Raw genomic sequence first — 144,179 nt, forward strand, 5'->3', positions numbered from 1 at the left:
TGCACCATAGACAGCATCTTAACATACTGCATCTCTGTGTGGTGTCTCAGTTGTACAGCAGCTGATAGGAAAGTACTTCAGTGGGTCATCTCTAGCGCACAGAAGATCATCAGGACACAGCTCCCAGCCCTGGAGGGCACCTACAGCTCTTGCTGCCTAAGGAAAGCTAGAAGCATCTGTAAGGACAATACACACCCATGCAATCATCTGTTTGAACTTCTTCCATCTGGCAGATGTTACAAGATTTTCTATGCCTGCACTTCCAGACTGAAAAATAGCTTTTTCCCCAGAGCTATAATTGCTCTGAACCAATCGATCAAGCATCATCCATAAATTTGTTATATTGCTACTTTAATACTGGTTTTGTGGCTGTCATGCATCTGAGTTGTGCTTTTGTACTGCTGGACATCGCTTGTACTGGCTGGTTACTTGATTTTATTTATTGTTTATTTATCTTATTTGTTGTTTTATAGCATTGAGTATGAGAGTTGCAAACTCATGTTCGCTGTATTGGTGCATGACAAATTGTACTATGCAATGACAATAAAGATATTTCAAATGTAAGAAGTAACCGGACAAGCACTCAAATTGCCATGGTACTGATGGCTACAGGTCAAGTGCTGGTAAATGGAAATAATATAAATGGGTAGTTGATAGCATGGACATCCTGGGCAGAAGCGCCAGTTTCTGGGCTGTATGATTCCATAATTCCATATATGGAAGCATTTCATTCTTTCTCCCTTCACTAAGTGCAAACAGTTTTGCATCCATAAGTATGTCACCTGAATGTCAAAAATCAGGAGAGTACAGCAAAAGTGAATGGTCTGCACATAATTCAATGAAAAGAGCACAAACATGGTTTAATTGGATTAAGACAATTTATTTGTCAAGATAATAATGATGCAAACATATACATGATAACTTACTAAACAAGAGTTCCATACATTCTTGATATTGGTAAATACTCTATTCAGCAATCTTAATAATCAATTTAGTAATCTGGGCTCGACTTTGGAGAATTATCAATTAAATTTTTATCCAGCGTTTCATATTGATACCAAGCGCCATCACCTCTTTCTCTCATCAGCCGGCGAACCTCAAGCTGTTTAAGCCTATAATTAAAGACAAACAAACTAGCAATTTACTGTAAACGCATTAAAGAGAGTTTCATACCACAACATTTTACAGAAAGCTGTTTTTGCTTTATCAACTATTTTTGATCCCTGGCTGCCAGAATCATAATTTAGCCAAGGAGTGATCAGCTTGTTCCAAGTCCCATAAAATCACTAAATCTTAAATCAACTGGTGCTAATATGCAAGAACAGTTCTGCAGTAACACTTCACACTTCTGAATTGTGAACTGTCATTTGTCTGGTAATATATTTATTTCTGAAATAGAAGTCCCATTCCAGAGACTGAAGTACAAAACTCTAGGCTAACACTAACACTTGAGAAGTGCTATGTCTTTGCAAGGGACAATAACTGAAGTGTCATCTACTGTTTTAGATGGGCATGGCTCTGCTTCAAAGAGGGGCAGGGGAAGTATTCCGGGTATCTTTACTAATCTGCTAAACCAGTAGCATAAAATAGTCATTATCTATCATCACATTTCAAGAATTACTTTGTTTACTGAAAAATGTTTTGGAACATTCTTACATTAGCACACATTTCAACTCTTTTAATGTGCTTGATTATAGTTTAATTACATATTTTATTAAGAGCTGCTTTGCACACAATTATTCCTCGCAAGAATTAGCAAGGAATATCCAGTTTGAGAGGTAATGCACTACACCAAGAAAATCAGCATTCGCAAAAGTAGATTTAAATAAGGTATTTTGATCAGGAGGCATTTCATGAATTGTAATTGGATTTGGTTTATTATTGTCACATGTACTGAGGGACAATGAAAAGCTTATTTTCTTTAATGTCGCAGTATATTTAATTATTTGAAGGTGGATGCCTGGCAGGTTGATATTACCACTGCAAAGATTTGAATTTGAGTACACATTTTGAAATACATATAGCCTCAAAAGTAATAAGAAAAACGCTATTATAAATTTCCTCCAACTTACCTCAGATCTGCTTTCTCTTCTTCAATTGCAATAAGGGCCATCATTTTCTCATAACTCTTCTCAGGTGGGTCATAAATATTTCTTGAAATCCACCTGGTTATGGGATGCTAAAATAAAAAAATCTGTGTGACTAGAAATGTCATTATTAAGAAATAAAGTTATAAACACTGAGAGTAAAGTTGTAATTCATTCTGCCATAGTATTGATAGGAAATTGGTTCACTAGCAGGGAAATAAAAAACAAACATAAATGTGCCCTTTTCTGGTTGATAATATGTAACAAGATGCAGGTCACTGGGATTAATCCTATGTTCTCAATTTTTACAATTTTTGTAAATATCTTGAAAGAAGGGTCCAAAGATATGGCTGCAAAGTTTGCTGAATAACATGGCTGATTTTTTTTTTGGTTTAAGACCCTGCATCAGAAATGATAAGGTGGCTGGTCTAAAGGGGAGATAATGAGGGGTGAAGGAGAAGTTGACATGTAATAGTGGGAAAATCGGGGGGGGGGGCTGAGATGGACAGATGGAGTCAGTATGGAAGGTGGAAGGATGAGGATGGTGACCATTGGATGACAGATTGAAATAGATGGGGAGAGGAAAAACAGGGGAGCAGGTAGAGCCAGGGAGAAAGAGGGTGTAGGTCCACAGACAGAAGAGGCTGCAGATGACAGAATCTATTAAAGAAGATGATAAGTGGTATCAGATAAGAGAGAGGTGAAAGGCCAGATGAGAGAGAAATAGGAGTTCCAAGTGTGCTCATCAACAATTGCAACATAATGCCTCTGCTCCTAAACTCTATATCCTGACTGAAGGCCAGCATGCTAAATGCTCTCTTCACCAACCTGTCTACTTGAGTGGTCACTTTCTCTAAACTCCACTAATGTATTCTTGGACCCCTCTGTTTCACAACACTCGTCAGTCGCCTGCCATTTACTGTATAGCTCCTATCCTGGTTTGAAAGCAAAAGTGATCACCTCACACTTATCTAAATTGAAATCCATTTACCACTCCTCAGCTTATCTCCCTAACTGATAAAGATCTCTTTATAATTCATTGTAACTTGCTTCACTGTCAACAAGATTCCTTAATTTAGTATCATCAAACTCACTAATTGTGCCATGTACATTCACATCCAAATCATTTACTTAAGTAATGAAAAACACTGACCCCAGTTGGAGGTCAGACCTTTAACCATCACCCTCTGCTTTCTGTCACTAAGTCAATCCAGTAGGTTAATTGTGTGCATAGCAGGCTGATGGAACTAGATGGTAGAGGGGAATGAAACTGGGTAAACCCACTGTGCCTTGTATCGCTTACTAGGTACAGTCTCCCAGTTCCTTCTCTAACATTTGTTGATTTCAAGTACTTTTACAATGTTCGCCACAGCAATTATCTAACTGGTCAGTCTATCAGTAATCAAGTTTTGGATATGCCCATGCCCTATTGTAACAGTGGCACTCTCACATCCAGATTAGGATTCATGCCTCATCTCAGATAGTCAATCTGAAACAATCAACATTAAGCCCAGGAAACTGAGTTTAACCTCCTGTTCAGAAGAAGCCACCTTTAACACTAAAATGTCCAATTAGGAGATCCATTCAAATCCACAATGGGATTTAGTGCAGGGCAGTCATTGAGAGATCACTCAACCAGCCCTTCCAAAATGCAGGCAGATCCTGTCTTTCAAAATTCCCTCCAGTAACTTTCCAACCACTTGATTAGTTTGGTTGAAGGAATCAGAGGGCAGTTTTTCCAGACTTGAGGTCTGCTAACATTGATGTGCCACAAGGATCGGTACTGGATCACCGATTCCTTGTCGGCTTATATTAACAATTTGGGTATGATGCCAGGTTCACCAGCCTTTAGTTCCCTGGCTTGTTCTTGCAGCCCTTCTTAAATAAAGGCACAATATTAATCATCCTCCAGTGTTCTGGTACCTCACTTCTAACTAAGGAAAATACAAAAATTCCAGCCATAGCACCTGTAACGTCTTCCCTTGATTAGTGAATTTGTCACCTGTAAGGTTACTAGTCATGCCATATACATTCTCTCCTAACCTGCTAGGACACACGTGGTCAGACCCCAGGGATTTATTCACCCTTGTGCCCCTTGAGACTGCAACCCCACTGTTCTCTTCCCTGAATTCCCTAGCTTCCATGACTTCTCCATAGCAAATACTTGTGATAAGATTTAATTAAGATCTTGCTCATCTCCTGGTGGTTCCACACATTGATCCTGAAGGTACACCATACCTTGTAGTATTCCCAGTGCTCTGGAACATAACCTTCAGGAATCTCTGCAAGCTCAGCTTCACCTGCAAAAAGCAATAAATGTAACATTCAGAATATATATTTTTAGAAAAAAATGCAATTTATGCTTTTCTTGAAACAAATAAGACTTTGCATGTTCCACATTATCATTTTGCTTGGCCACATATTTTAACTGACGGTAATTTCTGAAAAGGAGAAAGGAGGACCTAAAGTGAAAACTAATCTATTTTTGACAAACTTACTGGAGTTCTTTGAGGACATAATGAGTGCAGTGGATAGAAGGGAACAGGTGGATGTCGTATACTTGGATGTATTCTATATTCGATAAGGTGCCGCACAAGAGACTTATAAATAAGATATGGATGCATGGAGTCGGAGGCAGTATATTGGCATGGGTAGTGGATTGCTTAACCAATGGAAGGCAATGAGTCGGTATAAATGGGTGTTTCTCCAGTTGGCAGTGAGTGGGGTGCCGCAGGGGTCGGTGCTGGGCTCACAGCTGTTTACCATTTACATTGATGATTTGGAAGATGGGACTGAGTGTAGCGTAACAAAGTTTGCTGATGACACTAAACTGAGTGGAAAAGTAAATTGTACAGAGGATGTGGAGAGTCTAGAGAGGGATATAGATAGGTTAAGTGAGTGGGCCAAGATCCGGCAGATGGAATACAATGTTGGTACATGCGAGATCATCCACTTTGGAAGGAATAATAGAAGAGCAGATTATTATTTAAATGCTGAAAGATTGCAGCATGCAGTTGTACAGCGGGACTTGGAAGTGCTTGTGCATGAATCGCAAGTTGGCTTGCAGATGCAAACGGAATGTTGGCCTTCATTTCTAGAGGGATTGAATTCAAGAGCAGGGAGGTCATGCTGCAACTATACAGGGTACTGGTGAGACCGCACCTGGAGTACCATGTGCAGTTCTGGTCTCCATACTTGAGGAAGGATATACAGGTTTCCCCCGCCATCCGAAGGTAGAGCGTTCCTATGAAACGGTTCGTAAGCCAAAATGTCGAAAAGCGAAGAAGCAATTACCATTCATTTATATGGGTAAATTTTGTGAGCGTTCGCAGACCCAAAAATAACCTACCAAATCATGCCAAATAACACATAAAACCTAAAATAACAGTAACATATAGTAAAAGCAGGAATGATATGATAAATACACAGCCTATATAAAGTAGAAATACTTCTCTACAACGATTGCCTGCACAGATCTCCGTAGCGAAAATCTCGCGCAAACAATCTCGGCAGAAAATCTCATGCAAGCGCTGTTGGCATAAACGCGCTCTCCAGTAACCTTTAAACTATGAAGCTGCCAAATCTACCAAATAACACGTAAAAATACACAGCCTATATAAAGAATAATGTATGTACAGTGTAGTATCACTTACGGGAATTGGGAAGACATCGAGCACACTGATGATGGTGTGTTAGACTGCGTCGTCGCAGGCTGGGTGATGCAGTGGCCCCCACCCTCCGGGCCGCTGACTGGATACATTGCCGCAAAGCACACAGGGGTAGCCGGAAGGCACACAGCACATTGTTAAGAAAAAAGCCGAAGTAAACATGCTAATTAATTAGGCGCTGCCCGGCATGTAAATGTCAGTGCAGATCAGAAGCGATTGCATCGGCACTGATCTGGGCCGACAATTACGTACTAGGCGGCACTTAATTAATTAGCATGTTTATTTCGGCTTTTTTCTTAAAGATGTGCTGTGTGCCTCCTGGCTACCCCTGCATTCTCCACGAATCGGTACAGTATCTGTCCGGGGCCCGGCTGTTGGGGTGGTGAGACATGGGGGTGTCATCGCATCATCGATCAGGGCAGGCAGCTCATCTTCATCTATGACTGCCCGCTTCGATGTCGAAGGTCGAGGTTTGTCGTCTGCTGTGGCTGATGTGGAAGGCTTGCTTGACTGCTGAGCCTCGAGCATTTTTATATCACACAGTTCTTTGTAAGGACTCAAAACATCCTCCAAATATCCCCTAAACCTACGTACCCTTTCAAAATTAAAGTCGTACTTTATCATTGCAGCGAAAATCTCACACAGTTGCTTCACTTTCTGCATTCAGTTTCGATTGTTATCCTTTCCTCTTCCAATTGCATCAGCTCTTCACCTGTCAGTTCTTGGTCATGGGATGCCAAAACCTCTTCAACATCATCTTTGTCAGCTTCCACAAGCCAAACTCACTTTGTCCTTGCTTCATTCACCACGATTGAAAAGCTTAATTATGTCTAGTTTTACACTAAGTGTAACACCCTTACGAGCTCTTTCAGGCTTTTCCGACACCTTAGAACTCATCTTGCAAACGGCTGCTCACAGGCTCGTGCTTAAGCAATGCCGTTCCGAATCCGGGGGAGAGCGGCTGCTAGGGGTGCGCGCTGCCTTTTATCGTGCACTGTCTTTCAGTGTAACAGTGAAAACACCTTCTGAAAGTGAAAATAGGGTACTAATGTAGGTCTTTCGTAACAGTGAGGTTTCGTAAAGCGAATGTTCGAAAAGCGGGGGACACCTGTACTGGTTTTGGAGGCAGTGCAGAGGAGGTTCACTAGGCTGATTCCAGAGATGAAGAGGTTAACCTATGAGAGATTGAGTCGCCTGGGACTATACTGTCTGGAGTTCAGAAGAATGAGAGGGGATCTTATAGAAACATACAAAATGTTGAAAGGGATAGATAAGATAGAAGTAGGAAAGCTGTTTCCATTAGTAGGTGAGACTAGAGCTAGGGTACATTGCCTCAAGATTCAGGGGAGTAGATTTAGGATGGAGATGAGGAGAAACTGTTTTTCCCAGAGAGTGGTGAATCTGTGGAATTCTCTGTCCAGGGAAGCAGTTGAGGCTTCTTCACTAAATATATTTAAGATACAGTTAGACAGATTTTTACATAGTAGGGGAAATAAGAGTTATGGGGAAAAGGCAGGTAGATGGAGCTGAGTTTACGGACAGATCAGCCATGACCTTATTGAATGGCGGGGCAGGCTCGATGGGCAGGATGGCCTACTCCTGCTCCTATTTCTTATGTTCTTACACATCAATTTAATATGCTTAGTATTACTTTCAAATGTTTTGTACCATTTATGATTACCATTGTATTTCACTTACCAATAAAAATATTCACAAAGGTTATTAACGCAGCCACTGGTATTCCAGTTAATAAAATATAGAAACTCTGCAGGAAAAGAATTGATTGAAAATAAGTGCAATTTTACTCATTAATTATAAAATTTTCAAGCAATAATTTAGTCTCTAAAAGGGTAAAATAATTAACATTGGTATTATTATTAATAAGCTGGCAAATATATTTTTTTGCAGTGGAGTGCATATCCCAAAATTACACAGGCAGCATAAATCTAGCAAGACCACCTTGTCCTTAACTGAAAGCACTTAAACACAACTTACTAATTTAAACAGTGTTAAATAATGTATTTATCAGTAAAGGTACCAAGGCTTCACTACACAAAATTGGCATTATGATATAAAGGCATTATAAGACATTAATACAAGTTAAAATTAATGAAATTGAAGAACACGTAAAGCCAGAACTGGAGGAACATAGAAATCAAAGGGTTGCCCACCATATTTGTACAAGTTAGAAGGCTAACCAATAAAGCAAGACAAATGTATTTGTTATGCCAAGGAACTGAGAGAAACTGAATGAATTTAATTAATCAATCTGTACTCTGATGATGGAAATGTGGCCTTTTAAAGATGTTTCACAAGCTTTACAGCAGATACCAAAGCCATGGTAGCATAATAGTTAGCGCGATGCTATTACAGCTTGGGGGCGTCGGAGTTCGGAGTTCAATTGCAGCAAGTCTGTACATTCCTTCCTGTATGTGTGTGGGCTTCCTCCCACAGTCCAAAAATGTACCAGTTTGTAGGTTAATTGGTCATTGTAAATTGTCCTGTGATTAGGTGAGTTAAATCACTGGGCAGCACACTCGAAGGGCCAGAATCTATTTCTAAATAAATACTGTAAGTAAATAAATTATGCTCATTCTTTGGACATACAGTTGTACAGACAAGTGACAAATTAAGATTTTCTTTATTAAGTGCCAACTTGGTTGTTAACTCATGAATACATACCCAAATTGATTTTTTTTCAGTATCAGAAAGAATTTTCCTTAAATTATAGATTAGTTAAATTAGAGCTATGATTTAATACATACCAGGAGGCGCAAAAAACGACGATCATAATATTGACTGGCCTTGATGACAAACATCTGTTTCCCATGACTACCATGGCGAACTACAACTGAAACCAACACAAATACTTTACAGCAATTAAATCTCTAAAATACATCACAGAAACAAATTGTATAATGCACCTTTTAACACTGTATATGTGGATACTCAGCTGTTGAAACTCTACAATACTAAACTGAGAGTTTTGGGTATTCAGGGAATAAAAGAATGTGACAGTCAAGAGAAGAAGCAAATTTATTAGTCAGAATCTTACTGGCTGATAAAGGAGACTTACAGTACATGAATTAATATGACCCGCTGTGAAAGAAACAACCCATAACAATGATCCAACACTGAAAGAATATTAGTCCAGAAGCAAAAATTAATCCTCTCAGCTCTTTCAATGGATGCTGAGCTTGCTCAGGCCCCCCCACTCAGCACACCTGAACAACATTTGGAGATACATGAAAAATACAGACCGGAAATATAAAGAATAAAACACAAGACAAATATTGTGTCATTAATTTACACAAGTTTTGTGTGCACAATGCAAGTTACAGAAAAGATAAATACAAACAGCCAATCAGCACTAGCAGAACTACAGGTTTCCCCCACTATACCAAAGTACAGCGTTCCTATGAAACTTTTCGTAAGCCGAAATGGCGTAAAGCAAAGAAGCAATTGCCATTAATTTATATGGGAAAAATTCTTGCACGTTCCCAGACCCAAAAAAATAATCTATGAAATAACATATAAAACCTAAAATAGCACTAACATATAGTAAAAGCAGGAATGATATGATAAATACACAGCCTATATAAAGTAGAAATAATGTAAGTACAGCATAATTTCATTTACCAGAATCGGGAAGACAGTGAGCACACTGGAAGGTTCACGCACTTTTCTATCATACAGTTCTTTGGACGCACTCAAAACATCCTGCAAACCCGCCCTAAACCTACGTGCCCTTTCAAAATTAAGGTCATACTTTCCTGCAATCATTGCAGCACTGTCAATCGTAGCGAAAATCTCACACAGTTCAAAGCTATGGCAGCTTGATGCTGAGATGCCAAGCGTAGTTACCAGGGAAGAAGCTTGGCGATGCCACATTCGCTGCTTGGGGTACACGCTGCCTCTATAATGGCTCGCTGCAGAACAAATGCTGAACGCTATTTTCGCTTTTCGCCATTCCTGCTGCTTGGGGTGCACGCTGCCTCTGTAACAGCTCGATTCAAAACAAATGCTGAACGCTATTTTCGCTTTTCGCCATTCCTGCTGCTCGGGGTGCGCACTGCCTCTGTAACAGCTCGATTCAAAACAAATGCTGAACGCTATTTTTGCTTTTCGCCTTTTTTCATAAAAGCAAAAATCCTCTTCAGATTTCTTTCAGTTAGCAAAAACAGGTATTAACGTAGGTCCTTCATAAAAGCGAAATGGCATAAAGCGAACTTTCGTAAAGCGGGGGATATCTGTACTTCAAAGTAACTAACTTGTACATCAGTAGTCAATAATAAAGATGTACAGGTCAGCCTTCACTAATCCGGCACCATTGGGACCTGAGGAGTGCTGGATTGGTGAAAATGCCAAATTACAGAAGGATCACATTAAGCATAATCAGTGCCGGATTATTGAAGGAACCGGATTACAGGTAGTCGGATTAGTGAAGGTCGACCTGTACTTGAATTCCTATGGCTACTAGGCAGATTACAAGAGAACACAAGAGATTCTGCAGATGCTGGAAATCAAGCAAAACACACAAAAGAGACCCTTCTTGGAATAAATTATGGACTGTTTTCTCCTCTCCATAGATGTTACCTGAGTTGATGACTTCCTCCAGCATTGTTAAGTGTTAGGTAGTTTAAGAGAGCTTGACATGCAATCTGAAATAAAGATACTGGTGCCCAGGATTCAAATGATCAAGGGAGATGACCAGCTTTTTCTGGTCTTAATGAAGGGTCACAAAGTTGGCTACCTGTAAAACTAAGTGATAAAAGAAGTAGCCAAAGATAAAAATTACAAGTGTTTGGCCAAAATTAAATGCTGCCTCAAGGTGTCTTCCTGTAAATATGGAATGTTTCAGAAAGTCAAGCTGTTGAATGTGATTTACTTGCTTTACACAGTACTAGAATGTATTGAAAACATTCTACATTTTGCAATCAGCCAAAAATACTTGAGATTAATACAATCACTGGGCAATGCTAGAAGAGAACAATTTGTGTACCTGCAAAATTTATAATTTCTACCTACCAGCTACCAGCCTGTCCTAACCCTTCCTCTCACAGTTTTATACCAGCTATCTTCCCTAAATCCTCTCAGTCCTAATGAAGAGTACATCAAATATCCTTTTGCCTCCATGAATGTTGCTGGGTCCATTGAGTCCTTTCAGTAGTTTAATTTTGCTTTTAAACCTTCCCCACATTTTGAAGGCCGTGGAGTAAAATTAATGTTCGATCATTCTGGTGATCAGTGCAGTTCACAGGCCACTGCTTAGACTGTCTGTTAAAGATTTGTCACTGTTCGGCCTTGTCATTCACAGTAAAAAGTTAAAAACAAGACAAGATATTTGGTAAAAAACTGAAGGTGCAAGAAGTTTTAAGCTAAATAATAAGTCAATGAGCATTCATTTGATTACGAAAGGTCAATTTGTTAAGAACGTAATACATTTTCAATTTTCATTTAAGTGTAGATTTTTTCATAGATTTTGCTGGTTTTTTTGTTCTATTGTGAATGCCTGCAAAAAAAGAATCTTGGGGTAGTATATGGTGACATACAATTCAAGCACTCTAATAACAAATTTACTTTGAAATTTTAAATATTCTGTAGTAAAACTTTAGTTTTGAGCACAATAATAAAGTTACATATGCAGAATCTTCCATGTACAAGATCAGGCAGCATAATGAAATGTTTCTTTTATTTCTCCTCCAATTAAAAATCCTTTTAACCAATTTGGGGACTGATCAATAACAGCTGAAAATGTCCACAAAATGTTCCAGTGGCTGCAGAATGTACAAAATATTTAAAAGCACAATCAATATCATAAAGGAATTTAAAAAGGGTAAACAATAACTTTTTATAGTATACTTCACTTCTTGATAGCCAATATTTTGAAATTAAAAATGTGCCACCTGGTAATAACTATCAAAGGAAAATGTGCGATTTGAGGATATTCACAAAACAGCATTACAGACTGTATCTTGCAAAAGCAACCTTATTTCAGGTGTGGGGAGAGCTTGTGATTACAACCAAGCTTTTACACATGGGATCCTATTTGATATCAAAATCAGTTTTGATACAAGACTGTAAGATATAGGAGAAAATGAAGCCATTTGGCCCATTGAGTCTGCTCCATCATTTCATCATGACTGATCCAATTTTTCTCACAGCCCCAATCTTCCGCTTTCTCCCTGTATCTCTTCATGTCCTGACCAATCAAGAATCCATCAATCTCTGCCTTAAATATACATAAAGATGATATCTACAGCTGCCTGTGGCAAAGAATTCCACAGATTCACCACTCTCTGGTAAAGAAATTCCTCGACATCTCGGTTCTAAAAGGACATCTCTCTACTGAGGCTGCATTCTCAGGTCTTACACTCTCCCAAAGGACACATCCTATTCACATCCATTCTATCAAGACCCTTCACCATTCGATAGGTTTCAATGAGGTCACCACCCCTCATTATTCTGAATTCCAGTGAATACAGGTCCAGAACCATGAAAAGCTCTTCATATGACAAGCCATTCAATTCTGGAATCATGGAATCATTTTTGTGAACCCCCTTTGAACCTTCTCCAGTTTCAGCACATCCTTTTTTTGATAAGGGCCCAAAACTACTCACAATACTCCAAGTACGGCCTCACGAGTGCTTTTTTAAAGTCTCAACATTACATTCTGGCTGTTAAATTCTAGTCCACTTAAAATGAATCCTAACATCGCATTTGCCTTCCCTACCACAGACTTAACCTGCAAATGAACCTTTAGGGAACCCTGCACAAGGACTTGTTATTTCTTCAAAGAATTCCAACCGGCGAGTCAGGCAAGATTTTCCCTTGAGGAAACCAAGCTGACTACGGCCTATTTTATCATGTGCCTGCAAGTACCCAAGACCTCGTCCTTCATAATTGACTCCAACACCTTCCCAACCACTGAGGTCTAACTAACTGGCCTATAGTTTCCCTTCTTCTGCCTCTCTCCCTCCTTGAAGCGTGGAATAACATTTGCAATTTTCCAACCTTCTGGAATCTAGTGATTCTTGAAAGCTTATCACTAATGCTTCCACAATCTCTTCAGCCACCTATTTCAGAACCCTGGGGTGTACACCATCTGGTCTAGGTGACTTAACTACTTTCAGATCTTTCTCTGAAAGAAACTTCTCTCTAGTAATGGTAACTTCACACACTTCATGATCCTTCACACACTTCACACCTGAAACTTCCAACATGCTGCTCGTGTCTTTCACAGTGAAGACCCAATGCAAAATACTTATCCAGTTCTGCCTTTCCTATGATACTTCTTGCAATGGAATATACGCAGCTTGGGACACTAGTCACATCATGCTCAACCTTTTGATTCCTAACTTTGTCTGAGGTCTTACCAACATCTGCCTCCCACAACCTCTCCACTGACTATTCTGGCAGTCTGGTTCCCATTCCCCTACAAGTCTAGTTTAAACCTTACTGTACAGCATTAACAAACCTTCCCACTAGGATATTAGTTTCCCTCCAGTTCAGGTGCAAATTTCCCTCCTGTACAGGTCCCACCTTCCCTGGAAGAGAGCTCAATGATCCAAATAGATTATGCTCTCCCTCCCACACCACCAATTCCTTAGTCACGTATTAAACTATAATCTTCCTATTTCTGGCCTCACTTGCACATGTCAGGTGTACCAATCCTGAGATCACAACCATGGAGGTCCTGCCCTTTAACTTAGCACCTAACTCTCTATGCAGAACCTCGTCACTTGTCCTACCCATGTCATTGGTACCTACATGCACCACGATCTCTGGCTGTTTATCCTCCTATTTAAGAATGCTGAGGACTCCATCTGAGATGTCCCGGACCCTGACACCTGGAGGCAACATGCCACTGGGGGAATCTTGTTATCACCCACAGAACCTCCTGTCCGTTACCCTAACTAACAAATCCCCTATCACCACAGTTGACCTCTTCTCCCCACTTCACTTCTGAGTCACAGAGGCAGACTCAGTGCCAGAGACCTGACCACTGTGACTCTGTTAGGTTATCCCACACACTCCACCCCCCCCAAAATAAAATACCTGTTGTTGAGGGGGATGGCCACAGGGCTACTCTGCACTGGCTCCATAACCCCTTTCCTCTTCCTGACTGTCACCCAGTCTCCTGTGTCCTGCACTGAGGTCGTAACTACCTCTCTATATGTCCCACCTCTCACACCCTCAGCCTCCCGAATGATCCGGAGTTCATCCAGTTCCAGCTCCAACTCCTTAATGCGGATAGTTACAAGCTGCAGCTGGATGCACACCTCGCAGTTGTAGTCGTCAGGGATACTGGAGGTCTCCTCGCCTTCGCACATTCAGCTCTCTTGCTTGATGTCTCTACTGTCCAAGCTGAGCAGATATAAAGAAGGGAAGGGGGAGGGAAATAAAACTTAACCTCGAGCTTTTCTTTGCTTTCTCTGACTGAAGCCTCGAAGAGCTAAAGCCTGAAGATCACCATTCTGATTGTGTCCACTCAGACATTTCACAGGCATATGTTGTGTATATAAGTAAAACAAGAAAATTAAATTATGTAAGCAGTGTAAAAAGAGGGGAAAAATAGTGAGGTAGTGTTTATGGGTTCATTGTCCATTTAGAAATCTGATGGCAGAGGGGAAGAAGCTGTCCTGAAATATTGAGTGTGTCTTCAAGCTCCCATACCTCCTCCTTGATAGTAGCAATGAGAAGAGGGCATGTCCTGGACGATGGGGATCCTTAGTAAGGCATCACCTTTTGAAGGTGCCCTGGATGTTAGTGCCCGTGATGGAGCTGACAGTTTACAACTTCCTACATCTTTTTCTGATCCTGTGCTAGTTACATCATCTCCACATAGATGGTGATGCAACTAGTTAAAATGCTCTCCATAGTGCATCTGTTAAAATTTGAGAATGTCTTTGCTGACATACCAATTTTCTTCAAAGTAATGCAGTGTAGCTTCTGTCATGCCTTTTTTGTAACTGCATCATTATGTTGGGCCCAAGACAGATCCTCAGAAATGCTGACACCCAGGAACTTGAACCTGCTCACCCTTTTCTTCTGATGCCTTGATGAGGACTGGTGTATGCTCCCTCAAATTCCCCTTCCTGAAGTTCACAATCAGTTCCTAGGTCTTACTGATGTTGAGTGCAATGTTGTTACGTGCCAGATAAAAGCTTACAAAATGACAGATTCAACTTATTTTGGATATAACTTCCAGTTAAAATCTCTAAACCTTATGCACTAGTTTGGCTAAATCTATGCAAATTACACTGATGAAAGTGTCAGAATATGAAAATGGATTATTTATTACCACTAACATTTCATGAAATGTGTTGTTTTGCACTGAAAGTACAATGCAAGACATAAAAATTACTAATAGATAGCGGAAAAAATGAATAACAAGGACCTTTAGGAATCTGAAGGCCGAGGGGAAGAAACTATTCTTAAGATACGACTATGGACCTTCAGGCTCCTGTACCTCCTCCCCAATGGTAATTATGTGAAAAGGCATGACCTGATGGTAAGGGTGCCACCTTCTTGAGGCACTGTCCTCAACGGTGGAGAGAGCTGTTCCCATGATGGATCCCTCTGCTGTCCCGTGCATTGGGTCTCCATACCCAACTGCGATGCAACCTGTCAGAATGCTTGTCACAACATATCTGTAGAAATTTGCAAGAATCTTTGGTGACAGACCAAACCTCCTCAAACTCCAAATGAAGTAAGACTACTGATAAGCCTTCTTTGTGAATGAATCAATGTACGGAGCCTAGGAAGAATCCTTTGAGATGTTGATGCCCAGAACTTGAAACTGCTCACTCTTTCCACTGCTGATCTCTCAATGTGGATTGGTGTGTGTATCCTGACTTCTCCTTCCTGTAGTCAACAGTAAGTTTTGGCCTTGCTAATGATGACTGAAAGTTTGTTGTGATATCACTCAACCAGCTGATCCATCTCATTCCTGTACACCTCCTCGGTACCACCTCAGATTTTGCCATCAGAAAATTTATACATGCCAATTAAAATGTGCCTAGCTACGCAGTCATGAGTGTAGAGAGGGTAGTGCAGTGGGTTATCGACAGTTGCACCTTCATTGATTGTCAGCAAGGAGACGTATTTACCAATCCACACTGACTGGTCTGTGGAAGTTATGGGATTCAATTGCAGAGAGGGGGTACGGAAACCCAGGTTGAGTCACAAACTTCCCTTTGTATTTTAATTGTTATGTTTTCTTTTGTTTTAAATGCAATCCCAGATTAATTGTCTTGCTATACGAATAGAGTAACAATTTAGAAATACAACTTTTAATACAATTCCTATGCACCATACATTAGGTAATGACAGGGTCATTATTCACGCTAACAGTTTCTGTTTTCAAGGAACTTGTTGGGGCATGCTTATACAGTGGATTCCAGTTAAGTGGACCATCGGTTAATTGGGGCAGCCACTTATTTGGAACAGCTCTTAAAGAACAAAAACTAATTGAGAACATTGTCAGGATTCCCTTCATTTATTTGGGGCAATATGCTCCTTAATTGGAGCAGAAAACTGATGCCAAACAAGTGCTATATAGTGTCAGTCTCGCACACTAAATGGCCATTTTAGATGCTACACCATGCTTAATGAGAACAGTTTTTAACTAGCATCAATTGCGTACATTTGTGTTCGAAATGCAGTGATTATCATCACTGATAGTTGGTAAGAAATAGGCAGTAAGACGATTCCAAACTGCTTTTCTCATTGCAGTTTCAAACATTCAGGTTTGGAGATGCCAGAAACAGCCAGGAGTGAAAAATGAAACAATTTCACTACTTCAACAAGTCAGGCACTACGAAGAATTTGAACGTTGCATTGAAAATGAAGATTTGGAGGATGCAATCGTCGATAGCACTGTAGGAAGGCTGTCCAATATCTGCACTAGGTGTCTGCGCTGATTTTTTTCACTACGTACACTGGGTGAATTTCTCCATTGATAACTATTTGGTTACTCAATTAAACAGTAATTTGTCTTTTTCTACACTTTTTAAACTATTTTCATGAAACTACTGGGGTGGCTGCTTAATTGGGCCAAAATGCCCTGGTCCTGATATGTTGCAATTAACCAGAATCCACTATATACACACACGTCAGAACTGAAACAGTTAGTAGCATTTCCCCGTCCTTCAATATTTCTGTTGTCTAGGACTTTAGCTCTCTTTTTGTTCTCATAAACCATCAGCTTTTAAATAGATCCACAGAATAGCTTCTCGTGACTACCACCACAACAAACTTCTGTGTGTACTTGAAATCCGAACAATCCATACGATACTATTAAATATACCCATTTTGAATTACTCTCACTGCAATCTGAACATGTAATTTCCCTTTAAGCCGGGGGTTCCCATTCTGGAGGCCACAAACCCCTCAGTTAATGGTTGGAGTTCATAGCATAAAAAAAGTTGAGAACTCCTGGTCTAAGCAATGTAATTTAATGCACTTTTAAATCAATTTATGATCGACAGATTTCACAATCGTCTGAAGGACAGCGAACTAAGCAGGTATGGCACCTTTAAGGAGATGAAAGTTCATTGCCATGGCTGGCAGTGACGCGGAGGGGGAGGGGGAGAAAATCTCCAAGCCAGGATGAAACACAGAGGGGCCCCCCCACCCCCGCCACCTCATCCAGCATCATTAGCAAATGTGCATCATTGGAGAACAAAATTGAGGGCCTGAGGGCAAGATTGCTGTATCGGAGGGCAGTGAGGGATTATTGCTTTCTATGTCTGAGCGAGACATTGCTTTCTCCCAACAGTGATCAGACTGGAAGGTTGTCAGTTTACAGAATGGATTGAATTGCTGATTTGAAAAAGGCAAAGGGTGGAGGTGTGTGCTTCATGATAAAATCTCGGTGCTCTGATGTATCAGTTTTGTCGAACTCCTGTTCCTCCGACTTTATACACCAACGGTCAAATACCGCCCATTCTATTTTTACTGCGTGAGTGGGCCAGTGAAGGAGTGGAGCTTTCAGGCTTTGACTTGAGAGGCTTCGACGAGAAGAGGCGGAGGACGAGTTTGCTCGCAGTTAGTTTTTACAATGTCTCCTCAGACAGTGATGTGTCTCTCATGTGAGATGTGGCAGTCTTGTGGGAACTCCCCTCTCCCGCAGAGTCACATCTGCCAGAAGTGCATACGGCTGGGCGATCTGGAAGACCGTGTAAGGAATCTGGAGCAGCAGCTGGATGACCTTCGACTCATAAGGGAGAATGAGGCAGTCATAGATGAGAGCTACAGGGAGGTAGTCACACCTAGGCTGTCAGAAGCAGGTCGTTGGGTGACAGTCAGAGGGGGGAAGGTGAAGGTGAGCAGACAGTTAGTGCAGAGCACCCCTGTAGCCATTCCCCTGAGTAATAAGTTTACTGTCCTGGATACTGTTGGCGGGGACGACCGACCAGGTGTGAGCCATGGTGGCAGGGCCTCCGGTACTGAGTCTGACCCTGTGGTGCAGAAGGGTGGGACGGAGAAGAGGAGAGCTGTCGTCATTGGAGACTCTATAGTCAGGGGAGCAGACAGGAGATTTTGTGGACGTGAGAAGGACACCCGCATGGTTTGTTGCCTCCCGGGTGCCAGGGTCCGGGATGTCTCTGACCGGGTGCACGACATCCTGGTACGAGAGGGAAAGCAACCAGAAGTCGTGATACATGTAGGGACCGACGACATAGGCAGGAAGAGGGATGAGGTCCTGAAGTGAGAGTTTCGGGAACTAGGCAGAAGGGTGAAGAACAGGACCTCAAGGGTGGCGTTCTCAGGATTGCTGCCAGTGCCAAGTGACAGTGATGGTAAGAATTGGAGGAGATGGCAGTTCAATGCGTGGCTGAGGAGTTGGTGCAGGGAGCAGAGTTTTAGATTTTTAGATCATGGGGATCTCTTCTGGGGAAGGTGGGACCTGTACAGATTGGATGGGTTGCACGTGAACTCGAGGAGGAGCAATATCCTTGCAGTTAGGTTTGCTAGCATGGCTCGGGAGGGTTTAAACTAATTTGCGAGGGGAATGAGACCCAGAGCGATAGAGCAGTGAAAGAAGTGCATGGAGTAAAGCCAGATCTAACATACAGAGAGGCTTTGAGGAAAGAGAAGCAGAATTAACGGTGTAAAGACAGTAAGGTAGAAGGGCTGAAATGTGTGTACCTCAATGCAAGAAGCATCAGGAACAAAGGTGATGAACTGAGAGCTTGGATACATACATGGAATTATGATGTAGTGGCCATTATAGAGACTTGGCTGGCACCAGGGCAGGAATGGATTGTCAATATTCCTGGATTTCAGTGCTTTCAAAGGGATAGAGAGGGCGGAAAAAGGGGAGGAGGGGTGGCATTACTGGTCAGGGATACTATTACAGCTACAGAAAGGGTGAGACTCTTTTGAGTCAATATGGGTGGAAGTCAGGAACAGGAAGGGAGCAGTTACTCTACTGGGGGTATTCTATAGGCCCCCTGGTAGCAGCAGAGATACAGAGGAGCAGATTGAGAGGCAGATTTTGGAAAGGTGCAAAAATAGCAGGGTTGTTATCATGGGTGACTTTAACTTCCCTAATATTGATTGGCACCTGATTAGTTCCAAGGGTTTAGATGGGGCAGAGTTTGTTAAGTGTGTCCAAGACGGATTCCTGTAACAGTATGTGGACAGGCCGAGCAGGGGGAATGCCATACTAGATCTAGTACTAGGTAATGAACCAGGTCAGGTCACAGATCTCTCAGTGGGTGCGCATCTGGGGGACAGTGACCACCGCTCCCTGGCCTGCATTATAATTATAATTTCCTGCATTATCATGGAAAAGGATAGAATCAGAGAGGACAGGAAAATTTTTAATTGGGGAAAGGCAAATTATGAGGCTATAAGGCTGGAACTTGCAGGTGTGAACTGGGATGATGTTTTTGCGGGGAAATGTACTATGGACACGTGGTCGATGTTTACAGATCTCTTGCGGGATGTTAGGGATAAATTTGTCCTGGTGAGGAAGATAAAGAATGGTAGGGTGAAGGAACCATGGGTGACAAGTGAGGTGGAAGATCTAGTCAGGTGGAAGAAGGCAGCATACATGAGGTTTAGGAAGCAAGGATCAGATGGGTCTATTGAGGAATATAGGGAAGCAAGAAAGGAGCTTAAGAAGGGGCTGAGGAGAGCAAGAAGGGGGCATGAGAAGGCCTTGGCGAGTAGGGTAAAGGAAAACCCCAAGGCATTCTTCAATTATGTGAAGAAAAAAAGGATGACAGGAGTGAAGGTAGGACCGATTAGAGATAAAGGTGGGAAGATGTGCCTGGAGGCTGTCGAAGTGAGCGAGGTCCTCAATGAATACTTCTCCGGTATTCATCAGTGAGAGGGAACTTGATGATGGTGAGGACAATATGAGTGAGGTTGATGTTCTGGAGCATGTTGATATTAAGGGTGAGGAGGTGTTGGAGTTGTTAAAATACATTAGGACAGATAAGTCCCCGGGGCCTGACGGAATATTCCCCAGGTTGCTCCACAAGGCGACAGAAGAGATTGCTGAGCCTCTGGCTAGGATCTTTATGTCCTCGTTGTCCACGGGAATGGTACTGGAGGATTGGAGGGAGGCGAATGTTGTCCCCTTGACCAAAAAAGGTAGTAGGGATACTCTGGGTAATTATAGACCAGTGAGCCTTACGTCTGTGGTGGGAAAGCTGTTGGAAAAGATTCTTAGAGATAGGATCTATGGGCACTTAGAGAATCATGGTCTGATCAGGGACAGTCAGCATGGCTTTGTGAAGGGCAGATCGTGTCTAACAAGCCTGATAGAGCTCTTTGAGGAGGTGACCTGGCATATAGATGAGGTTAGTGCAGTGGATGTGATCTATATGGATTTTAGTAAGGCATTTGACAAGGTTCCACATGGTAGGTTTATTCAGAAAGTTAGAAGGCATGGGATCCAGGGAGGTTTGGCCAGGTGGATTCAGAATTGGCTTGCCTGCAGAAGGCAGAGGGTGGTGGTGGAGGGAGTACATTCAGATTGGAGGATTGTGACTAGTGGTGACCCACAAGGATCTGTTCTGGGACCTCTACTTTTCGTGATTTTTATTAACAACCTGGACGTGGGGGTAGAAGGGTGGGTTGGCAAGTTTGCCGATGACACAAAGGTTGGTGGTGTTGTTGATAGTGTAGAGGATTGTCAAAGATTGCAGAGAGACATTGATAGGATGCAGGAGTGGGCTGAGAAGTGGCAGATGGAGTTCAACCTGAAGAAGTGTGAGGTGGTACACTTTGGAAGGACAAACTCCAAGGCAGAGTACAAAGTAAATGGCAGGATACTTGGTAGTGTGGAGGAGCAGAGGGATCTCAAGGTACATGTCCACAGGTCCCTGAAAGTTGCCTCTCAGGTGGATAGGGTAGTTAAGAAAGCTTATGGGGTGTTAGCTTTCATAAGTCGAGGGATAGAGTTTAAGAATCGCGATGTAATGATGCAGCTCTATAAAACTCTGGTTAGGCCACACTTTGAGTACTGTGTCCAGTTCTGGTCACCTCACCATAGGAAGGATATGGAAGCATTGGAAAGGGTACAGAGGAGATTTACCAGGATGCTGCCTGGTTTAGAAAGTATACATTATGATCAGAGATTAAGGGAGCTAGGGCTTTACTCTTTGGAGAGAAGGAGGATGAGAGGAGACATGATAGAGGTGTACAAGATAATAAGAGGAATAGATAGAGTGGATAGCCAGCGCCTCTTCCCCAGGGCACCACTGCTCGATACAAGAGGACATGGCTTTAAGGTAAGGGGTGAGAAGTTCAAGGGGGATATTAGAGGAAGGTTTTTTACTCAGAGAGTGGTTGGTGTGTAGAATGCATTGCCTGAGTCAGTGGTGGAAGCAGATACACTAGTGAAGTTTAAGAGACTACTAGACAGGTATATGGAGGAATTTAAGGTGGGGGCTTATATGGGAGGCAGGGTTTGAGGGTCAGCACAACATTGTGGGCCGAAGGGCCTGTACTGTACTGTGCTGTACTATTCTATGTTCTATTTACCTAGGAAGTTCTCCTCTGTAATCCTGACCACAGTTAACGTAGAATTAGCGGCCGACTATAATCAAGCACTTGAGATAGTGCATGATGCCATCTCCAAACAAGAAGCAGTTCATCCTGATGCATTTCAAATCATAGTTGGGGATTGCAACCAGGCTTGTTTGAAGAAATCCTTGCCCAGTTACCATCAGCATATAACCTGTAGCACCAGAGGATCCAACACACTGGACCACCGTTATAATAAGATAGGGAATGCCTACCGTTCCATGCCCAGACCACATTTTGGGAAATCTGATCACTCGGCTCTCCTCCTTCTACCTGCATACAGGAAGAAACTAAAGAACAAAGTTCCAGAGATTAGGACAACAAAGAGGTGGTTGCGGGAAGCTCAAGACCAGCTACGAGTCAGTGGACTCGGCTATGTTCAAGGACTCATCTGTGGATCTGAATGAAAACACCATGGCTGTCACAACTTTATTAAGACAGTTGTAAGTAAGTGTGTCCACACAAAGTCAGAGTCTTCCCCAACCAGAAGCCCTGAATGAACCATGAGATCTGCAATCTGCTGAGGGCCAGATCAGAGGCATTCAAGTCTGGTGCGAAAGGAAGTTACACGAAGTCCAGGTAAGACCCCCAGAAAGCCATTTCACAGGCAAAGTGGCAACTGTGGACTAAACTTAAGTCCATGAAGGACGCTTGATAGTTGCGGCAGGGCTCGATTACTATCACCTCTTATAAAGTTAAATCAAGGAACATAGGCAACAACAGGGCTTTGTTTCCAGATGAAATCAATGCTTTCTATGCTTGTTTTGACCATCTAATAATGGAGGAACCATCACGAACTTCCTTCGATGATCCTAAGATTTCAGTCTCTGAGGCCGATCTCTGAGCCTTAAGAAGGGTGAAAACTATGCAGACCAGATGGGGTACCTGGCCAAGTATTAAAAACCTGTACCGATCAAATGACTGGAGTGTTCACTGAGATCTTTAACCTCTCACTTTAGCAGTCTGAGACACCCACCGGCCTCAAGCAGGCTTCAATCATACAAGTGCCTAAGATAAATGTGGTAACTTGCCTCAATGATGATCATCCAGTAGCACCTCCATCCACAGTGATAAGTGTTTTGAGAGGCTGGTGATGGACATATCAATTCCTGCCCAAGAAGCAACTTGGATCTGCTCCAATATGCCTACTGGAGCAACAGGTCCACAGCAGATGCCACCTCTCTGACTCTTCACTCAACCCTGGAACAGCTGGACAGCAAAGATGCAGGATGCTCTTTATCAACTACAGGCCAGCATTCAATATCATCATCCCCACAAAAATAATCAATAAGCTTCAAGACCTTGGCCTCATTACCTTCTTGTGCAATTGGATCCTTGATTTCCTCACTTGCAGACCCCAGTCAGATTGGCTTGGCAACAACACCTCCTCCACAGTCTCCATCAGCATGGGTGCACCTTAAGGCTCTACTTGCTTTACACTTATGACTATGGGGCTAAGCACAGCTCCAATGCCATATTCAATATAACTGACAACATCATTGTCATAGCTTTAATCAAAGGTGGTGACAAATCAGCACATAGGAGAGAAAGTGAAAATCTGTCTGAGTGGTGCCATAACAACAACCTCTTACACAATGTCAGCAAGACCAAGGAGCTGATTATTGATTTCAGGAGGAGGAAACCAGAGGTCCATGAACTAGTCCTCATTGAAGGATCAGAGGTGGAGAGGGTCAGCAACTTTAAATTCTTCCATGTTATTATTTTGGAGGACCTGTCCTGAACCCAGCATGTAAGTGCACTTACGAAGAAGCGTGGCAGCACCTCTACTTCCTTAGGAGCTTGTGAAGATTTGGCATGGCATCTAAAACTTCCACCAAGTTTTATAGATGTGTAGCAGAGAGTCTGTTGACCGGCTGCATCACAGCTTGGTATGGAAACACCAATGCCCTTAAACCGAAAATCCTACGAAAGTAGATGATACAGCTCCCCTCCATCACCATTGAGCACATGTCCATGGAGCGCTGTCACAGGAAAGCTGCATCCATCATCAAGGACCCCCACTACGTAGGTCACGCTTTCTTCTCACTGCTGCCATCAGGAAGGTGGTACAGGAGCTTTAGCACCCACACCACCAAGTTCAGAAATAGTCATTACCTCCCAAACATCAGGCTCTTGAACCAGAGAGGATAACTTCACTTGCCCATCATTGAACTGTTCCCACAACCTATGGACTCACTTTCAGGGACTCTTCATCTCATGTTCTCCATATTTATTGTTTATTTCTTTCTTATTATTATTTCTTTCTTTTCATATTTTGTTCTTTTGCACACTGGCGGAACTGGTCTTTCATGGTCATTATTCTACCATGGATTTATTGAGTATGCCTGCAAGGAAATGAATTGCAAGGTTGTATATGGTGACACAGATACAGTTTGATAATAAATTTACTTTGACCTTTGAACTTTAAAAATGTTCGAAACAGTTAGCAGGTCAGGCAACAACAGTGAAGAAAGAAACAAGAGCTCATGGTTAAACCGATGCATGACATTTTATCCGTGGCTCTTTAAGAAAGGTCGCACATCTGAAACGCTGGCTCTCTATAGACTTCCTATAATTATTACCCTTGACACTACTTTTGCAGACACCCAATCTACAGCAGTTCAACATTGACGGTCGATGGCCGCTCTCCTTCGGGCCTCATTCGACTCGAAATGCACCATGCAAGGTCAACCACTTCCCCAGCAAAGACACCCACAATTAACTGATGAATAATAATGTCAACCATACCGTCGGGCCTGGCTAAGGGCCGAAGCAGGGTTTTCTCGGTCACATACTTCGGTTTAATGGGAAGTCGTCGTGCCAAAAGAGCAGTCGCCGTCCGCAACACACTCAGCACGGCCATGTTTGTTATTCCCTACTGACGTTACCGGAAGTAAGAGTGAAGCTACCAATCGCCATCTTTAGTTAAGGCCATGAGTGCTGGAACTGTGCGCGACTTTGTGATGTCATTAACCGGGCAAGGTCAAATCTGGGCCGAGGAGAACGGCAAGCTACTCCATGAAAGATCCAACGCTTGTGGTAGTTTCAGATACTGTATTATATATAAAATGCATGTCAATGTGAGATCAGTTTGATACATATCTGTATTTGCGATCCTCAAAACAGACCGGGGTTAAGGTGAGCCAATCAGCGGCTGGTTGCCCGGGTAGCGGCGTCGCGGTGCTTTGTGGGATGATGCAACATGGCGGCGCGTGTGGCGAACTGGTGTAACCGGGTGGTGGGGATGGTCAGGTCGAGCTTCGGTAACCGCACGGCGGTTGTCGCCCGCTCCACACCGTGAGTAACTCGTCTCCCCGCCGCGGCAGGACTTGAGGTCAACACAAGTTCTGTTGTAGAGGAACATCTCCCAAGTCCTATAGTGAAGTAACTGGAGAGGTGTAGGCTATACACAAACTTTTCACAGGTTGACAGCGATGGCTGTTTTAGTTCGGCTGAATGAAGTAACGATTGGATATCGTAGTGCTGAACGATATTTGCTTGCATAATGGGCTGGAAAGAAGAGAATGGGAATAACATTGTTATGTTTTGGCTGGGAGATTTGACCGGTGGGATGTTGCAGGGATTAGAGCTAGATTCCAGCCACTCCGTGACGTGTATGGGGAATTAAGTGTACTTTTCAAGTTTGTCTGCTTGAAAGTTGAGTGAGTGTGTGTGTGTGTGTGAGAGAGAGAGAGAGAGAGAGACAGAAAGAAAGGGAAAAGGGTGTAGGGTATTGCTTTATTATTGTCATATGTAGCCAGATGTCGTGAGTAGCTTGTCTTGCATACTGTTCGTACAGATCAAAAACGTTACACGGTGCATTGAGGTAGAACAAGATAATACAGTAACAAATCATGTAAAATGTAACAGCTACGAGAAAATGCAGTGCAGGTAAACAATAAAGTACAAGATCATAACAAGGTAGATTGTGGGGTCATAAGTCCATCTTATGCTACAAGGGAACCATCCAATAGTTTTATTACAGCAGGGTAGAAGCTGTTCTTGAGCCTGCTGGTATATGTATTCAGGGTTTTGTAAATTCTGTCTGATGGGAGAGGGGAGAATGGGAATGTTTTTGATTATGCTGGGTGCTTTACTGAGGCAGTGTGAAGTATAGTCAGTACATAAAGGGAAGTCTAGATGTCCTTGATGTGTTGCACTGTGTCCACAACTTTGCAGTTTTTTGTGGTCACATGCAGAGCAGTTGCCGTTATGCTTCCTAAGGTGTATTGATTAAAGATTGGTAAGACTCAATGGGGTAAGCCAGATAGGTGATTTCAGAGGCTTCAGGGCATCTTGAGATTGCCTGGCATGTCTTGCAGGTTTTAAGTCAAAAATGTGAGTTGTTAGCTCTGTTTCTGTTGGAGGACATTGCCTGGCCTGCTGCTTTGTGCATTGTCTTTTTGCTTCAGATTTCCAACATCTGCAGTTTTTTTGCTTTTCAATCCCTGGACAGATATGATAGGTTGGGAGCCAGGGAGACTCTGAGGTTGATTTATTGAAGGAAAATTGGTGACAAAATGTAATGTGTTACAATTAGCAACACAAGATGTGCTAATGGAGAGGGAAAATATCACAAACTGATGATCTGCAACACAAACTACAGACAAAACAAACTGTTTGCCTCCAGATTAGGAATAAGACTAAAAGTTTAGAAAAGGATTAGAATTTAATTTAAGGCAACATGGCGACAAATTGAAAAGGCTGGTGAAGGGGTTATATTTGAATTTGTGGAGTATATGTGGTAAGGTAGATGATCTTGTTGTACAATTAGATATTGGCAGGTTTGACGTTATAGGCATTACTGAATTGAGAGAAGATCACAGCTGGGAGCTTAGCATCCAAGAATATGCATAGTATCAAGAGGACAGGCAGGTGGGCAGAGGGAGTGGAGTTGCTTTGGTAAAAAAAAATAAAATCAAATACTTAGAAGTGACATAGGATTAGCAGATGTAGATTTTTATGGATAGAATTAAGAAAATGCAAGGGTAAAAAGACTTATAAGGGAGTTATATACTGCCTCTGAACAGAAGCTAGGATGTGGGATACAAATTACAATGGGAGATAGAAAAGGCATGTAAAAAGGGTGTACGATGGTCATGGGGGGTTTCAATATACAGGTAGATTAGGAAAATCAGGTTGGTGCTGGATCCAAAGAGAAGGAATTTGCAGAATGCCTACACGAATGCTTTATATAGCAGCTTGTGGTCAAGCCCACTAGGGAAAAGGCAATTCTGCTTTTGTTGTTGTGTAATGAACTAGACTTGATTAGGGAACTCATGGTAAAAGAACCCTTAGGAGGCAGTGATCTATCATAATGTATAATTCAAGAATCATTGGACCAGATAGAAGACACTGGCTGAATGTCAGAAATGCAGGAGTGTGAGGGGGTAGAAGTGAGTGTTGTTGCTATTATTAAAGAGAAGGTGCTTGGGAAGCTAAAAAATCTGAAGGTAGATAAGTCACCTGGACCAGGTAAACTACACCCCAGGGTTCTGAAAGATGTAGCTGAAGAATTTGTGGAGGCATTAGTAATGATCTTTCAAGAAATAATACATCCTGAAATAATTTCTGGAGGACTGGAAAATTGCAAATGTCACTCCACTTTTTAAGAAGGGAAGGAGGCCAAAGAAAAGAAATTATAGGCCAGTTCGCCTGACTTCAGTGGTTGGAAAGATGTTGGAGTCTATTATTAAGGACAAGGTTTTGGGATGCTTGGAGGGACATGATAAAATAGGTCAAGTCATCATGGTTTTCTAAAAGGGAAATCTTGCCTGACAAATCTGTTAGAATTATTTGAGGAAATAACAGATAGGATAGATAAAAGCGAGTCAGTTGATGCTGTTTATCTGGATTTGACAAGATGCCACACATGAGGCTGCTAAACAAGATAAGAACCCATGATATTGCAGTAAAGGTACTGAAGTGACCAGAAAATCGGCAGAGGCAAAGATTGGGAATAAATGGGGCCTTTTCATTGCTGGTAGTGACTAGTGGTGTTCCATGGGGTCAGTGTTGGGTCTGTTACTTTGTTAATGAACCGGATGATGCAATTGATAACAAAAAACTAGCAGGTGGAATACAAAGCAGGGAATTATATGGTCAAGCACTTTGATATTAGGAATAAAGGTGTAGACTGTTTTCTAAACAGGGAATAGATTTGGGAATCCCAGTGCAGGACTCCCTAAAGGTTAACTTGCAGGTTGAGTCAGCAGTAAGGAAAGCAATTGCAATGCTAGTATTCATTTCAAGAGGACTAGAGTATAAAAGCAATGATGTAATGCTGATACTTTATAAGGAATTAGTCAGACCACATTTGGAGTATTGTGAGCAGCTCTAGGTCCCTTATTTCAGAAAGTATATGCTGACATCGGAGAGGGTCCAGAGATTTACAAGAATAATGAGTTCAGATAACTGCAATGTGCTCAGACAGGATGAGACGCTGTTCCGCAAGTTTACTTAAGGCCATGTATTAACAGGGAGGAGGCTACATGTCAGTGGGAGTAGGTTCCATGGGCTGGTTCATTTGGTATGATGTTGAAAATGCTGCAGAACATTATGTAATCATCAGCAAGCATTCTCACTTCCACCCACACAGCCTGCTGAGTTCCTCCAGCATCTTGTTTGTGCTCTAGATTCCAGCAAGTGGAAACTTTTGTCTCTATTCTGATTTCTAATCTTATAGAAGGAAGGGCATTTAAGTAACTGAAGACAATTAGACTTGGGTCTTGTGAAACACCTGCGGTCATATCCAGAGGCTGGGGTGATTGACTTCTAAACTGCTGCCTCCTGTATTTATGTATTTAACTTGTTTTGCTGTTTTGGCCCAAACTGCACCCATTTTGAAGAGCTCTTCCTTTTGCCTGTCCTTCCCTACACTCCGTGCAACCCCAAAAGTTACACAATGAGTTCATCAGACACAATCTATATTAAGCTCATGCGCTCATACAGCTTTTTCTATTGTACTTTTAATTACTTTAAAAATACTTCCTTTACATATTTAAAAGTGATGACCCGGAGTTTGATTGAAGCAAAACATAGGGATTATTAGTGATGTTCAGTCCACCACTATGTAACTATTCTAAGTAATTTTTCAAATGAATTTCAGTTAGGTACAACTATTTCCTCAGTTAACGAAAATACATAATTTATGATTTTAAAATCTGTTTTGTGACCTTGTGCCCTGAAGAACCTTTTTTTTTGTTAAAGCCTCTTAAAAACCTCAAAATAAGTGTACATAGTGGAAACTTTCACAGGAGATAAAAGTCACTGAGTGTGTGGCCAATTTTACAGGGAGATCATAAATATATCCAAGAAATTAGTGCAAAAGGTATGAACATGAGTTGTGCTGTACTTAATCTGTACTTAAAATTCATTAGCACCAATTTCAGGAGAATTGTATTGAAAAGAAATGGTTAATTGGTAATTCCAAATATTTAATACAGTGGATTCTGGTTAATTGGACCTTCAGTTATTTGGGGCAGCCGCTTATTTAGGACAACTCTTAAAGAACAAAAACTAATTGAGGAAATAACCAGCATTCCCTTCATTTATTTGGGACACTATGCTGCTTAATTCGGACAGGAGACTGTTGCCGAACAGTTTCTAATTGATATCAGTCACTTGCACTTGTGTGGACATTAAATACTACACTGTGCTTAGAGTGAACTGTTTTTAAATAGCTTCAGTTGTAGGTGTTTGTGTTCATAAAGCAGTAGTGATTTTTGTCACTGTTCATTACTGAGAAATAAGCAGTACGACAATTTAGAACTGTTTTGCTCTCTGCAATTTCAAGTGTTCAGACTTGAAAGTGCCAGAAATGGCTGGGAGTGAAAATGACACGATTTCACTACTTCAATAATGAAGAATTTTAAGAGATCGGCATTCATCTTAATGTCACCTTTGTTCCCCACCGGATACTCAGCTCTCACCTGTGGTTTCAAGTAGCTGTTTGCATGTGACAGCAGCTACACCCCGGTATGCTGCTTCAGAAGGTGGGCTAAACCCGGTGAGGGTAGCCAGCGGATCTCATACCATAGCTGGCAAGAGAGGGGCATGCATGTTTTAGCATACGAAGTCAGCTCTGGTGGAATGGACAGGTAAGGTTTACAGTTAGATCCAACAGCTAGGAAGGTAGTTCTGCCAAGCTATGTGGAAAGCGAAGTAATGAGGCACCAAAGAACTTATGGTCATCTACTGCAACTGGGGAAGAAGACCCCAGATGTAACGTTTACTCATACCACTTGACCTGGACTTCCAAAATCAAGAGAGTGGAACTTCTCCAGTGCAATGGCTTTTCCACTTTAAAAACTCCTGCTCAGGTTTCCTGTCACCTTTGGATGTGATGGAAAGCCTGCAGTGGCATTGGTAGTGTTCTAATTTGTTCTGTATTTCATTTAAATACATAATGTTACTCAGTTAAATGGTAGTTTGTTTTTTTTTTATTTCCATGAAACTTCAGCTAATTGGGCAGCCACTTAATTGTGCCAAAATGCACTGGTCGCGATGTGTCTCAATTAACCAGAATCCACTTATAATTTCTAACTGATTCTTAGTAATAATTAGCCAGTTCCTTATGGTTGGTGGATTAGCTTCATTCTATTCCAAATTGTAAGAGAATAAATTCCTTTTTGTCATAGTATATTCAGATCATCATGCATGACATGTCGTCACTGACCTAACAGATGCCACAAGGACTACAGTCGTGATTACTGGGCAAAAGAGTTGGGAAAATTCAAATACTCAGTTAGGGTTACCACTGCTGACTTGCAGAACAAAAGGGATAATGAAGATGTCATTCAAGGCATTGTTCAAATTAAAATACAGTGGATTCCAGTTAATTGGGACACATCAGGACGGGACATTTTGGCCCAATTAAGAGGCTGCCCCAATTAGCCTAACAGAGTTTCATGGAAATAGTTAAAGAGGTATGAAAAAAAGACAAACTACTGTTTAATTGAGTAATTTAAATTATGTATTTAAATGAAAGAACAAATGAGAACACTAGCAATACTACTATAGTATTCATTAAACTTTTTTTGCAAAATGTAAGTCACTTTAACTTATTTAAATGTTCTCTATTATTAAAGGTCAAACTTAACAGAGCTTCAGAAAATTGGGCTGGGTTCAGAAGATCAGACTAGGTTGACTCAACAGAGTAGAGTTTTGCATACTACTAATTCCTGTAAAGGACTAGAAGAATTCTTTGATGATCCAGGCAACTGGGGAGAACCAACTGTAAAGTCCGGTGAGTGTCTTATAAAATACTTAAGTGATGCATTTGAACACACCTGCGGAGGTGTGACGTTTAATTCAAGTGTGTAGTTTTCTTGTAAATTTTTAATTTGAAAATAACAGCACAGTGCACTTCAGAATCAGGTTTATCATCACCGGCGTGTGACGTGAAATTTGTTTGTAGAACTTCATTCCTGCTCCTCTAAGTGTGCTATGTTTAGCACCAATGTCCACTGAGTTGTACTCAAAAATATTGTGAAATTAGGAAAAAAAATGCTAGAAGTAGCACTATGCTGACAGAGCTCAAATGCAATGTCTTTTCCATGCTGATATCTTGGAAATGAGTCACTGTTTAAAGATTTTGTTTCCACGGTAGGCACTTTACAGTAGTAGAAAAAGGTGCATGGAGGTGAGGGATGCAGTGATTTCAATTTTGTTTGACCCACTCTATCCACACCTTCCCCTTCTCACTCCTTTCATATAAGGCTGAACAACTTGTGCATTGTGTCTTGGCTGAAGAGGCTAGTGATCATAATGTAAAAGAAAATGCTGTAAGATATTGAGGATGCAGTGCAGTTTACCTTTTCCTAAAGCTGTGTAATACTGCATGCTTCTAGTTATGATGATGGATTGTGGAAATTGTAGGTTTTCCTACAATCGCTGCAATTTGTCAGGAGTGAAAAACTGTCGTGTACAGTCTGATAGTATCTACTTAATTGATACGATCAATCACAGGAGTTTCAAGGTGTATTGAAAAGTTTATGGCCTACTTTTCCAATAGGCTCTAACTCATAATTCCCACACCCTGTACTGCTCGGTTTTACCTCCTCCCCAAGATCCACAAGCCTGACTGTCCCGGCAGACCCATAGTTTCTGCCTGCTCTTGTCCCACTGAACTTGTATCTGCCTACCTGGACTCCATTTTGTCACCCAGTCTCTCCCCACCTACATCCGGGATACATCCCATGCCTTCCACCTCTTCAATAACTTCCAGTTCCCCGGTCCCAACCGCTTCATTTTCACTATGGATGTCCAATCCCTATACACCTCCATTCCCCATGAAGAAGGCCTCAAAGCCCTCCGCTACTTTCTGGATAATAGACCTCACCAGTTCCCCACCACCACTACCCTCCTCCGGTTGGCGGAACTGGTTCTCACACTCAATAACTTCTCTTTTGGCTCTTCCCACTTTCTTCAGACCAAGGGTGTAGCTATGGGAACTCGCATGGGCCCTAGCTATGCCTACCTCTTCGTAGGTTATGTGGAACAGTCTGTGCTCCCCAACTTTTCCTTCGGTACATTGACGACTACATTGGTGCTGCTTCCTGCACCCATGCTGAGCTCGTCAATTTCTTCGACTTTACTTCTAACTTCCACCCAGCCCTCAAATTCACTTGGTCTATCTCGGACACTTCTCTCCCCTTTCTCGATCTCTCGGTCTCCATCTCTGGAGATAGACTGTCCACTGACATCTTCTACAAGCCCACTGACTCTCATAACTACCTCAACTATACCTCTTCCCACCCCGCCACATGCAAAAATGCCATTCCCTATTCCCAGTTCCTCCATCTCTGCCACATCTGCTCCGAGGATGAGGTTTTCCGTTCCAGGACATCTCAAATGTCCTCTTTCTTCAAAGATCCTGGTTTCCCTTCTGCTGCCATCAATGATGTCCTCACCCGCATCTCCTCCATTTCCCGCACTTCGGCTCTCACCCCATCCTCCCGCCACCACAACAGGGACAGAGTTCCCCTTGTTCTCACCTACCACCCCACTAGCCTCCGGATCCAACACATTATCCTCCGCAACTTCTGCCACCTTCAACATGACCCCACCACTAAGCACATCTTTCCCTCTCCACTCTTCTCCACCTTCTGCAGGGATCCATCCCTCCACGACTCCCTGGTCCACACGTCCCTCCCCACGGATCTCCCACCTGGCACTTATCCCTGTAAGCGCAAGTGCTACACCTGTCCCTACACCTCCTCTCTTGCCACCGTTCAGGGCCCCAAACAGCACTTCCAAGTGAGGCAACACTTCACTTGTGAGTCTGTTGGGGTCATCTATTGCATCTGGTGCTCCCGGTGCGGCCTCCTCTACATCGGTGAAACCCGACGCAGATTGGGGGACCGCTTTGTCGAGCACCTCCGCTCCGTCCGCCAAAACAGACAGGATCTCCCAGTAGCCACCCACTTCAACTCTGCTTCCCACTCCCATTCAGATATGTCCGTACATGGCCTCCTCTGCTGCCATGATAAGGCTAAACTCAGGTTGGAGGAGCAACACCTCATATACCATCTAGTAGTCTCCAGCCCCTTGGTATGAACATAGAATTCTCCAACTTCCGGTAATTCCCTCCCCCTCCCTTCCCCTATCCCTATGTTACTCTGACCCCTCCCCCAGCTGCCTACCACCTCCCTCTTGGTTCCGCCTCCTTCTACTACCCATTGTGTTTTCCCGTATTCTTTTTTCCCCTTTCCTATCACCTCCCTGCTTCCTGTCCCCCACCCTTTATCTTTCCCCTTACTGGTTTTTCACCTGGAACCAACCAGCCTTCTCCTTCCCACCCTCCCCCCACCTTCTTTATAGGGCCTCTGCCCCTTCCCCCTACAGTCCTGACGAAGGGTTCCGGCCCGAAACGTCAACCGATCCACGGATGCTGCCCGACCTGCTGAGTTCCTCCAGCCTGTTGTGAGTGTTGAACTGAATACTAGTGTGCTCTAACAGTAAACCACTGCCAACCTCATCACCCATAATAGCCAGGATTTGCAATGCAAGATAGGGAAGCTCAATTACTATTAAGTGTATTTAATTATTTTCAAAACCAATTATCTGGGCGATAGACCTGGTCTTGTTTCTAAACAGTTTTCGGAACTGTAATATTTGAATGTTTTAAAAATTGCTTTTTAGGTGCACCCTGGACAGCAAAACAGCTAAGATTAAAAAGCAATGAGGATTTACATAAGCTCTGGTACATTTTTTATGGTTATTTCTTTTTGAAAAATCTCATTCTGTAATTTTCATTATATTGTGCTGTGCTGAAATGAATAGATTTCAATTTCCTTGAATCTGAGCTTTCACTTTTTTGTAGGTCAGACTACCACCAACTAATTATATTCTTGATACAGGTATGTCCTTCTCAAAGAAAAGAACATGCTTTTGACAATAGAACAAGAAGCAAAACGACAAAGATTACAAATGCCAAGTCCAGAGCGCTTAAAAAAAGTAAGGCAAGAATTCCAATTCTTTATGTAATTTTCTTTAACGATGTGATGGAATTTACTTTAGCTCTATTTTTATTTATCATGATTTCTCAAGATGAGCTACTATTGATGTTTTAACCATAGTTTGCATTGGAGGTATTTTCTGATTTCCATGCAATATCTTTTAATATTTTAGGTAGAAAGATCTATGACTAGAATTGACACCATTGTTCACGAACGTGAAAAGGCACTGAGGTTGTTGCAGACTGGGCAACAGAGAAGCTCTCCTGGTGCTTGGAGAAAAAACATCTTTGGACAAACCTATTGGTCAGATATGTTAACAATTCTGCATTATTTGGCCCCAATTTGAATTTCACATTTTGTTTCTCTTGTCTCAATAGTCTATTACCCAAGATTAATGAAATACTGCCACAACAGGAAAATCATTAGCATTCAGTAAAAGCTAAAGTAATATTTATTTCTAAGTGCTTTACACATAAAATCTTTCAAATTCTGGTACAAGTGCATTAGTATGTAAGTATAAAAAAACATGGTATTGTAATGATTTTCCATTGCTGTAACTTTTTACTAATTTTATATTTTATTCTAGGTATAAATTTAAGGAATGGCCTATTCCTTGGTACCTAAACAAAATATACAGAAGGAAACGATTCTACACTGCAGCATATGTGGACATTTTTGTTAGGTAAATCAATTTGACTACCATTAGCTTTTCGTTGCAAAAAGTTTTTGTATTTTTGATGCAAACAACAGGAATTCTGCAGATGCTGGAAATTCAAGCAACACACATCAAAGTTGCTGGTGAACGCAGCAGGCCAGGCAGCATCTCTAGGAAGAGGTGCAGTCGACGTTTCAGGCCGAGACCCTTCGTCAGGACTAACCTTAACCTTAACTGCACCTCTTCCTAGAGATGCTGCCTGGCCTGCTGCGTTCACCAGCAACTTTGATGTGTGTTGTTTGTATTTTTGATCATTATTTTCTGTTCAGCTTTTTTAAGACTAGCATAGACACTCGGCTTTCGCATTGTAAATTTAAGAATTCTGTACACTAAATGGATGCTAATGTGTGGAAACGAGAGCAAATTTGTTTGTAGATTTTACTCCTGCTGTAGCTATAAATTGATTTTTCTCTAAACTTAGTTAGAAAATAATCCTCATAGTAAAATGAGTAAAGCTCTCAAGTGTTAGTTTTCTGCAAGTAAAATTCACCTAGTCTTCCCTGCACTTACCCTGGATTGGTAAAAATTGAACTCTTCAAAATCTTAATCCTCTCAACAGTAACTGATACTTGCTGTGATTTTTAAAACACACACACACACACACATATATATATATATATATATATATATATATATATTTGCTTGTGTAGCATCTAGTGATATTGGCAGCAAATTGCTCAAAGTCAGGAGATGATGGCCCATGCTTAAGTAATTCACTAATGTTTCTACGTGGCCAGTAACTAGTACACCATACTCCAACAAAAGAAAAACTGAGGAAAATCACAAACTAATCTTGTTTTATTTGTGCTAGGCGTCAGATTGAGAAGTACCTACGGAAAAAGAACCGTGCAAAGAAGAAACAACCAGTACTACAGGAGAAAATCTCTCAAGCTTCTGCAACATAATTAAGTTTACAATGTAAATATGAAAATAAGTGTAAGGACAGTTTATTACCTGTTCTAATATTGCATATAAATTATACATTAAAGTTTGTTCATAAAACAATTACAGATAAAGACTATGGTTAGTTCATTCCACTTCTTGCTGGTTTAGCCTGCAGGTGATAATGTAAACAGATTTGATAAAAGGCACAAGATCTAATTGGATTACAAAAATATTGAAATATTGTTATTACTTGAAGAAAGCATGATTTGTATCAAAAACAGTACTAAATTTAAAGTTTAAAATTTTGCATTTTTGTTTTGGGGACTTGGTTGACCTATTATTTCAACAGTTTAAAAAAATTCTTAAAATATACACTAATATCTAGCCACTATACAATGATCATGAAAAAAATATACAGGAGGTTCCTGAGAATCCTACTTGAGAGAACAAACAAGGCATAGGTAATTATGAACTTAACTGCTAAAAAAATATTTAAGGACACTTTCTTTCAACACATTGCTTCCCTCCTTCTTCATATTCTTGCTTAGAGATCCACATCTGCTGGAAAGTACCCTTTAAAAACAAAAATCCAAACTAAACATAAAATGAAACTAATGGATTGTAGCATCTATACACAATTATTTTGCACACTAAACTAACTAAAAAGCCTGGAGAAAAATGAAACTCTGAACTGATGGCCTTTAGTAACAGAAGATCAGTTTTATAAGCACACTATAAGATAACAGGAAGTATACACCACATTCAGAAGGAGAGGGAAGGAGAAGCAAGAGCTGTAAAATTTATAGGAACAAACATATAGTTGTAAAAGTTTGAAACCCTTTGTAATTAACTGTTTTTCTACATTAATTACTCAATGTGATTTGATCTTCATCTAAGTTGCAGTTATAGACAAACACAATCTGGTTAAACTGTAGCACACAAACAATTGTATTAATCAATACTGAGTACACCATTTAAACAATCAGTCCAGGTTCAAAAAAAAGTGAACCTCTGGGGTACTGCCTTCTCCAGAAGCTATTTGGAGTCAGGTATTCCAATCAATGAGATGAGATTGGAAGTGTGGGTTGTAAAGGTGCCCTATCTTATTAAAAATAAATACACACAAAGTCAGGTTACTGACAGAGCCTGGTCTTCTCAAGAAAGATCTGTTTATGTGCTCCATGCCTTGATCAAAACAACTTCGAGGACCTTAGAACTGTAGAGATGCATAAAGCTGTTAAAGGCTACAAAAACATTTCTAAAGACCTGAGTGTTCATCAGTCCACAGTAAGAGAAATTATCTGCAAATGGAGGAAACTCAGTACTGTTGCTACTCTCCCTAGGAGTGGGCATGCTGCACCTGCAAAGATCACATTAAGAGCACAATGTGCAATGTTGAAGGAGGTGAAAAAGAACCCAACAGCAACAGCAAAGGACCCGCCAAAATCTGTAGAGCTAGCTGAAGTCTCAGTTCATGTGTTCACTACAAGAACAATAATAATGGTGTTCATGGAAGGACACCACAGAGGAAACCACTGCTCTCCAAAATAACATTGCTGCACACCTCAAGTTGCAAAAGACCACCTGGATGTTCTACAACGCATTTGGGACAATGTTCTATGCACAGATGAGACAAAAGTTGAACTTTTTGGCAGAAATGCACACTGCTATGTTTGGAGGAAAAAGGGCACTGCACACCAACATCAAAACTTCATCCCAACTGTGAAAAATGGTGGAAGGAGCATCATGATTTTAGGCTGCTTTGCTGCCTCAGGACCTGAACAGCCTGCAATCTTTGAGGGAACAATGAATTCAAAGACATCTAAGAGGAGAATGTCAGGGTAGCAGTCCTAACCTTCAGTTTGATGATGCAACAAGACAATGGTCCAAAAACGCAAGAGTAAACCAACAAGAGAATGGTTTAAAAAGGAACATTTGTGTTTTGGAATGGCCAAGTCTGAGTCCAGACCTTAACCTAATTGAGATGCTGTGGCATGACCTGAGGAGGGCTGTTCATGCAAGGTATCCTAGAAATATTGATAAACAAACAGTTTTGTATGGAGGAATGCATTAAAATTTCTCCTTGCCTTTGTGTAAGTCTGATCAGCAGCTGTATGAAACATTTGGTGGTGGTGGTTGCTGCTAAAGGAGGTTCTACCAGTTATTAAATAGAAGGGTTCACAAACTTTTCCCAGTCTGGACTGTGAGTGATTCAGCAAAGTTCAATGAAGACATGAAAAGTACAATTGTTTGTGTGTTATTAGTTTAGACAGATTGTGTTAGTCTATTATTGTGATTTAAACGAAGATCAGACCACATTGCAAAGGATTCACAAATGTTTTCTTACAACTGTATATACAATTAAAGAAACAAGTTTAATATAATCATGTTGAAATGAACTAATCAAGACTCACCAAAGAAGCTAGAATTGAGCCACCGATCCATGAGCTAAACCTGCGTTCCACTGTGGTGTTATTGGCCATTAACTTCAATCGCATGCTCTGAAAACAACAATTAGCTTAATTTAGAGGAAGCTTAAATTATGAAAATAATAAACTGTGGTATATTTTGTAAATATTGTGGATGTAAATAGCAGAAAGTAAGAACAGGGACCAAGCCATGTTCTCTGTCCAACTTTGTAGGGTAATGGTATTGTCCAAGGCTTAATAAGATTTAAGTTATTGGCATAAACTTTGCTGTTTTTTCCCTTCATGCACAGCACATATAAAAAGTATTCACTGCCCTTGGAAGGTTTCATGTTTTATTGTTTTGCAACATTTAATCAGAGTGGATTTAATTTGGCTTTTTTTGACAATCATCAATAGAAAAAGACTTGTGTCAAAGTGAAAATAGATCTCTACAAAGTGATCTAAATTAATTACAAATATTAAAAAAATTGATCACACAAGTATTCACCCCCTCTGTTATAACACACCAAATCATCACTGTTGCAGCCAATTGGTTTTAGAAGTCACATAATTAGTTAAATGGAGATCACCTGTGTGCCATCAAGGTGTTTCAATTGATTGTAGTAAAAACACACCTGTATCTGGAAAGTCCAACTACTGATGAAGCAGTATCCTGACAAAAACTACACTAGGAAGACACAAAAGCACTCAAAGCAACTCCCCTAAAACGTTATTGAAAAGCACAAGTCAGGAGATGGACATAAGGACATTTCCAAGTCACTGAATATTCCTTGGACAACAGGTGAGTCAATCATCAAGAAATGGAAAGAATATGGCACAGCTGTAAATCTGGTAGCGCAGGCCATCCTCAAAAACTGAGTGACCGTACAAGAAAGGGACTAGCGAGGGAGGCTACCGAGAGATGTATGACAACACTGGAGGAATTACAAGCTTCAGTGGCTGAGATGGGAGAGACTGTATACAACAGTTGGCCCAAGTGCTTCACCAGTCACAGCTTTATGGGAGAATGGCAAAGAGAAAGCTACTGTTGAAAAAAAAACACGCATATTAAATCTTGGCTAGAGTTTGCCAGAAGGCATATGGGAGACTCTGAAGTCAGCCGGACAAAGGTTTATGGTCTGATGAAACCAAAATGGAGCTTTTTGGCCATCACACCAAATGCTATGTTTGGCATAAGCCAAACACCACACATCATCAAAAACATACCATCCCTACTGTGAAGCATGGTGATGCATCATGCTGTGGGGGTGCTTCACTGTAGCAGGCCCTGGAAGACTTGTGAAGGTAAAGAGTAAAATGAATGCAGCAAAATACAAGGAAATCCTGATGCAGTCTGCAAGAGAACTGCAACTTGGGAGAAGATTTGTTTTGCAGCAAGATAATGACCCCAAGCATAAATCCAAAGCTACACAGGGGTGGCTTAAAAATGACAAAGTTAATGTCCTGGAATGGCCAGGTCAGAGTCTGGACCTCAAAAATCCAATTGAGAATTTGTGGCTGGACTTGAAAAAAGCTGTTCACTCAAATCCCATGCAATCTGACAGAACTTGAGCAGTTTTGTAAAGAAAAATGGGGGTGGGGGGGGGGGGGGAATATCAGTGTCCAGATGTTCAAAGCTGGTCGAAACCTATCCACACAGATTCAGGGCTGGAATTACTACCAAAGGTGCATCTACTAAATGATGACTTGAATGGGTGAGTAATTATGCAATCAAATATTTTGTTTAATGACTGTAATAAATTTAGACCAATTTGTACAAATTTGTTTTCACTGTCACAAGAGTCATTGCTGTTGATCAGAAAAACCAAATTAAATCCACTATGATTCCATGTTGTAAAACAATAAAACATTAAAACTTAAAAGGTGGGTGAAAACTTTTTATAGGCACTGTAAATAGTTCCATTCCATCTGCAAGAAGGTGGCTGTCCTTCCCAATTACACCAATCTCTCCACATAAGCTTCAACATATAATTGATTGCATTTTTAGTCAATTTGTATTTAAATTATCTGCATTTTTATTTGTAAATTTAAATCAACCTGCAGAAACATCACAAATAATCAAATTGTAAATAATAATTTTCCAACTTTATCTTATTGTTTGTAAATAGTGTTGTACATAAAATTTTTAAACCATTATTAGAGTACCTAATGCTTCCTTAAAAAAAAATCACTATTTTGAAGTGAGTCTTTCTGCAATGTTTAACGTAACAAGTTTATGATTGTACCTAAAATAAAGCAAAATAATTGATTCCCTGACTACAGAGTCAGGATCAGTAGGGATGTGCCCAAACTTGATGTGGTGATAATTTGCAATTGAAGTTTTTAAACAACCTTTGATACAAACCAGGAAGGATTCTTTGATTAGTTGTGGAAACTCTGGTTCCAGCGATCTTTCAGAGGGTGCTGTACTGAAATATCTTTCTAATCACAGTAAATTCTAGTATGAAGACCAAAGCAAGTCCATGAGCTGTCACATTAGTCTTCGCTGATCCAAAATCCAGGCCATTTTCTACAAATTGAAATAATGCCAAACATGCAACATAAAAAAGGGAAAATGTACAGAAAATGTATGCAACTGATACTCACAGGTGGAGTTTTCTGGGAAAGCTCTCTATTCAACCGGTCAGTAAAACTTTGTATCAATGTATTTCCACCTGCTGCAATCACACTCCCATACAATCCCTTTAAAACAAAATGCCCAAAACAGCAGTTAGACATTAAGATATTTATTGCAGTCATTTTCCACAATATGATCAATACAGGTTCCTCATTGTATATAAACAGGCTAAAATCCAAATATACTGTAAATGTAATGGTTATCCTTCATAAGCCTCAGTTTTTGACTGGAAATCCACACAACTCTTCGTATACACTGCTTTGAAAGATTATTAAATCACAACTACCTTCACATTTTACGGTCATTTTCTAAATTTAAAAATCTATTAAAGTAAGATTTTCTGAGCAAGTCTACAAAACATTGTGTTTCACATCAAATCAAAAGAAAAATTACAAATCCTGTCAATAATTTACTGAACATTAAAAACCAACATTGAGGATGAAAAAGTTTTCATCCTCTCTAACTACTATGACTATTTTCCTCAGGTGTAATGTACAGTATTACATTACTAAGACAGCCAATTTGTTGATGTAGAAAATTGGAGGATCACATGATTTTAATGAATTCATAACAATAAATACCACCCCACCTTTAAGTTCCAGTGGTATGGTAAATTTCAATAGACCAAACCAAAATGAAGACAGAAGACTATAGAAGACAAGTTAGGGAAATTATAATAGAGAAGCAGAAATCTACAGAAAGGTACAAGACCATCACTTCGGTGCTCAGTACAGTTCATTGTGAAACCACAGCCACACTTCAGGCCTGCCCCTCTAAACTTAGTCACAGGAGAAGAAAGGCACTTGTAAGAGAAGCTACTGTGACACCAACAGTCATTCTGGGTCAGCTGCAGAAGTCAGTGGCTGCAATTGGACATGAAGTTCATGGCTCCATAATCTCTATGGCCTTGCACAAAAAGGGCATTTATGGCAGTAGTAGGAAAGAAGCACTGGCTAAAGAAAAAGCATATCCTTGTCTGTAAAAACTTAAAGCATCACTTACAAGATACTGTAAACATGTGGAAGTTGGTCTTGTGGTTGGATGAGATTAAAGTGAAACTTTTTGGCCTCAACACCAAGCGGTTTGTGGGGCATAAATCTAATACAGTGGATCAGCTAGATAACACCATCCCTACTGTAAAGTACGGTGGAGAGGTCATGCTATACATAAAATTGAATTGAATTTTGAATTGAATTGAATGATCTTTATTGTCATTATACATAGGTACAATGAAACTCTGTTTGGCTTCCTCTCAGGCAATTAAATAAAATGGTAGATAAAAACAAGACAGTATTAAATAGATAAGTAGCAGAAAATAAGTAGCAGCAGCACCAGAATATCACAGTAATGCACAAAGTGCCGTTAGTGCAAGTAGTAGAGTCCTTGTGTGGGCATATACGTGCTCACAGTTTCAGTCATTGTTCTGTGGGAGTGGTGTGATGGGGGCCACAGCTCTGGGATAGAAGCTGTTCCTCAGTCTATTTGTTCTGGCTTTTAGTGTCCTGAACCTTTTGCTGGACGGCAGTGGGTCAAACAGGGAGTGGCCGGGGTGTGTGGTTTCTCTGGTTATGCTGATTACTTTCCTCCTGAGTCTGCTGGAATAGATGGTGTCCAGTCCTGGGAGCCCCATCCTGACAATTCGCTGGGCCGCCTTCACCACGCGATGCAGGTCTTGTCGCTCAGCGGCTGTGCAGCTGGCATACCACACTGTGGCGTTGTTGGTCAGGATGGTTTCAACTGTGCTTCTGTAGAAGTTAAGCAACAGCTTTTGTGGGAGTTTGGCCTGTTTCAGCTTTCTGAGGAAGAAGAATCTTTGTTGTGCATTTAAAAACGCGAACACGAGGAATTCTGCAGATGCTGGAAATTCAAGCAACACACATCAAAGTTGCTGGTGAACGCAGCAGGCCAGGCAGCATCTCTAGGAAGAGGTACAGTCAACGTCAGGCCACACTTAGATCCCCTCCAGTTTGCCTACCAGCCCCGACTAGGAGTTGAGGATGCCATCGCCTACCTGCTGAACCATGTCTACACCCACCTGGACAAGCCAGCGAGCACTGTGAGGGTCATGTTTTTGACTTCTCCAGTGCGTTCAACACCATCCACCCTGCTCTGCTGGGGGAGAAGCTAACAGCGATACAGGTGGATGCTTCCCAGTATCATGGATTCTTGATTACCTGACTGGCAGACCACAGTACGTGTGCTTGCAACACTGTGTGTCCGACAGAGTGATCAGCAGCACTGGGGCTCCACAGGGGACTGTCTTGTCTCCCTTTCTCTTCACCATTTACACCTCGAACTTCAACTACTGCACAGAGTCTTGTCATCTTCAGAAGTTTTCAGATGACTCTGCCATAGTTGGATGCATCAACAAGGGAGATGAGGTTGAGTACAGGGCTACTGTAGGAAACTTTGTCCCATGGTGTGAGCAGAATTATCTGCAGCTTAATGTGGAAAAGACTAAGGAGCTGGTGGTAGACCTGAGGAGAGCTAAGGTACCAGTGACGCCTGTTTCCATCCAGGGGGTCAGTGTGGACATGGTGGAGGATTACAAATACCTGGGGATACAAATTGCCAATAAACTGGACTGGTCTAAGAACACTGAGGCTGTCTACAAGAAGGGTCAGAGCCATCTCTACTTCCTGAGGAGACTGAGGTCCTTTAACATCAGCCAGACTATGCTGAGGATGTTCTACGAGTCTGTGGTGGCCAGCGCTATCATGTTTGCTGTTGTGTGCTGGGGCAGCAGGCTGAGGGTAGCAGACACCAACAGAATCAACAAACTCATTCGTAAGGCCAGGGATGTTGTGGGGATGGAACTGGACTCTTTCACGGTGGTGTCTGAAAAGAGGATGCTGTCGAAGTTGCATGCCATCTTGGTCAATGTCTCCCATCCACTACATAGTGTACTGGGTGGGCACAGGAGTACATTCAGCCAGAGACTCATTCCTCCGAGAAGCAGCACAGAGCGTCATAGGAAGTCATTCCTGCTTGTGGCCATCAAACTTTACAACTCCTCCCTTTGAGGGTCAGACACCCTGAGCCGATAGGCTGGTCCTGGACTTATTTCATAATTTACTGGCATAATTTACATATTACTATTTCACTATTTATGGTTCTATTACTATTTATTTATGGTGCAACTGTAACGAAAACCAATTTCCCCCGGGATCAATGAAATATGACTATGTTTCAGGCTGGGACCCTTCGTCAGGACTAACCGAAGGAAGAGCTAGTAAGAGATTTGAAAGTGGGAGGAGGAGGGGGAGGGGGAGATCCAAAATGATAGGAGAAGACAGGAGGGGGAGGGATGGAGTCAAGAGCTGGACAGTTGATTGGCAAAAGGGATATGAGAGGATCATGGGACAGGAGGCCCAGGGAGAAGGAAAAGGGGGTGGGGGAGAAAAAACCCAGAGGATGGGCAAGTGGTATAGTGAGAGGGACAGAGGGAGAAAAAGGAGAGAGAGAAAAAGAATGTTTGTATATAAATAAATAATGGATGGGGTACGAGGGGGAAGTGGGGCATTAGCAGAAGTTAGAGAAGTCGATGTTCATGCCTTCAGGTTGGAGGCTACCCAGACGGAATATAAGGTGTTGTTCCTCCAACCTGAGTGTGGTTTCGTCTTTACAGTAGAGGAGGCCATGGATAGACATATCAGAATGGGAATGGGATGTGGAAGTTAAAACGTGTGGCCACTGGGAGAACCTGCTTTCTCTGGCGGACAGAGCATAGGTGTACAGCAAAACGATCTCCCAGTCTGCGTCGGGTCTCGCCAATAATGCCCCACTTCCCCCTCGTATCCCATCCGTTATTTATATACACACATTCTTTCTCTCACTCTCCTTTTTCTCCCTCTGTCCCTCTGACCGTACCCCTTGCCCATCCTCTGGGATTTTCCCCCCCTTCCCCTTTTTCCTTCTCCCTGGGCCTCCTGTCCCATGATCCTCTCATATCCCTTTTGCCAATCAACTGTCCAGCTCTTGACTCCATCCCTCCCCCTCCTGTCTTCTCCTATCATTTTGGATTTCCCCCTCCCCCTCCTCCTCCCACTTTCAAATCTCTTACTAGCTCTTCCTTCGGTTAGTCCTGACGAAGGGTCCCAGCCTGAAACATAGTCATATTTCATTGATCCCGGGGGAAATTGGTTTTCGTTACAGTTGCACCATAAATAAATAGTAATAGAACGATAAATAGTGAAATAGTAATATGTAAATTATGCCAGTAAATTATGAAATAAGTCCAGGACCAGCCTATCGGCTCAGGGTGTCTGACCCTCAAAGGGAGGAGTTGTAAAGTTTGATGGCCACAAGCAGGAATGACTTCCTATGACGCTCTGTGCTGCTTCTCGGAGGAATGAGTCTCTGGCTGAATGTACTCCTGTGCCCACCCAGTACACTATGTAGTGGATGGGAGACATTGACCAAGAAACGTCGACTGTACCTCTTCCTAGAGATGCTGCCTGGCCTGCTGCGTTCACCAGCAACTTTGATGTGTGTTGCTAGAATCTTTGTTGTGCCTTTTTTACAAGCAGCGAGGTGTTGGTGGTCCATGTCAGCTGTTTTGACAACATAAGCAGTGCAAAAAACGTAATCAGGGAGTGTTCATGGGTTGAATGTCCATTTAGATCGTTTTCTCTGTCAAAGTCAGAGGACAGATTCAGAGGTTTATAAAAATATTGAGAAGCAAAGGTAGGGTACATAGTAGAAATGCCATTTTCTGTAAGACAAATCTATAAAGTGAGATGGGGGAAGTTTAAAGATGATATGTTGGTGGTATATCAAAGTGTACTTGAATTGATCCACAATAGTTTAATAATTAGCATCAATGTCAAGCATACCAAAAACACAAATGTTTCATCAACAAACTGTGTAAATACTTGTATTTTCACTTTTCTGTTTTGAGAGGACCTTGTTCCCAGAATCTTGTTATTTTCAGATTTCCGGCATTCAAATATTTAACATATTAAATTAAACTTGATTGCTTTCTCTGGAGTGTTAAAGTCAAAGGGGAGATCCAGAAGTTTATAAAATTATAGAAACGGTACATAATAGTAATGTCATATACTAGAAAACAAATCTGTAAAGGGGAAAGTTTAAAGATGTTGTGCTGGAAATATCAAAGTGTACTTGAATTGATCCACAAGTTATAATATTTTAATGACAGCATTGTGTCAAAGACAAAGGAGAGATCTAGAAGTTTGTAAAATTATGGAGATGCATAGATAGAGTAGATAATGACACCCAGCATTATGTTTCCAGATGAACCCCGAAATTTCAGAAATAATCCTCAGTGACGAAATGCAGCAGAACAGCATATTGTAATATTTTTGTTACAGTGGGTAAAGTACTTACTGGTCTAATATCAATGTCACACATTCCCACACTTGTTGTCACCACATGGCTGACACCCAGCATTGTGTTTCCAGATAAACCCTGAAAGTACAGAAATAATTCTGGGTGTTAAAAAGCAGAAAATAACAAGTCATTATACAATATCATTTAAAAATATTGCTGCTTTTAACATAATACAAAAATCTTTTAAGCAATGCTAAATAATTAGGTGTTAGGGAAAGTAAAGTGCTTATTGGTTGCCCCTAGTGAGGGAACTGCTGAATATTGAGAGTCTAAACATGAAATAAAGCCAAATGATTGTGTACAATAAACTGACATATATAACCAGAAGATGACATTTACCTAACCTCTTCATGATATTAAGGAGCAGGGTGCAAAACTAATGACTAGCCACTGGAATATTTAAATAAAAGCAAATCCAAGTAATGTACTACTCATCTATGTAAAATACTAAACACAAGAGGTCCTGTAGATACTGAAAATCCAGAGCAACACATACAAACAGCTGGAGGAACTCAGCGGGTCAGGGAACATCTACGGAAATGATGAAACAGTCGATGTTTTGGACCGAGACTCTTCATCAGGACTGGAAAGAAAGAGGGAAGATGTCAGAGTAAAAAGGTGGAGGAGGGTAACAAGCTATAAGGTAAAGCCAAGTGGGTGGGGGAAGGGGATGAAGTAAGAAGTTGGAAAATGCAAAGCGCTGGAGAAAAAGGAGTCTAATAGGAGAGGAGACTGGATCATAAGAGAAAGGGAAGGAGATAGGCAGATGAAGAAAACAGGTAAGAGGCCAGACTGGAGAAATAAAGAGGGGAGGAGGAGGTAAAGAAAATATGGGAAGTTGGAGAAATTGATGTTCACGCCATCAGGTTGGAGGGCTACCTAGACAAAATACTGTATGCAGTGTTGTTTCTCCTGAGAGTTGCCTCATTGTGACAGAAGAGGCCATGGACCAACATGTTGGAATCGGATAGGAATTGAAATGATTGGCCACCAGGAAATTCCACTCTCTAAGGATGGAGCTAAGGTGCTCGACAAGATGGTCCCTCACTCTACATCAGGTCTCACCAGGAGCACCAGATACAGTAAATAAATGACCCCAACAGATTTGCATACGAAGTGTTCACATCTGTTGCTGTTGTCTACTTGGAAGGACTGTTAGAGGCCCTGAATAGAAGTGAAGAACAAGGTGAGTGGGCAGGTGTAGCACGTCTACCACTTACAGGGATAAGTGCCAATAGGAAGATTAGTGGGGAGGGATAAAAGGAACAGGGAGCAATCCCTACACAAGGTGGATGGGGAGATAAAGGTGTGTTTGGTGGTAGGATCCCTTTGGAGAAGGTGGAAGTTGTGCAGAATAATGTATTGGATGCGCAGGCTCATGGAGTGGTAGGCTGAGGACAAGAGGAACTTGATCCCTGTTAAGGCAGCGGGAAGATGGGGCAAGTGCAGATGTCGGGGAAATGGAAAGCCTCATCCTGGGAACAGATGTGGTGCAGACAAAGGAACTGACAAAAAGGAATGGCATTATCACAGGAGACAGGACGGGAAGAGGTATAGTCACGATAGCCACTGGAATCAATGGATTTATAAAAGATAAAGTTTGTCTCCAGGATGGAGAAAGAAAGATCAAGAAAGAGAAGTGTCAGAAATGGATGAAGTGAATCTAAGGGCAAGGTGGAAGCTGTAGGCAAAACTAGTGAGATTGACAAGCTCAGCATGGGTGCATAAAACTGCACCAATGCAGTCATCAGTGTAGCACAAAAAGAGTTGGGCAGCATTACCACATTGCCAATGAAAGTGCAGGCATTGCTGGGGCCTATGTGAGTGCCCATTGCTACAACCTTGAGCTTGCAGAAAATGAAAGAAGTTGGAAGAGAAATTGCTGAGGGCGAGTACTCAACAATTCCACCAGGAGGAGGAGGGTGGTGGTGGTGGAAGGAAACTGATCGGACCTGTTATCAAAAAAGAAGCGGAGAGCTTTAAGGTCTTCTTGAAAGTGTTTATGGACTGGACATCCATGGTCAAAATGAAGTGATCAGGGCCATGGAATTGAAAGTTGTTGAAGAGATCAAAAAGATGTGAAGTGTCACATAAGTAGGTGGGAAGGAATTGAATCAAAGGGGATAAAACAGCGTCAAGGTATGCAGACAGAGCTCAGTGGGACAAGAGCAGGCAGAAACAATGGGCCTACCCAGTTAGGTTTGTGGATCCTGGGTAGAAGGTGCGTAGGACAGTGCATAGTAAGGAGTCTGTGGCTGGTGGCTGTGGATAGGAGATCTCCAGAGTTGATGAGATTAATGAGGTTGGTGGTGCTGGAGACAATTTTCTGATGGTTCTGAGTGGGGTCCTTTTTCAAGGGGTAAGTAAGAAGAGGTGTCTGAGAGTTGCCTCCTAGCCTCAGCAGGTTAGAGGTCAGTTTGCCAATCACCTCCCTGCTGTCTCTCCTTCTTCCCTTCCTCCATGATCCACTCTATTCCCTTTTCAGATTTATTCTTCTCCGGCCCTTTGGAGAAGCAGCGTGGTGGTAGAGGGTAACTGGTCGGGACTGTTGTTGAGAAAGAACCAGAGAGCTTCAAGGCCTTCTACAAAGGGAAACAGAACATCCCAGCTTCTTACTTCATCCCTCCCTCCCTCACCAACCTGGCTTCACCCATCACCTTCTAGCCGGTCCTCCTCACCCTCTCCCACCTTCTTATTCTGGTTTCTTCCCTCTTCCATTCCAGGGTCTTGGCCTGAAACACTGACCATTTCACTATATTCATTTCCATAGATGTTGACTGACCTGCTGAGTTTCTCCAGCATTATATGTGTTTTGCTATGTTAAATACTACTTGGTCTCTTCAGGTATTAGTAAATGAGCTGTGTGTATACACATCTGTTACAGTGACCCCATGCTGAAAAAAGTAATGGAAATTCACCGGTACATGTATTTTCCTAAGCATCACCTACAAGGTTATAAGCAAGTCACATGGTAACCTTCACAGTTTTTTTTGTTCTGTTGGTTCAAAATATTAAATTTACTTCGACTGGAACATCTGGACAGCAAAGGTGCATACATCAGGATGATCTTTATCGACTGCAGCTCAGCATTCAATACCATCATCCCCTCAAAACTAATCAATAAGCTCCTAAACCTTGGCCCTCAATACCTCCTTGTGCAATTGGATCCTTGATTTCCTCACTTGCAGACCCCAGTTCAGATTGGTAACAACATCTCTTCCATGATCTCCATCAGCACAGGTGCAACAAAAGGATGTGTCCATAGCCCCCTACACTACTTGCTTTACACTTATGATTGTGTGGCTAAGCACAGCTCCAATGCCATTTTCAAGTTTGCTGATGACACCACCGTCATTGGTCAATTCAAACATAATGAATCAGCATATAGGAGGGAGATCTTACTCAATGTCAGCAAGACCAAGGAGCTAATTATTGACTTCCGGAGAAGGAAACCAGAGGTCCATGAGCCAGTCCTCATCAGAAGATCAGAGGTGGAGAGGGTCAGCAACTTTAAATTTTTCGCTGTTATTATTTTGGAGGGCCTGTCCTGGGTCCAGCACGCAAGTGCAATTACGACGAAAGCACAGCAGTACCTCTGTTTCCTTAGGAGTTTACGGATATTTGGCATGACATCTAAAACTTTGACAAGCTTCTACAGATGTGTTGTGAAGAGTATACTGACGGGCTGCATCACTGCCTGGTATGGAAACACCAATGCTCTTGGATGGAAAATCATACAAAAAGTAGTGATACAGCCTAGTCGATCACAGGTAAAGCCCTCCCAGCACTGACCACATCTACATGAAACACTGTCGCAGGAAAGCAGCATCCATCATCAAGGACCCCACCACCTCTCCTCACGCGGTTGCCATGATGGTGGTGGTTCAGGAGCCTCAGGACACACACCACTAGGTTCAGGGACAGTTACTACCCCTCAGCCATCAGGCACTGAAACAAAATGAGATAACTTCACTAAACTTCATTTGCCCCATCACTGAAATGTTCCCACAACCAAAAGACTCACTTTCAAGGACTCTTCATTTCATGTTCTCGATATTTATTACTTATTATTTCTTTCTTTTTGTATTTGCAGTTTGTTGTCTTCTGCACATTGATTGAATGTTTAATATGGTGCAGTCTTTTCATTGATTCTGTTACGGTTATTTTTCTATAGGTTGCTAATAGATCTCAAGAGAGTGAGTTTGATGAATGCCTGAGAGATGGCTGTTTACAGCATTTTGCCTTTGAGCCTACTAGGGGATCAGCTATACTGAATTGGGTGTATGTAATACACTGGAGGCGATTATGGAGCTTAAGGTAAAGGAACCCTTAGGAACCAGTGATTATAATATGACTGAGTTCAACTTGAAATTTGATAGGAAGAAAGTAAAGTCTGACGTAGCAGTATTTCAGTGGAGTAAGGGAAATTACAGTGGTTTGAGAGAGGAGTTGGCCAAAGTAAATTGGAAGAAGCTGCTGGAAGGGATGTCAGCAGAGCAGCAATGGTGTGCATTTCTGGGAAAAATGAGGAAGGTGCAGGACATGTGTATTCCAAAAATGAAGAAATACTCAAATGGCTGACAAGAGAAGTCAAAGCTAACGTAAAAACAAAAGAGAGGGCATACAAAAAAGCAAAAATTAGTGGGAAGATGGAGGACTGGGAAATTTTTAAATGAAATATGAAAGCAAGCTAGCAAATAATATCAAAGTGGATAGTAAAAGCTTTTTCAAGTATGTAAAAAAAAAAATAGAAGCGATGTGAGTGGATATAGGACCGCTAGAAAATGAGGCAGGAGAAATAATAACAGGGAACAAGGAGATTTCTGATGAACTACATGAGTATTTTGGATCAATCTTCACTGTGGAAGACACTAGCAGTGTTCCAGATGTTATGTGTGAAGGAAGAGAGGTGGCTGCAGTTACCATTACAAGGGAGAAGGTGCTCAAAAAGTCACCCAGACCAGATGAACTGCACCCTAGGGTTCTGAAAGAGGTAGCATTAGAGATTGTGGCGGCATTAGAAATGACCTTTCAAAAATCATTGGACTCTTGCATGGTGCCAGAGGACTGGAAAATTGCAAATGTCACTCCGCTCTTTCAGAAAGGAGGACAACAGCAGAAAGGAAATTATAGACCAGCTAACCTGACCTCCATGGTTGGAAAGATGTTAAGAGTCAAGATAGGATAAAGTCAGCATGGTTTCCTCAAGAGAAAATCCTGCCTGAAGAACCTTTTGGAGTTCTTTGAGGAGATTACAAGTAGGATAGATAAAGGGGATGCAGTGGATTTTGTATATTTGGACTTTCAGAAGGCCTTTGACAAGGTGCCACACTTGAGACTCCTTATCAAGTTAAGAGCCTGTGGTATTACAAGGATCCTTGTCTGGTTGGCTGCCAGTGACTAGTGGTGCTCCACAGGGGTCTGTTTTGGGACCACTTCTTTTTGTGCTGTATATAAATGATTTGGATGATGAAATAGAAGGCTTTGTTGCCAAGTTTGCAGATGATATGAAGATTCGAGGGGCAGGTAGTGTTGAGGAAATGGGTAGGATGCACAAGGACTTAGACAGATTAGGAGAATGGGCAAGAAAGTGGCAAATGAAATATAGTGTTGGAAAATGCACAGTCATGCACTTTGGTAGTAAAAATAAATGTACAGACCATTTTCTGAACAGGGAGAAAATCCAAAAATCTGAGATGCAAAGGGACTTGGGAGTCCTTGTACAGAACACCTTAAAGGTTAACTGGCAGGTTTAGTTGGTGGTGAGGAAGGCAAATGCAATGTTAGCATTCATTTCAAGAGGTCTAGAATACAAGAGCAGGATAAAGGCACTGGTGAGGCCTCACCTTGATATTGTGTAGTTTTGGAAGAATTGTGCTGGCATTGGAGAGGGTCCAGAGGAGCTTCACAAGGCTGATTCCAGGAATGAAAAGGTTATCATATAGGAACGTTTAATGACGCTGGGTATGTACTTGCTGGAATTTAGGATGGTGGGGGGAGGATCTCACTGAAACCTTTCGAATATTGAAAGGCCTAGACAGAGTAGATGTGGAAAGGATGTTTCCCATGGTGGTAGAGTCTAGGACAAGAGGGCACAGCCTCAGGATAGAGGGGCACCCTTTCAAAACAGAGATGTGGAGAAATTTCTCTAACCAGAGGGTGGTGAATTTGTTGCCAAGTGTAGCTGTGGAGGCCAGGTCGCTGGGTGTATTTAAGGCAGAGATTGATCGGTTCTTGATTGGAGATGGCATCAATGACTACGGGGAGAAGGCTGGGAACTGGGGTTGAGGAGAAAAAGAAGAAGAAAAAGAAAAAGAAAAAAGGATCAGCCATGATTGAATGGCAGAGCAGACTCAATGGGCTGAGTGGCCTAATTTTGCTCCTGTGTCCTGTGGTCTTATAGATTTATTGAGTATGCCCACAAGAAAATGAATCTCAGGGTTGTATATGGTGACGTGCATGTACTTTGATAATAAATTTGCTTTGAACTTCACTTATCAATTTAATACCTTGACATTGGAAGGATCAAACAAGCCTTCTGGAATTCTCAGTCTCTCAGCTCCAAAATCACAGTTATAACCATTTGGAAATTCATAATGAACACTGGGCATTTGTGCAGCCACTCTGTGGAGAAAAAAGGGAAAAGTTCAATTTTTAAAATCTAAGGAATAACAATGATGCCAGTCAAAAATTAACATGAATATCTGCTACTTACTGTTCATCGTACGATGAATCAGACACCTGTAGCACCGAAGCTTGGAAATCCTGAATCACTTCCTGAAAATTTATATTATCAGTAATGCGCTAACAACTTCATAAAAACCCCTATCATCCATTACCAGCATCATGAAATTTACAATTAACTTATTTCTACATAACTTAGTTTCAAAAGTAGATAAATACAATTGCTTTACTAATCTCTCTGAATTGAGTAATCTATGATGTAAATCCTTTGTAATTCATAGTACCAGCAGCTAAAATTGAGATAATAGCCTGATTTGGACAACTCCCTCTTTCACACCTGCCATTCATCATGGATATATTTGTCCTTTCAATTTATTTCCCCAGCTGGAAAACCAAAGCTATCCTGACTTAATTCTCAAAATCAATAATCTTAGACATTAATATCAGCTTGGAAGTATTTATCCATTAATATTGCAGTAAGAACTTAGCAGACATTGGAAGTCAGACTTTTAAGTGGGGGCGCTCAAAGCAATGGGCAAAAAACATCAAACTGTAAATGCTGGTAATTAAATCCTGTAAATAATCAGCAGAATAGACTTGATGAATATTTTCTGTTTCTGCTTAGAACATTTACTCAAATGACCCACCATATCAAACCCAAGAACAGAGTGAAGATGGATACAAATTTACAATAAATTACTGCAAAAAGAAAACATTTGAGATACCAACCTCCTCCCTAGAGACCAGGCTTTCTAACAAATGGGAAGTGCTTATACAACAAGCACATTTTTAATTGTTCTTAAGGCCAGAGCTATATTTAACTCTCAAATCCACACAAAAACTAAGCTACAGATTCAGTTTTCACACCGACCTGTACACTTGAAATTGATAGAAATTTTGAAATAACAATAAACTAATATTGCAAAGTCAATATAAATTTATGCAACTTACAGTACTTTTAAATACTGCTCCAATAGCTCCAAAATCTTTGAGCCTTTGTGCTCCCTCTGCAAGTGGATCCTTGACTTCCTCATTGGGAGACCACAGTCTGTGCATGTCAGAATAAATATCTCCTCGATGGCAATCCACAAAAGCACACCTCAAGATTGTGTGCTTAACCCACTGCCCTACTCTCTCTACACCCAGGATTCTGTGGCTAGGCGCAGCTCAAACACCATCTATAAATTTGCCAACAACACAACTGTCGCTGGCAGAATCTCAGATGGTGATGAGAAGGCGGACAGGAATGCGATCAGTCTGCTGGTTGAGTGGTGTCACAACAACAACCTTGCACTCCACGGCTGTAAGACCAAGGAATTGAGAGTGGACTACAAGAAGGGGAAGTTAAGAGAACACACACCAGTCCTCATTGAGGGATCAGCAGTGGAAAGAGTGAGCAGTTTCAAGTTCCTGGATGTCAATATCTCTGAAGATCTGTCTTGGGCCCAACATATTGATTAAATTACAAAGAAGGCACAGCAGCAGCTATATTTTATTAGGAGTTTCAGGAGATTTGATATGTCACCAAAGACATTTGTAAATTTCTATAGATGCGGAGAGTATCCTAACTGATTGTATCACTACCTGGTTTGGAGGTGCTATCATCAAGGAGGTACAAGAGCCTGAAGACACAAACTCAATGTTTCAGGAAGAGCTTCTTCTGCTCTGCCAGATTTGTGTACGGACAATGAATCCATGAACACTACCTCATTTTCTTTTTTCCATTCTCAGTTTGAACCACCTAATGCAATTTTTTTATCTGTACTTATTGTAATTTAGTTTTTTTATGTATTGCAATGTACCGCTGCCATAAAACAACAAATTTCACATATGTTCCAGTGATATTCAACCTGGTTCTAAATACCATATAGTCTAAAATCAGTGGTCGCCAACCACTGGGCCGCAAAGTATGTGCTACCAGGCCACGAGGAAACGATATGAGTCAGCTGCACCTTTCCTCATTCCCTGTCACACACTGTTGAACTTCAATGCCCCCACCCCACCCCTGTCAGCTGGTCCGCAAGAATATTGTCAATATTAAACCGGTCCGCGGTGCAAAAAAGGTCGGGGACCCCTGGCAAATCACTATGACTAGAAATGTAATTTCTGAACTCAGATTTCAGAAATTGTTTACTTCCCCTAAATATACATAAACTAGTAAACTTGTTGTTAGTTTCATATAACTCATTGAGCTGGGTTAACATTTCTTACATTACACATGTAGTTGTGCCATGACCGTGTAACCTGAGGTAACTTCTCTTTCTTCTTCCAATTAGGAGGAGCTCCTTCACGCACTGACTCCTATGAGAACAGCAATGGGAGTAAATTGTTACACATTTTTGCTTTTCAGCTCTACTTTAACTCTAGAAGTAGCATATAAAGAAAATCTTAGAAGTTATTACAACACCTCTGTATCCATTGCACCAATAATAATGCATCAGATTTTGCTGAACTAGATATGCAGAATAGCGCTTCAGAAGGTTTGACAGGATCTGTGCATAACTGGAAAATTAACCAGGACAGCAGCACATAGTTTGCTATTGTAAACAGTTAAAAAATTTCACTTGAGAGAACAATTTAATACCTGTAGTTGACTTATTTAACTTAGACATGAATTGAGACAATCAGCCAGGATTCTCAATAATTAGTGATTGTTATGGTGTTACTCACTGGAACACACATTCAAGACCAGGAGCTGCTTTACTTATACAGTTACAGTGTCCAGCTTGAATATTTATTTAAAAGCACAAGATTTTCAGAAATACCACCAAAGGGTAGACCATATATCCACAAAGTATTTATTTGTTACTTACTTATATCTTAGACTGAGTTTACAAACATTTATGTTCCAACGTCAAGCTATAATATTAACAATGTGGAGGACTGTTTTTACAAACACATGTACATATACTTTAGCTTTCACCTCACCTTTGAAGCAATCATATATGGTGGGATTATTTCCACATTCAGTTCCTGAAACAGTTCTCTGCACTGCATGGAAATGAAGTCTCCTGCGAGTGGTGACTTAACAATGCCTAAAATTATTGAAGGACAAAAAAAAGTTTCCAGCATTCACATGGAAGTCAGCATTGTTTCAATGACATTTAAAGTTTGCCATTTAAAGTCATACACAGAGATTTGAGAAAAAAAAAATCCTAATACTTCAGGTTTTTTTTTTTAAAAAGCCAAAATGAGGTAGATAGAGACAGACAGGAACAAGGAGGTCAGGTAACATCAAGATAGGGAGCACTGAATGGTGTTGTTAAAGAGTGGGTGGGGTCAGAAGCAAGCATTCACGGGATCTAATTTTTTTTTACATTAACATCTGTATCCCTTGAAAGATTTCTTAAAAAGAATTAACAATGTTTATATTACATACTTCAGCATCAAAATTTTCCTCGATACTTACTTTGCTGCAGAACATATCCATCGTGTACAGGAATAGCTGTGGTATGTGTGGCTCCACTGTCTAAAACTAAACCAGTAGAACGGCCATTTGCAAATCTAATTCAGTGAGTAAAGGAAAATAAAGACAAACATGAAACTAAATTGTGAAGTGAAGCCACTGAAATTTTAAAACAGCATTTTCATTCATAATCTGTCATATTTCTGAAGAGTACTAATTGTGCGTTCTGATGCTGCTTAGCAACATTATCCTACGGCATGACTATGACACTCATACTTAAAATTCTACATGGTCGATATGGGTCTATTTATTTTAAATTTGCATATCTATTCTGAAACTGGTGCGCTCTACAGATTGTGTTTCAGAGATATTTAATGCTTAAACTGCTTCACAATTTTTGATGCAAAGACAGTTGATGAATCAGAGGAAATACAGTATAAAACTGAGCCTGTGGCCTTTAAGTTAATTAACTTTTATGTTTAGTTATTGAAAAGCTACTAAACATATCTATATAATGGTAATTAACTTCCTGTTTATGTCCCAACATGTTTTCCTTCCAAGTGGGAATGTGCAACTGATTTTTAAAACTGCCAGTTTCATTCATAATTGAAAAAAAATAGTTCAGTGAAGGATACGCTGTGAGCACTGCTGTTTTACACAAGAAAAATGCTGGGATATTATAATGTTCAAACATCAGCTCAGTAAGTCGTTCCCTCTTTGCCCGTGTATTCCACTATATTAAAAAAAAACAGAAAAATATAAACAATTCATTAAGACACAACAATCACATAACTGAAGAATTAAAGCAATTTTACAAAATGATTATTTTGTTCCCAAATTATATTGTTTATAGATTTCCATAATGAAAATAATGTGCATCATCAACACAGAACCCAGTGTACAAGCTTAATATGTGAAATTGAGTTATCACACCTATTAAGTAAATTAATTAAGTTAGACAGGGGGAAATTAGTGACATGATAAAGCTTTAAGTGTCTTCCCTCACTGGCCTCTCAATCCACAAAAGATCTTTTATATATAAACTAAACAGTTTACCTCATGCAAGCATTTTGCTTAACTGTAATATCTAATATTTCCACCTGCCTGGACGGTACTTTTTCCTGATTCATTCATGAGGTCTCCCTTCACAACACGGCATGCACAAAAAACAGGTGTTCAACCTTAGTCAAAGCTGCATAAGCTAAATGTCAAGATGTGCTTAAGGCCAAGGGACAAGTAACACATCAATATTATACATATCTTTTCGAATCCCCAAATGTAGATACTGTCTTACTTTTCTATGGTAACATAGCGGACTCTGGAAATGTTCCATGAACAAATGAACTGCCACCCCACCACTCCACTTTGAAAGCAATGGGATATGTTGAGATGGTAATATGCTATTTTTATCTAGTGCTTTTTATATTCTGTTCAACTGTTTGTTATACTTGGATACAAAACATAGAAATCCAATATTACTTACTGGTGCCTCAGACATCAAAACAGGATGGAGACCAGCTTCAGATTTTATATGATTCTTATATGTGTGGTCCAGAATCGCCTGAAAACTATCCCAGTCTTCAACTACAAGTACAAGATTTAAAGCCTTTACATCAGATCAATTTCAATTGAAATACTTTAACAATTTATCTTAACTCAATCTTGGTTATAGATGCAACTAAGTTAAACTATTATTTAGAAATAAACATATAGCATGACAATCCATTTCAGGCATTTGATTATCATGGGTTGTTACATTTACAATGCCACACAACCACAAAAAGATCATGATTTGAAGCTGGTCAAGTCCAATACCATGAAATCTCGTGTGTACCACAATTTCACTGATTATGTACCCAGCAATAACATTTCTATAAAGTAGCATTCCTAATAAACAAGGCTGATCAACCCACTCCTCCACAACCCCAATACTTTATCATTTCCTGTCAGGCGCCTTATGTACAGACACTCCTGTGCCTAGCATCACCTTATGGCCATACATTCAATGTACAAGCTATCTTATATATTTATATTTATTGTGCTTTTTTATTATTGTGTTCTTTATCTTATTGTGTTTTTGAGGGTCAAGAAGGGTCAGAGCCGTCTCTATTTTCTGAGGAGACTGAGGTCCTTTAACATCTGCCGGACAATGCTGAGCATGTTCTACGAGTCTGTGGTGGCCAGTGTGATCATGTTTGCTGTTGTGTGCTGGGGCAGCAGGCTGAGGGTAGCAGACACCAACAGAATCAACAAACTCACTCATAAGGCCAGTGATGTTGACAATCTTGGACAATGTCTCCCATCCACTACATAATGTACTGGTTGGGCACAGGAGTACATTCAGCCAGAGACTCATTCCACCGAGATGCAACACAGAGCGTCATAGGAAGTCATTCCTGCCTGTGGCCATCAAACTTTACAACTCCTCCCTCCCTTGGAGGGTCAGACACCCTGAGCCAATAGGCTGGTCCTGGACTTATTTCCTGGCATAATTTACATATTACTATTTAACTATTTATGGTTTTATTACTATTTAATTATTTATGGTGCAACTGTAACGAAAACCAATTTCCCCCGGGATCAATAAAGTATGACTATGACCATGTAGTGCTTTTCATTTTGTAATTAGGAGGACAAGGATTTTAATGTAGATGTCAGGTAAAGAAAAATTAACTTGCAAGTGTACATTTGGAAAACAAACATCAGCTCCTGTGAAATATAAATATAGCAACAGTTTGTTTTAATGGATAGAGAATGAACAGAAGATCCTAAACACAATGCCTAGGTGGGTGGTGGAGGCAGAAGTATCCTGGTGAGCATAATATAACGTAGTGGACCAAGTGCTCAAAAGGGCCTGTTTCAATTTATGAATCTCTATGAAAATGACAACTGAAGGGAAAAAGCAGTGGACAAAGAAAGAAAGGAACAAAAAGATCCGGACAAGGAAGTTAATGAGTGATGCAGGGAGAGGTAGGTCTTGGAGGATCTGTCCTGAGCCCAATACATTGATGCAATTATGAAGGTGGCACACCAGCGACTCTACTTCATTAGGAGTTTGAGGAGATTTGGTATGTCACCAAAGACTCCTACAGGTGTGCAGTGGAGAGCATTCTAACTGGCTGCATCACAGTCTGATATGGAGGTTCCAATGGAAAAACATCACAAGAGCCTTAGAGAGGATTGTAAACCCAGCCAGATCCATCATGGGCACAATTCTCCCCACAACTGAGGACAACTTCAGATGTGGTGTCTCAAGAAGGCTGCATCCATCATTAAGGACCCTCACCATGTGGAATATACCCTCTTCTTGTTACGATCATGAAGGAGTTATAGGAACCTGAAGACAGACTATACAATTGAAGAACAGCTCTTTCCCCCTCCATCAGATTTTTGGTTGATCCATAACCAAAGAACACCACCTCATTATTTCACTTATTTTTTCATTTGCTCGTACAGTAATTTAGATTTTCATCTTTACAAAGTACTGCTGCCTCGAAACAACAAATTTTACATCATATGCTAGTGAAAATAAATCCGATTTTGAAAGGTCAGCCAACCTAGATCTACCTTTTAAATAATCTAGAACAAAATGAGAATTTTATTTTTAGAATTGTTAGATTTGTGACGATGAAATGCACAATTTGAAAAATTAATTAAGCAATATTTTCAAATCCCCATCCTGAGAACGTGTCATTAACCTAGTAGTTGTAAATACCAGCATAATGAGGATGATACAACCAACATATATCAATCATACTAAATTTATCCTTGAGGAAAGGATAAATATATTACGAGGGAATAAAATGCCCTTTTGATATCCTTATAAAAGTAATGACGAAATATTTCAAGTTTAGGCTATGTTGAGTTAGATGAACTTCACTACAATGGTGATAAGGTTTTCATAATTGGGTCATGAGAACTTGTGTTACAAATGAGGAAAAAGAGGCACTTAAGCTGATCTGATGCGAAGAGAATAGGGCTTTGGTACAAATCCAGTCTCTCCCAAACCTGGTCCACATAAGATCAACACTCACCAAAACCTGCATGAATAATGTAATGGAAAGTGTTCAAGAGAAAACAGAATAAGAAAAAGTAATTTTCAAAAGAGACCTTTGCGATAGAAGATAAATTATCTATTTAAGTTGTTGACTTACTCATTCCATTTTTCAAAGGAGAGATAACTTCCATATTTTGTCTGGGAACTCGCAGAGAGTTTGTGTCAATAAAATAAGTTGTGCCACTTGGCTTTCCTTTGTCTCCTTCGATTTCCATTGGAGTGCTCCCATCATCTCTCTCCAACAGCATCCCAATAGCTGTTGGAAAGTCTGCCTTTAAAAGAAAAGTTAGCTCACAATACATTTCCAAGATAAAATACACATTGGCTAATTCCCTCTTCCCTTATTGTTTACTCTGTGGAATCGCAAATGTTTGTGTGGATTTGATCAAAGATAGTAACAACTTACCTTTGGACAATCTTCACCAGCATAGCCTGCTCTAACAGTGTATGATCCAATGTCAAACACAAGGGCACCAACCTCATCTGCGAAACAAAATTAAATAACATTACAGAGATAACTAATAATGCATAAAGATGTACTATGAAGATGCATAGTAATGAAGCAAAATTCTATTATTACAGTATTCAAATTCTATAGAAATCAGGTGGCTTCACCTACATACACTAAATAGCTTTTATTCCTCAGTCTAAGTAACGAAAAAGGTGCAATTTTATTAAATTTATATAAACAGTTGCTGTAACATGCTAAATACCAAAGCTCAGTGTTTAGCATGATGCCCAATGCTACAAAAAAAATGGAACTCCACCTCTGAAGCTGGTTAGTTCTTCACCTGAATAACAGATGTGGGGTTAGGATGGGGAGGTGGAAGTTCGGGGCTTGTGATTAGACATGGTCAGAAAGAGCAAATCCATGGATGCTTTAATGGTTTATGGAGTTAGAAGTGAAATTGGGCACATCTGAATATGTCCAATTCTGTGCTTACGATGAGCAGTCATTGATGAATCAGCTAAAGATGAATGGGTCAAGAAAACACTAAAAAATTATTCCTGTGATGTCTTGGAGCTGCAGTGAGGGACCCCCAATAACCAACCCAACCATAATTGAGCCAAGTACAATTCTAACCATTGGATGTCTTCCCCTGGATGCCAGTTTTATTGAAGTTCCTTTATGCCAGTTAATACTTGCTTTCATGTCAAAGGCAGTCACTCTCACCTTATGAAGTGAGCTCTTCGATTCATACTTGGACAAGTCTGTGAAGAGATCTATTGCAGTGATCCAACCAGAAAGCTAATACCAGGAAGTATGGCTTGCCTTACGAGGAAAGATCAGACAGGTGGAACTTGCATCCTCTCAAATTTAGAAAAATAAGGAGAGGGTATTTGTTTAGTAAATGCTGGACCCCCACTAACCATCACATGGTGTGGAGAGAATGCTTCTGGTAACAGAATCTAAAACTATAGGCCAATGCTTTAGAGCATTGGATTTTCATTTAAGGCAGATGAGGTGAACATTTTTCTCTTATAGGATTGTAAATCTTAAGTACTCTCTTCCTCAACAGCATCTATGAATATTTTTAAGTAGTGGAAGGTAGATACTTGAAAAGCAAAGCACCAAACTTTACCAAAGGTTGGACAGAGGTAGGGTTGATAGCATCATTATAGTCTGAACAACCATGATTTTAAATGGCAGTGCAGACTTGAGAATTTGATTGGTCTATTCCTCCTCTGAACAAATAAGCTTGTATAGCATGCAAGGCCACTTGACAGTACCATCAACAAAATCTGCAGTCACAAGCATAATATGCTGGCAACATTTTAAAAATATTTTGCTTCTATCTGCAAGCAATCTTCATTATTCTGCATTTTGTAGTATCCTTTATACTGTCTTAAAGGACATGGATAAGCTTTTCCAATTCTCCAGCTTCCAAAGGATTGCCAGACAATAATAATCAGAATCAGATTAGTATCACTGGCATATGTTGTGAGATCTGTTGTCTTACCATGGCACGACAGTGCAATACATAAAAACTAAGTTACAATAAGAAATATATATAAAAAATAAATTAGTGCAAAAAGAGCATAATAGTGAGGTAACATTCATGGTCTAAGTACATTCATTATCAAAGAATGTATAAATTATACAACCTGGAGATTTACTTGCTCACAGGTAGTCACAAAGCAAGAGACCTGAAAGAACCCAATTTAAAGAAAAAAAAAATAAAAGACCAGTAAGAGAAAGTAAAATTACAAAAAAAACCCACAAATCATGCAAACAATTGAAGCAAACAATAGCATCCCAAACTAAAAATGAGTCCTCAGCTCTGAACCCTGGAGCAGCCCAGAGTAGGCGCAAAGCTTCGCTTATCAGTTCATCGTATTAGCGAGCATGGAGCACAGCAGTCTTCATAGCCTCAGTGCAATGCAGGTTATCATCTCAGAGAAGCAGTTCCTAAAAGACTGAGTGTGTCTCTACAGGCTCCGGTGCCTTTTCCCTGATAGTAGCAATGAGAAGAGGACATGACCAGGGTGATGTGGTCTTTAATGATGGATACCGCCTTTTTGAAATTATTGAAGATGTTGTCATTGCTGGGGAGACTAGTGCCCTTAATGGAGCTGGCTGAGTTTACAACCCTCTGCAGCTTTTTCTGATACTGCACAGAGGCCCCTCTTTACCAGACTATGATGCAACCAATTAGATTGCTCTCCATGGTACATCTGTAGAAATTTGCTAGTCTTTGGTCACATACCAAAACTGTTCAAACTCCAAATGAAATATAGCTGCTGACATGCCTTCTTTGTAACTGCATCAACGTTGGGCCCAGGATAGATCTTCAGAGAAGATGACACCCAGGAACTTGAAGCTGCTCAACCTTTCCACTGCTGATCCCTCAATGAGGACTGATGTGTGTTCCCTTTTCTCATTTCCCTTCCTGAAGTCCATAACCAATTCCTCAGTCGTACTAATGCTAAGTGCAAGGTTGCTGTTGCAACATTACTCAACCAGCTGATCTCTTTCACTCCAGTACACCTTCTTGTCACCATTTGAGATTTTGCCAACAGTTATATCATTAGCAAGTTTATAGATGGCGTTGGATCTGTGTCTAGACACACAGTCATGGGTGCAGAGAAAGCATAACAGAGTGGGCTAAGCATGCATCCTTGAGGATGTTGATTGTCAGCGAGATGTTATTTCCGACCCACACTGAATGTGGTCTGTTGATGATGAAATCAATGATCCAACTGCAAAGAGAGGTACAGAAGCACAGGTTTTGAAACTTGATGATTAGTACTGAGCAGCCAGATGTAGGTATTGCTGCTGTCCAGGTGGTCATAAGCATGTGGAGAACCAGTGAGATTGCAGCTGCTATAGACCTATTGCGACATTAGGCAAATTGCAGTGGGTCCAGATCCTTGCTTAAGCAGCAGTTGATTATGGCCATGACCAACCTCTCAAAGCTCTCCGCCACAGGAGGTGTGTGCAATTGAACAGTAGTCATTAAGGCAACTCACCCTGCTCTTCTTGGGCACCCTTTGTAGTGGGTGGGAACCTCTGGCTGCAGCAGTGAGAAATTGAAGATATCCTTGAACACTCCTGCCAGTTGGTTGGTACATGCTTTCAGTGTACAGGTACCAGGTGCACCATCGGGGCCTGATACCTTGCGGGGGTTCACCCTCTTGAAGGATATTCTAACTGTGGCCTTTGAGAGAGAGATCACAGGGATTCGCGCAGGAGTAGTTTATTCTCCCTTTCAAATCATGCATAAAATGCATTGAGCTCATCTGAGAGTGAAGCATCACACTATTATGATGTTCAGTTTCACCTTGTAGGAAGTAATGGCCTGCACATCCCACCAGAGCTGATGTGCATCCAATTCCGTCTCTAAATTCAGTAAGAATTGTTTGTTCACTCTTAAAATAGCTATCTGAAGGTCATACTTGGACTTCTTGAACAGTTCTGAATCACTGGCTTTGAATGCCACAAATCTAGACCTCAGCAGACTGTGTAAGTCTCCTTGGCTTTTGGTTTGGTATATCCAGTATATTCTCTATGGCACACACTTATCCACATTGGTCTTGAAGTCAGTGATAATTGTGGCATATTCATTTAGATTTGAAGACGAATCCTTGAATATTGTCCAATCCACCTAATCAAAACAGTCCTGTAGATGCTCCTGTCTCCCTTGATCACACCTTTGTGGTCCTCACCAGTGGTGCTGCGGCTCTCAATCTCTGCCCGTGCGGCAGGAGAAGTACTACAACAATCTCAATATCCTACAAGTTAAAGAACTGAAATAGTAGCAGTCCACAACTCTCCCTGCCATTGAGGCACCTCAAGAAGGTAGCCTTCATCACTAAAGACCCTTCCAATCAGGGACATTACCACCACAGAAGCGCACACTCAAGTGTTTTAAGAACAGCTTCTTCCCTTCCGCCGTAAGATTCTGAACGGTGCAAGAAAACTACCTCGTGGTTTGTCTTTTGTACTATTTATTTTGTAACTTACAGCATTTGTCTTGTACTGTATTACTGCCGCAAAACAACAAACCACAACAAGTCAGTGAGAATAAATCCTGATTCTGACTCCAGTTGGATAGACGTACAACGTATCCCAGTGTAAACAGCCTGCTGCGATTACTTGGATATTCAGAATCACAAGGGCTCCAGCTGAATTTTTCAAATTCAATGCAATTAATTTACTCTTAGTTTTAAATTATGGCTAAATAATTTAAGTGTAAACTTTGCTCACGTGAAAAGACCCCAGCCCTCAGAAGCTTTGAGTTGGCTTCCTGTACTACAGTTCAACACATCGGTTCCTTTCTTTCACCAAGGCGGATGGGCAAATCAAGTGGCTTCAAAGGAGCCGGTTCCAGGGGAGAGCGAGATTAATTCGGCCCTTGAATCGATCCCGCTACAACCTGTTGCCGAGATGTGCGCCCACATATATCGCCGGGCTATGCCGCGCCAAGCCTGTAATCTCCCATTCTGCCAGCCGGCAAGGGTGGGTTGAGCTGAGCCGGGTCAGGCCTACACCCGTCAGGCTTCCTCCAAGCACAGGGCAAACCACGCAAAGTTGGGCCGGGCCTACACCCATGTACACATCCCAAGTCGACTGGTGCAATAACTGCCGCTCCTCACCTCCGCCATACACGCCGCCACTCATCACTGCTGCTCCCGCAGAAACGCTGATTCCAGAAAATGCCGCGGACACTGATCACACACCGGGGAGCAGAGAGCCAAAGCCGAACACACACTAAAAAACCGCTGCTGCCAACGAAGATCAGTGAATGGTCAGCCAGAACCAATCCGAAGCGATGAGAGGGAAGCCTAACGTGTGACTGACGTGACTAAAACCCAATAGCATTAGAGATCGTAATGACGACCCGCCTATTACTAGCGTCGCTCAAACTTTACCAGCCAATAACGTGGACGCCGTTGTAGGTGGTGGGTGGAAAGTATACTCAGTACGCGAAGATGAGTAGTTTTCAGTGTGCCGTGGAAACGTGAAAAAATTTTAAAAACCTTAAAAGTTAAAAGGAAGTTTAAAAAGTTAAACAAGAGCTGAGCATGAATAGAGACAATGACAATGGAGAAGAGGAAATAAGGAATTTGTTTCTTCTGGAGTGTCAGAGTCTGAAGGTCCAGCTGATAGAATTGTGTAAAATAATAAAAGGAAATCGTGAGGAAATTAAGTGAGGAGTGGGCATGTCAAGCACTAGAGGGCATAGCTTTAAGATGAGAGAGGGAAAGTTTAAAGAGATGCGTAAGTTTTTTTTATACAGCATGCAGTAAGTGTCTGGAATGCCCTGTGAGGTAGGCGAAAGGAGTGAGAGGTGGTGGAGGGTGGAAGTGGAAGTTAATACAATAGTGGCATCTAGACAGACCATGAACATTCAGGGAGATGGAGGGATTTGGGTTATGTGCGGCTAGATAGCGTTCATTTAGCGCTGGGTTGGCACTGACATTCTGGGCCAGTGTCTGTTCTTGAGCTGTTATGTCAAAGGGAAGGAAATAAGATTACAAAAGGAGTAATGCAGTTATGATAAAAGGACAAACAGTTGATCTGAAGGAAGTTTAAGTGGAATAACTAGAATTTGTACGACCATTATTTGTCTAATAAGATAGAGGCATTTGTGAGAATCTAAAATATTGCTGCTAGAATTTATAAAATGCATAATAGAAAAGTAAAATACTGCCTTTAGTTTAGAAGCCATGTAAAAGGAGGTCTGAATGGGCTATGGTTGAAAATTTAAGTAACAATCAGGTTTATTATCATAGGCACATGTTGTGGAACTTGTTTTGTGGCAGCAGTACAGTGCAAAACATAAAAAACTAGGTTGCAATAAGAAATATATATGTACATTATATATATAAATTTCTAAACATGTGCAGTGAAGAGTAATTATACAAATATATAATAAATGAATGGTGTAAAAAGAGAGCAAACTAGTGTGATACTGTTTACGGGTTCATGGACTCTGACTGATGGTGACGGGGAAGAAGTGGTTTCTAAAGTGCTGAGTGTGTGCCATCAGGCTTCTGTAGCTCCTCCCTGAAGGCAGTAATGAGAACTGGGCATGTCCTGGGTAGTGGGGGGGGGGGGTCTTTAATGATGGATGGCGCCTTTTTGAGGCATCAGCTTTTGCAGATAACAACAGGAATTCTGCAGATGCTGGAAATTCAAGCAACACACATCAAAGTTGCTGGTGAACGCAACAGGCCAGGCAGCATCTCTAGGAAGAGGTGCAGTCAACGTTTCAGGCCGAGACCCTTCGTCAGGACTAACTGAAGGAAGAGTGAGTAAGGGATTTGAAAGTTGGAGGGGGAAGGGGAGGGGGAGATCCAAAATGATAGGAGAAGACAGGAGGGGGAGGGATGGAGCCAAGAGCTGGACAGGTGATTGGCAAAAGGGATACGAGAGGATCACGGGACAGGAGGTCCGGGAAGAAAGAAAGACGGGGGGGACCCAGAGGATGGGCAAGGGATATATGCAGAGGGACAGAGGGAGAAAAAGGAGAGTGAGAGAAAGAATGTGTGTAGAAAAATAAGTAACAGATGGGGTACGAGGGGGAGGTGGGGCATTAGCGGAAGTTAGAGAAGTCGATGTTCATGCCATCAGGTTGGAGGCTACCCAGACGGAATATAAGGTGTTGTTCCTCCAACCTGAGTGTGGCTTCATCTTTACAGTAGAGGAGGCCGTGGATAGACATGTCAGAATGGGAATGGGATGTGGAATCAGCTTTTGCAGATGTTGTCAACAGTGAGGATTCTAGTGACCTTGAGGAAGTCCAGCTCATAGGTGTTGACTGAACGAATATATTCCACAAAGTGTTTGCTTAAGTTGTGTGTGGTCTCCCTACCATGGACAAAAATTCCTTCTCCATGAGCAGAGAATAGCATATACTAAAGCGAAATAACTACAAGTTGAACATGATTTTGTACAGGAGAAGTGTTGGGTAGCAGATGGTTAGAAGGAAGAAAATAAACGTGTTGGAATTCTATGACCCACACATGCAGATTAAGGTACTATAAGAAGGGAAGAAAATATTAGAGGAGATTGAGGAGGCAGAGAAGTCAAGGAAGGAATCAATATTGAAAGCAGAAGTTCTGAAATTTTCCATTTTGCAGTGAATCAACATCAATACATTCATTAACTTATTTGAAATTTGAGTAAGGCTGAAACAAAGAATATCTGAATAACTACAAGAAATTATTAAAGTCAAAGGAGAAATACAGGCATAGGTTCAGCCGACCAGGGAAGGCTGGTAAGGAAAGGACATAGTTAGACTTCAATTTAAGGAATATTTGGAGAGCCTGCTGTTCTAGTGGGTGCTGTTAATGATTTGAATGTTCATTTTCTAAATGCAGCAAATCTAGTACTTTTTAGATATTGCATTTTAAAGCTGGCCTATTGGAGGACAGTTCTTACAGGCCATGAAAGCACTGCAGGTATTGTTTCCAAAACTGTGCCTTCAAGGACATTGAGTGGCTTTGGGATTGCTGCAAGTCAGTGGACTAGGTTGTGTTCAAGGACTCATTAGAGGACCTGAATAAATATGCCGCAGTTGTCATGGACTTTATAAAGACTCTCTTGGATGAGTATATCCCCACAAAATCATTCAGAGTCTCCCACAAGCAGAATCCTGGGATGAACCAAGAGATTTGCAATCTGATGAGGGCAAGATTACTGACGTTCAAGAGTGGCGACCCAAGAGAGTACAAGAGGTCGAGCTAAGATCTCCGGAAAGCTATCTCATATGTGAAGTGGAAATTCCAGACCAAATTTGAATCATTGATGAATGTTCGATAAATTGAATGCTATCACTTCTTGCAAAGCAAACCAAGCAACATAAATAATAACAAGATTTTCCTCCCAGATAAGCTCAATGCCTTTTATGCTCACTTTGGCTGCTAGAATATGGAGGCATCCTCACAAACTCCCACAGCCTCTGACCACCTGTGATTTCAGTCTCTGAGACCAACATGAGATCATCCTTTGGAAGGATGAACCCACAGAAAGCATCTGGCCCAGGTGGGGTACCCGGACAACTGCTGATGACCTAGCTAGAATATTTACTGATATCTTCGACCTCTCACTTTGGCAGTCTGAGGTACCCAGCTGCTGCAAGCAGGCTCCGGTCATACCGGTGCCCAAGAAGAACATGGTAACCTGCCTCAATGACTACCATCCGGTAGCAATTACATCCACTGTGATGAAGTGCTTTGAAAGTTTGTCATGTAGCATATCATCTCCTTTCTGAGGGATGGCTTCCTGTAGATTCGCTCCGATTTGCCTACCATCGCAATAGGTCAACAGCAGATGCCAGTTTAATGGCTCTTCACTCAGCTCTAGAACATCTTGACAATGACATTTCTTACATCAGGATGCTCTTTATTGAGCACAGCTCAGTATAAGCTCCAAGACCTAGGCCTCGATACCTCCCTGTGCAACTGAATCCTCGACTTCCTCACTTACAGACCCCAGTGAGTTTGGATTGGCAACAGCATTTCCTCCACAAAACCATCAGCACAGGTGAACCACAAGGTTGTGTGCTTCGCTTTATACCTATCACTATATGGCTAAATATTTAAGTTGCTGACAACACCACTCTTATTGGTCGAATGGTGATGTTGAATTGACATATAGGAAGGAGACTGAAAATCTGATGAATAGTGCCATGACGACAACCTCTCACTCAATGTCAGCAAAACCAAAGAGCTGATTATTGATCACAGGAGGAGGCGACCAGATGTGCATGACTTAGTCCCCATTAGGGGATCAGAGTGGAGAGGGTCAACTTTAAATTCCTTGGCGTTATATCAGAGGATGTGTCCTGCAACCAGCACATAACAGCCATCACAAAGAAGGCCATGAGAGCAGCCCTGCTTTCTTAGAAGTTTGCAAGAGTGTTACTGACTGGTTACATCACAGCCTGGTGTGGAGACACCAATGCCCTTGAATGGAAAAGCCTACAAAAGGTGGTGGTTACGGCCCGGTCCATCACAGGTGAAGCCCTCCCCACCAATGAGCACATTTATAAAGAGAGCTGCCACGAGAAAGCACCATCTATCAGCAAGGACTCCCTCCATCCAGGCATGCTGTCTTCTCATTGCTGTTATTGAGAAGGAGTTACAGCAGCCCTAGGTCCCACACCATTAGGTTCAGGAACACTTATTACCCCTCAATCATCAGGCTCCTGAACCAGCGTGAATAACTTCATTCATCTCAAATCTGAACTGGTTCCAGAAGTTATAGACTAACTTTCAAGGACTCTACAACTCAAGTTGTCTATTATTTATACATTTTTTAATTTGGACAGTTTGCTACTTTTACACATTGCTTGTTTCTTAGTCTTCCTTTGTGTGGGGACTTTAAATGATTCGCTTGTATTCTTTTGTTCTTTTGTGAATGCCTGCAAGAAAATGCACCTGAAGGTCATATATGGTGATGTACGTGTACTTTGAAAATAAATTTACTTTGAACTCTGAATCTAATCAGTTTAAATTGCTTTGACAATGTGAGAAGAATAGGCAATTACATCCTTCCATCATTTGAATCACAGCAAACCTGCCCGTAATTCCACCTGCCTTATAACTCCATATCCACATGTATTTAAAGCTGAAGGTGGTATTCCAGATAGTCTGATCAAGGCTCTATAAAACTGAAGAATTGCTTCCTGCTCTAGCTCTGTCAGCTTACCAGAGCAAAAGTCATTCATTTAACTTCTTAGACATCATTTGTGCCTGTTTAGCAGCTTTACACGATCTTCTCTATGTACACCAAACTCTATGAACGTAACTGGTATACGGTATAGTACCTAATTCTTCATTAGCTGCCAAAGGACAGCTTTAATGGAGTTTCCAAACTTTAAACCAAGTTTGAACTACAGTACATTTCAGCACAGATATGATGAGAAATTGAGATCACAGGGGACCAACAGTTTTCTTCTAATGAACTGAATGATTAGCTTTGGCAGAACCATTTTGCAATGACCACGAATCTTTAAACTCCAGATGAAGGGACCTCAAGTGTTCAGTTCTCCCAAATGCTCTTTCTCCAGTTTGAAGTCAAGGGCAAGAGATTTTCATGAGTCAGTGAGGATGCTGATCATGTCTGCCTGATTATTTCTTGCATGGAACAGTTTAGAATAGAAAAGGTGTCGGTCATGTGAATGGCATGGCCTGTCCATCAGAGATGAATGGGTTTAAAAGAGGATGCATATTTCACCTTGCTTATCCTGTCAGTGGCTTTATAGGTTTTCACGGAGGTTGCATTGGGAGGACCTCTGAGTTGCTTGACGGGTGTAGTCTATGTCCCAGAATCTGATAGGAGGACTGGAATCACTGCTGCCCAACATATGGGGGTTGTGATGTATTCTCAAATATGCTTCTTCTATAGCTGGGCTAAGGCTTTATTGGTGTTCTGAAGGAGATGAGGAATTTCAACACTGACGTTTGCTTTCATTCAGACCTGTCCACTGTGATATGAAGAGCAGCTCATATTTTCCAGCATCTCAGTGTGAACTTCTATTACAGCCATCACAAAATAATCTGCAGATGCTGGGGTCAAAGCAACACTCACAACACGCTGGAGGAACTCAGCAGGTCCGGCAGCATCCGTGGAAAAGATCGGTCGACGTTTCAGGCTGGAACCCTTCGTCAGGACTGTGGGGGAAGGGGCAGAGGCCCTATAAAGAAGGTGGGAGTTGGGTGGGAAGAAGGCTGGTAGGTTCCAGGTGAAAAACCAGTAAGGGGAATGATAATGATGCCCTCACCCGCAACTCCTCCATTTCCCGCACTTCGGCTCTCACCCCATCCTCCTGCCACCACAACAGGGACAGAGTTCCCCTTGTTCTCACCTACCACTCCACTAGCCCCCGGATCCAACACATTATCCTCCGCAACTTCCGCCACCTTCAACAGGACCCCACCACTAAGCACATCTTTTCATCTCCACCCCTCTCTGCCTTCCACAGGGATCGGTCCATCCGCGACTCCCTGGTCCACATGTCCCTCCCCACGGATCTCCCACCTGGCACTTAACCCTGTACGCGCAAGTGCTACACCTGTCCCTACACCTCCTCTCTTGCCACCATTCAGGGCCCTAAACAGTACTTCCAGGTGAGGCAACACTTCACTTGTGAGTCTGTTGGGGTCACCTATTGCATCCGGTGCTCCCGATGCGGCCTCATCTACATCGGTGAAACCCGACGCAGATTGGAGGACCGCTTCGTCGAGCACCTCCGCTCCGTCCGCCAAAACAGACAGGATCTCGCAGTAGCCACCCACTTCAACTCTGCTTCCCAATCCCATTCAGATATGTCCGTACATGGCCTCCTCTGCTGCCATGATGAGGCTAAACTCAGGTTGGAGGAGCAACACCTCATATACCGTCTAGGTAGTCTCCAGCCCCTTGGTATGAATATAGAATTCTCCAACTTCCGGTAATTCCCTCCCCCTCCCTTCCCCTATCCCTATGTCACTCTGCCCCCTCCCCTAGCTGCCTATCACTTCCCTCATGGTTCCACCTCCTTCTACTACCCATTGTGTTTTCCCCTATTCTTTTTTCCCCTTTCCTGCCCATCCCCTCCCTGCTTCCTCTCCCCCACCACTTTATCTTTCCCCTTACTGGTTTTTCACCTGGAACCTACCAACCTTCTCCTTCCCACCCTCCCCTAACCTTCTTTATAGGGCCTCTGCCCCTTCCCCCCACAATCCTGACGAAGGGTTCCGGCCCGAAATGTCGACCGATCTTTTCCATGGATGCTGCCCGACCTGCTGAGTTCCTCCAGCGTGTTGTGAGTGTTTCTATTACAGGCAGTCAACTGGTAGAATACCTTTGCTTCATGCATGTTGAGAAGAAAGCACATTCTCAGTAAACAAATTTCTGTGGAGTTTAAAAGTGTAGAATGTGTCTTCACATGTTGAAGTTCATCACCATAGCATTATGTTTCTGGAGAGGCTAATCATCCAGCTTATTAAAAGAAAACGTGCCAACGCTGACTACAGGTTGGCTTCTGAATTCAAGCGTGGGTAAGACTAAGCAGAGGAAGTTGCTGTGCCAACCCCTGGTTAAACCATATCCAGAGAACTATGAGGAGGTCTGAGCCCTAAACCTGAGGAAGGGCCTTTCATCCTTCTAGGGAGTACAGCAAAGATTTACCAGAAGTGTAAAATTATGAACGCCAGCATTAATGATCAGGGCCATTCTTTGCAGATATGATTTTCACTTTGCTTAGAATCCATTTTGCACATACTTTTTATTCATCTAGTAGACTCAAAGTATTGAGTGCAGGAGCATGGAATGTTATGTTGCAGTATAAGACCATAAGACATAGGAGCAGATTTAGGCCATCTGGCCCATCGAGTCTGCTCCGCCATTCAATCATGACTGATCCTTTTTTTCCTACTCCTCAACCCCAGTTCCCGGCCTTCTCCCTGTAACCAATCAAGTACCCATCAATCTCTGCCTTAAATACACCCAACGACCTGGCCTCCACAGCTGCATGTGGCAACAAATTCCACAAATTCACCACCCTTTGGCTAAAGAAATTTCTCCGCATATCTGTTTTGAAAGGGTGCTCCTCTATCCTGAGGCTGTGCCCTCTTGTCCTAAACCCTCCAACCATGGAAAACATCCTTTCCACATCTACTCTGTCTAGGGCTTTCAACATTCAAAAGGTTTCAATGAGATCCTCCCTCATCCTTCTGAATTCCAGTGAGTACAAACACAGAGCCATCAAACGTTCCTCGTATGATAACCCTTTCATTCTTGGAATCATCCTTATGATCCTCCTCTGGATCCTGTCCAATGCCAGCACATCTTCTCTAAGATGAGGGGCCCAAAATTGTTCTCAATACTCAAGGTGAGATCTCACCAGTGTCTTATAAAGCCTCAGCATCACATCCTTGCTCTTGTATTCTAGACCTCTTGAAATGAATGCTAACATTGCATTTGCCTTCCTCACCACCAACTCAGCCTGCAAGTTATCCTTTAGGGTGTTCTGCCCAAGAACTCCCAAGTCCCTTTGCATCTCAGATTTTTGGATTTTCTCCCCATTCAGAAAATAGTCCGCACATTTATTTCTACTACCAAAGTGCATGACCATGCATTTTCCAACATTGTATTTCATTTGCCACTTTCTTGCCCATTCTCTTAATCTGTCTAAGTCCTTCTGCATCCTACCTGTTTCCTCAACATTACCTGCCTTTCAACCAATCTTCATATCATCTGCAAATACGGCCACAAAGCCATCCATTCCATCATCTGCAGAGCACCACTAGTCACTGGCAGCCAACCAGTAAAGGATCCCTTTATTCCCACTCGCTGCCTACTACCAATCAGCCAATGCTCTAACCATGTAATACCATGGGCTCTTAACTTGGTAAGCAGCCTCATGTGTGGCACCTTGTCAAAGGCCTTCTGAAAGTCCAAATATACCACATCCACTGCATCCCCTTTACCTATCCTACTTGTAATCTCCTCAAACAATTCCAACAGGTTTGTCAGGCAAGATTTTCCCTCAAGGAAACTATGCTGACTTTGTACTATCTTGTCCTGTGTCACTAAGTACTCCATCACCTCATCCTTATAAGACATTGGTGAGGCCTAATTTGGAGTATTGTGTACAGTTCTGGTCACTTACAGTTGAAGTCAGAAGTTTACATACACCTTAGCCAAATACATTTAAACTCAGTTTTTCACAATTCCTAGAAAACATTCCCTGTCTTAGGTCAGTTAGGATCACTAATTTATTTTAATAATGTGAAATGTCAGAACAATAGTAGAGAGAATGATTTATTTCAGCTTTTATTTCTTTCATCACTTTCCCAGTGGGTCAGAAGTTTACATACACTTTGTTAGTATTTGGTAGCATTGCCTTTAAATTGTTTAACTTGGGTCAAACGTTTTGGGTAGCCTTCCACAAGCTCACAGTAAGTTTCTGGAATTTTGTTCCATTCCTCCAGACAGAGCTGGTGTGACTGAGTCAGGTTTGTAAGCCTCCTTGCTCGCACACATTTTGTCAGTTTTGCCCACAAATTTTCTATTGGATTGAGATCAGAAAGTGATGTCAAGTCCGGTTCATCCTTGGGAGCAATTTCCAAACACCTGAAGGTACCACGTTCATCTGTACAAACAATAGTACGCAAGTATAAACACCATGGGACTACGCAGTCGTCATACTGCTCAGAAAGGAGACACATTCTGTCTCCTAGAGATGAACGTACTTTGGTGCGAAAAGTGCAAATCAATCCCAGAACAACAGCAAAGGACCTTGTGAAGATGCTGGAGGAAACAGGTAGACAAGTATCTATATCCACAGTAAAATGAGTCCTATAACGACAAAACCTGAAAGGCTGCTCAGCAAGGAAGAAGCCACTGCTCCAAAACCACCATAAAAAAGCCGGACTACAGTTTGCAAGTGCACATGGGGACAATGACTTTACTTTTTGGAGAAATGTCCTCTGGTCTGATGAAACAAAAATTGAACTGTTTGGCCATAATGACCATCGTTATGTTTGGAGGGGAAAGGGTGAGGCTTGCAAGCCGAAGAACACCATCCCAACCGTGAAGCATGGGGGTGGCAGCATCATGTTGTGGGGGTGCTTTGCTGCAGGAGGGACTGGTGCACTTCACAAAATAGATGGCATCATGAGGAAGGAAAATTCTGTGGATATATTGAAGCAACATCTCAAGACATCAGCCAGGAAGTTAAAGCTCGGTCGCAAATGGGTCTTCCAAATGGACAATGACCCCAAGCGTACCTCCAAGGTTGTGGCAAAATTGCTAAAGGGCAACAATGTCAATGTATTGGAGTGGCCATCACAAAGCCCTGACCTCAATCCGATGGAAAATTTGTGGGCAGGACTGACAAAGCGTGTGCGAGCAAGGAAGCCTACAAACCTGACTCAGTTACACCAGTTCTGTCTGGAGGAATGGAACAAAATTCCAGAAATTTACTGTGAGCTTGTGGAAGGCTACCCAAAACGTTTGACCCAAGTTAAACAATTTAAAGGCAATGCTGCCAAATACTAACAAAGTGTATGTAAACTTCTGACCTACTGGGAAAGTGATGAAAGAAGTAAAAGCTGAAATAAATCATTCTCTCTACTATTATTCTGACATTTCACATTATTAAAATAAAGTAGTGATCCTAACTGACCTAAGACAGGGAATGTTTTCTAGGATTAAATGTCGGGAATTGTGGAAAAACTGAGTTTAAATGTATTTGGCTAAGGTGTATGTAAACGTCTGACTTCAACTGTACCTACAGGAAAGATGTAAATAAGGTTGAAAGAATACAGAGAGAATTTACAAGGATGTTGCAGGTGTGGAGGATCTGAGTTGTAAGGAAAGTTTAAATAGGTTAGGACTATTCGTTGGAATGTAGAAAATTGAGAAGAAATTTGATAGAGGTGTACAAAATTATGAGGAGTATAGATAAGCTTTTTCTGCTAATGTTGGGTGGGACTACAACTAGAGGTCATGGGTCAAGGATGAAGGTGAAAAGTTTAAGTGGAATATGAGGGGAAATTTCTTCACTCAGAGCAATGAGAGTGTGGATTGAGTTGCTAGTGCTAGTGCAAGTGGTATATGCAAGCTCACTTTCAATGTTAAAGAGAAGTTTGGATAGGTACATGGATGGTAGGGGTATGAACGACTATGTCAGGTCGATGGGAGTAGGCAGTTTAAATGACTTAGCATAAACTAGTTGGGCTGAAGGGCCTGTTTCTGTGCTGTAATTTGCTAGGACTCTCTGACTCTAGTTGAAATAGTGAAGTTGTGAATTGCCGTGCAGTATTTCAGAAAAATCGTTTAACTTTTACCAGCAGGGGGCATGTCTGTAATAGGGCAGAACATTAAAATAGACTGTTCTTTTGAATTCTTATCCAATGACAAAAGATTTTTATGACAGTGCACTGACTTCATACAATGTTTCTTCTCTGCTGGAGAAACATTTGTTATTCAATACTTTGTCTTCCTGTCGTGTAGGGCTTCTGTTGCTTGGGATGTAAATTGTATGTTAATCCAGCTGCTACTCTGAATAAATTTCAAAACTATCATTGTTTGCTCTGCAAAGACAAGGATATAAGAGGAAATGTGATTGAAAAAGACAAAGAGTTGTATTTATATGGCTCCTTTCACCACCTCGGGTCATTACAATCAATGAAGTAATTTTGAAATGACTGTAATCTGTAGCATCACAAATGACAAGAACTCATGAAGTTTCCTCTGTATTCATATGGGTGCCACCATCAACTAGTTTAAATGTAACTACAGGGTGGAAACAGAGAGGCGAGTCCACCATTTTTATTTTAAATCCTATTTTGAAATGCTTCCTTTCTTGTTAATGCAGTTGCACAGCTTTGCCACTGAAATAACAGATTGAACACTTTCAATAATTGAATTCTTACCTGTGTCCCAGCAATTAATGTTTTCAGGAATATTCTCCAGTTCATACTTTCGCAAAGGTAAGTCAGCTTAAAGAGTAGTTCTTCCAGTGGAAACAGAAATCTCTGGACATTGATTTCTGACTAACGTTGTTCCTTATTACTTGGTCAATTTCATATTTCTGTTCATGGAATGCAAGGAAAGAAGCTATAACATCTCCTATATTACAAAACAGCCAATGTTAGATGTAAAACACTTTAGAACCGCCTGATTCTGTGATAGTTGATAATAGAAATCTTTGCTCTTTACTGAGAAGAAATCTTGCTTAGAATATTTATTGGGGTAGCAATTCTGATAAAACAATGAATTGATATTTATCCAAATATTCCACCTTTCTGTTCAGTTGCAGGTTGCGGTTTTAAAAAAAGACGTGAACAGCTTGAGACAATGGTGGGTATAGCATCCAGACCAGCTCTGGATATATACGTCAGTTCACAAATGGTGAAAGTCTTGACAAATAAATATAGGCGTGCAGTATGTTTCATTTTGTCATTAATTATGGGTTTGTAAATATATGAGGGAAATAAGTCATAGTATGTACATTTCCTTAAAACTGTTATAATAAATCTAGCATATTGGAAATCCTACATCGCATTATGTTCGAAATACATTGAAAAATATTAAATCCAGTAAATTTGACATATGTCAGTCAAATAATGATGGTGGGCTAAGAAACTGCATTCCTTTTATTTTTTTCCAATGTATTGCAGAAAGCAAAAAGGTAAAAATTGACAGGTACAAATGGTAACAGGACAATCTTTCTAAAAGTCTTCATCATAAAATGAAGGCATCTGAATTTATTTTAGACACTGATCATAATTTTTGAGAAACATCCATTATGTATTTTGCATTTTAACAGGCACAGTGTTCCATGCTCTCAGTGGTATTTTTCTTACCTTCTTGACGTCATTGTGCTTTGCAGAAGTTACCATGGAAATGACCAATCACCCCAGAGAAATGCCTAGTCGAAAGGATAGCACAGATTTTTGCCTTATTTGGTTTAATGTCTTTAAAATTCATTATATTTTAATGGGATTATTACTCTGCTGAGAACAAGTTGTCTTGTTCATATTTTAAAACGTATCTTCAAACTTGCAGGTTGGCATAGAATGCCATAAAGAAAATTAGAGTAGAATAATGTAGAATATAGTCAAAAACCCAACCATTGTCAACTTTTTAAAAATACAGTACAATTATTTAAACACTACATCATTCTTATCTAGCTACACTTTTAAAATCCATTTTAGTTTTCTCTTGGTTTTGTTCCATCTGGCTTTGTACCATTTTTCAGTAAATAACTAGTTGTTCAGCTCTCCCAGCACCCCTTCTGAAGCCACTCTGTATCTGACTGATAGATGAGATGTGGTCCAAGATGACCAGCACACAGACTCCACCAACCCCCCACCCCCTTCATATAGCAGGATGCTGGATCCTATTTGGCATTATTCCTATGGCACAATTGAGGTCAGAAACCTACTTCGAAGAGTAAATGTGCACAAATTAGTACCTTATCTCATGACAAAGAATTGTCTTTTTACCAATTATAGCACAACACTAAGCTTCCATGAAGAGAGCATTAAAGAGAATGCAGTCTAAGTTCTCATCTCTTTTATGCAAGCCCTGTGAATAATGACTCCTGTGGTGGAAAATGTGTTGCTGTGAACTCACAGTACGTTTATCAGAAATGAACAAAGGTTATCCAGTAAAAATGCAGACAGTTTGAAAGCAGGCAGGGTACCTGTTCAAACCTCTGAAGCTATTTATAGAAACAGCTGCTGCTTTATCTGGAATCAAAAGCTATTGTGTTCTATTTTTTGAACAGAGCAAGCTGCTTAAAGGGAAAATAATTTTTAAAAATGGATCGAAAAATTCACAGTGAATGTTATGTTAGAAAATATGAGATTTATGTGTCCAAAATTAAATAATAGAAAATTATTTCAAGTTAAAAAATACTTATATTTATTTTGGTGCATTCTCAACAAATAATTTGATTTCTAATGTAGGATTAATTGTAATTTATGATATGAAAGTTTCTTATTATAATGCCTTTAATCCCATTAAAATTATTTTAAACTATATAATATGTTATTTAATTTTAAAATGAGGATTATTTTGCAATTGGCAATTTAGTTTATACCTTGGTTTTACTTATGACAAATTAATAACCATCACATTTCAATACAGCTGAAAAGGTTGTGAAATATGCATTAAAGTATTAGTTCAGCATTCTGCAGTTTTTTAAAAAATTGAGTACCACATATTGCATATGGTGAAGATCGTTTTTACTTTGCTATTAAACTATATCATTCATACAAGCAGTACTAATCTACAAATATGCACAAAGCAAAGTGGAAGTTTAGTCACTGACAGGTTTGTTTTCACTAATGGGCGAACTGAAAATTGTTCATCCTATGTCACCTCCACGCCAGGACCAAGATCAGCTGAACCTCGGTAGGTAAACTGTATTACCTAGTGGGGTGGTGGGAGGATGGGGTGAGAGCAGATGTGTGTGAAATGGGAGAAATGCCACCCCACTAGGAATAGGGTTCCCCTTGTCCTCACCTACCACCCCACCAGCCTCCAGGTCCGACATATAATTCGCCATAACTTCCGCCGCCTCCAACGGGATCCCACCACCAAGCACATCTTTCCCTCCCTCCATCCCTTCTGCTTTCCACAGGGATTGCTCCCTATGTGACTCCCTTGTCCATTCGTCCCCCTATCCCTTCCCACCGATCTCCCTCCTGGAACTTATCCTTGTAAACAGAACAAGTGCTACGCATGCCCTTACACTTCCTCCCTCACCACCATTCAGGAGCCAGACAGTCCTTCCAGGTGAGGCGACACTTCACCTGTGAGTCGGCTGGGGTGATATACTGCACTCGGTGCTCCCGATGTGGCCTTCTATATATTGGTGAGACCTGACGCAGACTGGGAGGCCGTTTCGCTGAACACCTAAACTCTGTCCGCCAGAGAGAGCAGGATCTCCCAGTGGCCACACATTTTAATCCCACATCCCATTCCCATTCTGATATGTCTATCCACGGCCTCCTCTACTGTCAAGATGAAGCCACACTCAGGCTGGAGGAACAACACCTTATATTTCGTCTGGGTAGCCTCCAACCTGATGGCATGAACATTGACTTCTCTAACTTCCATTCATGCCCCTCTTCCTGTTCTTACGCCATCAGTTATTTATTTATTTACTCCCCCCACCCCTTTTTTCTCTCTCTTTTCTCTCCCCCTGTCCCTCTCACTATAACTCCTTGCCTGATCTCCACCCTCTGGGGTTCCCTCCCCCTTTCTTTCTCCCTAGGCCTCCCGTCCCATGATCCTCTCCCTTCTCCAGCCTTGTATCCTTTTTGCCAATCAACTTTCCAGCTCTTAGCTCCATCCCTCCGCCTCTTGTCTTCTATCATTTCAGATCTCCCCCTCCCCCTCCCACTTTCAAATCTCTTACTATTTCTTCTTTCAGTTAGTCCTGACGAAGGGTCTCGGCCCGAAATGTCGACTGTACTTCTTCCTATAGATGCTGCCTGGCCTGTTCCGTTCACCAGCATTTTGTGTGTGTTGCTTGGATTTCCAACATCTGCAGATTTCCTCGTGTTTCGATGGATATGAGATTTCATCACCGCCTTTAGTCAAGGTGTTTGAAGATCAAGAATTCATGGTACAAAGCAAATGGTATATCAGACAGCAATGATTCTTGCTCCCATAAATTCTTCTGAGACTTAGACTGTCTATTGTAAGCACTAGACAATGGAGAGATACTCCCAAAGCTATTTCTACTAAAGGCTCAAAATCCACTGGCAAAATAAGCCAATTAACATCAAAAACAGGAGAAAATCTACAGATGCTGGAAAACCCCAGCAACACACACAAAATGCTGGAGGAACTCAGCAGGACAGCCAAAGGGTTTCGGCCCAAAACGTCAACTGTACTTTATTCCATAGATGCTACCTGGACTACTGAGTTCCTCCAGCATTTTGTGTGTGCTGCACACATCAGCCTCTTCTCCCAGGCAAACAGCTTTAACCTTTCCATCAACGAGAAGCTCACATCAGAATCGTGCCGAGCCACACTTTATTTTCAGCTTGGCTATGAGAAGTGATTTCAAAACTCACTGAGAAAATGATTCAAGGATGTCCTCAAACCTTCTTGAAAAAACGTGTGTGTCCAACAATTCTTGGAAAGAGCATTCAGATTGGCATTAAAAGCTTCAGGCTAAAATGTCAGGAGTAAACTAAAGTTCACGCCAAATGATGGAAAGAGTGAACTACCTCACAAAATACTTGCCCACCCATCCTGTGAATAAGCTCACTGTCAGTTGTGTAGTTTATGACTGCCACACTTGGCTTATTTAGCCACTACAGATTCTATAGAACTGGAAGGAAAAGAAGTCAATTTTCGTTCCAAAGAGTTTCGAAGCACTTTAGCCCTAAACAATATGTTTTTTTTATACTGGTTTGCCTTTATTTTATTTAGATTTAAACTAAATTTAATTTCATTCTTTTTTTTGAGGGACAATATGTGTTCAACATGGTTGTTGTAGAGTTTCAGCTAAAGGGACCTGTCACATATCTGGTAGCTCAAATATGAGGCATTAAGCAGAAGATTAGGAGCTTTATGATTCCATTATTCCATTGCATACTTCTGAATATTCCTTGTAGTAGAAATATTTAATCAGTCCCCATCAGTGATAAACATCAACAGGAAAAATGGAAACAAGACATTTAAATAATATATATTTTTTGCCTGAAACGCACACATCAATGCCTCTTACTTCTAATGCAACAAACTGAACTGTATCTAGTAGTTATGCTTTTTCTTAATAAAGACAAACTTAGCATGGGTTTAATACTAGTACATTTTATTTACCGAATGCTGTTCAATGCTGAACATGTGTGAACAGCTCACCAACGTCACTTCTGGGGTCTGGGGTGAATTACCCACATTGCCCACTGGGAGTTGAAGTTCCTTATTATAAACATACATAATAACACATCTTTCTTTAAAGAAAAACAAGCAATATTATGTCCCCATAAACCTGCAAAGATGTGTATTTTAACTTAAATTGTAATGAGCAAGTATAGTCTCATATTCATTCATCAATTTTCAATCAGTCTCTGAGGTGGACTGATGATCATGTTTGTTCTGCTATTTGTTTCTACAGGTGTATTGCTCTCATTTGTTGCATTAGTGTTAGTGTCTTTCTGAGAATGTTCATTTTTTACATCTGCTGGCCCCTTTGTGTACTGACAGGGGATGTGTCACAACTATGGGTTGGAGCTTGTGGTCATAAGTCCTTCTCAGAGGTGACTGTTAGCTCATCTAGACCCGGTAAGAATGTGGAGCTCATTCTTCTTACACATACCCTTGCATGGACCATGTGCCAGAATTGTGATCTCAGATTTGCATTTGATCTCCAAGCTTCAGGGCTGTTAAGCTTTTGCAGTCTTGTCGTGATACTGTTTCTGTATTTCTCTCCCTTTCCCTTCAGCCAATTTGACCTTGTGTGCTCCTTGAGGTGTCAACAGGTTTTTGTGCACTGGAAGGTTAGTGTGTATGTGTTGACCCTTCAGCATTTGGGCTGGTGAAAGGCCAATGTGCAGTGGCACCCTTCTGTAAATCACTGGAATTTTGTGGAAATCCTCTTGTCCATCTTGTTCTTACTTCATGAAGCCCTTCACTACCTTGACCAAACTATCCGGTAGGCCATGAGATTTTGCGTGATGTGGGCTTGAAATTATATGTTGTAAACCCTCAATCATTGACAAAGGACTCAGCTTAAAAATTGTGGACCATTGCCTAGCATTACTTTACATGGAATTCCATGCCTCACAAACACAGTCTTCAGGCAGGTGATGACTGCTTTGCTGGATGTTGATTGTGGCGTTGCAACCTGTGGGTAATTGGAAAAGTAGTCTGTTACAACAATACGACTCTTTCCATTCCAATCAGACAGATCCACTCCAATTTTGAAGTACAGCCTGTCTGGTACAGGATGTGGTGTAAGCGGTTCTGCCTGCTGATTTGGTCTATAGGTAAGGCATATTCCACATGAAGCTGAGGTCTTGGTTCATTCTTGGTCAGTACATCACATCCTGAGCCCTATGTTCACATTTTTCCTCACCAAGGTGCCCTTTGTGTATCTTCTGGAGCATTTCCTTGAATCTAGAATCACAAACCTGTTCCTTTTGAAGACCATATCTTTCACTACTGACAGTTTAGCTCTGCATGCCCAGTAATACCGAATGCACATTGGACACTCATTCTTAGTTGCTGGCCATCCTTTCTGTAATGTCTCTTTGAGTACTTTCATTGCTTCATCTGTCCCTGCTGCTGTCCTAATCTTCCCTGTTCTATCGGGAGATAGTGGAATGGAGGTGACAATCATGTCAACATAGCCCTGTATATCAGCATTAATCTCTTGTTGACTGCTCAAGACAGTGCACCAGCAGCAAACATATATTTTCCCGATGTTTCAATCATCTTCATGTCATATTTCTGCAGCCTTATCAACATGCGCTGTATCCTCATGGGATAGTCATTCAGTGGTTTGGACAGAATAGAGACCAATGGTTTATGATCTGTCTCCACTTCAAAAGCTTGTCCATAGATGTACTGATAGAATCTTTGGCGAGAAGCTCTGCTGTGTGTGTGGTTAGCTTCCTTACTTGTTACGGCTCTTCATGCACAGGCCACAGGTTGTTATGTGTCATCATGCTGCTGCAGTAGTACTGCTCCAAGGCTTTGCCGGGACACATGAGCTGAGATCCCAGTACACACCTCTGGATCATAAAACTTAAGCATGGGCTCTTCAGTTAGGATTCTTTTCAGCCTCTGGAAACACTTTGCTCATGAGACCAAATCCACGCATTTCACTGCTCAAGGAGTAACCTCAGTGGTGCTGGCACATTAGACAGCTGAGGGATGAACTTAGCCAGGTAAAGCACTATCCCCAGGAAATGTCTCACCTCCTCTTTGGTTTGGCGCCCACCATGTTTGCAATGGCTGACGTCTCTCTTGGGTCAGGCTTCACTCCCTCATCTGATATGACATCTCCCATGAAAGCCAGTGTCTTAACACCAAACTCACATTTCTCTTTATTTAATTTCAAATTGACATTCTGTGTCACGTCAAGCACCTGTCTCAGTTGTGCATTTAGTTTATCCTTGAGGCATCTCAGGTGATGATGTCATCTATCATAGTCTCAACACCAGGTATGCCCTCAAAGATCACGTGGATGTTGTTATGGTAGATGTCTGGTGTGGACAGGATCCCATACAGTAACTGATAAAAGTGTTATCTTCTCTGTTGTGTGTTAAAAGTGCACAGTCTTGAAATTGTCTCATTAAGCTTCATCTGCCAAAACCCAGATGACATGTCGAGTTTGCTAAACTACTTGGCCCCTGCAAACCAGGACATGATCTCCTCCTGTGTTGGCAATTTAAAGTGATCTCTCTTGATGGCTTTACTGAGATATCTTGCGTCTAGACATACCCGCAATGCTCCTGTTTTCTTTTGCGCAATGACCAGTAGGATCACTTAATCTGTTGATTCTTCAATACTCTGTAAGATATTTATCTGTTCCATGCGTGCTAGTTCTTGTTTGAGTTGGTCTCTTAGTGGAAATGAAACTTTCTTGTATGCATGAACAATAAGAGTTACTGTCTCATTTACATGAAACTTGTGTACACCAGATAAGCATCCGAGACTCTCAAAGACGTCTGTGTACTCTTCCATGAGAGTTGTATGGTCATCTTTGGTCTATGAAGCCACTACGTAAAATCGTTTTAACAGGTTCAGCTTTTCCCATGCACTCAGACCTAATACTGGTTGTACTTTCTTATCTACAATCAGTAGCTGTGCCTTTAGGTGCCGCTACATTTGCTGTTTGCTTCTGCTCATGTGGTTTCTACTGTCCTACATATATTCACAGCCCTTTCCTGTGTCAAATCTTTTCATAGGGCAATCTTTGTTTGAGCCCATATCTGGGACTCCACAAACTTTTTTGCCTCTAACTAGTGAGTCTCATGAACCTCCAAATTCACAGGACTTACTCAGTGTGTGAATCCAGACATCCCAACCTGCAAAAACTCATTTCAGGGAGATAGCACCATCAATTTGCGGGAGACTTCCGGGAGAGGTGGGATGTCTGCAATAGAGTAGCTCCTTAGCAGCTGGCCAGCTAGTTTAAATAATGTTAGCTATGCTAATGACGTAATGACACCTGTTAAACTCAACTCAACATGTCTTTTACAGTCTTAACCCACCATGGGCAATAGAAAAGTCACTGTTGTAAACAGTGCAGCGAGCAACACTGTCATTATTTTTGACCCCTATTAGGCAGGGGTACACTCTAGTGTAGTCTGGGGTGAAGTGCCTTTTATATTTTCTTTTTTTGGAACACTCTGCCATGGCGTGTTCTCATTCTCGCTCTCTCTTGCTTTCTCTTTCTCGCTCGCTCTCAAAAAAATCGATTTCTGTGACATGGTATATAACTTGTGGGCATCAGGGAGCCACTATTAATATGCGGGAGACTCCCAGAACTTCCGGGAGAGGTGGGATGTCTGGTGAACCTCAGCTAGATATTGGTCAAAGCTAACAGCTTGTTTCCAGTTACAGGGGACAAAAAGTCTCTCAAAAATGATGATTTTACTTATCAGAGTAGCCAATGTTGTGTCTGCCCTGTGCAGCCCTGTGTGTATGGTTTCTACTGCCCTACATATACTCAGCCTTTTCAGTGACAAATCATTTTCAGGGAGTTTCCCGTGATCAGTGTATCCAATGTAAAGGGTGTCTCATCAATTTGAAAGCTGTTACAGATGTCCAAAGCATTTTTGCCAATTACATGTAGAAAAAGAGATGCTATAAATTTTTCATCAGCACCTCCCACTCTGCTAGCCACTAAGTATATATTGAATTGTTGTTTGAATTATTTCCGGTTATCCATTAAATTGCCAGTAAGTCGGGAGGACTTTGTTTTTCCATGACGGGAACTCTCTGTCTCTCCCTTGAACTTCTCAAGGTGAATTCAGGAACAACGTGGTCTCTCACCTTGCTGGCCAACTTTTCTGTCACTTGTGTCTCATTCTTAGCCTCTCATTGTGCTCCGTGTTCAGACCTCACGCTAACTTCTGACACCATGTTATGTTTGTTCTTAATAAAAGCATGGGTTTAACACTAGAACATTTTATTTACAAAATGCTGTTCAACACTGAGCACAAGCTCACCAATGTCACTTCTGGTCCGGGGTGAACCGCTTGCATTGCCCACTGGGAACTAACATTATTATGTACACACATAATAACACACTAATGTCCTTTCATTTGTGAGAACAGAAGTATCAATTGTCCCTGGTTGGACAGCTGTGACTATCAGCAGCCAAGTGGTTTTTATGTTGGCAAACATTTTATTGTAAGGAGTTAGCTCTCCAAATTACTTGTGTTTTGGTTTGCATATGGAGTCAAAAATAAATGGTAATAAAATTTAATTATTTCAACAAATATAAAGTTATGTAAATACCCTAGCTTGCTATGAAGGATATACAGTGGATTCTGGTTAATTAGGATACATTGCGATCAGTACATTTTGGCCCAATTAAGCACTTGCTCCAATTAGCCATAGTTTCATGGAAATAGTTAAAGAGGTATAAAAAGAAAATCTACTGTTTAACTGTAACAAATTATGTATTTAAATGAAAATTAGAACAAATTTGAACACTACCAAAACTACTGCAGTACCATAAAACTGTGTATTAGTTCCTAATAATTATCATCAGAGGATTTAATTCAAATAATTCCAATCCGGTCAAGATGGCACCAGTGAACAACAATTCCTTGGACAATATCTTCCACATAGCCAATCTTTTCAATTATTTCAATTTCTTTACCTCTTCTGCTTGTTCTTTTTGGCTTGATTGTGCTTCGGAAACTGCTGGAGCCTACGGAGTGCAGTTTGGAATTTGATTGAATGATCCACCATCCCGGGAGAGGACCGAGAGCATGAGCATGAGCTTCCTCGTGGAGAAGACCCGAGATGGGGTGCAGAATCCTGAACGACTCAATTTCAAGGCATCGAGGAAGAATGAACCATTGAAGCAAATGCAGAGGAGGTCAGTGGTTGCTCCCCGCAGAGGCCATGGGGCTGACAGCGGTCGGTAGCTGGGTCAGAGGCATTCAGACCCAGTGTGATGGTCCCTCTTCACAGAAGGACTGAGCATGTGCAGCCACTCTCCTCAATGCTGACGGGGTGTTTTCAAAATTCTGATATTTATGTGATTATTGGATTGTAGGTTATCATGGTCTCTTTCAATCTTTGTGTGTTTTCATTCTTTTTGCTGATTGGTGGGTGGGAGATATGTTACTTTTTGTGCGGGGAAGGTGTTGGAGACTTAGGGTCTGGTGTTCTTGTTGGTGTTTTTCTTTCTGGGTGATCTGTTAGGCTTTTGGTGTGAGAGAGATGTTGGGGGTTTGATGCTATTGTCACTGTTCTTTTCTGCGAGGGAATTGATCTGTCGGTTTTTTTCTGCGAGGGAGGGGGAGGAGGCTTGGGGTTTGCCAGTTTAGTTCCTTGTTCTTTTTCTTTTTTGTGTGGGAGAGAGATTCATGTCTTTGCTTTCAACAACTCCCATGATTTTTCTGTGGGAAAGGTTTGTTAATGCGGCATGGTCAGGTTTAAAATAGAGTTGCGGGGGATGGGAACCGGAGTGCCTGAACATCTCATGAAGAGGTTGTGGACACAGATGTTGGAAAGACCTCAGACAAAGTCAGGAATCAAAAGGTTGAGCATGGTGTGACTAGTGTCGTTTTGCATCTATTTCAATGCAAGAAGTTTCATAGGAAAGGCGAATGAGCTCGGCATGGATCAACACATGGAATTACGATACTGTAGCTATTAGTGAGACTTGGTTGCAGGAGGGGTAGGATTGGCAGCTCAATAATCTGGGGTTCTATTGTTTTAGATGTTGCAGAGCGGGAGGGATTAAAGGAGGAGGGGTGCAGGACAGACTGGAGAACTCGATTAGTGAGGCATTATGGGTGTAACTGAGCAATAAAAATTACCCACATTAATGGGGTTATATTACAGACTACCCAACAATCCTAGGGATTTAGAGGAACAAATTTGTAAAGAGATTGCAGACTGTTGTAAGGAACGTAAGGTTGTTATAGTCGGTGATTTTAACTTTCCACATATTGACTGGGAATCCCAGCTATAAAAGGACTAGATGGGATAGAGTTTGTCAAAGGTATTCAGCGAAACTTCCTTCATCAGTGCGTAGAAGTCCCAAAGAGACTTCAGTGTGATACTGGATCTGCTAATAGGGAATGAGGCAAGGCAGGTGACTTAGGTTGTGTAGGGGAACACTTTGCATCCAGTGTCCACAATGCCATTAGTTTCAAAGTAAATATGTGCAAAGATAGGTCTGGTCTGTGGGATGAAATTGTAAATTGGAGAAAGGCCGATTATGATGGTATTAGAAATGATCTGGCAAGTGTGGATTGGGACAGGCTATTTACTGGCAAAAGTGTACTTGATAAGTGGGAGGCCTTCAAAAGTGAAATTTTTAGAGTATGTACCTGTATGTGCTTGTATGTGCCTGTCAGAATAAAAGTTAAAGATAATAAGTGTAGGGAACCTTGGTTTTTAAGCGATATTGAGATCCTAGTTAAAAGAAAAAAGGAGGTGCAGAGAAGGTATAGGCAAGCAGGAACAAATGAGGTGCTTCTAGAATATAACAAATACAAGAGAACACTTAAGAAAGAAATCAGAAGGGCTAAAAGAAGGCATTAGTTTGCACTAGCAGGCAAGGCAAAGGGGAATCCTAAGGGATTCTACAAATATGTTAAGAGGAAAAGGTTTGTAAGGGACAAAATTTGTCCTCTGGAAGACCAGATTGTTAATGCATGTGTGGACCAAAAACAGAAGGGTATGATCTTAAATGAATTCTTTCCATCTATATTTACTCAGGAGATGGCCACAGTGTCTACAGAAGTGAGGCAAAGTTGCATCAACTTCATGGACCCTGTACAGGTTACAGAGCAGGAGGTGTTTGCTATCCTGAGGCAAATTGGGGTGGATAAATCCCCCGGGCCTGACAAGGTGTTCCCTTGCACCCTACAGGATGCAAGTGCAGAAATTGCTGGGCTCCTAGCAGAGATATTTAAATCATCCTTAGCAACAGAGGATTGGAGGATAGCCAATGTTTTTGCTGCTGTTTAAAAATGGGTCTAAACATAAATCAGGAAATTATAGGCCAGTGAGTCTGACATCAGTTGTGGGAATGTTATTGGAAGTTTAAGGGACTGGATATATATAAGTATTTGGATAGACATGGATTGATTAAGGATAGTCAGTATGGCTTCGTGCATGGTAGGTCATGTCTAACCAATCTTATAAAGTTTGTCAAGGAAAGTGGATAAAGGCAAGGCAGTGGATGTTGTCCACAATGACTTTAGTAAGGCATTTGACAAGGTCCCGTGTGGGAGCCTGGTCAAGTAGGTTCAGTCGCTTGGCATTCAGGATGAGGTAGTAATTTGGATTAGACATTAGCTTTGTGGGAGAAGACAGAAAGTGCTAGTAGAGGGTTGCCTCTCTGATTGGAAGCCTGTGACTAGAGGTGTGCCACAGGGATCGGTGCTGGGTCCTTTGTTGTTTGTCATCTATATTAATGATCTGGATGATAATGTGGTTAACTGGATCTGCAAATTTGTGAGTGACACCAAGATTGGGAGTGTAGTGGAAAGTGAGGAAGGCTATCATGGCTTGCAGAGGGATCTGCATCAGTTGACGAATGGGCTGAAAAATGACAGCTGGAATTTAATGCAGACAAGTGCGAGGTTTTGCACTTCGGTAGGATCTTACACAGTGAACAGCAGCGCACTGAGGAATGTGGTAGAACAAAGGGAACTGGGAATACAGGTCCATAATTCATTGAAAGTGGCATGACTGGAAGATAGGGTCGTAAAGAAAGCTCTTGGCACATTGACCTTCGTAAATCAATGTATTGAGTACAGGAGATGAGATGTTATGTTGAAGTTGTATGAGACATTGGTGAGGCCTAATTTGGAGTACTGTGTGCAGTTTTGGTCACCTATCTACAGGAAAAATGTAAACAAGATTGGAAGAATGCAGAGAAAATTTGCAAGGATGTTGCTGGATCTCGAGGTCCTGAGTTGTAAGGAAAGATTGAATAGTTTAGGACGGTATTTTTTTAGAACTTAGAAGACGGAGGAATTTGATAGAGGTATACAAAATTATACCACTGATGTTGGGTGGGACTATAACCAGAGGTCATGGGTTAAGGGTGAAAGACTTGAAGTTTAAGGGGAACATGAGAGGAAAATTCACTCAGGGGTCATGAGAGTGTGGAATGAGCTGCCTGCACAAGTAGTTCATGTGAGCTCGATTTCAATGTTTAAGAGAAGTTTACATAGATACATGGAGAGTAGGGATATGAAGGGCTCTGCTCCTGGTGCAGGTCAATAGGAGTAGGCAGTTTAAATGGTTTTGGCATGCATCCGATGAACTGAAGGCCCTGTTTCTGTGCTGTACTTCTCTATGACTGTATTTCATGGCTATCTGGAGAAGATAAATAACAGAGTTGTATTGTACATGCATACTTTGACAATAAAATGAACCTTTGAAACTTTGATTAATCCAATGTACGCTGCCGTGTTTTTCGATTGTATGTAAATGAACAATATCAGCGCAGACACCTAATGCAGATGATGGACTGCCTTCAAACAATGCTTTTGACAATTGCTTCCTCCAAATCTTCATTTTCATTGTAACATTCAAGATGATTGTCGATACCTTCAAATACTTCATAATTCGTAACTTGTGAAGTAGTGAAATCATTTCATTTTCACTCCTGGCTGTTTCTGGCATCTCCAAGCCTGAATGTTTGAAACAGCAGTGGACAAAATAGTTCTGAATTTTCTTACTGTTTATTTCTCGCGGACTATCAGTAACAAAATTCACTGATTTTTGAACACAAACACAGGCAAGGGATGCTGTTTGAAACCTGTTCACTCTAAACACAGTGTAGTGTCTAACAGCCCACGATGTGCATGCGGCTGATGCTGGATGGAAACTGTTTGGTGACAGCCTCCTGTCTCAATTAAGCAGCAAAGTGTCCCAAATAAACAGAGGGTATCATGGATGTTTTCTCAATTAGCTTTTGTTCTTTAACAATTGTCTCAAATAAATGGCTGCCTCAATTAACCGACTACCCAATTAACTAGAATCCACTGTATGGATTAAAGATAAAGAAATTTGTTGTACTGTTGACTCCAAAATTACAGCCATTCACTGTACAGAAATTCATCCTTACAGAAAAATCATAACTCACAATCCAAACATTTGAGTTAAGGAACCAAAACAGAATGAGAAACATCATATTAAGACAAATTATAAAGTTTAAAGTAAATTTTATTATCAAACTACATATAGGTCACCAATACAACCCTGAAATTCATTTTCTTGTGGGCATACTCAGCAAATCTATAGAATAGTAACTACAACAGGATCAATGAAAGATCAACCGGAGTGCAGAAGACAACAAACTGTGCAAATGCAAATATAAGTAAAGAACACTAAATAAAGAGAACACAAGATAATGAGATAAAGAGTCCTTAAAGTGAGATAACTGGTTATGGGAACCTTTCAAAGATGGTGTTGAGGTGGCCCGGAACCATTGACGGTAGGTCTCTGAAGAGATGTCAAATTTGGCCAACAGCGCCTCCCTCAGGTCCGTATAACAGTTGGACATCTTCATCCACGGCCGTATAGGCCTCCAGGGCCTTCCCAGTCAGCAGGGGAATTAATTGACAGGGCCACTGGCATGTTTCTGCCATGCGCTCAAAACGTAGAAGGTAATTTTCAATGTCCTCACCTTGTTGATACGCTGGTATCTTGGGTTCCTTACACTGGACTGCTGGGGATGGCTGTAGGACAGGCTTTCGGGATGCCTCCAGTGAGATCCGCAGGCCCCGGAGCTCTTCTTGGAGAATATCATCTCTCTTCTGCTGGGCGGCTAAAAGGTCCCTGAAGAGATTTACCCCCTCTAGGGTTGAGGGAACCCCTTCCGGCAATGGCCCAGGCTGTAGCTGCCGGGTTTTGGATTTTGCCCCTTGTACCTCTTCCTCTGATGTCGCCTCTGTCTCCCACTTATCCTCATTCTTCATCTGAAGTTGCTGGTTTTGAGACCATAGTTCATTTTTTAAAAGCACACTTAGTGAGAGTGAGAGTGAGAGAGTGTGTGTGTGTGTGTGTGTGTGTGTATGTATATATGTATGTATGTATGTATGTATAGCGCCACCCTCAGACTAAACACCAAAGAAAACTAACCCCAAAGCCTTGGTAACCTGAGGTTTATAACTGCTAAGCCGCTCCCCCTAGACCAACCAAAAGCTAATTAATTCAATTATCCAATTAAAGATGGTATCCTCCACCATCAGCACAGCTGTGCAGGTGGCTGCTGCCTCTATACGAGACAGCTCTATGCAGCAGCTCTGTTTCAGACCCAGTGATTATTACAGCTGGGGATGAGTGTTTTACCGAGTGTGCCATGTGCTGTCCATAGTTTGTGACGGGCCTTCGTCACAGTAATTTATGCTAAAAAAATAAAAAAATATATTTTTTCTCAACTCACAATTCTTTACTACGTGCAGATGATATACTTTGTCACTATCGCAATAAGGACCATTTTCTTGGAACAAACCCCCCCCCCCCCAATTGCCTCATATTTTGGAATAAATCTGCTACTATATGTAAATACCCCTGTATACTTCCCATTTTGTTAAATGGGGTAAGTGCGGGAGTGGGAAACTTTCAACATTTCCTTATTGTGTGCAAAAGATCAACATAGTCAAAGGTATGCATATTTTGTTAAGCAGAATTAACACTCACACTTCTCTCAGAGCAGGGGTCTGCTCAGCTAATGGTTGATGAAGGCTTATTAAAGTCCATATACATGGAGAATACTGGAAACCAGATTTCAGACAGATTTCAAAAATATGCAGAGCATTCTCACACCAAGAGTGTCAGGAGATATGCATAGTTTAAAGTTACGCCATCTATTTCTAATGATTAGTGCTAAAATACTACTAACTTTAAAAATACTGCAAATGTTATTAATTGCTGTCAGAATGAATAAACTATGCAGATCTCCCGACTCTCTGATTTGCAAAGATACACATACAAATCAAAATCTCTTTGAAAATGTTGAGGGAACAATTATCACAGATTGACCATAATTCATGCTGCTTTTACTAGAAGTATGAATTATGATAAAGCCACATTATTATATCAATTATGGCAGGAAAAAAGAAATGCTGGTATATTTCAACTGACTGCAATAATAGTAAATAGCCATAATCGTACCATCAACTGAGGAAGCTGCTGAAAACATTTTCATAATAAGCTTAACGTGTGGAAAATGAGTTCCTTTCTTGTCCCTTCAAAGAGGATTTTGATATTTTGTGGGAAGATAGCTTTATCCTTAGAAATGTGATCGTAGACAAAGCTTATACACAAATGGAAGCTATTTGACCCATCAAACCTGTACTAGCTTTTTGTTGGAGTGCTCATTATAATCTAATCCCTTGTTCATTCACCACAGCCCTGTGATTTTTAACCTTTTATGAATATTATTATTAAATCTGCTTCATTGTTCTTTCAGGATGTGCATTCCAGATCATAGCAAATTCAAAGACTGTTTTCTTCAATCACCTCTGGGTTTTTTTTTGCCAAATACAGTACATGAAATCAGTATGCTCTGGTGACTTACTGCTTCGACACTGGAAACAGTTCCGTATTTTATCAAATCTGCTCATTATTGCAAAATTCATCAGAAAATCTCATTTTAATCTCATCTGCTCAGAGAACAATCCCAGCTCTTCGAGATAACCTTATCTCAGTAACATTACCCTAAATCTCTTCTGCTCGCTCGATATGCTTCCTATGCTTCCAGCAGGCACAGGAAGAGCTTCTTTCCTGAGGCTGTGACCCTGCTGAACCTCACATCACAGCGCTAAGCTGTATTGCATCCATATTGTACTGTCTCAGTACTTTTATATTTGTGTGCTGTAGCACTTACTTTTTATTTGCAGTTATTTTGTAAATAACACTATTCTTTGCATTTCTGGTTAGATGCTAACTGCATTTTATTGGCTTTGTATCTATACTCGGCACAATGACAATAAAGTTGAATCTAATCTAATCTAATGTGTCGTTCACTGAAATAAACATGGTACTGAAACTGAGATCTACAACAGTATAGTTAACTTTGCTTTTTATACCATGGTCGAGAAATTGATCTGTTCAATTCATATTGCACTTAAACTGATTTTAAGTGTTAAAGGATCATCATCTTGGTGCAAGTTTATTTATTTTCCATGGGGTGCCATAGTAGCGTAGCGGTTAGTGCGACGCTATTACAGCTCGGGGCATCAAAGTTCAGGGTTCAATCCTGGGGTCCCCTGTAGGTAGTTTGTACATCATCACCGTGGAACGTAAGGGTTTTCTCGGACTGCTCCGGTTTCTTCCTGCAGTCCAGAGACGTATCAATTAGTATGTTAATTATTCATTGCAAATTATCCCATGATTAGGCTAGGGCTACACTGGGGGATGCTGGGAGTGAGGCTCAAAGGCGTTTTCTGCACTGTATCTCTAAATTAAAAAAATAAAAACCAAATACAGTACTTCCTTTACGATAAGTGGCATGGCCCTGTAAAAAAGCAACAATAGGGTTTTGTTTCACTATTGGCACTTAGCCACTGAGCTGTAACATTGACCTTCCATTTCTCAGGGGATTCTGCAGAACTCACACACACAATTGTGGCAAGTGATATTAGTGACAAAATGTCAGAGAGGACTCAGGAGAGGATGGAAATGACTGTTTTTCACTGACAGAGGCCTCTGGGAAAGTAGAAGAATCGGGTTGATAGGGATAATAAATCAGCCATTCTGAGTGTGTTTGTGTAAATGGTGTGGCTGTCGTTATTGTGGGACAGAAATGTACAGGAGAGAGAAGAAAGAGAGGAGAGCCATTATCCACCAATATTCATACATTGATGAAGAGAAGCCCTAGAAGTTGTTAGGCAGCTGTAAGCTCAGGATGAAGAGCTATGTACAAGCAGGCTCTCAGCAGGAGAAGGCTCCTCCCATGCTCAGCTGCAACCCGAGGAGTGATTCATTAAGAGCTTACCGTTCTAAAAGGGAGCCTGCAGAATTACACGAGTGCAGTCATGGGATGAAGCCTGAGAAAGCTCTCGGTTCTATAAATCCACTCTTTACTAGTTAAAAGCAAACAAGGTCATTTCCACAGCAGTGAATAGTAAACCGCAAGATGTGACATAAATCAATCAGAACTGCCTGGATGACCCTGAGGCCAGGAAGTTGGGAGTGACAATGACATTGATCTCTCTGGACTTAATTGTCCTGACATGAGTACAAGCTGAGAATTCAGGCCACAGATGGTTGCAGATCTCAATGACACCAGTGTTGGTAAGCTTAAGTCTCTGGAGACATTGCTACCTGAAGTGATGGAGACAGTTGCATGGATACCTGTAGATCCTGGCAAATAGGGTCCAAGTGCTTTCTCAATAGTTCTTCAGCACTGGTCTTGACTTCAGTGTGAACTAAAGGAGAGAGGCCAAGCCTCCCACATGTGCTATTGTTATACCCCTGAGGTGCTTAAAATCAATCACCAGTGCCGATGCACAGAAGGCAACCAATGGGAAAGAGCTACTGATGGGACAATCGACAACTGGCTCAATGTGTTACCAGGTTCAGATATGGCCCAAGCGCAGAGTGAGAGACACTGAAGCAGGTCGATAGTTCACAGACTTTAATATGAACAGAGTTAGAGGGTAAATTAAACAATAAACACTGGGCCAGACAGGGCCATTAACCAAAACTCTCAAAAGGAAAATGAAGCCTACACTGTGGCTGAAAAGAACATCTAAAAATTAAACGAATACTGCTAGTCTTCAGAGTCAGTTGACTTGAATGTCCAATATCTCAGGGAAGGCTGAATGCAAAACAGCATGAGGCGTTGCTATGCTCTGTCCAAGTCTAGACAAGCACTACAACAAGTATGGAGTTAAATACTATCACGATTAAATAATACAGGTTTCCCCCACCATCCGAAGATAGAGCGTTCCTATGAAACGGTTCGTAAGCCGAAATGTCGTAAAGCGAAGAAGCAATTACCATTTATTTATATGGGAAAATTTTGTGAGCGTTCGCAGACCCAAAAATAACCTACCAAATCATGCCAAATAACACATAAAACCTAAAATAACAGGAACATATAGTAAAAGCAGGAATGATATGATAAATACACAGCCTATATAAAGTAGAAACACTTTTCCACAATCATTACTGAACTGTTCTCCATAGCGAAAATCTCACACAAGCGCCGTCGGCAGAAAATCTCACGCAAGCGCTGTTGGCAGAAAACCTCACGCAAGCGCCGTCGGCAAGAACACTCTCCCCAGTAACCTTTAAGCTATGAAGCTGCCAAATCATACCAAATAACACATAAAAATACACAGCCAATATAAAGTAGAAATAATGTATGTACAGTGTAGTATCACTTACCAGACGGAATTGGTTCAGCGCCGAGCACACTGATGAAGGTGTGTTAGACTGAGTCGTCGCAGGTTGGCTGGTGCATTGGCCCCCACCCTCCAGGCCGCCGAGCGATACATTGCCGCGAAGCATGCAGGAATGCAGTGGTAGCCGGGAGGCACACAGCACATCTTTAAGAAAAAAGCCGAAATAAACATGCTAATTAATTAGGTGCCGCCTGGCACGTAATTGTCGGTCCAGATCAGTGCTGATTTCCAATTACGTCGTCTCTGATCTGGGCCGAAAATTACGTGTCAGCGGCACCTAATTAATTAGCATGTTTATTTCAGCTTTTTTCTTAAAGATGTGCTGTGTGCCTCCTGGCTACCGCTGCATTCTCCGCGAATCGGTATCTGTCTGTGGCCTGCGGGTTGGGGTGGTGGGACACTGGGGTGTCATGTCGTCGTTTGTTTCCATTAGAGCAGGCAGCTCATTTTCTATCTCTGCCTGCCTCGATGTCGAAGGTCGAGGTTCGTCGTCTGCTGTGGCTGATGTGGAAGGCTTGCTTGACTGCTGAGCCTCATGCATTTTTCTATCACACAGTTCTTTGTAAGCACTCAAACCATCCTGCAAATATCCCCTAAACCAACGTACCCTTTCAAAATTAAAGTCGTACTTTATCATTACTCATTTAGTTTCGATTGTTATCCTTTTTTCTTCCAATTGCATCAGCTCTTCATCTATCAGTTCTTGGTGATGGGATGCCAAAACCTCTTCAACATCATGTTCGTCAGCTTCCACAAGCCAAACTCACATTGTCCTTACTTCGTTCACCACGATCAAAACGCTTAATTATGTCTAGTTTTATGCTAAGTGTAACACCCTTACGAGCTCTTCCAGGCTTTTCCGATACCTTAGAACTCATCTTGCAAATGGCTGCTCACAGGCTCGTGTTTAAACAATGCCATTCCAAATCCAGGGAGAACGGCTGCTCGGGGCGTGCGCTGATTTTTATCGCGCACCTTCTGAAAGCGAAAACAGGGTACTAATGTAGGTCTTTCGTAACAGTGAGGTTTCGTAAAGCGAACGTTCGAAAAGCGGGAGACACCTGTAACTGGCTGACACGTGCAAATTCACAAGCGCAATTGCTGTATCTACTGTACTGCCGAATCCGTGGTTGTGACACGATGGAAGTGGCTTTTGATCAAGAAGTAAATTAACTCCCACATAACAAGTAGTCAGCTCTTTTGCGCCTTTTTCCTCAGGATCTCTATCCATGCCTGATGCCTGCCTGGCACTTTGGTCTAGTTATGGGTCTCCCAGCAAAGCACCCTACAGCAGTTTCCATACTCTGAAATCACAGTGTGGAGCTCAATAAAAGTTTCAGTGGTGTTCATGGGTGAACTTCAGAACAAGCAGGCAAAATCAGAATCACATTTATTAACACCGTCTTATGCAAAATGAAATTTATTGTTTTGCAACAGCAGTACAGGGCAGAGCATAAAATTACTATAAATTATGAAAAAAATAAATGGTGCAAATAATAAACGAATAATGAGGTTGTGCTCATGGATTATTCAGAAATCGGATAGCAGAGAGGAAAAGCTGTGCCTGAATCACTGATTATGCGTCTTCATGCTCCTATACTTCTTTCCTGGTAGTAGTAATGAGAAGAAGGCATATGCCAGATTGTGGGGTCCTTAATGCTGGATGCCGCCTTCTTGCTGAACTGGCTCTGGAAGATGTTCGCAGTTGTAGGAAGGGTTATGCCTGTGATAAAACTTTCTGAATCTTCAAACCTCTTCTTCAGCCTCTTGTGTGATCCTGCATACTGGAACCTTCATACCAGGATGTGATGCAACCAGCTAGAATGCTTTCACGGTGCATCTGTAGACATTTGCTAGAATTTTTGGTGACATCCCAAAACTCCTCAAACTTCTAATGAAGTGGTACCGTTGGCATTCCTTCTTCGTGAATGCATCACTGTGATGGGCCCAGAATAGACTCTCTGAGATGTTGATGCCTTCAATGAGGAGTGGTGTACGTTCTCCTGACTCCCGTTCCTGAAGTCGACAACCCATTGCTTCTTCTTGCTGATGTTGAGTGCGAGGTTGTTGTTGCAACACCACTCAACCAGCTGATCTATCACCTTTCATCTTAACCCATGACCTTTAGGCCTAGTCATAGAACATTGATGAAATGGATTTGATTAGAGAACTTAAGGCAAAGGAACCCTTAGGACGCAGTGATCATAATATGATAGACTTCACGCAACAATTTGAGAAGGAGCACATAAAGTCAGATGTATCAGTAAAGGGAATTATAGAGACATGAGAGAGGAGCTGTCCAAAGTTGATTGGAGGGGGACACGAGCAAGGCTGATGGCAGAAGAGCAATGGCTGGAGTTTCTGAGAGAAATTTGGAAGGCTGAGGATATATACACCTGAAAGAAGAAGTATTCTGAAGGCAGGGTGACACAACTGTGGCTGGGAAGTCAGACAACATAAAAGCAAAAGAGAGGACATACAACAGAGCAAAAATTAGTGGGAAGGTAGAAGATTGGGAAGCTTGATAAAAAAACAACAGAAGGCAACGAGAAAAGCCGGAAGGAAGGAAAAGCTACCCAACAATATCAAAGAGGATGCAAAAAGTTTTTTTTCCCAGATATATGAAGAGAAAAAGAGAGGTGAGAATAGATTTTGGACCACTGGAAAATGATACTGGAGGAATAGTAATGTGGGACAAGGAAATGGTGGATGAACTAAGTAAGTATTTTGCATGCATATTCACAGTGGAAGACACTAGTAGTATGCTGGAAGTTCGGGAGTATCAGAGAGCAGAAGAGAGCGCAATTGCTATTACTATGGAGAAGATGCTTGGGAAGCTGAAAGGTCTGAAGGTCGGTAGGTCACCTAGACTAGTTGGACTACACCCCAGGGTCCTAAAAAAGGTGGCTGGGAAGATTGCGGAGGCATTGGTAATGATCTTTCAAGAATCTCTAGATTCTGGCATGGTTCTGGAGGACTGGAAAATTGCAAATGTCACTCCACTCTTCAAGAAGGGTGGGAGGCAGAAGAAAGGAAATTATATGCCAGTTATCCTGACCTCAGTGGTTGGGAAGATGTTGGAGACGATTGAAGATGATTTCTCAGGATACTTGGAGGCATGTGATAAAATAAGCCGAAGTCAGCCTGGTTTTCTAAATGGGAAATCTTGCCTGACAAATCTGTTGGAATTCTTTGGGGAAATAATAAGCAGGATAGGCATCAGTGGATGTTGTATACTTGAATTTTCAGAAGGCCTTTGACAAAGTGCCCCACATGAAGCTACTTACTAAGGTAAGAGCCCATGGTATTACAGGATAGATACTTGCATGGATAGAGAAATGGCTGTTTGGCAGGAGGCAAAGAGTGGGGATAATGGGTTGGCTGCCAGTGACTCGTGGTGTTCTACAGAGGTTAGTGTTGGAACCACTGCTTTTCATGTTATATGTCAATGATTTGGGAAAAAAAATGATGACTTTCTGGACAAGTTTGCAGATGATAGGAAGATAGGTGGAGATAGATAGTGTTGAGGAAGCAGGGACGCTACAGAAGGATTTAGACAGATTAGAAGAAGTAGCAAAGAAGTGGCAGGTGGAATATACTGTCAGTAATTATATGGTCATGTACTTTGATTGAAGGAACAAAAGTGTAGACTATTTTCTAAATGGGGAGAAAATTCAAAAATCTGATGTGCAAAGGGACTTGGGAGTCCTCATGTGAAGGTTAACTTACAGGTTGAGTCACTGATGAGGAAGGCAAATGGAATGTTAGCATTCATTTCAAGCGAACAAAAATATATAAGCAAGGATGTAATGCTGAAGCTTTATGAAGATTTGTGAGCATTTTTGGCATTTTTATCTAAGAAAGGATGTGCATACGTTGGAAAGGGTTCAGAAGACATTCATGGGAATGATTCTGGGAATGAAAGGGTCGTCATATGAGGAACGTTTGATGGCTCTGGGCCTGTACTTGCTGGAATTTAGGGAGATGAATGAAGGGAGATCTCATTGAAATCTATCAAATGTTGAAAGGCCTAGATAAAGTGGATGTGGAGAGGATGTTTCCTATTGTTGAGGAATCTAGAACCAAAGGGCACAGCCTCAGAATAGAGGGCCAGCCATTTAGAATGGAGAATGAAGAGGAATTTCTTTAGCTAGAGGGTGGTGAATCTGTGGAATTCATTGCCATAGGTTGCTGTGAAGGCCAGGTCATTGGGTATATTTAAGGTGGAGGTTGATAAGTTCTTGGTTAGTCAGGATGTGAACGGTTACAGGGAGATGTTATAGTTGAGAGGTAAATGGATCAGCTGTGATGAAATGGTGAAGCAGACATATTGGGCTGAATGGCCTGATTCTACTCCAATCTCTTACAGTCTTAGTTTCACCCAACCTCAGTGGAAAATGCCTGCTTTCACTTATCTTATCTACATGCCTCATAATTTACATCTACCATTCTTCTACTCTCCAACCCATTCAACCTTTCCCTATAAATCAGGTCTTAAAGTCCTGCAACATCATTTTAAATTTTCTCTGCACTCTTTCAATCTCATTGACAAATTTACTGTAGGTAGGTGACCAAAACTGCACAAGATACTCCAAATTGGCTCAACAAGCTTCGGCGAGAACAAGCATGAGCTCTACTAGTAGGTTTCTTAATATCTAAAACTAGTAAGTTTTTAAATTTATCTTTCTTTGTTTATTAGTACAAGTGTGGTGCAAATGGGTCCAGGGTTCATGGTATGTTCTTTGTGTGAGATGTAGAAACCCTGGGAGACCAATGCACAAAGTGCATCGAGCTGCAGCTCTTTAGAGATCATGTTAAGGAACCAGAGCTACCTTTGGCTTCTGCAGGCAAATCAGGAGGTGATAGAGAGGACCCACCTCCCCTAAGCTGCAGAAAGCAGGTAGCAGGTGATGGTCAGGAGAGGGAAAATGAATAGACAGCAGCACAGAGTACACCTATGACCATTCCCCTTAATAGTAGGATTAATGCTTTGGATGCTGTGGTGGAGAATGACCTGCTGGGGAAAACCACAGTGAGAGGGTCTCTGGCACTGTATGTGGTTCTGTGGCTCAGAGGGATGAAGGAGAAGAGGAGTGCAATGGTGATAGGGGATTCCATAGATGGAGGAGCAGACTGGAGATTCTGCAGGCAGGAAAGGTTCACCCGGATGGAATTTTGCCTCCCAGGTGCCAAGGTCAGGGCTATCTCAGGTTGGATCCACAGCATTCTAAGTGGGGATGGTGAGCAGCCAGAAATTGTGGTACTTACCAGTGCAAATGACGTAGTTGAGGAAAGTGAGGAGATCCTGAATAGAGAATACTTGGAGTTAGGTAAAAAGCTGAAAAGCAGGACCTCCGTGGTAATAATTTCTATATTGCTGCCTGGAAGGACGATTTAGCAGATGAATGTGTGGCTCAGAAGTTGGTGCGGGGGGTAGGGTTTCAGATGTCTGTTTTTATTGGGATCTTTTCTGTGGAAAGTATAACCTGCATAAAAAGTATGCATTATACCTGAACCCGAGGGCACCAATATCATTGTGGGCAGGTTTGCTAGGGCTGTTGGGGAGGGTTTAAACTCATTTGGCAGGGAGATAGGAACCTGAGTGATAGGGCTGAGAGTGGGGCAGTTTGTATACAAGTCGATGCAATGTGTAGTGAGGCTGCGAGGAAAGACAGGCAGATGATAGGGCAAAATTACAGTCAGTGAGATGAGTTGAAGTGGAACATGGGGGCAAAATCAAAAATGGTGATGATACAGAACTGAAGGTGTGATATTTGAATGCACACAGCATACAGAATAAGGTAGAAGATTTTGTAGCACAGTTAGAGATTGGCAGATATAATGTGGGTATCACTGAATTATGGCTGAAAGAAAATCATAGGTGGGGGCTCAATATCCTAGAATGCACGTTGTATTGAAAGGACAGGAAGGAAGGCAGAGAGGGTGCGTGGCTCTGTTGGCAAAAAATGGTGACATCGGTATAGAAGATGCAGAATCCTTGTGGGTAGAGTTAAGAAATGCAAGGGTAAGAAGCAATATTCCCTCTAACTTTTAGTAGTCAGTGTGCGCAAAAATCTTATGTTGTGCAAATTTTTTTCCTGTGACAAAAGTATGTGCGCAGTGAATGCACATATGGCACAGTTTGTGTAGGTTTACAAAATATTTGACATAAAACTGCACAGAATAACAACAAAATAACATACATATTTAAGTCACACACACAAAAAATGCTGGTGAACACAGCAGGCCAGGCAGCATCTATAGGAAGAGGTACAGTTGACGTTTCGGGCCGAGACCTTTCGTCAGGACTAACTGAAAGAACAGATAGTAAGAGATTTGAAAGTGATAGGAGAAGATAGGAGGGGGAGGGATGGAGCCAAGAGCTGGACAGGTGATTGGCAAAGGGGATATGAGGCTGGAGAAGGGAGAGGATCATGGGACGGGAGGCCTAGGGAGATAGAAAGGAGGGCGGGGGGAAGCCCAGAGGATGGGCAAGGAGTTATAGTGAGAGAGACAGAGGGAGAAAAAAGAGAGAAAAAAAGGGGAAAGAAAAAAATCATAATAAATAAATAAATACATACATACATACATAAAGGATGGTGTATGAAGGGGAGGAGGGGCATTAACGGAAGTTAGGGAAGTCAATGTTCATGCCATCAGGTTGGAGATATTTAATTTTTATCATATTTAAGTCACTCAGTTATTTTTTCTCTCTCCTGTCTTTGGCATTTACCCATTCTTTGTAAACTCTATCTCGACTAATAGAACTTCCATCCCATTGATAGCTTTTGGTTCTCACTAACATATCCAAATGACATTCACCTAAACGGTTTCTCAGCTTGTTTTTGAGTTGATTGATTAGGCTAAAACCTTGTTCACAGTCTGCACTAGACGCAAGAAAGGTTCTCCCAATGTCCGTCAACTGTGCAAGGTCGCAAAACTGTTCATTTTGAAGTACAAATGCCACCATTTGAGCAAAGTTTGAATTCAGTTTGGATTTAATCTTTTCTTGCACGGAAAATTTGAAATCATTAAATTGTCTAACTATTACAATATTTTCAGCGAGAAAATCATGATATTTTAGGCATAAGGCATAAACTTGTTCATCGCCAGATGTGAAGTCACAATCTGCAATTGTGGAGAAATCAAAAGCTGACCATTCTTGTACCTCAACTTTGGTCTCCTCTGGGTTTGATCGTTTTCGCTCTCGCTCATCTGCACTCAACCGTAACATGCGTAGCACTCCTGTAATGGGTAATGACAGGTTCTGTTGCCTGAGCTTTTGTACACCGTCCAAATGTGACTTACTTGCCAAATGATGCTTCAAAAAGTCAAGTTTGCAAATATCATCCCACTTCTTTCCACTAGCAAATTCTCCAGCAACTTCCGCATCACGACAATACAAACAGATAACTCCAGTTTCCGAATCATACATAAATATTTCTCGTAGCTGAACGTTCATGACCTCATGAGCTTTCGGTGTAGCAGTTTCTACTATTTTGTTAGCCATTCAACTTTAAACAAATTTGCAGTTCTTTTGCGCTTCATGCCCTTCACTTCTTTTGAATTCGACATTGTGAATCAATATTTTTTCCAATAAAAACTTAGTAAGCCATCTACAGGATTTGAAACAGATCTTTGTAAACTTTACGATATGAACACTGTCCGCCAAACATGGCTGCCGCCGTGATGCAGCTGTACAAACCGGAACAGGATAGGTGAGGTGACGTAAATTAGTGACGTGCATTGAGGTATTTGAAAAACCGACTAACTAGTTAACAGAACCAGTTAGCTAAAAGATTATTTTCGATAAGTATAATTATTAACTACTACATTATTTTAGGTAACTAACCTTTTGTGCGCACATTAATTTCCTTTGTGCGCTGGTTGAAAAACGTGTGTGTGCACGCGCACTCGCACACAGCTGAGAGGGAACTATGATAAGAAGACCCTGATGCCTTCGAACAGCAGCCAGGCATACAAACCACAATGGAAGATGAAAAGGAATGTAAGAAGGGCAATGTTACAATAGTTATGGGGGATTTCAATATGCAGGTAGACTAGGAAAATGAGGTTGATGCTGGATCCCAAGAGAGGGGATTTGTAGAATGTCTGTGGTATCGCTTTTTAGAGCAGTTTGTGGATCAGCCCACTAGGGGAAAGGCAGTTCTGAGTTTGGTGTTGTGTAATGAACCATATTTGATTGGGGAGCTGAAGGTAAAGGAACTCTTAGGATCCAGTGATCATAATATGACAGAATTCACCCTGCAATTTGAGAGGGAGAAGATAAAGTCAGCTGTATTGGTATTACAGCAAAGTAAAGGGAATTATTGAGCCCTGAGAGAGAAGGTGGCCAAAGATGAATGGAAGGATCCTAGCAAGGATGATGGCGGAAGAGCAATGGCTGGAGTTTCTGGGAGCAATTTTGAAGCTGCAGGATAGATACATCCCAAAGATGAAGAAGTATTCTAAATGGAGGATGAGGCAACCATGGCTGACAAAGCAAGTCAAAGACAGCATAAAAACAAAAGAGAGGGCATATAATTCAGCAAAAATTAGTTGGAAGGTATAGGATTGGGAAGCTATTAAAAATCAACAGACGGCAACAAAAATACAGAAAAGATGAAATATGAAGGTATGTTAGCCAAAAACAGGATGCCAAAAATTTTTCAGATATAGAAAGAGTAGAAGAGAGATGAGAATAGATCATTGGAAAATGATGCTGGAGAGGAAGTAATAAGGGACAAAAAATGTTGTATGAACTTAATAAGTATTTTATCTGTAGAAGACAATAGCAGTATGCTCGAATTTCAAGGATGTTGGGGGCAGAAATGAGTGTAGTTGCTTGGGAAGCTGAAACGTCTGAAGGTAGATACATCACCTGGACCAGATGGACTGCACCCCAAGATTCTGAAAGAGTTAGTTGAGGAGACTGTGGAGGCATTATTAATAATCTTTCACGAATCAATGGATTCTGGCATGGTTCCAGAGGACCGGAAAACTGCAACTATCACTCCTCTCTTTAAGTAGGGAGAGAGGCAGAAGAAAGGAAATTATAAGCTAGTTAGTCTAACTTCAGTGCTTGGCAAGATGTTAGAGTCCATTATTAAGTGTAAGGTTTCAGTGTACTTTGAGGCATATGAGGCACACAGGGCAAAGTCAGCGTGATATCCTTAAGGGAAAATCTTGCCTAACAAATTTGTTGGAATTCTTTGAGGAAATAACAGACAGGGTAGACAAAGGAGAGTCAGTGCATGTTGTTTACTTGGATTTTCAGAGAGCCTTTGACAAGGTGCCACACATGAGACTGCTTAACAAGATAAGAGCATATGGTGCTACCGGAAAGATATTAGCATGGATAGAAGATTGGCTGATTGGCAGGAGGCAAAGAGTGGAAGTAAAGCAGGCTTTTCCTGGTTGGCTGCCAGTGACTAGTAGTGTTCCACAGTGGTCAGTGTTGGAAGTGCTTCTTTTCACGTTACATGTCAATGATTGGGACAACAGAATTGATGGTTTTATGGCCATGCTTGTGGATGATATGAAGATAGGTGGAAGGGCAGGTAGTATTTAAGAAGCAGGGAGTCTGCAGAAGGGTTCAGACAGATTAAGAGAATGGGCAAAGAATTAGCGGGTGGAATATAGTGTAGGGAAGTGTATGTTGCTGCACTTTATTAGAAGGAACAAAAGTGTAGACTATTTTCTAAATGGGGAGGAAATATAAAAATCGGAGGTGTAAAGGGACTTGGGTAACCTCGTTCAGAATTCCCTAAAGGTTAACTTGTAGGTTGAGTTATTTTGAGAGGACTAGAATATAGAAGCAAGGATGTAATGCTGAGGATTTGTAAGGTATTGGTCAGACCATACTTGGAGTATTGTGTGCAGTTTTCTGCCCCTTATCTAAGGAAAGGTATGCTGGCATTGGAGATGGTCTAGAAGAGGTTCACGAGAATGATTCCAGGAATGAAAGGTTTAACGTATGAGCAATGCTTGATAGCTCTGGGCCTGTACTCGCTAGAGTTTAGAAGAATAGGGGGAATCTCATTACAACCTATCAGATATTGAAAGGCCTAGATAGAGGGAATGAGGAGAGGATGTGTCCAATAGTGGGGCAGTCTAGGAACAGAGGGCAAAGCCTCAGTCCCAGAACATAGGGATGCTCATTTAGAACAGAGATGAGGAACAGGGATTAGAAACTTCACCTGGTCAGTGATGTGCTCACCAGTAGTATGGAAGGAAGGAAGCTTTGTCGTTTGACCTCTCCCCTGTTTCATACTTTCAGGATTCGCCCTGTCCAGAATGCAGTGACACGCTCACAGCAAATTCTGCCAATCCTCCACACAGGCTAGCCATCTGCTCTTTCTTGCCTACTCATGTTATTTTACAAATGGTACAAGAAGTAGGCTGTGCATGGAAGGAATTTATTTATACAGTATTAACACATGATTTTAGAGACTGTGCAAAGAAGAAAAAATGAAGCTCTCACTGTTTTTTAAACAAATTACCAGAACAGTTGGAAACAGATTGTTTTTTTCCCCTAAGAGAACTTCAAGTACATATCAACTAAATCAAACATCATACAGAGACAAGTAACCCAGATAGATTGGGAGAGGGATTTCATTTATTTGAGACTGTGTTGGGGCATTGTTCAAAGTGATTCCCACTTTTCAGACAGCACGTTTAAAGCTGCAGTGTGTGGGTCTTGATAGTCTGTCTGGGTGCTCAGGTAATTAAATTAGTTTGTGATAAAGCTCATGTCCACTGAATTGTTTACTTTGTATACAGCATGCTGAACCTTTCCTTTCACTGCTTAAGCATTGTCTCCTCAATGATGATTCAAAATCCAAGGTCTATTAATGTCTGCAGCTTCTGATATAAGCAGTTTACAGCTCTGTATATGACATTCAGGGCTCCAGGCACACACTTCCATGACTTGCAATGCTTGAGTATAACGGTTGTACATTTGTTGAAAAGCCCTGAAAATTATTTCCTATCAAATTGAATGAGACCAACTCCATTCCTTAATTTATGGAATTTTTAAAATTTTAGTAACTCTCACGGTCCTATATATTGATGATAGATCAAAATTGCTCAATCTTTTCTATTTTTCATTCAATTGTTGATGTTCAACACAATCATACCTTCTGCTGTAATCAACAACCTGGGCCTCTTTACCTCCCTCTACAAACTGGATCGTTTTCTTGCTCACCGGGAGACCACAGTCTGTGCGGATCAGAAATAACATCTCCTCCTCGCTGACAATCAACACTGGCACACCTTAAAGATACGTGCTTAGCCTACTGCTCTAGTCTCTCTTCATGCACAATTGCGTGGATGTGTACAGCTCCAAAGCCATCTGTAAATCTGCCGATGACACGACTGTTGGTGGCAGAATTTCAGATGGTGACAAGGAAGCATACAGGAGTAAGGTAGATCAGCTGGTTAAGTGGTGATGCAGCAACAGCCTTGCACTCGACATCAGGAAGACCTAGGAAGGGATTGTGGACTTCGGAAAGCAGAAAGTCGACAGAATAAACACCAGTCCTCATTGAGGGATCAGAAGTGGAAAGGGTAAGCAGTTTCAGGTTTTTGGGTGTCATCATCCCTGAAGATCTTAGGCCCAAAACATTGATTCAATTACAAAGAAGGCCTGTCTTTCATGTGGAAGAACCCCTGTATTTCATTAGGAGTTTGAGGACAATTGGTATGCCACCCAAGACACTCACAAATTTCTATGGATGTACCATGGAGAGCACTCTAACTGGTTGCATCACCATCTGGCATGGAGGGGCCACCGGACTGGATTGGAAAAGGCTGCAGAAAATTGGAAATTCAGCCATCTTAATCATGGGCACTAGCCTCCACAGCATCCAAGACACTTTCAAAAAGCAATGCCTGAAAAAGGCAGCATCCATCATTAGGGACATTGCTACCATAAAGGAGGAGGTACAGGAGCCTGAAAACACACACTCAGTGTTCCAGGAACAGCTTCTTCCCTCCACCATCAGATTGTAAATGGACAAGGAGCCCATGAACACTACCTCACCATTTTTTGCTTTCTTTTTGCACTACTTATTTAATTTAACTTTCTGTTTTATACTGCACATACTTTGTTTTTTAATTTATAGTTTTATTATTATGCATTGCAATGTGCTGCTGTCGCAAAACAACAAATTTCATAACGTATGCCAGTGACATCAAACCTGATTCTGATGTTAACAGTGCAGTGAAACTCAGTTGACACCCTGAATGTAAAATGGTAGCAAAAACTGAAAAGCTGAAAACCCTCAAATGGCCAGCAGTATCCACAGAGGGAGAAGCACATTTAACCCTTCAGACCAATGGACTTTTGTCAGAAGTCCCTCCAAGTTAACTAAAATATATTAGACTATTTTAAGACAATAGATGGAATAAATATTGATGAAGACTCAAAACTCAAATAATTCCCATGATAATTGGCCACCTTGAATTCTACAACAGTCTGCAATGTGGTAAGAGAGATACTGTATGTTAGCACAAGCAAAAGGAGAAAAATATGGTGGAGGGAATGCCGAGAAGGAGGAGAAGCTGAAAATACATGGTGCTCAGAATACAGCACAAGATGCTCAATGCCCTATAGTTAAGTTCCACCAGCATGTCCAATTAGTCATTTTGAGCTGTTCCTTACCATTATCCATTTTTTTCATTTACATAAAATAGTTCTGATGGTGTGCTTCCTCAGGAAATAAGTGAGAAATGGAGGGACATTTCATCAAATTCCTTTCAACTGACCTAGGCATACATCCTTGCTGGAATACATTTTGTTTCAGTTTATATTTTTGGATAATGATTTACATAGGCCTGAAAAACACTCATTCCATTTGTTGTTGTTCGTCCATTGTTGATGTTGAAGAGGACCTCGACACCATAATGATTTAATCATTTTAAGCAGTGATAAACAACAGTGTGCAACTTATTGGTGAAGGCATGTCTGCAATTGCGACTTTTGATGTTTCATGCAGGTGACCACACTTTCCATGGACCGATAGGCCACCATAAAAGCTAATGTTGGCACATCACTCCTGCATGAGTCAGCATAATATTAAAAATGTAGACCCCTCAGAGAATGACTCAGCTGTGATGTGTTATAATCATTACACACATGGAACACTTCCTGCACAATGTGTGAAGGTCATGTGATTGAAAATAGCAAAAAATGGATCTCATTAATAAAAAAAATTGTTTTTAATTAAATAAAAGAAGAAAATGCTGAAAATAATAGTAGGTCAAGCAGCATCTGTGAAAAGAGAAAATGAGTTAATACTTCAGATAAAAGACTCATCATGACCGGGAAAGAGAGAAAACAAGTTAGTTCTACTTTGTAGAGTGGATAAGGGGTTGGCGATGGGTCAGAAGGAAGTCTCTCTCACAGGCTGAAGCCAGGATGTGGAGCAGATAAGCTCTTGATAAAGTCATCTGGTTGATAGATGAATGAGGGAGAACACAAAGAAAACGGCACACTCGTGCTGTAGGAAATACCAAACAAGGCTGACTCTGAAAGTGGAGGGAAGGAAAACTGAGTCAACATTAGAAATGGGTGACCTTCATTAAAACTGTCAGTTTTGATATAAATCGAGAAAGGAAATTATCGAAATTGTTGAATTTGATCTTCAGCCTGGAAGCCTGCAAATGATAAGACCTGCCTGTGGCAACCAAACAGGATCTACGTTTTCTATATCAAAAAAAATTGCTTTGACCTATCCATCCTTCCCGAACATCCTGGTACAAGAGGGAAAGCAACCAGAAGTCGTGATACATGTTGGGACCAACGACATAGGCAGGAAGAGGGATGAGGTCCTGAAGTGTGAGTTTCGGGAATTAGGCAGAAGGCTGAAGAACAGGACCTCAAGGGTGGCGTTCTCAGGATTGCTGCCAGTGCTACATGACAGTGATGGTAAGAATTGGAGGAGATGGCAGTTGAATGCGTGGCTGAGGAGTTGGTGCAGGGAGCAGGGTTTTAGATTTTTAGATCATGGGGATCTCTTCTGGGGAAGGTGGGACCTGTACGGATTGGATGGGTTGCACCTGAACTCGAGGGGGAGCAATATCCTTGCAGGTAGGTTTGCTAGCATGGTTCGGGAGGGTTTAAACTAATTTGCGAGGGGGATGGGACCCAGAGTGATAGAGCAGTGAAAGAAGTGCATGGAGTAAAGCCAGATCTAACATACAGAGAGGCTTTGAGGAAAGAGAAGCAGAATTAACGGTGTAAAGACAGTAAGGTAGAAGGGCTGAAATGTGTGTACCTCAATGCAAGAAGCATCAGGAATAAAGGTGATGAGCTGAGAGCTTGGATACATACATGGAATTATGATGTAGTGGCCATTACAGAGACTTGGCTGGCACCAGGGCAGGAATGGATTCTCAATATTCCTGGATTTCAGTGCTTTAAAAGGGATAGAGAGGGAGGAAAAAGGGGAGGAGGGGTGGCATTACTGGTCAGGGATACTATTACAGCTACAGAAAGGGTGGGTAATGTAGCAGGATCTTCTTTTGAGTCAATATGGGTGGAAGTCAGGAACAGGAAGGGAGAAGTTACTCTACTGGGGGTATTCTATAGGCCCCCTGGTAGCAGCAGAGATACAGAGGAGCAGATTGGGAGGCAGATTTTGGAAAGGTGCAAAAATAACAGGATTGTTATCATGGGTGACTTTAACTTCTCTAATATTGATTGACACCTGATTAGTTCCAAGGGTTTAGATGGGGCAGAATTTGTTAAGTGTGTCCAGGATGGATTCCTGTCACAGTATGTGGACAGGCCAAGCAGGGGGAATGCCATACTAGATCTAGTACTAGGTAAGGAACTGGGTCAGGTCACAGATCTCTCAGTGGGTGAGCATCTGGCGGACAGTGACCACTGCTCCCTGGCCTTCATAATTATCATGGAAAAGGATAGAATCAAAGATGACAGGAAAATTTTTAATTGGGGAAAGGCAAATTATGAGGCTAAAAGGCTGGAACTTGCGGGTGTGAACTGGGATGATGTTTTTGCAGGGAAATGTACTATGAACATGTGGTCGATGTTTAGAGATCTCTTGCGGGATGTAAGGGATAAATTTGTCCTGGTGAGGAAGATAAAGAATGGTAGGGTGAAGGAACCATGGGTGACAAGTGAGGTGGAAAATCTAGTCAGGTGGAAGAAGGCAGCACACATGAGGTTTAGGAAGCAAGGATCAGATGGGTCTATTGAGGAATATAGGGAAGCAAGAAAGGAGCTTAAGAAGGGGCTGAGAAGAGCAAGAAGGGGGCATGAGAAGGCCTTGGCGAGTAGGGTAAAGGAAAACCCCAAGGCATTCTTCAATTATGTGAAGAAAAAAAGGATGACAGGAGTGAAGGTAGGACCGATCAGAGATAAAGGTGGGAAGATGTGCCTGGAGGCTGTGGAACTGAGCGAGGTCCTCAATGAATACTTCTCTTCGGTATTCACCAATGAGAGGGAACTTGATGATGGTGAGGACAATATGAGTGAGGTTGATGTTCTGCAGCGTGTTGATATTAAGGGAGAGGAGGTGTTGGAGTTGTTAAAATACATTAGGACAGATAAGTCCCCGGGGCCTGACGGAATATTCCCCAGGCTGCTCAATGAGGTGAGAGAAGAGATTGCTGAGCCTCTGGCTAGGATCTTTATGTCCTCGTTGTCCAAGGGAGGATTGGAGGGAGGCGAATGATGTTCCCTTGTTCAAAAAAGGTAATAGGGATAGTCCTGGTAATTATAGACCAGTGAGCCTTACGTCTGTGGTGGGAAAGCTGTTGGAAAAGATTCTTAGAGATAGGATATATAGGCATTTAGAGAATCATGGTCTGATCAGGGACAATCAGCATGGCTTTGTGAAGGGCAGATCGTGTCTAACAAGCCTGATAGAGTTCTTTGAGGAGGTGACCAGGCATATAGATGAGGGTAGTGCAGTGGATGTGATCTATATGGATTTTAGTAAGGTATTTGACAAGGTTCCACACGGTAGGCTTATTCAGAAAGTTAGAAGGCATGGGATCCAGGGAAGTTTGGCCAGGTGGATTCAGAATTGGCTTGCCTGCAGAAGGCAGAGGGTAGTCGTGGAGAGAGTACATTCAGATTGGAGGATTGTGACTAGTGGTGTCCCACAAGGATCTGTTCTGGGACCTCTACTTTTCGTGATTTTTATTAACGATCTGGATGTGGGGGTACAAAGGTGGGTTGGCAAGTTTGCAGACGACACAAAGGTTGGTGGTGTTGTAGATAGGGTAGAGGATTGTCAAAGATTGCAGAGAGACATTGATAGGATGCAGAAGTGGGCTGAGAAGTAGCAGATGGAGTTCAACCCAGAGAAGTGTGAGGTGGTACACTTTGGAAGGTCAAACTCCAAGGCAGAGTACAAAGTAAATGGCAGGATACTTGGTAGTGTGGAGGAGCAGAGGGATCTGGGGGTACATGTCCACAGATCCCTGAAAGTTGCCTCACAGGTAGATAGGGTAGTTAAGAAAGCTTATGGGGTGTTAGCTTTCATAAGTCGAGGGATAGAGTTTAAGAGTCACGATGTAATGATGCGGCTCTATAAAACTCTGGTTAGGCCACACTTTGAGTACTGTGTCCAGTTCTGGTCACCTCACTATAGGAAGGATGTGGAAGCATTGGAAAGGGTACAGAGGAGATTTACCAGGATGCTGCCTGGTTTAGAAAGTATGCATTATGATCAGAGATTAAGGGAGCTAGGGCTTTACTCTTTGGAGAGAAGGAGGATGAGAGGAGACATGATAGAGGTGTACCAGATAATAAGAGGAATAGATAGAGAGGATAGCCAGTGCCTCTTCCCCAGGGCACCACTGCTCAATACAAGAGGACATGGCTTTAAGGTAAGGGGTGGGAAGTTCAAGGGGGATATTAGAGGAAGGTTTTTTACTCAGAGAGTGGTTGGTGCGTGGAATGCACTGCCTGAGTCAGTGGTGGAGGCAGATACACTAGTGAAGTTTAAGAAACTACTAGACAGGTATATGGAGGAATTTAAGGTGGAGGCTTATATGGGAGGGATCAAAATATTCCCTGAGTTCTTGTTGACCTCAGCATCACATCGGAGGAAGTATCCCTGAACTTTTGACCATATATTTTTCACTTCCCAATTCTAAACTCTATCAGGTTGTGAGCTTTGAATATCCTCTTAAATTCGGTGGTTGAAATAGATTGATACTTTATTGATCGCAAAGGAAATTACAGGTCTCACAGTAGCATCACAAGTGCACAGGTATACAAATGTTAGAAGAGAGATAAGAAAGAATAAAAAATAAGTTACCTCAAACAGTCTATCAGGAGGGTGTCATCATGTCACCGGCTACAGATTGACTTATTATAAAGCCTAGTGGCCGAGGGTAAGAATGACCTCGTATAGCGCTCTTTGGAGCAGTGTAGTTGTCTTAATCTATTACTAAAAATGCTCCTCTGTTCTGCCAAGGTGGCATGCAGAGGGTGAGAAACATTGTCCAGAAATGGCAGGATTTTCTATAGGGTCCCTTTGTTTAACCACAGGCTCCAGAGTGTTCAATTTGACTCCTATAGCAGAGCCAGCCTTTCTAATCAATTTGTTGAGCCTATTGGCATCATCTGTATTGATGCCACTGCCCCAGCACTCCACCACATAAAAGATTGTACTGACGACAACAGACTGGTAAAACGGTTGAAGGAGTGGCTGCATACACCAAGGGACCTTAATCTCCTCAGGAAGTAGAGGTGATTCTAGCCCTTCTTGTACACAGCCTCTGTGTTGGTGCTCCACTCAAGTCTGTCATCCAGGTGCATCCCCAGGTACCTGTAGGTCCTCACCAGATCCATGTCCTCACCATCAATAGTAAAAGGGAGCAATGCAGGCTTAGTCTTTCTAAAGTCCATCACTGACTCCTTTGTCCTACCGATGTTGAGCTGCAGATGATTCAGTTTGCACCATTTGACAAATGACGCTATTGCAATGCTGAAGCTAACTGATTGGTGATGTCTGTCCAGGTTAAAAGGCACAGAGAAAAATGATGCATGGATGTCCAGGTGTTTGCAAACTATTTGACCTTTAATTCTAAAGTAAATGGGGAAAGTGGAAAAAACAATAACACATTGGCCACACTATATTTAGAAAAAACAGGCTTGATTTGATGTTGAAATCTCACTTTGAATCACTGCAAACCATGGCAGAAACTTCAAAGTTTTGCTGTTAATACTGTAACTCCATTAATACAAACTGAATCTAAATTATTATTCACATAATGATCATAAATAAATGAAACAGCTACTTGGAATATATGATCTGAGAAGTCAGGAGGCAACATTATATTTGTATATAAAACTCATTTACAGCATTTCCTTTTTAATGTACACTGGAGTGCAGCTGACCAGCTCTCACTTACAAAGCACAGAAGTGAAGTGTTTTATTCATTAAGATGCTCCTTTGATTCTGAAAATATATTTTGTAATTCATCTTTTCATAAAATGATACCTCAATTAAAGCAGCTTGGGATTAAGTATTTCCTCTGTGCCTTTGGTCTTTGTGTTAGGAGTAAACCATTAACTTGAAATTTTCTGTCAAATTTTTAATTATAGTAACAGTATCAATGCTGTTTTAATTAATATGTGGTTTGTTACCTTGGCTGTAAATGAACATTCATAAACCGCAATAAGATAGATAAAACAAGAAAATAACACAATGAAATGTAAATTATGATTATTTGAAAATTCTCATTGTCTGATGTGCAGTTTCATAAAAACAGATTCTCATTGTCTTTGTCCTTGTAAGACAGCCCTGACTTAATTTCAGAAATATTGCTAGGATTTCTTCTAATCTTGAATACAGAAATATTGATTGACGTCACAGAGTTGCTTTTGGGAAGTGCACCGGATCATCATTCTTTTCCTGACTGGTTACAAGAAGCTTTCTAAAAATAGCAACAAGGAGCAAAAGGGGAATGAACAGACAAGGATGTGTGAATCCTGAAGGATTTTCTAGCCTGGCATTAAAGATGAGTGTTTTATGTGAAAACTGGGTAGGAACAAAGCACTCAGGCAATGTATAAATGATAAAGTCATGTCTACATCTTAGAAACAAATTAAATATATTATCTGAATATCTGCGACATAGATATATAAAGTCAATTAATTTGTGCTTAGCTTTAATTTGCCTTTTCAGCAAACTGGTTGAATTTTTGCATTAACAAAATACAAGGCTGAGTCAGCAGACATTAATTAAACTATTTCCCGAGTGGTCATTTTTAGTGGCGTTGTGTAAATTAACTTTCATCTCATTTCTTTAGATCTTGCTACACTTCTACTCTATTAATATCTGAAGTACATGAGGAAAGTGTGACAGCAGATTACAGTGAATGGCTCTCTAATTTCTGTTTCCTTTCTATGTGAAGTACTTACCTCAAGAAGTCATGGCTAAGTCATACGCGATAAACACTCAATATTATCCATTTTGTACAACAGCAAATACAGCAGGCTATGCATTGACAGCTGTAAGATGACAGATGCCAAATTACTCAGTTAACTCATTGCAGCAAACTTGGTGACCAGAAACCTGAACAAGACAGATTCACAGCATGCTTTAGCGCTGATGATGATGCACTGATAGAGCGAACAGGGTCATGTGTATCATTTCGCAACTGTGATGACTTTCACTATATTAGTAATTCTCTAAATTATTAATTCATTTTATTAATAATGTTAAAGAATGCAATAATAGCCCGACTCCCAAGTGAACAATTTTCTAAGTTCCAATTCTGTTTACGTTCCAGCACTGTTTGCAAAATAGGACTTCAAAGAGAGTTCTTTGAAAATCAGATGGCTCCAGTCTCTTGAAATGCAATATCTAACAAGATGGAGGCAAAATGTTGTTGACAACTAAGATAAGTTGCAGACCTGGATTCCATTGGCAGCTATCATATTCACTTTGAGGTTGTGGAGAGCTCAGCCCAGCAGTTTAGGCTAACAGTTTTTTTCACGGATTTAGGTTATCCGTGTAATTCATAGGTAAGCATATCGGAGGTCTACTGTCAGAAAGATCAAGTCACAACTTTAGTAACTCTTACATATTTCTAGTTGTTCTGATGCTCTCATTGTTGCCTCAAACCTAACACACAGTGTCAATGTTGTTCACAAAAATCACAGTTGTGTACTCTATGAAACATTTTCTTTCCTATATTTAACTAGTAATTCATTATTGACTCCTGCAGTAGTCCATCTTAACTATGAATAAATAATAGGATTATTCTAACCTCTTTCAATCTGATAAAAGATTTATATCTTTTGGGAAAAAGTTTTCTACATCAGCGGCATAACGTGCTGTCACACATCATGATCAAACATCACTAATAAAAGATACAGTTCAAAAATAGAACAAAATGCTCAGAAGCATATTAATCATGTATTATATTCTTGAAGCAGGACACCAGCTGGTGGGTTCATTGCACTCGAAGGATTATTAGAAGCTGCTCAAGGATTCCTCTTACAACTAAAACATCATTGAAATTTCTCACTATCTGGTACCTCCTATTTTTCTTTTAGCAATTTATACATGTCTAAGTACATGGTACTTAAGTATAGTAATTAAATAGTTTTACATGGAAGAAATTTGAAAAGATATGCAAAGTGATGTCACATATTTAAATTATTTTAGATCTATCTTATTTTATACAATGTAATTTTATTTTGGCTGTATAACAATCAGAATCAGGTTTAATATCACTGGCATACGTCGTGAAATTTGTTGTTTTGCGGCAGCAGTACATTGCAAATAAGACAGAATAATTTAACAAAAGCTGATATATAAGGTCAAAGCTTTTATTAAAGACGTTTATTGTATAAGGCATTTTTATCCATCCACATGGGGTGAATTCTTCACATAAAGCTACATAAAGACTCCATGTTGTGATGTTACACTCCCTTGGTGTTAATTAATGGCTAAAAATAGAATGAGATGTGAAAGGAATACAAGAAAATGTATTGTAGGAGACATTTTATATATTCAGGATTAAACGATGCAGTTTCATTTTTGTTTCACATTTAAATATTGACAAAATCTTTCAACAAAGAAAATGGTGTTATTATATATTATCTGTACTTAGATTTTATCATTTTCTAACAACTACCTTACGTAGCATCAAACGGAACTAAATACTTCATTTGCATTGCACAATTGGTGATTTGCCCAGCAAATAAACCAACTTGTTTTCCCTCCAATGACCTCATTAAAAAAAACTTAATGAATATTGAAAGCTAAATGTATTTAATTTTCTTAATAGTGTCTTAAAGAATAACAACACAAATAAAGTAAGAGTAGACAGATACCTGAGTAATTCATATGTATTAAAATATACAAAAATTGTGCAATTAATTAAATATTTAACTATGAATTCTGGACGTTTAAAATTTGCCTCTGTTTTCCCTTATATTGAATCTTCATAAGTAATTCTCTTGAGAGTAATGGCAAAGACAAGAATTATTTAAATTTTTTTTAAAAATGCCTTAAATGTTCACTAAATATATTTTATAGGACAAAGAACACAATCAGATCCCTCTTCCTTCACAATCATTTTTTGAAGTATAAAATTTTTAAAGCAGAAAATTTGTCCAGAAACTATCACTCCCTGCTGAAGATTATCTTAGGGAGAAGGCAGGTGAATGGGGCTGGAAGGGATAATAAATCAGCCATGATGGAATGACAGAGACTTGATGGGCTGAATAGCCTAATGCTACTTCTACAGTCTTACAGTCTTACAAGATGTTATTTCTGAACTATCTTCTATAACTCAGGGCAAATTGTTTAATTGGGTTAGTCTTTACTTGGGGCGAACTATAGCTATGACCAATATACAAGACTGCAATATACGAAGTGCATTTTAATTTCAGATTATTCAACACAGATGAAATCAGTCTGAAAGTTCAAAAAATATAAAATAATATAATTAACACCATTATAACACTTGACCATATCTTACATAATGACCATCTGGATCAGGGTTCCTAACCTGGTGTCCACAGACCCTTTGGTTCATGGTATTTGTCCACGGCATTAAAAAGGTTGAGAACCCTTGATCTAGACAATGAATGGCAAAATTTTCACAGGGTTTTCTCTCAGCAGGAAGCAATCATTATTATATTTACGCTTATTACAAGATTTTCTCTGAAATTTTGCACAGAATGCAGATTATGTGTGAACATTGCACACATTTCCTTAACCAGAATTGTAAATTAATCTGGATTAGGAAGCTTCAGTTAACGTATGCAATTTAATGTCAAGTTAGAAAATAAAGCAAAATAAATTGCAGTAAATAAATACACAAAATACTGAACAAACTCAGCAAGCCAGGCAGCATCTATGGAAAAAAAAGTACAGTTGACATTTCGGGCCGAAACCCTTCAGTAGGACTGCAGAAAAGAAGCCAAGGAGTAGATTTTTTCCTCCAGTCCTGCTGAAGGGTTTCAGCCCGAAGCGTCGAGTGTACTTTTTTCCATAGCTGCTGCCTGGCCTGCTGAGATCCTCCAGCATTTTGTGCGCGTCGCTTGCATTTCCAGCATCTGCAGGTTTTCTCTTGTTTGAAGTACATAAAGATGGGATTGAGAGAGACATAAATAAAGCAGACAAAAAACATTAAGTTTATTTGCTATATAATTTTCTCAAAAGTAATCAACAGTAATGAAAAATAGAAGTTAATTTTCAGTGACAGAGAGATTGTTCACTTGCAATTAAAATTAATCAGGTCCTCAATTCTCTGACCTTTCAAAACATATCAATTGGCTCTTTATATACCCCCAGTGGTCTGGGCTCCACATCCATTCAGAGTAGAGAATTTCATCAATCCATCACTGTCTGCAAGAACTCCCTACTCACTTCAGTTCTAAATAATTGCCCCCAAACTCATAATTATTTCTACTCATTGGAGATTCTCCCATTGGTGAAAACATCTGAAGATTTCAACATTACTCTCTTGGCCCCCTCCCACCCCCCAAGATCTTATATGTTTTAGTAAGTTGGCTCCTCATTCATTTAAACCCTTAAAAATAGGTTTAATTTATTTAGCTGTTCATGACAGGACAACATGTATTCTAAATATTAACCTAATGAATTTGTTTTGCACAGCCTCCAAAGCCATATCTTTTGTATATACTTAAGGGGATAAAAGACTGTGCACAACACTCTGAGCGTGACCTCACTGGGTTTTTTAGTTGAACTCTTCCCTCAACTAATCTCCAATCTTCTTGCAATAAAGACTAAAAGATGGAGTTCCTAGGCGTAAATATCAATAACAATTGATTCTGGTCCAGCCACGCGGATACTACATTCAAAAACCACATCTGCACCCCCACTTCTTCAGAAGGCAAAACAAATTTGGCATTTTCCTGCTGATTCTTACCAATATTTATAGATGTTCCATGAAAGTGTCACAGCTTGGATTGGCAACGGCTGTGACCAGGACCATAAGAAATCATAAAGAGTTGTGGGTCAGCCCGGTCAATGACTGTGTCTATACGTTCTTCTGCCTCAGGAAAGCAAGGATCCCTTTCTCCCTAGTCATTCTTTCTTCTCCCCTCTCCCATTTTTCCCAAAAGGTGAACTCTTATCTCCCGATCTAACTCATCATTAACTTTGTTTGTCTATGCGCACAGTAGTTTCTATGTAATTGCAACACTATACTCTGCATTCTATTTTTTCATTAACTCAGTGTCATTATGAATGGCATGACTTGTCTTGCAGCTTTTCACTGTGTCTTGGTACATGATACAACAATAAACCAATATTCATATTCACAATATTTGCCATCCTAACCACTTGTTATACCTGTGATTTGTGTATAAGAACACTTGGATCTTTTTGTTCTTTGTTCATCTACAATCCTCCATTTATTTAACAGACTGTGTTTGGCTTTCTCTTCCCAAAGTGCATGACCTCACAGTTACCCATGTTGAACTTCATTTGCCAAGTTTTCGTTATCACTTAGCCTATCCATAACCCATTGCAGGGTCCAAATACCCTTATTGCAACATGCCCTCTGACCTGTTTTCAGTTCATCAGCAAACTTTAATATATTCACTCTGCCTCGTCCTCCAGGTCGTTGATAAAAATTGTAACTAAACAAAGGCCAAGAGCTGGTCCTCAGGGCACTCCACTATTTACACCTATCCAACCTGAGAAAGAAACATTCTCTGCTATTCTGCCTTCTATATGATAACCAATGTTCAATCAATGTTAACAAACTTACCACAACACCCCAAGGCTTTTGTGTAGCATCTTTTCCAGTGTCTTCTGAAAATCTGAAGGCATTTCAGTTACAGGTTCTGCTTCTTACATCCTCAAAGGACACCAGCAATTTTTCAAATATAATTGACCTTTCACAAAAATACGTTGACTTAGTTTGATTAAATTGATCGTTTCTGAACTATTATAGACCCCACTATGTGACCAACATTATTTATTAAGCTTTTATGCCTATAGTTACCCACTTCTTGTCCTTCTTCTCTGAGGTTTTCCAGTCTGCTGGTACCTTCCCAGAACTGGGTGCATTTTAAAATACTTCAACTAAAGACTCCATTTTCTCCACAGGCAATTCCCTTAAATTCCTTGCGTCAGATCCATTGACTTGTCAGCCTTTAATAGTCTATTTTTTTTCCTCATAGCCTGTTCTTTGTCATAGTAAATGTTATAGGATTTTGCATGCTGTTTGAATTAGCCTAACAGTATCTTTGGAATGTCTGTAGTGTTCTTTGCCATGGGGAGTGATCAGATCAAAGTATTGCTTTAACACAACTGCCATTTCCTTGCTTCCTGTTATTAAACTCCCAGCCTCGGAATCAGAATCAGGTTTAATATCAACAGCATATGTTGTGAAATTTGTGGTCTTTGCATCAGTAGTATAATGCAATATATAATTAAAGAAAAAAATGTGAATTACAGTACTGTTCATGGGTTCAATGTCCATTCAGAAATCAGATGGCAGAGGGGAAGAGGCTGTTCCTGAATCGCTGAGTGTGTGCCTTCAGGCTTCTGTACCTTCCTGACAGTAGCAATGAGAACAAGGCATGTCCTGGGTAATGGCGATCCTTAACAATGGATGCTATGTTTTTGAGGCATCACTCCTTGAAAATGTCCTGGATACGACGCAGGCTAGTGCCCATGATGGAGCGGACTAAGTTCACAATGCTCTACGGCTTATTTTGATTCTGTGCAGTGCCCCCACTCATACTCACACTTATCCTATCTATCATTTCTGTTTTTATGTACCCATGCAAATCAAAATTCTGTCTTTAGATATTACTTACCAGTTTTCTCTCATAATCAATTTCCTCACTCCTTATTTACTTCTCTCATTGCTGATTATTGTGAATCCTTCTGTCCTTACTACCACTTTGTCTTGCCAGTTTACATGTCCTGGTCTTTGATCTAATGCTTTCTTTGACCACTTTTGTTAGCAATGAATGTTCTTTATTTTTGAGAGCCCTGTTTCCTATAGTTATAAATTTCTACTGAGGTTAATAACCAGCTTTTTAAATATCTGTCATTGCTCATCCATTGACATTCCCCTTAGCTCATTCCCAGTCTATTTCAGACAACGCTGCTTTCATATCATTGTAATTGCTCTTACTTAAATTGAAGGCATTGCTTATGGACTCCCCAGTGTTCACCCTCAAACTACATCCAGAATTCTATTGTATTGCATTCACAGACAATTCTAATACAATGTTTACGTAGGATGCTTGCAATTATTGCCCGAGTTTTTGTTTTGACGCTTTGGGCTGCTGACTAATCTTTTGAGAAAGAGCCACACTTTTTGGATAAGATCTCACACAGAGCAAGCGAATGTAGTGGATTATCCTTCCTATAGGGCATCAGTGATCAGAGCTTTCCTTAATTTATTTTAAAGTCAAGATTTTTGCAGCTTATTAATGCTACACTGAAGAGCTTCCAGATGTTTTTGTTGTATTAAGTAAGCTATACAAATATTACATGTTTTTGTGGCAATTATTCAGAATATCACAAACAAAATTCTAGCATTTGGCTGTTCACCTATAATATAAAATGAAATATACAGTTGCATGCTATTATTTGTCCAATTTCTGTGGCATCAAATTGCTCTACATTATTATGAAATATTTAATTTTACCCTAAAGAAAACAAAATCAAGCAAATCAGCTCCTCTGATTTCTTTTTCTTTCTTTGGTCATATTCTTTATCCGTCTTAACAACTTAGTGTATATACCCCATGGATTACGCTTGGTTGTTTTATTTTCTGAGGTATAAAATATAAGCTATTAATTGACAAATTTTATCACAATTCAAGTATTTTCTTTATTTAAATACCTACAGCTCTTTAACTATTTATTCTTAATAGTTGTGATATCAAAAGGGGTTCACTGGGATTTCATGAATTCTTTAACCTCCTCAGGCAGACTTTTACCTATTGCAGATTAATTTCTAAAAAGGAAGTTCTATAATCTGACAGAAAATTTAGTTAAAAAGACTATCTGTGATATAATCCTGTGGAAGATATCTTTCAACTGGAAAAACTAGTATATGAAGCAACAGCTGAGAGTTATCAATTAATGCAGAAAAAAATATTATCCCAGCCATGTTCACTTGTTTCTACTTTACCTGGTTTCAAGTCGTATTAGAACTCAAGATCTTTAAAAAGATTTCAGCAGCAGATACGTGAAGAGGCAAGGGCAAAATGGGATGATATATCAAAGATGGAATAAGTATTTTAATGACAGTCTTGAATACAAAATCCAAAACTCAACTTAATGCTAAGTGTGGACAGCAAGATTGCAAAGAGTTTGGTTCAGCCTCAGATAGTGGTTAGGGAGAAGCACAGCTAGAACGCAGCATTCATCGTAGTTTTAACTGATGTTGATGTATTCCAAATGTGTCTGACACTGAAATAGATTAAAATAATTATCTTGGAATTACTTTGCTTCTCCCTTCCCTCTTCTAGCACAGGCTGGGAATCCTCAATGAGAATAATTGAATTTCCTATCTGAATTGATCTATTCCAATTTTTTTAAGGAGTCCTCCAAAGAAGTCTCTGCTACTGGATTCCACGTGGAATCAAATGAGGGAACAGAGTAACTTCCACTTTTAGTAAGATACAATACGTGTGAATTTCTAAGACTTGAAGTTTCGTGGCTGAAAATAGATTGCTGTCATCAAAACTGTTGACTACAAACCACAAATTTTGCTCCATTGCATTTTGAGCCTTGTTAAAAGAACCATGAGGTAGAAGATTCTTGAAAATTAACAGAAGTCAGTTTCCTATGAAAGGTTATCAACCTGTAACTCATCATATTTTGGTCTGTGATAAAGACTGCTGCTTGTGCTCAACAGATTGACTGCTCAGAACTCAATCAAATCATTAGTTACTCTATACCTCTTAACAAGTGTTGATAAAGCTCATATTCCCCTCACCAAAACCTCTGAAAAATTGTCACACTCCCTTTATAATACATTTTTCAGTTAAGCAAGACCCCTCAGGATTGACTAAGTAATAGATTGGAATCCAGTACCAGGATTATCTGTCAACAGTCATTTCTCATAATCACTTTCCACTCAGAAGCAAAACAAATATGGAGTGTTGATCTTGTTGACTGTCTGCACTCTCAAGTCATGGAGTAAGGTCCTAGTATATATCAAATTAGGGATTGTTAGACATTTGAACAGGTTTTATTTTGAACGCTGCTTCTCATTTATATTAATGCATGCTATCCACATAATTAATGATGGATGTACAAAGTCTGTTTGTTGAAAGGTACAAAATATGCTTGTGTTTCTGAGTGGTCTGTTGGGGCCAAGCAGTTAGCTTTATCTCAAACCAAAACATGACAGTAGTTGTGCAAATTAACTGACAACTGTTAGATGGCATTGGAATTTATGAATAGAATATACCTTCTAAAAACACATTGTTGTTCCTGTTAATTAATGTCTCATGACTCATTTCCATAATCACTATGTGCCTAGTTCACTCCTGAACGAGAAAAAAAATAAACTCATCTCATCTGCCATTTATAACCATCCAGCATCATCTGATCCATGGTTCACCATTAGAGTTACTAACAATGGCCCTATCCCTTCTCCAACTATTTCTGGTTTAAGTCATAAATTATGATGCATATGCTCTGTGAGTTTCTAGTCTTTAGTGAAATAATAGAGTACAGGAAACACAAAAATCTTAATTAACTGGCTTTTGAATTCTCTTTGACCTTGGCAACTGTACTAATATACTACTCTAGGGACCGAGTGGATTTGTCAGTGCAGATACCAACTGATGACCCTCTTCAGTCATGTTCTGTGCCAACCCATTTTTCACAATGATACAACTCTTTTCACAATGATACAACTCACTTCAGGAGTATATTCAAACTCTCAGTCATTTTCAATGTTACCTGGATATTTAGCATAAAGATCTACACAAACTTCTCTGAATCTCTTGACAAACCTTAGGAAACAATTCTTGACAATTTTTTCTTTGTTTCAACTTCCACCTTCCCATTCAGCTTTGGCTGAACCACACACAGACATTTCCTGAGCCTTTTGTTTATCAGCATTTCTCTAGGAATGTATTCTGTTATGCAATTCTCCTGTGAGGTCATTCTGCAGCTCAGTAGATAATCTGTCAGTCATTACTTCATTGTAAAGCCTTGCATGACCCGTTTCTTTAGTTTTCTTTCACTATACGTGACAGAGCAGACTCGATGGGCCTAATTGCCTAAACCTGCTCCTATGTAATATTGTCTATGTATTGACCTACCAGTTTCTGCATTTTAGTCTGGGTCATAAGAAGCTATATGAAGCTATGCCAAACTGTTTAAATTGAAATTCTAGAAGATTATGTAATATGATTTCCTGGAAAGACATTGTTGAGTTAATGGATGGCACATGACAATGCATTCTTTACCTCAATTCACATTGGATGGCTCTCCACTAATATTAGGACATTGCCCATTGGCCTTTCGCAGTCTTCTATGTGGAATTAGAAAAGCTTCTTGGGCTATTTCCACATTAGTAATGTACTCATGGTGGCTGCAATTTGTATCTTGACCGATTCTACATTTGCTTTCAGATCCTTGACAAAGCCTCTAGTTACTTCTTTCCTGTTAACAATGCCCCAAAGGCTAATTGGTGAATAAGTTGCCTTGTTAGTGTTGTTAGGTAATGTTGACTTTTTGTTATCTGCTTTTTATTGTACCTATGGAAGATTCAACTGCTAATACCTTTGCTTTGTTAATTCAACATGGAATGCAACTTGAGTAAAGACTATTTTTCATTGCCTGTAGCTCAACTCAGGACACTTTGTAGTCCACCCAATAATCAGACAGAACAATGATGACACAAACTCTGTATAGTTTCAAACATATGCGATTATTTAATTCATCTCCTTTACTATTACAAGTCTTTAGCACACATGGATCAGTATAGAATTCCAATAAATTTAAAGGCTAGCTTTATTTGTCACAATAATTGAAACAGAGTAAAATGCATCAAACCAAATCAGCAAGGACTGTGCTGGACAGTCCGTAAATATGCCATGCTTCCAGCACCTACAGAGCATGCTCATAAATACGAGAAAATCTGCAAATGCTGAAAATCCAAGCAATACACACAAAATGCTGGAGGAACTCAGCAGGCCTGGCAGCATCTATGAAAGAGCGTGAACAGTCAACGTTTCAAGCCGAGACCCTTCTTCAGAGTCCTGTATGCTGATAGCTCACTAACCCTAATTGTATATCTTTGGAATGTGGGAAGAAGCTGGAACAAGCAAAGGAAACGCATGTGTCACCGGGAGAACGTGCGAACTCCTTCCAAGCAGCAGTGGGAGTTGAACCCCAATCTTGCAGGTGGCATTGTAATAGTGTTACACTAACTGCTATGCAATTGTGCTGCCTCCAAAATATGCAACTGCATTGTCCAAGAATCATACCTGGGCCTCTTGCTTGACAGGTAAGCATCCTCACACTGAACTACCAATGCAGGTGACATTAGTGAAATTGATTTGGCATTTGGTTAAATGTGTCTCTACGTTTTGTTCCAATAATGCAGCCATATGAATCTTTAAATGGATCTGTATATTAAGTACTAGAACTTAATTAGATGTGATTGGGAATCTCTCATACTAAGTACTTTTTTCAAATCCACCCTTAGTTCTTTGAGACAATCTTTCTCTTGTAGAGTTAGTCTGTGTACTTACTGTAGCTACTCTGATTGCATAGTGAGCTACAGTCAGTGGTAGTATCACTTAATAAATATTAACAACCACATTACACTCTTTGAGCCATTCATCAACTTCAATATTGTACAAGTCTCTCCTTCACAACTTTCTGTGATCTGTTTCTGCTTACACTGAGAACCTACTTAATTGACATTATTCAGGATTGGCATCCCGGATCTAGCCTGACACATTGATGCAGTATGACCTTTGTTTTTGCAGCCAACTGGCATTTCTATTGTGTCACTATAGCTTTACCTGCTAGACTTGCCTTTTGCAATGAATTCACATGCATCACTTGGAATTAGTATTGAAACTCCCACTTTTGCTGCTCACTTCCTAAACACACATTGCACAGATGTTATGTATTAGCTAAAATGCTTTAGAAGCTATCTCCATCACATTCATGCTAAAACATTAAATTTTAGGTCTTTAATAATTTAGATTGAGTTTACTTATCCATTAACCACACTCTGATTCCACTTGCTTGATTTAATGTCAAGACAGATTTTTCCAAAACCACAATGTAAATATTAATGGTCTAGACCAATCTTTTGTTTCTGATCCTGAATTTTAACTATTTGTGATTCATAAAGGTGCTGGGTTAAAGTGTTTTTATAACATTCTTCTTGTGTCATGTGGGAAGTCATGGACACTCCCAGTGTCTTAGGCATCCATTGTCCAGGAACCATCTCTAACTGCAGCAATTTTAAGATCCTAAAGTGGCAGCTGGAGTTACTGTGATACATCCATGAGGCAGAAACCTTTGTGGACAGCACTGTTGGAGAGGTACTGCCTCCATACTTAGGAGTTTGCAGGCACAGAAGGACTGAATGGTTGGAAGGTGCAGGAATCCTCTTAATCCATCTTCCCCCTGTCTACATTTTCCCTTTTGGAACCAGTGAGAAGGATGGATCCTCAGGAGAGAGCAGCCAGATGAGGAGTGTGGCACAGTGTATGACGTGGAGGATAGGATGAAATATGAGAAGGATGGGGAATTCAATAGCAAGGGGGAAAACTGCTGTAAATCTATTTCCAGGATGGTATGTTGTCTCCCCCATGTCAGAGTCAAGGATGTAATTGAATATCTTTGGGGAAAGAGTGACCAACCAGAGATCATGGTCCATATCCATGACATGGGTAAAGAAGGATGAGGACCTCCAAAGAGAATGTAGGAAGCTAGGAAAACACTTAAAAAGCAGATAGTACTCATGGTAATCTCTTGATTACTAGCAGTGTCATGTGTTGGTGATAGTAAGTATAGGAAAGTAAAGGAGAAGAATTTATGGCTCAAGAGGTGGAATAGGATGAAAGTCTTTACGCCCCTCCAATGAGTCTGAATAGTCTTTGGGGAGGTGAGACCTCTGTAAGCCTGATAGTGATCCCTTCTTGTTGAGATATAACCTATCTTTGTGTTTACTTAGCCAAGGTTTTAACTTGTTTGGATAGGGTGGGTACATGAAGGTAGGATCAGAAGGGAGAAAGCTAAATTGGAAGTAAAAGATAGAGGCTAATTTGAGGAGCATTTAGAAAAACAAAGAAAAAAAAGCAAGATGATACAGCAGGACAATGCCAGGGGTAATGGTAACTGGAACCTATTGGGAAAGAACAGAAAGTACAAATAGAAGTGTGGCATCAGCAGATCAAAGTTCAAAATTCAAAGTAAATTTATTATCAAAGTACAGATTATGTCACCATATACACCCTGAGATTCATATCCTTGGGGCATACTGAACACATCTATAGAATAGTTGCAAAACCACTCAAATCTCAATCAGAGTGCAGAAGACAACAAACTGTGCAAATGCAAATACAGTGGCAAGCAAGAGTTTGGGCACCCCGGTCAAAATTTCAGTTACTCTGAATAGCTAAGTGAGTAAAAGAAGACCTGATTTCCAAAAGGCATAAAGTTAAAGATGACACATTTCTTTAATATTTTAAGATTACTTGTTTATTTCCATCTTTTACAGTTTCAAAATAACAAAAAAGAAAAAGGGCCTGAAGCAAAAGTTTGGGCACTCTGCATGGTCAGTACTTAGTAACACCCCTTTTTGCAAGTATCACAGCTTGTAAACGCTTTCTATAGCCAGCTAAGAGTCTTTTGATTCTTGTTTGGGGGTTTTTCACCCATTCTTCCTTGCAAAAGGCTTCTAGTTCTGTGTGATTCTTGGGTCGTTTTGCATGTTCTGCTCTTTTGAGGTCTATCCACAGATTTTTGATGATGTTTAGATCGGGGGACTGTGAGGACCATGACAAAACCTTCAGTTTGCGCCTCTTGAGGAAGTCCATTGTGGATTTTGAGGTGTGTTTAGGATCATCATCCTGTTGTAGAAGCCATCCTCTTTTCAACTTCAGCTTTTTGTTTTTGTTGGTTAGTTTGCTGCTGTTGTTTTTGTTTGTTTGTTTGTTTTTCCACAGACGGTGTGATGTTTGCTTCCAGAATTTCTTGGTATTTAATTGAATTCATTCTTCCCTCTACCAGTAAATGTTCCCCGTGCCACTGGCTGCAACACAAGCCCAAAGCATGATCGATCCACCCCCGTGCTCAACAGTTGGAGAGGTGTTCTTTTCATGAAATCCTGCAGCCTTTTTTCTCCAAACATACCTTTGCTCATTGCGGCCAAAAAGTTCTATTTTAACTTCATCAGCCCACAGGACTTGTTTCCAAAGTGCATCAGGCTTGTTTAGATGTTCCTTTGCAAACTTCTGATGCCTAATTTTGTGGTGAGGACACAGGAAAGGTTTTCTTCTAATGAGTCTTCCATGAAGGTCATATTTGTGCGGGTGTCACTGCACAGTAGAACAGTGCACCACCACTCCAGAGTCTGCTAAATCTTCCTGAAGGTCTTTTGCAGTCAAATGGGGGTTTTGATTTGCCTCTCTAGCAATCCTACGAGCAGTTCTCTCGGAAAGTTTTCTTGGTCTTCCAGACCTCAACTTGACCTCCACCATTCTTGTTAACTGCCATTTCCTAAGTACATTATGAACTGAGGAAACGGCTACCTGAAAATGCTTTGCTCTCTTCTTATAGCCTTCTCCTGCTTTGGGGCATCATTTATTTTAATTTTCAGAGTGCTGGGCAGCTGCTTAGAGGAGCCCATGGCTGCTGACTGTTGGGACAAGGTATCTTCCTCTTCTATTTCCGGCTGTTTAGACGCATCTAGGCGTATTATAGCCCTCCGCAGGATGTATAATTAATTATAGAACATCAAGGAACTCAAATTCTCGAATATAACCTTGTCTCACGTATAAACTAAATTATAAACTCTTCAATCAAATGTTGATTCTCTTGATGGCCAAACAAAGATTTAATAGAAAACCAAAATAAATTTAAGCCAGATAGCCTCTTGAACATCATGCTTCTTTCAATTTTGTATTGATTACAGCTCAGCAAAACATGCTGGACTGTCTCTGGACTACTACAGTCACATAATCCAGTCGGATGTTTTCCTTTTATCTTTAAATTATAGTTTAACCCACAATGCCCCAACCTAAGTCTTGCTAATTTCACCAGATCTCTACGAAAGGGTAACAGTCTGAGACCTTTTTAACTAGTTGGTGACTAGAAAAATAATGCCTGCCCCTTAATTCATTTTTCCAATCCTCCTGCCACTTCTTTCTCTGTTTGCATTCTTCTCTATACCTTTTTTAATCCTGCTTCTCAATTCTGCTCTGCCTAGGGGAACTCTAATTTCTACTTACCTGCTCTGTAAGGAAGACTTTGCAATGCCATCCACAATTTCATTTCCCTCCACCCCAGCATGCCCAGGTATCCATGAAAATCTAACTGCACAACCCATCTTCCCTACTCTAAACAACACTAAGAGAATCTCAATAGCTATGTCAGGACGAGCTTTTGATTTATTCCCTTTTATAGGCTCTAAAGCAGCAGCAGAATCCAAACAGATGATAACCCTATGTGGTTGAGAGTCTTCTATCCACCACAAGGCCCAGAGGATTGCTAATAATTCTGTTGCAAAGACAGAAACACCATCTGAAACCCGGTAACCAATCTTAACTCCAAGTTGAGACACATACATCCCAAATCCTGCCCTACTGCCCTCTGGGTCCACTGAGCCATCAGTAAAAATCTTCAGATAAGATCCCCATTTATTATTTAAATATTAATTCGTGATCAACACTGATGAAATTGCACTGCTTCCTTGAAGCTGAAAAAGGAGGAATAGGTCTACTTCTGGTTCTGGAAAGAGCCAAAAAGGGACAGGTGGCAAGCAAAATTGGTCAACTATGTCTTCCTCAGTCAGCTTCAGTTTCACAGCCCAGTTATTAACCAAATCTAAAAATGGGTATCTTTTAATTTTACTTTGGCGCTCCGCCTTCCCCTGCAAAAGACACTTTGGCGGACAGCTGTGATTGAATCCATTTAGTTTTGCCCAATACTGCAGGCCCAACTGAATTCATCTTAAGTGTAGGGGCACTTCTCCCATCTCCACACATAATGCCGGGACTGATGTTGTTCTAAAAGCTCCACAACAGAGTCTAGGTGCTTTGAACTGCACAGCGTCTAATTTTCCAAGCACTGCCATAGCAGCAGAACCATAAGCAATACAACCATAATCCATCTGATCTAATCATAGCTAGATATATTAAGTACATAGTTTCCCATCCTGCCCCCAGTCGCCAGCGATACTTCTCATAACATTTAAAACTTCCTCACACTTTCCAATTGTTTTATCTATATGAACCCTCCAAGTAAGTCTTTCATCAAACCAGACACCTAAAAACCTGAATACCTTGACTTTTTCTTGTAGAGAATCATATAGACACAATTCACAATCAGGAATCTTTCTTCTAAAGCCAAAAATCATATATTTGGACTTAGAAGCAGAAATCCTGAAACCCCATTTATTAACCCAGTTTTCAACTGATCTTAAAGCCTTTTGTACCTGCCTTAATATATACCTGATGTTTCTTCTTCTTTTCCAGATTGCACCATCATCTGCAAACAATGATTTGCCAAATCCTGTCCCTACCTGATCAAAGATATCGTTTATCATGACATTAAAAAGGATTGGACTAATGACACTTCCTTGAGGGGTACCATTACCTATTTTAACTGACTTGGAGCTTGTTCCACCTATTCTTATTTGAATTGCCCTTTCCTTAAGGAAATCTTTGATCCAATTAAACATTCTACCTCTAATTCCCGCGTCATAGAGTTTAATTAATAAGCCATCCTTCCATATTGAGTCATATGCTCTTTCAATATCTAGAAATACACTTACCATTATTTCTCTATTTTGAAACGCTTTCGTAATGTCATGATCTAAAAGGGCAACATATTCCATTGTTGATCTTCCAGTTCTAAAACCATTTTGACAGGCAGCAAAATGACCCTTATTTTCCAAAAAAATAAACAAGTCTGTTGGTGACCATTCATTCCATAATTTTACAAAGCCCTGATGTTAAAGCTATAGACCGATACGAACTAGGACCAGACGCGTCCTTACCTAACTTTAAAACTGGAACGACCACCGCATGCTTCCATTCTACTGGTAATTTTCCTTCTTTCCACACTGAAATAAACAATGCTAGAATTTCTATTAATACAGAGTCATCTAAATGCTTAAGCAATACATAACACAGTCCACCCCTACCAGAAGTATTTGAACCTGATTGGACAGCTTCCTGCAATTCCTGAAGGGAGAAAAACAAATTTATGGAGCTATTATCATCAAAACTCCTGTCCAATTTCCAACTTTCCTTTAACATAATTTCCTTTCTCAAATCACCTAACTCTCCAGAACTGTGTAATGCTTGGAACACCTCAACAAACATATCAGCCTTTTCCTTGTTGGTTACAGCTTCAGTATCTCCTTCCAGCAAAGCTGGGATAGATGGTTTCCTATATATCCCTGACATTTTGTGAATGATCGTCCATAGCTGCTTTATAGGTGTCTCAGGGCTCAGTGTTCCACAAAGTCCTCTCCAACTATCCCTCTTTGCATTTTTAATTACTCTCCTTGCTACCGCTCTTTCCTTTTTATACTCCATAACATTATCTAACACTGGGTACTTTCTTAATTTCCTGTGAGCTCTATTTCTGTTTCCTACTGCTATATCACAATTTTTATTCCACCACGGAACTAGTGCTCGAGCCTTAGGAACATTCTGTAGCGGATTAGTCAATCGAGCAACTTTATGAATTATAGAACAGAGGGATTAATTCCAATTGTCTATGGAGCCCTCGCTTTTAATCTCTTCTATTATATCCACAGCTTTCTCCTGGTACTCACCCCAATGGGCCAAAGAAAAATTATACCTAGCAGACCTCTCCTCAACTTCTACTATGAAATTGCTACCAAATCTACATAATATAGGATAGTGATCACTTCCTAGTGTGCATCTGTCCATAACATCCCACTCCCCACCCCTAGCTAAATTTGAGGAAGTGATAGACAAGTCTAAGTGACTACAAGTATTCTTTACAATATTAAATCTTGTAGGCCTTCCGTCATTTAGCAGTACTATGTTGTATTTATCTAGAAACTCCTCTACTACCGCTCCATTACTATCTTTATTTTCACTACCCCATATTGGATTATGGGCATTGAAATCTCCAACCCAGATTACTGGAGATTTTACCTTATTCATAATTTCATCCAAATCTGATATCATATTACCTGGATTATAAAAGTTAATCAAGGTTATTTGACCACGAGAGCTCCAAACCTCCACAGCCACAATTTCAAGGTTAGGTTTAAAATCAAGTCTTCTAAACTGGAGTCCTGTTTTTATGAAAGTTGCACACCCTCCACCAGATTTACCTGTTCTGTCAGCTCTCAAACTATCATATCTAGGGATCACAAAATCTAAGTGAGGCTTTAACCATGTCTCCTGTATACAGATCAAATTAGGCTTGTCTTTAAAAGTTCCAACAAATCTTTTTAATTCTTGACCATTTGCAGATAAACTTCTTGCATTCCATTGTAATGTTAAAAACATCCAAATACCAATTATTGGCCTCTCCATCCACATAAGGCTCCTCTGTACTCTCTGATCCCGACAACTGGGAAGTATTCAGAGATTGTTTGTCTGTCATATACTTATGTAATTTTTCCGATGAAATTTGTTTTATATCAAGGAATCTCACTGCAGCTCCAACAACTACTTTTATCATATCCGACCTCTTGACTGTAGTTTTAGCCCCGACCAGTACATCAACAACAAACACCAAAAAAGACTCTTTAGTCATCAACAACATGCCTGAAGGAACCATAGTTGGAGAACTCAGAATGAACTGACTCCCCATCATTCCAATCTTTTCTTTACTTATCCTTTGCTCTCTATCAACTTTCTTTACTGCTTCAGCATATGATACTTTTTGTTGGATACTAACATCCTGAATCTCCTTTGCCTTACTAAAATACTCACATCCTCTGAACGCTGCTATGTGGTCCCCTTCACAGTTACTGCATTTAGGCACCGCTGCCTGACATGCTTTAATATCATGATCCTCTCCACATTTCATACATCTTTTATCTTGACATGAACCAACAACATGTCCAAATCTCTGGCAATTATAACAGCATAAAGGAGGTCTAATGTATTCTCTACCTTGATAAGACATGCACCCAGTATAGACTCTAGTTGGAAGAACATTACCTGCAAAAACCAGAAGAACAGGAGAATCTAAATTACCACCTTCTCTTGATTTTAATCATTTGGCTTCAATCACTCAACCACCTTTAATATTGTCCAAAATTTCCTTTTCAGTTATGCCAGACCAAATACCATACACTACACCCTTAACTCCCCTCCTTTCTTTCAGAGTAATACACTTCACTTTCACAACCAATTTTCCCACCATTTTAGCACTGTTACATTGGTCAATATCTTGGCAACAAATTTTGGCCTGGAATCCTTTACCTACTTGGTTCTCTAATGCTGCTGCCACTTTTAAAGGATTAAGGGCTCTAAATCCTCCTTCCCCTTCCTTCTGACCTTTAATTTTATACAGAACTATAAATTCCTCCAATTCATCCATTTTCCTCAATTTATCATCCCCCATTACTTCAGGTCTTTCACTTGATGCACCCCTTTTTTGGCTACCCTTACTTCTAGAGTGTTCCACAGTCTTCCACCCTCCTCCTTCAATCTCAACTACCCCCCCCCCTTCCTTTTGCAGCCATAGGCTACAAACTAACCCTTTGCAAACTACTAGGCTCCTCCATGCCAAAATCCTCAATCAATCAATCAATCAATCAATCAATCACCCCAACTGCCAGTGAGAATCTCCCACCAGCCACCCACATCCAGCCTTGCTGGTCTGGGACAAGCTTTGAGGAGTCAGGGTATTTATAAAGCTTTGAAATTTGCATCACCTGGCCTTTCCTAACGATGACTGTGAACAAGACATAGACCTAACAAGCTAATTAAGGTCTGAGATCTTGGTAAAAGTTAACTGAGAGCTCAAATCTCTTGGGGTGCCCAAACTTTTGCATGGTGCTCCTTTCCTTTTTTTCACTGTAAAATTGTACAAAACAAAAATAATACACTAATCTTGCTTAAAATGTTGAAAAGAATGTTTCATCTTTAACTTTATGACTTTTGGAGATCAGTTCATCTTCTACTCACTTAACTATTCACAGTAACAGAAATTTTGACCAGGGTGCCCAAACTTTTGCATGCCACTGTATCAATAAATGACAATAAATAAAGAGAATATGAAATGAAGAGTCCTTGAAAGTGAGTCTATTGGTTGTGGAAATGGAACAGTTCAGTGATGGGCCAAGTGAAGTTATCCCCTTTGTTTCAAGATCCTGATGGTTGAGGGGTAGTATTTGTTCTTGAACCTGGTGGTGTAAGTCCTGAGGCTCTTGTCTGAGCAAGGAAAAATGAGATTAAATCTCAAGGCAAAAGCATCAAAAAGAAACAAGGAAGACAAATCAAACTAAATTAGGTCAGCACCAGGGTTTTAATAGGATCAGTGTAAATGGAATTAAAATAACAAGTATATTTGGTTTACATTGCATACATGTCAATGTGCTGAATATAGTAAAGAATGTGGTGAACTACAGTCGCAGAAAAATGAAGTATTGGCAATGGCTCAAAACGAGGCAGGACTGGGTATTAAATATTCCTGGAATTAAACTGTATGAGAGATAGGGAAGCGGGGAAAAAGAGTTGGGCAATAAAAGTCTGAAGGGAAATTAGAAGGAAAAACAGAAAATGCAGAAGGTTCAGGACAGAGTGGAGAGGATGTTCCCTGAGATGTTGAATTGGGGACTAGAGGTCACAGGTATAAAATAAAGGAGATGGAATAACGTATCAGAGCAAGGATGTAATGCTGAAGCTTTATAAGGCATTGGTCAGACTGCATTTTAGAGTGTTGTCAGCAGTTTGGGGCCCCTTATCTGAGAAAGCATGTTCTGGCATTGAAGAGGATCCAGGGAGGTTTACAAGAATTATCCCAGGAACAAAAGGGTTAATTTATGAGGCACGTTTGATGACTCTGGGCCTCTGCTTACTGGAGTTTAGAAGAATGAGGGAAGTTCTCATTGAAACCTGTCAAACACTGAAAGGCCTAGGTAGAGTGGATATGGAGAGGGTGTAGTGGGTGAGCCCAGGACCAGAGTGGACAGCCTCAGAATACAATCAGAATCAGAATCAATGAAGTCTGTCAACTTAGCAGCAGCAGTTCAATGTAATACATAATATAGAAGAAAAATATAATAATAAATAAATCAATTACAGTATACATTTATTGAATAAATTAAAAATCATGCAAAAAACAGAAATAATATATATTAAGAAAGTGAGGTGTTGTCCAAGGGTTCAATGTCCATTTAGGAATCGGATGGCAGAGGGGAAGAAGCTGTTCCTGAATCGCTGAGTGTGTGCCTTCAGGTTTCTATACCTCCCACCTGATGTTAACAATGAGAAAAGGGCATGGCCTGGGTGCTGGAGGTCTTTAATAATGGACGCTGCCTTTCTGAGACACCGCTCCCTGAAGATGTCCTGGGTACTTCGTAGGCTAGTACTCAAGATGGAGCCGACTAAATTTACAACCCCCTGTAGTTTCTTCAGGTCCTGTGCAGTAGATCACCCTAACCAGACAGTGATGCAGCCTGTCAGAATGCTCTCCACAGTACATCTATAGAAGTTTTTGAGTTTACTTGTTGACATAACAATTCTCTTAAAACTCCTAATGAGGTATAGCCGCTGTATTGCCTTCTTTGTAACTGCATCGATATGTTGGGACCAGATTAGATCCTCAGAGATGTTGACACCCAGGAACTTGAAACTGCTCACTCTCTCCACTTCTGATCCCTCTGTGATTGGTATATGTTCCTTCGTCTTACCCTTCCTGAAGTCCACAATCAGCCCTTTCATCTTACTGATGTTGAGTGCCAGGTTGTTGCTGCAGCACCATTCCACTACTTGGCATAGCTCACTCCTATATGCCTGCTTGTCTCCATCTGAGATTCTATCAACAATGGTTGTATCATCAGCAAATTTAAAGGAGGTATTTAAGTTAGGCCTAATCACATAGTCAAGGGTATTGACAGAGTAGAGCAGTGGGCCACGCACACACCCCCGAGGTGCACCAGTGTTGATCGTCAACGAGGAGGAGATGTTATCACCAATCCACACAAATTGTGTTCTTCTGGTTAGGAAGTCGAGGATCCAGTTGCAGAGGGAGGTACAGAGGCCCAGGTTCTGTAACTTCTCAATGAGGATTGTGTTAATGATGGTATTAAATGCTGAGCTATAGTCAATGAACAGCATCCTGACATAGGCGTTTGTGTTGTCCAGGTGGTCTGAAGCTGTGTGGAGAGCCATTGAGATTGCATCTGCTGTTGACCTACTGTGGCGATCGGCAAATTGCAATGGGTCCAGGTCCTTGCTGAGACAGGAGTTCAGTCTAGTCATGACCAACCTCTCAAAGCTTTTCATCACTGTAGATGTGAGTGCTACCGGGTGATAATCATTAAGGCAATTCAGATCATTCTTCTTAGGCACTAATATAATTGTTGCCTTTTTGAAACAAGTGGGAAATTCTGCCAAGGATGCCTCTTTAGAACAGAGATGAGGAGGAATTTCTTGAGCTAGAGAACGGTGAATCTGTGGAATTCATTGCCACGGATGGCTATGGAGGCAAAATCATTGGGTATATTTAAAGTGGAGATTGATAGGTTCTTGTTTAGTAAGGACGACAAAGGTTACGGGGAGAAGACAGGAGAATGGAGTTGAGGGGTATAATAAAACTGCCATGGTTGAATGGAAGAGCAGATTCAATGGGCTGAATGTCCTAATTCTGCTCCTATGTCTTAATATCTTATGGAAATAATAGTGATATAAAGTAGAAATCAGAAATGCATTGTCTTCTGAAGGGAATTGTATAAATATATAACGGGGAAATAAATTGCATCAGTACAGAGAAAGGACTATCCTGTGGAACTAGGTTGTGCTGGTAGAGAACCAATGTGAACGTTAAAGGGTCGGATCCCCTTTTTCTCTACTGTAACCATTTTGTGATTCTATGACACGTCATCACATCAAATGAAACATGTTTTGCCTTGCCTAGTAACCAAAGGTATTAAAATGTGTTTATTTCTATCAATAAGATTGCTTTCCTACGTTCTAAATAGCTTTGTTTTGAACAAATACACTTTTGCCATAGTCCTCACTTTTGATATTATTGCTGACACAGAAGAACATTGTCATCCATTCTACTGAAGAAATGTGGAGTTCTCCTACCTTTCCCTGTGTGGCTAGATTGGGTTGAGTTGCCGTCTTACGTAATTTTTATCTTCTTGTAGAATTTTCCTACTCTACTTTTATTTCTCCCACACTTGAGTCTGAGCTTGAATCCTGTTGCATCACAGTAATGTCACAATAAATCCTGTTGCAACACAACAGTTCCCAGGGAAACTGCATCACACATTGTTCGGCCATGTGCAGATTGTATTAAAATCTAACTCTAACGTAAATACCATAAAACATAGGAGAACAATTAGGCCACTCGGCCCATCGAGTCTGCTCCGCCATTCCATCACAGCTGATTTATTATCCCTCTCAACCCCATTCTCCTGCCATCTCCCTGTAACCTTTGACACCCCGACTAATCAAGAACCTATCAATCTTCACTTTAAATATACCCAGTGACTTGGCCTGCACAGTGATCTGTGGCAATGAATTCCACAGATTCACCACCCTCTGGCTAAAGAAATTTCTCCTCATGTCTGTTCTAAATGGACATTCCTGTGTACTGATGCTGTACCCTCTTGTCTTTAAGGGAACATCTTGCCTGACTATAGGTAATATCGCTCCACGTGCACTCTATCTAAGCCTTTCAAGTATTTGATAGGTTTCAATGAGAACTCTCTCCAGCGAATACAGGCCCAGAGCCATCGAATGCTTCTCAGACATTCTTTCACTCATAGAATCATTCTTGTGGACTTCCTCTGGACCCTCTGTAATGGTAGCACATCCATGTTTTGATATGGAGCCCAAAACTCCTGACAATAATTCAAATGGGGTCTGACCAATGCCTTATAAACCCTCAACATTACATCCTTGCTCTATATTCCAGACCTCTCAAAATGAATGCTAACATTGCATTTGCCTTTCTTACCATCCACTCAACCTGCAGGTTAACCTTCAGGGAATCCTGCACAAAGACTCCCAAGTTGCTTTGCACCTTTGATTTTTGAATTTTTTCCTCATTTACAAAATAATTCATACCTTTATTTCTTCTGCCAAAGTGCATGACCATACACTTCCCTAGACTATATTCCATCTGCTGTTTCTTTGCCCATTCTCCTAAATCCCTTCTCCAGACTCCTTGCTTCCTCAACATTACTTTCCCTTCCTCCTGTCTTTGTATCACCCACAAACTTGGCACAAAGCTACCAATTCACCATACGGTTCATTAAGATATAACATGAAACCTGTGGAACACCACTAGTCGCCAGCAGCAGGCTCCTTTATTCCCACTCTTTGCCTCCTGCAGATCAGCCTGACAACATTCACTGACTCTCTTTTGGCTACACTGCCTGGTATTTCCTCAAAGAATTCCAACAGATTTGTCAGGCAAGATTTTCCCCAAAGGAAACCATGTTGACTTCAGACTATCTTATCATGTGCCTCCAAGTACCTTGAAACTTCATCCTTAATAATGGACACAACATCTTACCAACCACTGAGGTCAGGCTAACTGGCATAATATAATTTGCTGAATTTTGCCTCCCTTCCTTCTCAAAGAGTGGAGTGGCATTTGCAATTTTCACGACCTCTGGAACCATTCCAAAATCTAGTGATTCTTGAAAGATCACTACTAGTGCCTCTACAATCTCTTCACTACCTTTTTTTTTGAATTAGAGAATAGATAAAATTAGAGCAAAGTTTCAAATTAGAGAAAAACTATTTAGGCATTGCTTTTTGTAACTTATTGAAAAAATGTATAGTCTTAATTGAAATCTTTTTAATTACCATTGACATTAATTAAGGTTCCTTGTTTCTTTCTCCGGTACTGTGAAAAAAATCACTAATTAGAACATAAAGAATCTGTAATTTATCTTTTATTGTTTATTGAGATTACAGAGTGGTGTAGGCCCCTCTAACCCCTCAAGCCACTCACCGAGCAATTTCCCAATTTAATCCCAGCCCAATCATGGGACAATTTACAATGACCAATTAACCTACCAACCGATATGTCTTTGGACTGTGGAAGGAAACTGGAACATCCGGAGGAAACCCACACTGTCACAAGGAGAACATACAAACTTCCTACAAGCAGTGGCGGGAATTGAACCTGCACTGTAAAGCATTGTGCTAACCACTGTGTTACCGTGCCACTATATAACGCAATGTATCAAAGCCTATAAAGGTGATTGTAAGAAAATATGGTAGAATTTGCAATTGTAATGATGGCAAAACTGTCAGTATTCAACATAGTTCCTCAATAAAACTGGCGCCAACTTTGTCATTTGCATTTGCAGAAAAGCAAAGTTATTGTCAGATATTCCCCATTTTCCACAGCCTTTAACTTTTTGCAGTATACAGTCAGCACAGTTTTTTGTCATGAACATCAGGATTATGTGCACTACTTTTGATGTAAGATCCATTCAAAGTGTTAAACCTTGCTGATCAAGGTGTTGCTCAGTTTTATCATTTACTAAGTAACAATTAGTGCAATCATGAGTCAAATATGATGTTCTCCTAAGGGGTAATAATAACAAGTAATATTACGCTCTCTGGCCATAAACAAACATTCTACATTTGTGTATTACGACTACTTAAGAATGATACCAAAATATTTTGTAATTATTAAAATGATGAAAATATATTCTACTTTTTAAGTTTATTTATAAAATTTCAGCCTCTATCTTGATCCCATGTACTTTCAGTAAAATGTTTAAAATGTTATTCGAAAATGAATTGTTCTTATTGACTGGTTTGCTGCCTGCAAGAATTCAATATTTAGATTGGCTTCCAGCCTGCTAGACTACAATTCACAGTGGAACAGGAGAACCTGATCCTCAGAGCCAGTGGCAATTGTGAAGGTCAGGAGCAGTGGCCGCACCTTATCATTAACTGTAAGGTATATAGTTTTCCTATATTTACTGTGGCAACCTTCAGTACTTGAACACTTCTCTGCCTTCTGTTCCCGGCAGAACTTTAGTTCTGCCTATCTTCTTGATTCAGCCTACTCTGAAAGTACTGTTAACTGCAGGATAGTTCTTACATCTTGAAGTAAAAGTACCAAAATACAATTTCAGAAATATGATTTGCCGCTGGCATTTTAGAAGCATCTTCAGCCAAGTTGTTGACTTCAAATTACCTGGGTGACCCCTGTCTTTTTCCATTTGCAGGCAAAGCGAGTTCCAGAATTATAATTAGATAGGCTGACATACACAGAATTGTCCAGTCCACTTTTGTGATTGGCATTAGATCATCAGGAAATAATTGTTAGATGGATTGTTTCAGCCTCTAGAGCAGCAACTTGTTTTGTATGAACATCACTTCCTTTTTGTAAACTTTTCTTTAATATAATTTCCTGTGCAGATAATTTAGATTTCACAAGTAACATCTCATTAAAAGCCCTGAAGAAAACTTCCATCCTGGCTGATTTTTGAGAAGATGTTTAACTCACTGCACAGTTTTGTACACACATACCGTGAGGGCAGTAGAGTGAAAAGATAACTCTTCCATCAAAGGCATTGCCTGCGGACTGGGGACGCATCAATCTCGCTGAACAAATTCCTCCTCATCTCTGTTCTAAATGGAAGTTACTCTATCCTGAGGCTGTGCCCTCTGGTCCTAGACTCAGCCACCATAGGAAACATCCTGTCCACACCCACTCTCTCTAGGCCTTTTAATATTTGATAGGTTTCAATGAGCTCCCCCTTCATTCTTCTAAACTTCAGCAGGTACAGGCCAAGAGCCATTAAATGTTCTTCATATGCTAACCCCTTCCATTCCTGGAATAATTATCATGAACCTCCTTTGGACCAACTCTTCTTGGATAATGGGTACAAAATTGCTCATAACAGTCCAAGTGCAGTCTAACCATTGCCTTAAAAAGCCCCAGCATTACATTCTTGTTTTTACATTCTAGTTCTCTTGAAATGGATACTAACTTCTCATTTGCCTTCCTCACCACTGATTCAAGCTGCAAATTAACCTTTAGGGAATCTTGCACAAGGACTTCCAATTCCCTTTGCACCTCAGATTTTTGAATGTTCACCCCATCGACTCTTAGTTGACTCATGACCTTCAATCGCACACTGAGAAGAAAACCAGAAACGTGCAGCATTCATGGAGAGACTCTTCAGGAACAATCATGCTGAGTTCACCGGATCCCAACAAAGAAAACTGGTATTTGTGGAACTCCAGCATTTACCACCTACAGAAATCTGAACAAATATGAAATGTCTTTGATTCAAGTGCACATTATGAAGGCGTATCACTCAACAAGGTGCTCTTGTGGGGTCTAGACCTCAATAACTGTCTGCTCAGGGTACTCAGGCAGTTCAGAACTGAGAGTGTTGCAATGATGGTAGACATCCAAAAAAATGTTCCACTGCTTCCTTGTGAGAGAGGATCATTGAGAATACCTCAGATTTTTGTGGTTTCATGACCACCAACTTGACAATGTGATTCTAGAGTATCGCATGAGAGTTCATATATTTGGTAACTTCCTCTTACCAGCTGTAGCAATCTATGGTCTTAAGAGGACAGCTATCGAGAGGGTGAAAGGATTCAGGAATGAAGCACAGAGGTACATAGAGAGGCATTTCTATGTTGATGGTGGTCTTAAATCATTTTCTAGTGCAGAAGAAGCAGTCAACGTGTTGAAAGCAGCACAAGACATGTTGGCACAGTTTAATCTCAGACTGCATAAAATCACATCCAACAAATGCAATGTTTTCCATCTGAAGATATGGCCAAAAGTCGACATGATCTTGATCTTGGACAGGACCTCCCTTCTTTGCAGGAAAGTCTGGACATTGGACAGGACCTTGTTACTGACATGCTTACATTCCAGGTTACTGATACCAAAAGACGTTTTATACATCATGTCGTGCTACCGACTATCAACAGTCTATTTGATCCTCTTGAATTTGCTGTTCCAGTCTGTATCCGGGAGAATTCATGTTGAGAGAGTTGACCTCAGACATGTGTGGATGGGATGTCCCACTCCCATGGAGACACATGAGCAGTGGCATTCTTCCCCTCAGGATCTTAAAGTTTTGAAGACTCCAGGAACCTACATAACAATTCTGTTATATACACCTCAAAAGAAAGAGGTTAGCATCTTCTGTGATGTGTTAACTAAAGTTATTGTTGCTGTTGCTTACCTGAAGCTCACAGACGCTGCAGAAGATAGTGTAGTCGGATTCATCCTGGGCAAGGCAAAGCTTAGATTAGATTTAGATTATGAGAACATTTAGTCCTCTTTTATTGTCATTTAGAAATGCATACATGCATTAAGAAATGATACAATGTTTCTCCGGAGTGATATCACA

At 40.8% G+C, this 144,179-nt stretch overlaps 3 protein-coding genes across 3 annotated transcripts; 1 reads left to right on the top strand and 2 right to left on the bottom strand.

The window, feature by feature from the left end:
- Positions 1 to 859: 859 nt before the first annotated feature.
- On the bottom strand, positions 860 to 24,684 carry ndufb5 (NADH:ubiquinone oxidoreductase subunit B5). Its single transcript, XM_072255321.1, has 6 exons — positions 24,551 to 24,684; positions 8,521 to 8,606; positions 7,454 to 7,520; positions 4,326 to 4,387; positions 2,073 to 2,179; positions 860 to 1,112 (listed from the first exon to the last, which is right to left on the bottom strand). Exons 1-6 carry the CDS (start codon positions 24,663 to 24,665, stop codon positions 992 to 994), a joined length of 558 nt encoding a protein of 185 aa, XP_072111422.1. The 5' UTR covers positions 24,666 to 24,684; the 3' UTR covers positions 860 to 991.
- A 301-nt stretch (positions 24,685 to 24,985) lies between these two features.
- Positions 24,986 to 35,986, top strand: mrpl47 (mitochondrial ribosomal protein L47). Its single transcript, XM_072255320.1, has 7 exons — positions 24,986 to 25,099; positions 30,892 to 31,049; positions 33,947 to 34,007; positions 34,165 to 34,261; positions 34,436 to 34,566; positions 34,850 to 34,945; positions 35,790 to 35,986. Exons 1-7 carry the CDS (start codon positions 25,005 to 25,007, stop codon positions 35,881 to 35,883), a joined length of 732 nt encoding a protein of 243 aa, XP_072111421.1. The 5' UTR covers positions 24,986 to 25,004; the 3' UTR covers positions 35,884 to 35,986.
- On the bottom strand, positions 35,204 to 65,646 carry actl6a (actin-like 6A). Its single transcript, XM_072255319.1, has 14 exons — positions 65,506 to 65,646; positions 60,815 to 60,891; positions 60,506 to 60,680; positions 57,835 to 57,935; positions 56,987 to 57,084; positions 56,355 to 56,449; positions 55,874 to 55,980; positions 55,157 to 55,246; positions 52,977 to 53,038; positions 52,771 to 52,885; positions 46,259 to 46,339; positions 40,879 to 40,974; positions 38,278 to 38,364; positions 35,204 to 36,436 (listed from the first exon to the last, which is right to left on the bottom strand). Exons 1-14 carry the CDS (start codon positions 65,528 to 65,530, stop codon positions 36,356 to 36,358), a joined length of 1,290 nt encoding a protein of 429 aa, XP_072111420.1. The 5' UTR covers positions 65,531 to 65,646; the 3' UTR covers positions 35,204 to 36,355.
- Positions 65,647 to 144,179: the final 78,533 nt, after the last annotated feature.

This window comes from Mobula birostris, chromosome 4, assembly GCF_030028105.1.
Source record: "Mobula birostris isolate sMobBir1 chromosome 4, sMobBir1.hap1, whole genome shotgun sequence".
Lineage (NCBI taxonomy): Eukaryota > Metazoa > Chordata > Chondrichthyes > Myliobatiformes > Myliobatidae > Mobula > Mobula birostris.

Excerpts from the sequence above, each read along its gene's own strand:
- mrpl47 (XM_072255320.1), top strand. The coding sequence starts at position 25,005 with ATGGCGGCGCGTGTGGCGAACTGGTGTAACCGGGTGGTGGGGATGGTC. Across the intron at positions 31,050-33,946 it reads AGAACCAACTGTAAAGTCCG|GTGCACCCTGGACAGCAAAA; the intron begins GTGAGTGTCTTA and ends ATTGCTTTTTAG. Across the intron at positions 34,946-35,789 it reads TATGTGGACATTTTTGTTAG|GCGTCAGATTGAGAAGTACC; the intron begins GTAAATCAATTT and ends TATTTGTGCTAG.
- actl6a (XM_072255319.1), bottom strand. The coding sequence starts at position 65,530 with ATGAGTGGCGGCGTGTATGGCGGAG. Across the intron at positions 60,892-65,505 it reads TGGCGGCGTGTATGGCGGAG|ATGAGGTTGGTGCCCTTGTG; the intron begins GTGAGGAGCGGC and ends TTTGTTTCGCAG. Across the intron at positions 40,975-46,258 it reads GTGACATTGATATTAGACCA|GGATTGTATGGGAGTGTGAT; the intron begins GTAAGTACTTTA and ends TTTGTTTTAAAG.
- ndufb5 (XM_072255321.1), bottom strand. The coding sequence starts at position 24,665 with ATGGCCGTGCTGAGTGTGTTGCGGACGGCGACTGCTCTTTTGGCACGA. Across the intron at positions 4,388-7,453 it reads CTTTGTGAATATTTTTATTG|GTGAAGCTGAGCTTGCAGAG; the intron begins GTAAGTGAAATA and ends TGCTTTTTGCAG. Across the intron at positions 2,180-4,325 it reads AGCACTGGGAATACTACAAG|CATCCCATAACCAGGTGGAT; the intron begins GTATGGTGTACC and ends TTTTTATTTTAG.